A 102,475-nucleotide genomic window follows, 5' to 3' on the forward strand; every position below is an offset into this window, starting at 1 on the left:
CTCATCTATTCATTCATTCTTTTAAACCACCACATTTATTTAACCTTTATTATATCAAACCTTCATCTTCCTTCTTTTTCTTCTTGTACAGAGGCTTGCGGCATAGTTGCTTTATTCCAAAGCTAAAAAGCTACTTCCACATCTAAACAGACAATTTAAGAGTTTCTGGTGTCTGTCAGATAGTGGACGATGCTAAAAAAAAAAAAAGATGCAAAACCAAAAGAACACATAAATACTAATATAAATAAACACAACCATTAATCTGATTTTAAATATCAACATCTAAAAACATCCCGTTACCTTTGAAAGATAAAGAAAACACAAACTGCCTTAGCTGCTAACCCTCATTGAGATTAAAATGGTTAAGTTATGAATAAATAATACATTTATTTGCATTATTTCTCATCACTACACATTTTATCCAGATTTTACTATTAAGTAAAAGCCAAACCTCATCATGTTGGATTATAAATTGAAATATACTAAGAAAGAAGAAGTGTTTATGGATGTTAAAACAAAACTATTTTTCATTATTATTGCTCATCCTCAGCCTCCCATGCGTCCTCTTCTGTATTGAGTTTGGTCATCCTTGGTTGTGCAGTTCACAAAAATAAACGCACACACAAACACACACAGACTTTAAACTATAAACCACCATATTCAATAGTCCCAGCAGACAATAGACACATGCCGAAGCTTTGACCCCCCTCGGCTATCTCTCCACGCATGGAAAACTCTTTATTCGTCCTCAAACTTGCCTGCCCTCCTGCACACTCAGCAGAATAATGGCACTGATACGATTACATCTACGTATCACATTTCACATCATATCATGGAAATAAAAAGGAATCTCGGCTGTTCCTGTAGAGATTTCTAATCTTGATGATGGTCTATCTTATGTTACACTTAACTTTGCCTCGAAGTGTTGAATTTCCAAAGTCTAATTTACAACTCTATAAGAATGCAATGAATAGCCTACAGGTTAATGAATGAAATAAAAGGAACAAAATGTAAAAGAAAAGCAATTTACAATAAGCTCAAAATATTTATGATTTTTTTTTTTTTTAAAGTTTTAGCAAAAATGTGGAAACATTAACATTTCAACTCAAAGGAGAAAAAATAACCTCAACAATGAACTCAGTGGAACCATAACTGTATAGGGCTGGGCTTCAAGATATATCAAGTTTTCAATTTTGGCGAAATTAAAAATTACAATATTGCCTATATCAATATACAGATATACACTAAAGAACTCGCTCACACGTGCTGCGCACATTAAATGAGCCGGTTTGGCATCATTTTTGGTTGTTTTTGCATCAACAAATTTAACCCAGAACTGACTTTCTGGTCAAACTTAATTTGAATTAAAATTATTGAGATTTTAATTGTATATCACCATTTTGAGAAAAAATATCGAGAGTTTTGGTCCATATCGCCCAGCCCTACATAACTGTATATTAAATTTCAATACAATGACTTGCATCCGCTCTGTCTCTCATCATCCCCACATCTTTGTTACCTGCAGCTCACCCAAAAAAAATCTGGTAATGTCTGTGTCTTCAGACGGCCGCCGGAGCCACGGGATTTTATAGGGTCGCAGATTATCACAACGACTGTTTATGACTTGGGTCGTAAAAGGTGAACACCGTCCCTCGGTTTTTCCTCCTCCTGGCTGCTCTACAGGGCCTGACTAAACCTCTGGTAATATGTATGATCTTTTGATAATGCAAACAATTAAAATTCACCACAGGTGCTCTTTAAATGTAGACAAACAGGAGTTACCCCCTCCTCTGCTCCCTCAGGGGCACATGTGCCTCAAAGTCTTCCTGCTGATCAATGAACCTGCCTTTTCAGAAACAGATACAACTGATTCAAAGGACGTAGTCTTTGTTGGGGGAAAGCCCTCGAGGTAACCGCCAAAATGTTCAAGTTTCCCTGACTCCAGTACAACCCAACCCCCTCTGCCCTAAACCCCACTCACCCCTTACTTAAGGGATATCACATTGCTATTCCCTCAGGGTTAGTTTGTGAATAACAGGTGGAATTAAATGTACACAACAGGTGGGTTGAAGACAGAAAGGAAAAGTGTGTAATATAGGTAATGCTGAAAAATGTTCTCCTGCAAGTCCAATTTTAGAATATGAGGATTTTTTTTTTTTTTTTAACTTAACTTTCACATCGGATTTTATTTTAGAATTCATTTTCTTGACTTCTGACTTAGACAACTTTCTTGTGATTAATATTTTAAGTTGCTACACAGAAATCACATTTTTGATTGGCTAATTTAACATCATGTCCCATGACTTACACTCAAACTTATTCTTACCTCAAATCAGTAACTCTTTAGCCAAGGTTTAATTTGAGTTTTTTATGTTTGACAAACTGTGATGAATTTTAGTCATAGTTTTGACCATCCTGCCTTTATTTGAATTTCGTTTTTTTGTTTTGTTTTGTTCAGGTCAGTAGAGAAAGTATAGAAATCTAGTACGATTTAGTAGAAACTATGTATAAAACAATGTGGAGACTGTTGCAAAATCAAGATTAATTTATACATTTCCACAGCTTCAAATGTTTAATAGGCTTTTTCTCCCCCATCCGATCTCATACAAATTATCAAGTGGAAGCTAATAATGAAGGGAAAAGAGAAAAAGTTTGTCCTCAGACTGAGTGACTTTACAATGAATGTGTTTTTTGTCTGTACTGAACCGTGCAGTGCAATAAGAAGCAACAGTGCATAGATAAGAAAGGAATGTTGCTGAATAATTAGAGCAGGGAGTATAGTCTTGAATGACCTACGCGTATGCATGAGCACAAGCAACCCCTAGACGCAGGATTTTTAATCCAAAGAGTCATATGCAGCACTGGCTGAAGGATTTTTGAGCCTATCTGCACATGTATGCAGGCTAATCACGGCCTCTTCACACGCAGAAAGAGAAGGGTCACCCAGGGTGAGATGTTTGTGATGGAAATTTGGACGGCAGGCGTAGGAAAACAAAGCCATGGACAAGACGCCTCCAGAGAAGACATACTTTACACATGAGATGACACACATTGAGGAGTTACAAAAAGCTCCCCTTAAATTCGGATCAGAAAAGGGTTTTTTTTATTTTTTTATTCACGTTTCCAAAAAGGAGCTCCAGGGTGGACGCTTTCACGAACATTATACAACAATAGTGGAGACTTTAAGCTATTTTGCTTGTTGGTTTTATTTGAAAAGTGAGTTTGGGAAAGCAATTTATAGCAGTATAAGGTTTTTGTTGGGTATCTTAAACATTTGCCACCAAGACTAAAGAAAAAAATGATCACATATTTCACATTTTTTAACCAAAACTCTGTGATTGCATAATAGGGAGAGAAGGTATGACCCGGTCGTTCCTTCACAGAGACTGGCGGCTTTTACTGGGCACAGAGACGGTAAATGGGGAGCAACCAATGGAACGTTCTTGCTTCACTGAGAAATCTCACAAAGATGGGCTTTAATGACCCTTCCAATGAGCAGCTCTGAAAAGGTCACCTCTGACCACCAGCTTTGACCCTCAGAGGCAACTCCCACCCTCCAGGGTCCAGTGCCTGTCACTGGTCATTTGTCAAACTCCGCACTCTGATCTGATTACCGTCCAATTTGGGATCTGCCGACTACACACTTCTGGGATCAAGACAAGCTGCTTTTCAGCAACTTTACATGACAACAAATAGCAGGGTTGTTTGAGAGAATAGGAAAGAGATGAGTCTTCGCTCTGTTCAGAGGGAGAACAAAACTTCAATGGCTACTAATGACTGTCTGGGTCTAAATAAAGCACTTAGACACCAATATTTTATTTTCAATTGTTAAAAAAAGGCATACTTTGACAGTCGCAGAATGACTTGAAAAATTAAGGCTAGAAGAAGAAAAAGCTATTTAAAAAGTATCTACTTTTTATACCAAAAGACATGCACTGACGCGTACATATCTTTAATCTGACAAAAGACTTGAATACTCTTTTGAAAGATGTTTTCTATTTTCTAAAAAAAACTTGGGTCAATTCAGTTTTTCAATTCAGACAACAGACTAAATAATCCTAACTCTTAATGGTAATTTCCTATTTAGGGTCACATTTAGTTATATGATCATGCATACACACATAGACCTTATTCATTCACAAGAATTGGCATTGGCATTACAAACAATTTATGGTAAATGCAGGGTTTTACTTATCGGAGGACGCAAAAAAAGACAAGAATTGCAAAATCGTACTGTATATCTGGACAAATGAGTCAATACATAAATCTTTAGAAAGAACAGAATCTATGCTGTTTTTTAACAGATAATATCTTATTAATGAGAAGAAAGGTCTGACATCTCAGACAGCATTACTAATCTTTATTAATGTGTGAAGATTAAAAGCAAATAGCATAGTAAAAAGCCTTGGGATATTGAATATTTTATGTTTATTTATTGTAATGGACTGTGTTTTCAGGAAATGACTGTCTTTATTTGTTTAAGGCCTCAGTGAGCATCAGTGATGTCTACTACTGTATGAATTATAAACTAATGATTAAACCATAACGACAGTTGAGTAAATATCAATTTTTCTCGCCGTTCACGTGACTGTTTACTGCAAGACCTGTGCACATGCCTCTGCATGCATCTGTGGAACCAAACGGTAGTTTAGTCCACTGTGCTTGTCTCCAAGCCGTCTTCTTCTCATTCTTTTTTGTTTCCGGGTTACTAGGACGGCTCTCCAAGCTGTCACCACCAGCGTCATTTGACGTCACGCCAGCAGAACTGGGCGGGAAAATCAGACTCCGAAAAGCGGTACAAAATGGTAGAAATGTGTGTGGGTTGTGAGCGCTTCATCACCCATTAGCATTAAAAAAAACCTTCAAATTAATGTTTATTTTTTTCTCAAATCCTGCCCTTATGCTTTTTGGGGAGATTGATAGGTGCTAAAAAATATTGTGATGGTCGGAGCACCTCATAAAACTATTGTAGTTTCTCTTTAGTGAATGGAAACGCAGTGAACAAAAGAAAAGAAAAACAGAAGACTTAATTACTTGTGGAATAGTTCCTTATCCTTGATCCAGTAAAGTATTGGGGAGCGTTCACACCAAAGAATCCTAGAGCGGTTTAACATTTTTTAGGATTCGTTTGCTCGTTTAGTCCACCTTGTTTTGCAGGTGTGAACATGCAAACAAAGTCTAGAGCGGATCAGGCAGGCATGTTGAAGATGACGTAGAGACATGAAGAAAATTAAATTATTGGCTGTTCTCTACCTGTTCGGCCTGAGTTCAGGACTATATGTAAAAGTTTGCTGGTGGACCAAAGAGGCAGAGGTGAGGCAAGCAAGTGGAATTCAATGAATTGTCTAAAACAATTACAAATGTTCACCCCTGAAAACCCCATTTACAACAGCAGAACGAGAAACTAAAGCCCATAAAACAGCTAATCAGGCATTGTAGACACAGACTACGTACAAGCAGGAGATAAGGAACACATGAGTGGAGAAAGGAAGAAGGAAGGAGAACCAACTTATTCACCAGACACTGTCAAGACTGGGAGTGTAGAGACACATAAAGAACCCCTGACTCATAGAAATGACCTCATCAACTAAACCAAACACTTGACCAAACTAAAGGAACCTCACCAGGATTTAAACGAACAACCTCAGGACGATCGTGCGTCGCGGTCGGTGCGCCATCAGGCAGTCAAAACAAAGAGTTACTATCAACAGAAAGAAACTCAAACAACAACCCGCAGTAAAACCCACAAAATTACCAAGAACAGAACCAAACATTTAAATAAAACTAAAAAATACACTCCAACAAACTCAATGACTCCTAGGCCATGACAGATCCAACAGAGCAGTTAGCTTGAGCTGCTAAAGATGCTAAGAATAGCTCAACCTCCTACATTCTACATTTATTTAGATATGTATTTGGGCAGTGGAGATATTTTGTGAAAGTCTGCTGGTAAACTATATGCTCGTCCTTGAACTTTATCTTTTTGATTTTGTTTCAGTCTGTAATAATGTTCACTGGCTCTTTGACAGCTGTCAGTGCCTGATCCTTTCACGGACCTGATCCTTTTGGATCCTTTCAAAGCATGCGCGTAGACTACGTCACGTCCTTCACTCGCATACTTTACGACAGAGCTCCTAAATATTGAAATTGTCTATTTGTACGGTTGCCATACGGACAACCCCCAGTGCTATTAGTACGTTTACCGAAGTACACGTATGTAGCGTCTTAGGGTTTAGGGTTAGAGTTAGGTTATCACCCTTTATTGCAACAATTTTTAGGGTTAGGTAAAGGTTTATGGTTAGGTTTAGTCTTAGTCACGTGACATAAACTGGCCAATGAGGAGCACTGCGTACGGATAGAATGTCGGTATATTGATACGGCAATCGTACGGATAGCCACTGCCTTAAATATTTTAACAGTAAATATATGACTGTTTTGCAGTGTTTTCAATTGTTAGTTTAAAAAAAAAACATTGACGATCAAACACAAAACTCAAAACATACATTTCTAATTCTTTTTAAATAGTAGGGTTTCAACCTTTTAAATAGTACACTAACTGACGAAAATAGACCGACCGGATGTAGACGCGTTTCTCTCATGCGTTAAAAGGATCCGAAAGGATTGGACACTGACAACAGCTCCTAAAGTTCCTATGAAGGCCTGTCAATCACATTTAACAAACAGCCCTTCCTCATTTGCCCTGAAGGGCCGACTGTGATTACACACACATACAACCCCCAAAACAAACCTCTGTCTGACCAGTGTGCACTCACAAGCAAGTGCACACACACACACACACACACACACGCACGCAGTGCACACAATTAGCCCATTGCTCATTATGTCTGCTTTAGCTCCTTTGGATAGCAGGGCAGTGGGGGTTGGGACTGGGTGGAGATTTGTGACCCTGGAGAGCTTGGACCTGAAGGGATGCCCTGAAGGAGGAGGAGGGGGGAAGGGGAGTCCACTCCCAGGGAGGGAAAGTCACTTCATGATGCCTCGGCTGGTGTTCCTCCCTCTGATGAGCATCCCTGTGGATTTTCTAAATTAAAAAAAAAACCCAATGATTATTCCTCACATGCAAATCTGTTATTGCTCCCAAAAACTTTGATACAGATTATGTGAGAATGACTTTCAAACAATAAATATATATATTTTAATCCTAAAAGACTTAATAATCATGTCTTTATTGGCATTTGAAAAAAAAAGAAAAAAAAGAATGCGTAACCTTCATGGTTCTTGTCTGTTGTTTGACTTCGATTGACGTATCTGATTGGCTTTGTCTGTATATTTCTGTGGTGATGCTAAAGGTCAGATACATTTCCCTCCACATTCCTGATGCAGTCAGACTGAAAAGGTTTGCTTTCCCTCCAAAACTTTCAGCCCATTGTAACACCTCTCGCCCACCACTTACAACTCAGCAGCTGCCTCTAGCCACAGCCATCACCCATCAATCTGTGTGTGGGTGTTCAGGGAAGTGTGTGTGTGTGTGTGTGTGTGTGTGTGTGTGTGTGTGGGTGGGGGGGGGATTCTAGCCACTCAGCCGTTAACCCCTCTGGGTGTAAAGGATTTTGTAAATACCACTGAAAGTTTTGAAAAACAAACTCCTGGATATCAGATTTCTTAGAATTGGCTAAACATGCCTGGAATTCTATTCTGGACAGAAAATGTGCAAAAGATTCCAGATTTTTTATTTAATTTATTAAAATATATTGCACAAAAACCAGAATGTATCCCATTAGAAGTTTGTAAATCGATTGTAATGGAGGAGTTTTACTAATGATCATAGCTTGAGAATGTAATTGTTATAGGTTCATTGGTGGCAATAAATGAGCAACAACACAATGTCGTAAGCATGCAGGTGTGTGTGTGTGTGTGTGCGGGTGTGAATAAAGACTTTCCAACTGGAGGGAAAATTAGATTCATTTTCATCCCCACCCCTTATTCAAGAACTTTGATGAGGGCTACAGAGGTGTGTGAGTGACCTTTGACCTCTTGCTTATCTCTCATCTTTCTTTTTGCTCGCCTTTAGGGCAGTGGAGAGATATCCCCATTTAACTTTTAAACCAGTCAGTTTTCAATAGTGGGAGTTAAAACACAGATATTTGATGTGGAACTTGTTGTAACACACAAACAGTGCAGCTTCTCAGATTCATTTTACCTCATAGCTTTGCTTACATCGAAAATGGTTAATGGATACGACAATTACACATACCAGTCTAACTAAACAAACCTATCATAGATGCTTTATAACTCTTGGCTTGAACTGGTAACTGTCAGTGCTACAAACTGCAGGGTGAAAGTACTGTATGTATGCTGGAATTCATAAAATAAGCAATATAAAGTTGTTTTATTATTATTAAATTCACAGTTTGAGAAGGAACTTTAAGCACAAACGAATTAGTGAATATTTAAAAGTATATATATTAGTGTTTCCCAACGTTTGTAACCTCTCTACAAATGAAAACAACTACCCCCATCACTCAATTAGTACCCCCCTTTTTTATTTACATGTTGTTTACATGTTTGCCCCTGAACTCTCGTGGAGTCACGAACCTTTTTTTTTTGGATCGTGACTCCATTTTGATATTAAAAATTTCTGGTGACCGCAAAAACACCTTTTTCCTCTAGAATTAGTTTCTTTTACTGTTACAAATACAGAGTAGCCAGTTTTAGTGACCAGATGTATCAGCTCAGATATTTTAAAGTAAAACTATAGAATACAGTTGAGAATTTTTGTTGTTTTATATTAAAAATATATATTTTTAATCTGTATTTTTTTCAATTTTTCATCAATTACTAGACATTTCAGGTGACGTTATTTAAATTCCAGGCGACCACAGGTTTGAAAGAACCATAGCTAGACCTCTAGTGGCGTATGCACATCAACTTGCACAGTTCTTCCTGAGCCAAGGAAGAGTGCGGACTTGTTTTCAGAGCTCTCCGGGAATGCTATACTCCCGTCTGATAACGCGACCTTGACTACCAGCGAGCAGCGACCAGCTGCATCTGAAGAGAGAGAAAACTGGGCCCAGAACATGCCTTCAACAAAAATGGAAGAGAACTTTAAGCTATTCAAAGAAGAGCTTAAAGAAATTATTAAGGACATGAGACAGGATCTCATGTCCTTAAGACAGGAACTATCTACGAAGATGGAGAACATGACGAATGCCCTGGAGAAATCATTGAAAATACCGGAGAAGGTACTGAAAGAAGAAAATGTAAAGAATGCTGAAAAGATAAAAACGTTGGATGCGAGGGTTGAAGATCTGGAAAGAAAAGAAAGAGAAAAGGATGTCATCATCACGGGCCTAAAGATAAGGCCAAGGAGCTACGCCAGTGCAACAAGACAAACAGAGGATCCGACCATCGAAGACGAAAAATCGATTGAAGAACAGGTGATTGATTACCTGGACTCAAAAGGCATTGAAGTGAACCCAGACAACATCAACTACTGCCAGCTGCTGCCAAAACGCAAAGACACCAGAGATGTGAAAATTACATTCACCAACGTGAAATATAAAGCTGAAATAATGAAACAAGGAAGAAAACTTGTGGGAACGATGGTGTTTATGAACGAGAACCTGACGAAGCAGAATGCAAGTATCGCATGGAAAGCACGCCAACTGAAGAAAGGAGGAAAAATTGTGAAAACTTGGACCAGAGGCTGCAGGATTTACATCACAACCCCAGGAGGAGAAAATGGAAAACCCGTTCTACTCCAAAGGATGGAAGACCTGGAAAAATACGAATGAGGTACCTAAAAGTCAAGAACACTGATAAAAATCATGGATATGGACAGAATCACTAAAAATCATCCACAACATCATCAACATCAACAACGGGAGATTAATCAAGTAGACGAAGTGGACCCAAACAACTTTTCACACTGGAAACAATACACGAACAGCCATTACTACACAGAGAATGACTTCAAAGTGGAAAATAAGAAGGAAAAAGGTCTGTCACTTGTTCACTGTAATTGTCGCAGTATGTATGCAAATTTTGAAGACATTAAGGATTACATCTCTACTTTGTATAGGTTTGACATAATAGCACTATCAGAAACTTGGATGAATGAAAAAAAAGGCATGGATTTTATGATAAAAGGATATAAATTTGTCTATAAGAACAGATTACATAAGCCAGGAGGAGGGGTAGCACTATTCATAAAAGAAAATATAGAGATGGAGATTATAGTCTTTGAGTTTAACTGTGGAAGAAGTAATGGAATGTATAACAGTGAAAATTACAAGTCCAGAGGGACGTAAGATAATAATCTGTTGTTTGTATTGTGCACCTGACTGTAAAATAGACATATTTAATGAGAAACTAACCAAAATGATAGAAGAAATTAAAAATAAGAGATTACTGATATGTGGAGACTTCAATATAAACATTTTAAATCCTTTAAAAAATACACACATTGAAGACTTTACCAATTGCATGTACACAAATGGATTAAAACCTCTCATAACGCAACCAACCAGAATTAATAAACACAGCTCAACACTGATAGATAACATCTTCACAAACATACAAAACACGGATCTAAAGAGTGGTATATTAATAAATGACATCTCTGATCATTTACCAATATTTATGATACTAAACACAAAAGAGAAGAAGAACCGTGAAAATCATAACACACAGACATACAGAAGACTGGAAGGAGAAAAACAACTAGAAAACTTTAAACAACAGATAAAAAGAGAGACGTGGGAAAGTGTCTTCAGGGAAGGAGATGTAGATACAGCATATGACACATTTACAGACACAATAACGACAATATACGATAAATGCTGCCCTTTGAAACAAATAACAACCAAAAGTAAAATAAACAATGTACCATGGATTAATAAGAAAATAGCCAACGTATGCAAAAAAAAAAACATATTATATAAAAAATATATAACAGAAAAAACATTAAAAGCAGAAGTACGTTACAAAAACAGAAACAAACTTAATAATTTACTAAGAGAAAAAAAAAGAGAATACTATGAAAAACAATTAAAAGAGAATAAAAACAAAAACAAAAAATTGTGGGAAATAATAAACACCATAACCATGCGCAAATGCAAAGAAAAAAATGCAGACCATTTTATAATAAACAATGTAAAAGAATACAATAAAAACATAATAGCACAAGAACTCAACAGTTTTTTCATAAATACTGGAAAAGACATAGAGAAAGGGATTAATAAACACCCAACACTTAAATGGAATCATTTTGACAATGAGAAGAAAGACATTGATAAGTACCTTGTACTTGAAGAAGTAACAGAAGCAGAGGTGGATAGAATAATCACAACCTGTACCTCAAAAAAATCCAGAGACACTAATAATCTAACTATGAGTCTAATAAAAACCATAACAGCTGAAATAACCCCGCCATTAACACATATAAGTAATCTCTCATTTAAGAATGGGGTTTTCCCAGAAAAGATGAAAATTGCAAAAATCAGACCGATTTACAAGGGTGGAGAAAAATGGAATTTCACTAATTATCGACCTGTATCAATATTACCACAATTATCAAAAATTCTGGAAAAACTCTTCATGAAAAGACTCGACAAATTTATAGAAGACAATAATATACTACATGAAGGACAATATGGGTTTAGAAAAGGACGTTCAACAGCAATGGCTATAATTGACATCACGGAGAATACAAGAGAAGCATTTGAAAAAAAACTATTTGTATTCGGAATTTTTCTGGACCTAAAAAAAGCCTTTGACACAATTAATCATGATATTCTTGAACAAAAACTTCAAAATTACGGAATAAAGTACAACGCCTTAAAATGGATTAAAAGCTATATGACAAATAGGAGACAATATGTTGACTTTGAAGAACACACATCAAAATGCCAAACTATACAATGTGGTGTTCCACAGGGTTCAATTTTAGGGCCCAAACTGTTCATTCTATACATAAACGACATTTTCAAAGTCTCACATAGTCTCAAACTAACGTTGTTTGCAGATGACACAACCATTCTATGCACAGGCAAAGACATTAAAACTCTAATAGAGTCAACAAATGAAAAACTATTAAAAATTCAAACTTGGTTAGATGTAAATAAACTAGCCCTAAACGTCAGTAAAACAAAATTCATTAATTTTGGAAAGAGAAAAAAAACGGGAGATATAAGACTGAAACTAAACATGGAAATAATAGAACAAGTAAAAGAATATAGGGCACTAGGAGTGTGGATGGACGACAAGCTGACCTGGAAAAAACATATACAAATAGTTAAAAACAAAGTTGCCAAAAGCAGTTCCATCCTATGGAAGCTTCAACAAATCCTACACACCAAATCACTTAAAACAATCTATTCTTCACTCATAGCATCGCACTTAAATTACTGCTCCGAAATATGAGGTAATAACTACAAAACGTATCTTGAACCACTATTTAAACAACAAAAAAAAGCAATAAGAATTTTACATAAAGTACCACACAACACACACACAAACGAATTATTTGAGAAGTCAAAATACCTAAAACTGCAAGAAATAATACACTACAACTCACAAATACACGCATTTAGGGCTTCATCAAAAATACTACCACATCGAATACAAAAACGTTTCACATACAATCAAAATTCCTATGAATTCTGACATAATAATGTGTTTAGACCAAACAGGATCATATCAAACGTTGGCAAACATAGTACTGTGTATAGAGCCATGAACCTCTGGAACAGCCTTGACGCAGAGACACAACAGTCCATTAATCTGAAACGGTTTAAGGAGAAAACGAGGAGTACATTTCTACACGCATACAGATCTCAAGTCAACTCTTCATTGAACTCTACAGCGACGACATGGAACTCATTAACTGGTCATTGAGCACCATTGACAAAATCTTCTCAACGAGGCAATTGCTTCAGCACGAAATACCGTGTCCAAAGGACACATACCCAGGTGGATATGTCATGGATGCACGAGGGAGAAGCCAGATGCTCTGTCTCTCCCTGCTGACAGTAGAAGATGTGGAGGACATCTATCTGCTAGGAGTCATGATCTTTGGCCTGCTAATGATGGGGGTATGTGTCTGTGCATGTGCCTTCCGGATGGATCGTATGCTGAGGCGACTTTCAGAGGATATGAAGGTACTCTGGAAAGAAGAAGAACTTTACGTTTGGAGAGTTGGAGGAACGTAAACAACGACTGGAAAAGAAAACCCGAGGAGATACGGAGAAAAAGGACAGTGAAGAGGAGTAACAACAGGAACAATGACTGCAGACGAGAACACATCACATAAAAAAGGACAAAAAAAAAAAGAAGGAAGAAACGAGGTTGGATGTAAAATTATCTGTGTTCAAATTAGGGGACGGATCTGGATAAGCATAACGCTTTTTTCCGTCGCCCTTTCCGGTATGCAAAAGGACAAAAAAAAAAAAAAAAAAAAAATAATGATGTGATTTTGCTCTGAATGTCAAATGAATTTCTGTGAATGCAACCATGTCGGAAATGAACTGAATAAATAAATAAAAATAAATATTATATATTATTTATATATTGAGAAGGATTTTGCAGCAAAATAAGGCCACATTATTCATTTTACCATCAAGGCAGTTTAATCATAATTCAGTAGGTGGACAAACTGACTTGTGGACACTAACAGTGTCTGAAATAGGATATGAAATTGTTCATGATATCAGAAATAAATACATAAATATTTCCAGGTATTATTTGCAACATGTTTGTACCCCGAGGGCAGGGGTCTGCAACCTGCGGCTCTGGAGCCTCTTTGACTCTTTTGCAATGGCTCCCTGTAGCTTAAAAACAAATATTAAAATAATGAATTGTTATTTCTTACAGAGGGTATTGATGATTAATGACATTAACTTCAAATAAAATTATGATAAAACAAGTGGTTTACCTAAAAATAAATCACATTGTGCAATAACTATCACCTTCCTATTTCTAAACCAGTAAAAACATTATTCTGGAAGAAAATATTGATTAAATTTGTTGATGCATGCTTGGTATGTTGCAAGAAATTAGCATTTAGCATGTGTTGACCGACATGATCATGTGTTATCATATTCAAGTTTTTTTTTTCGTAGCCCTTCAAATCCATTAACTCATAAAATAATTTAATATCATTTTAACTGTATGGAATTTTATACACTGTATTGTCTTCATTGAGAAGGTATTTTTTCGGCTTTGGAAGGACTTTAAACCAGGCGAGATTAGGCAAAATGGCTCCTTTGAGAGTAAAGGTTGCAGACCCCTGCCCTAGGGGGTTCACGTACCCCTGGTTGGGAACCACTGATGTAATTAATATGTAAGAGGTTGAAACAATCCATTGTTGCAGCTTTGTAAATGTTGCATTTAGAGCCACTCAAACACACTGCAGTAAAGTCTATTGGACTCCCTCTCCACAAAATGAGCAAACCCACCAAACAACGAGCCACCACTGAGGATAAATACTGCTTTTGTTTTCCACATTTTAACCCGAGGTTTCACTGAATGCAGAGGGAGCGCGTTAGACCTTTTTTCTTTTATGTGCCTTGGCGCTTAATGGAAGAGATTGCTGCCAAATGGGAAAGCAACCACGCAGGCAGAAAGAAAGGCCAGACTCCATCAGGAAGTGACAGTCTTTCAGCTTTGCCAGAGGAGCCGAGACACTTCCTGGTCCTGTTGCCAAGGTGAATTGGCTTTGATGAGAGGGAGTGAACTGTTGGGTGACGGTTGGTCTATTAGAGCTACACCGATAGGAGAATTTAAAAGTAAGCAAACGGCTCTCCAGACACAACAAAACATACCACCCTCGTAAAATGTAGCATATATTAACTTCTAGTATATTCAAACAAACAAAAACTTAATGCACCTAATAAGGTTTTTTTTTTTTTTTCACACTTTAGCATATAAATAATTGTCTCAGGGACATAATTAAATCATGTTTAATTTACATAAAGAGAGATTTTCCCAACAACAGATAATTTGATAAATCTGGCCACCTCATAGCAAAAAGTAGTATACTTGAAGTAAATTTTATAAAGTATGCTTGAGTATAAGTATACCAAGTATACTATGGACCATGTACTTGTAGCGTACTAGTATACTAATTTAATACTTCTTCTGACTAAACTGGAACATTTTAAGTTTATAAAAGTATGCTTTAAGTATACTCATCTATATACTACTAGTATACTAGGTATATACTCCTAGTCCACATTTTATTTTATAAAGTATACTTAGAGTACTTTTATGTACAAAGAATCAGGTTTAGTATTAAAGTATAAGTTTAAGTCTAAGTATGACTATTCTTTATACATTTCAGTATACTTCACTATACCGTTCTTAATTATATAGAATAAAGTATATAAAGTATACTGCCTCAGTTTTAGTATAAAATAAGTATACTTGTAATACACTTGAATAAACTACTTTTTGCTAAGGGACCAAATGTATATATTTAATGATTTGTTGGAACTGTTGAAAATTCTCTGAGTGGTTGGTGGGTTCTCTGATGAATCTGAGGATCAGACTGTTGGAGGTTGGTAAACACAGCTGGACACACACACACACACACACACACACACACACACACACACACACACACACACAACAGAACCCCCCTACACAGACACATATCACAGTTTGTTTGCTCAGGGGATGTGTCCTAATCTTCACATGCTTTATCCCTGTACGCTGCCCTCACAGAGGCACCACAGGCTAAAATGAAAGTGACCACGATAATTCCTATACAGCTAAACGTGAAGCTCCTATTTGTTGTGACGGCCGATAAAGGCCATCAAATAGCCTCTGTGGGTGGTTTCTCTATTAATGCACTAAGTCCTGATTATTCAACAAACCCACCCCCTGCAAGAAAACAAAGCATCCTAATACATAGCTTTAGTTTGCTTTCCATAATGATTAATTTGTCAAATACTTTTCATTCTATATCAGAGTCAAAAAATAATTTCCTTTTTTATTTATTTATCTATGGGGGAAATTAAGTCTATGAACATTTACAATCAGAAATAGAAGTAAACAGCTAAGCAAGCATCAGTTTGAGTCAAAGCTCTGTGTAATTATCCTGTCAGATGACATAACCCATACCTAATCACACATTATTTTAACTTTTGGAAGGAAACTGGAGGACACACAGATAAAACCTGCACAAAACATAGGGAGAACATGTAAACTCCACACAGTGTTCACTCTATGAAGGCCCTGAGAAAGAGGATTGACTAGGATTTAAAACAAATGTATAACTTGGAGGCGCCATCTCCTGGATGAATGAATGTGTTGTCCTCTAGTCTGTAGGGAAAATTAAAAATTGGCTTTTCAAAGAAGAGTAAAGGCTTACTTGATTAAAATATATATATATATATATATATATATATATATATATATATATATATATATATATTCCCATCACTATATTTTGTACAAACAATGCTGTCATATATTGCACAAACAATACCATATTTGTTACAATTCGTACGATATAATTATATTTTTTTGTACAATACAATAACCTGCGTGTACAACAAAATTACATCGTTCCTCATACATTATAATATCATGTTTTCACAATATAACTATATTGTTTGTATGAAATAATATCACAATATAATCATATTGTTCATATAATATACTGATCCAAAATATATTGTTCCTTGTTTCAGCTCTACGCTCGTAAGTCAAGGAAGGTTTATTATTTATTTCTTGAATTGTTCAATTTACACTGTCTATTTGCATTTTGTTTTTAATTTAAGCTACTTTGCTAATGTAACACTTTACCATAATGTTATTGGTTTATTGTTATTAGTAATTGTACATTTTCATTCCAGCAAGTTCATTTTTTAGTATTCTATATATATTTCTATATAGGATATTATTATTATTATTATTATTATTATTATTATTATTATTATTATTATTATTGTTATTGTTATTGTTATTGTTATTGTTATTGTTATTGTTATTGTTATTTATTTTATTTTTTATTCAGGAAATTATTATTATTATTATTATTATTATTATTGTTATTGTTATTATTATTTATTTTATTTTTATTCAGGAAATTATTATTATTATTATTATTATTATTATTATTTGAAAAATTGTCTGAATAAAGGAAACCTTATAAGTAATTATACATTCTTCTTCTTTTTTTAATTTCAGCTTCATATAATTGTGATTAACCGTATTTCAACGTGAATAAGCTACATTACATGCTAATAGCTTAGATATGCTGTCACATAATGCATTAGTTTGCGTAATGTTTGTGAAGTATTTTTTGCAGAAGGATGTAATTATTCACTTTATATAATTTTATGTAATTTTTTACACATACTATTTGTTTTGTGTTATTGCTGAATTATTTGTGGCGGAACTAAAGCAGGCGGAACCTTGTTCGTTAGCCACAGGTGAGGGGGGGAACGCTTTAAGTGTGACAAACTAGATGTAAACACCAGTTATGAATAATTACCGGCCTTTTTATTTTATTAATACATGTTGTTAAACAGACACAAATTAATCTATCATTAATATTATTCACACAGGGCTGCTGTTCGTCTCCGTTTTTGCTGTTTGGAAACATCGACCCTCCGTTAAAATGGTGAGTTTTTAACTATAAAACAAAAGTATGTGACACAATATTCACCATTTCTGTATGGATTTTAAACCTAACTTTTAATATTTGCTTTAATTAAATACAGACTTTATGCTTTTATTTCTGTGAGCGATGTAGGAATAGGGTCATGTTATTTATTGTTCTTTATAAAAATGATTAATCCTATGTTTCAATGATAATGAATATGATTGATTTTGCACACAAAGACTTTGGTACACTATATCACATATGATAGGCTTATAATATATATCAGCCAAATATTAAATCCCCAGCTTTTGGAGTTTTAATACATAATAATATTTATAATACTGATGATGGACTTTTTGGTGTTTTGTCCAAGTAAAAAAACATGTAATATTTAATATCACTGCATATGTAAAGTACACCTTTTTATCTATGTATTTAGTAGCTTAAGTTTCATACTTTGCATTAACCCTTACATATATTTTTATTTTCTATTTAATATTATTATAGAATATTATTATAGAAAAAAGAAAATTTAAATATTATCGTATTGTCTTCTTTCAATTAGTTGAGATTTTAGAGAGGGAAAGAAGAGAAAAACTAAACAATATAATATAATATAATATAATATAATATAATATATATGCACTCTGAGTCTTACCTCTTTTGGTTTTCTTACAGAGATGTTTTCCATGGATTCATATTTGCCACCAGTTGACTAAAACTGAGGTGAATATTGAAAATATGAGGAGTTTGGTGTTAAAACAAGCTTGTGGGAGGTTTTCATTCAGTGAGAACAGTAGAAATACCCCTGGGTCAAAGGAACCGTTTTAGTTCACATGCTCTGATCAACTGTATTGTTTCTCGTTCAGATCCCAGAGCTGGCCAAGTGCTCAGTGCTGATGAGGGAACGAGCCAAAGTGGAGGAAAAGATTCAGGCCATGCAGTGTGCAGGTTTATCTCGTCTGCAGGTAAGAAGCCGTTGTTGTAAAGTCATCATTTTGTTTTGTTTTTTAAAGCATCTATAATGTAATAATTAGGGGTGTGTATTGCCTTTTATCTGGCGATACGATTCGTATCCCGATACATAGGTCACGATACGATGCAATATATCCCGATATTAAAGTATAAGGTGATTATTGCGATTTTTTTTATATATATATAACTTAAGAAACAACTAATCTGTAAATTTGTACACCTTCATGAGAACATTATGTATGAAATATATTTTATAGGCATATTTTACACTCAAAACATTGGCTTTAATATGCCATGTGCCAACAACTAAAAATTAAAAAAAAAATAACAGTAACACTTAATAATAACCATCATCTATAAAGGGTAAATAATTGTAAATAAATAGTTAATTAACCTTTAGTTAATAGTTATTTACTATTAATTAACAAACAATGAAATGATAGTAAATAATGTTTTTTTAATGATTTGTAATGCTATAACTGATGTTATATGAACAGTTTATTGATTTCATACACATTATAAAGTGTTTGTTAAAGATTAACAAAGGATTAGTTCACCTTGATTATGGTTTATAAAACATATATAAGCATTACAGACACATATACCAGATATTTGTTAATGTTTTATAAATGTTTTATGAAGCATCTATAATCATCATTATTTGGATGGTTATTATAAAGTTGGAACTGAAGATTATAATCCATTACTAATGTGTTATAAAGCATCTATAAACATGTTTTTGATAGATAATTAATAATAATTTTACTAATGGTTGATAATTGGTTTATCTGGATGGTTATTATAATTTTTTTTCATCACCGTAATAATGTACTTCTGACTTCTTTCCAACAGGTTATTTCAGATTTTGACATGACGCTGACCAGGTTTGCTCATAACGGCATCAGAGTCCCCACAACCCACAGTACGAACGTGATCAATGTTTCTATTGTTTCATAAAAGCTCATATTAATGTAAAAAAACACATGTTACTTGTTTTTCTTATTAGTTTTTGTAACTTTTTGTCTTTTTGTGTTTTTTTTTTTTTTACCTTTTTCTGCAGTTATTCTGAATAACAAGTTGCTGTTAAGCGAAGACTGCCTAAAGAAGGTGATCCACTTTTTAACCCTTAAGATTTAACATTTAACAATTTAAATTCTGTGATATTTCACTGTATTTTTTGTTGTTTTTCAGATAAGGGAGCTGCACAATACGTTTTATCCAGTGGAAATTGATGCCAACATGACTACAGAGGAGAAGCTGCCACACATGGTGGAATGGTAGAAAACAATCCTCTGCATTTTAACAGGAATTCTCCACAATGTTTTTAATACTTTGACACATCCTTAGTCGTTGATATTTACCATGAGTTGGTTTTTCACAGGTGGAATAACTCGCACAAACTGCTGATTCAGCAGAAGATCCGAAAAGACCTTCTGTTCCAGGCTGTGACGGAATCTAATGTAATGCTCAGGTGAGTCAAAGGACAATTCATACTCATAGTGACTCCAGAGTTACAATTATTTAACAATTTTGAACTTAGTGTTTGATTAATTGCAGAAATCCAACACTATTTATTGTTATCTTATATTCTTAAAAAAAAAAAAAAATCAGTCTATCAACCAAGTTTATTGTATTTTCACAGTGATGAGAAATTAACGTGAAAAGGCTTCAATTTTTTCATCTTCATCAGAAAAAATAAATTAAAAAAATCTGGGGGGTTTTATTGTTTTTGTTTTATCAGGTAAAAAAATTGAATTTCTCTTTTTTTCTTCTCTTCCTAAGGGACGGCTACAAAGCCTTTTTTGACCATCTGTACGAGCAGCGGGTCCCACTGCTGGTCTTCTCTGCGGGCATCGGTGACGTCCTGGAGGAGGTGATGAGACAGAACCACGTCTTTCACCCCAACATCCACGTTGTCTCCAACTACATGGACTTTGACGACACTGTGAGTTTTACCATTCGGGATGAGACGCAGATTCCACTCGACCTAAATTTACAAATTCTGAGTTTTTATTGTGTTGATAAAACTATACATTGTGGACATTGAGTTTGGATTTTATCCAAGTCCGAAATGAAGTTGTTTAAATTGACCTTTAAATGTAAGATTTTAATTGGGTGTATATGAACTTTACCTGGCGTTTTCTTCAATGGGAGCTATTGGTTAAAAGCACGTGTCAAACTCATGGCCCGGGGGCCAAATACGGCCCCTTGGAGCATCCAATCCGGCCCGCAGGAGAACATTAAAATGACAGAGAAAACATATACTGTATTATTGTATAAATGAAACTCATTTATACAATATTTGCAAGTGCTCACACAGTTTCCCTAGTGTTTATATCACATTTTTAATGTTGAACAGTTGAAAAAACTCAAAATTCTGACAAAATCCTTTTATTTTCTTCAAATTGTTACTTAATATTTCCCTTAACTTAGTAGAAATTTAAAGTGAAGATGGGATTGGGACTGATATGTGTCACTTAATGTTTGGATATTGTCGGTTTCTTACATATTTAGTGTTTTATGTATATGTAGATGTATAAACTAGGGCAATGATTCTCAACTGGTGGGTCAGGACCCAGAAGTGGGTCGTGGTCAGCTGGTTTAAAATAAATTATTACTTAATGTCTCTCATGTTGAACTTGTTTTTTATTCTGAAAGAAACTTTTCTTTTGACAGGCATGCTGGGAAATACACAGGAAAATATAGATTTATGTTTAAAAAAAAGATTATATATGTGTGTTTTCAACAGCTATTTTTGAAAAACTAAATTTGGTTGGTTGAATTTTTAAAAAAAAAAGTGAGTCGTGATTTAATAATCGTGGGAAAACGTCGTTCCGAGGGTGAGACTAGTTGAGAACCCCTGAACTAGGGCACAATAATGTTAAAATTACTCATTTTCTCGTATAAAATCTGTGGCCCACTTGAGATCAAACTGCTTCTTATTTGGGCCCTCGACTAAAAGTAGTTTAACACCCTTGGTTTAAAGAGTTAATTCCTGGTAAATTCGTCCTACGTCATGTTCCTGGTCTTCTTACGAATTACCTCAAAATTCCAAATAACTGAATCACATGAAACTAATCTCCAAAATGTCGGATTTAACTACTTTTTCACCTTAAACTTTCTCTGAGATCAGAGCGAAAGCGGAATACTTCTACCTTGTTATCAATTTTGATATCTGAGCACTGATTGGTTGAAGTCTCAAAATGCCGATGCACTCACATACGTGTATTTAAAAACTAAAGGTTTATTCAAATGACTCCGCAGACATTTATTACACAAAATAATAGCAATGTTTTATTATTCAGTTTCAGACTGATCATCTAAAGTTTAAAGTATCACTTTAATTTATTTCATACAAATCATTGATTAGTCTGTCGTGTGACTTTATTTTTTACTAAACTCTGAAGAACTGTAAGTACAATCAAAATCTCTCAATCAAAATATCAATACCTAAATTATTCTTCCGTAATACAAATTATATGAACAATTTCTTTGAAAATTAGGTGTTTGTAGCTATAATCGCAGAGTCGTTGGCTCGATTCCATTTCTGAACCTGTTTATGTGTCTGATAAAGTGAAGTAGCTTTGATGCAGCTGAAATAGTGATAAATGTGATGTTTGATTTCATTTTAAATGCATGTATTATTTTGTTGCTAAGGGAGTCCTGCAGGCCTTCGAAGGCCAGCTGATCCACACCTTCAATAAAGGAGAAGTTGCTGTGTCACAGACCGCTGGCCTCAAACAGATGCAGGGTCGCCCTAACGTGCTGCTGCTGGGCGACTCTTTGGGTGACCTCACCATGGCCGACGGCGTCGCGGAGCCACAGAACATCCTCACCATCGGCTTCCTCAACGACCAGGTCAGACTGACGCCTCGTGTTAATGTAGGACAAAACCTGCCAAAATTAAAAATAAATCCAGAACTAAACATACGTGAAAAATAACATAAACGAAAATTTTAAATTAAATACAAGTAAATCAATATATGTGGAAAAAGTACAAAAGTTAAAAAATGCAACAAAAAAAAAAATTTTTTTTTTTTTGTTTTAATTTTTACGTTTGTTTTTTCATTTATTTATTTTTAATTTTGGCAAGTTTGGGACTCGCAACAAGTCCTAAGTGTGCTTTTTTTTTTTTTTTTTTGCATTTTTTTTTTTCAATAATGTATTTATATTTTAACTTTTATATTTTTTCCCACTCATTTTATTTATTTGTATTTAATTTTGAATTTTCCTTCCCCCTCATTTCTAAAACTGTGTGTAGGTAAGGTCACTTCAGCTAGCGTACGCTAAAAACCAGCAAACGCATACGCAAAAAAAAAAGATCTTAGCATTTCAGAATTAAGTCATGGAAATTTGGGAAAATATTTTGGGAAAATCATTGTGAAAAAAGTGTGGGAACCCTGGTTTTAAAGCTCCGCTGCACGTTGTTTGTTTTACTCATTGAGGTGGAGGAGAGGAAGAAGTCGTACGTCAACTCTTTCGACATTGTGCTGGTGGAGGACGAGACGATGGACGTTCCAAACGTCATCCTTAGAAACATTCTCACACTGAGAGACGACAAGTAAACAAACACAAGGAAACCTCAAAGAGACATATCAGTCAGGGGTGGGGTCAATTATAATTTATATTAGGTAAATTGATAATTAATTACAATTACGACCTAATGAAAATTGTAAAAATCTGCTGCTGTTGTAATCGTACCTGAATTGTAATTGAGTTCAGATAATTGACTTTGTAATTGTAATTGGCTTGAAAATTCTATAAAAAAACTGTCATTTACAATTTAATTCAATGCAAACCAGGGGAAACATTTTACAGTTATATGACAATTATTTATTAGAATATGTTTCACATCAACTTTTCCCACTACCTGTCACTTCTTTTGATGATCATTTTATCATTTAAAATAAATAATAATAATAAATCTAGGGGTATACTGACAAAAAAATGCCTCAGATGCCCACAACAAAAATATTAATATCTATATTTTTTATAGATAATGAAGCCTAACAATATAACCAAGAAATGAGAAACAAATTAGATGATAGATTATATTTTTTAGCTAATAGATAAAGATATGCTAATAGAAAGCTAACACAAGAGGAAGGTTAAGTTTTATGGGGTTATTTATTAAAACGCTGAGTAAATGGGATTAATTGTAATTGAGAATGTAATTGTAATTGAGAATGTAATTTTAATTGACGTTTAGGAGAAATAATAATTGTAATTTTGATTGAAATTTTAAAAAAAAAATGCCGGTCATCGTAATCATAATTGAGTTTTAATTGAACATGGATATATGAAGACGTAATTGTAATTGAAAAATGTAATTGACTCCAACCCTGGTATCCGTATGTTGTCATGGAAACACTTCCAACTACCTCCTCACAGCTGCTTTAACTCAGGGAGTCTTATTTAATGTTTGGTGTTAAAGTTTTCTTTGTTTCTCTAGACGTTAATAGATCTCGACACACCCCAAAAACAGTTTCTAGACCTTTTGCACTTTATTTCTTTATTTTGACAAAAAAAAATGGCTGACAAAGTTAAATCAGTATTGTTTTCTTTTCTAAAGCAGTTTTGCTACAATGTGTCCCAGGTCTCAGTTTTGTTTTATTGCTTATGCTCCCTGATATATGTACTGTATTTTATATCTGTATCAAGTACTGTATGTAAACAAATACCTGCCCCACACATCTGATGCATATAATCATTGATATTATTTGTTTGCTCCAAAAAGACTTGGTGTGTATAGATCTATGCAAACTCTAGGGCATTATATTCACCTGTTCACCCAGATGTAAAAGGATTTGCACACCTGGTGACATCAGGATAGCAGTATTAGATTCTCTACATACTGTATGTATTTCAGATTATCATTATTATCCAATCAATCATAAATACCTGCGCAGTGAAAACCATTGCTGGTCTACTAAGGCACATGAAGCTACAAAATGCAGAAATTCATCCTGGAATGCAGATCACACTAGTTTTATATCAATTGTTGTGAAACTTGTGTAAAAGTGATGCACACCAGACAGTTTTCTTCAAGTCTAGTTTATTTTATTAAGACTATTCAGCTAAAAAAAAAAAAAAAAAAAAATATCCATTAGCAAAGAACAACTTTATGAAGATGCAACACTTTTTTCTCAATAGAAATATTCCTAAAAATACAACGAGAAACCAGCAGCAGATGACTGAATAATTCAGTCATCACAAAACACAAGCTGCAAAACATTTTTTAAATGGTTGATTTAAAAAAACACAGAAAGAAAAAAACATTTTTACTTTATTATACCTGTGACGTGCAGAGACAATAAAGGTGCTTCTCATTTTTTTTTTCGACAACAACAATTGTACAACACAGAACCCCACACAAAATACTTTGCACTATGTTCCTGTCATTTCAAAGACTGTCTGATATAGTACACAATCTGATAAACTACGGTCCTGTCTGTAGGACGACTGTTGGTGCTTTTACTTTGAAGGCGTGCGTGTGATGTTTCATCCCTGAGAATGAAGTAAAGCTTTTCAGTTCTCATTACAACTCGTCGTGGTTCATTTCTGCCCGTTCTTTGTCTTCTTCAATTTTCAGTTTCAGCTCTTCCGCCTTGATCACGCCATCTTTGTTTCTGTCCTGGTTTTGGAACATGTCGGTGATGACTTGTTCCATGGTCAATCCGGGCTTTATACGACCTTTGCCCTCTTCCACCTGCAGCTTGATGAACTCTGCAAACTGGCGTTAGAGAGACAGAATGGTTCCTTAACGAATGCTCCACTTGATTTGGACCAAAACTCGTATCGCGATATACGATATAAATCTCAATATTTTTTTTAACTCAATCGTTACTAGAAAGACAATTCTGCTTCAAATTTTCTAATGAAAAATGCCACACATTTATTAACAAACAGCTGTGCCACTTTAGTGTTTTTCTCCTCTCAGGGACAGCACGTGTGAGTGAGTTCTGTAGTGTGTTTAGCTTAGGGGAAGGTCTGGGTTAGGACGCACTCAGAAATCCAACTAACTGTGAAGTAATGAAAATAGCTATAAAATATATATATCAGAATTATGGAAAAATTGTAAAAGATGCTGTTTGACTGTATTCTATGAATAATATTTAATATTATGTCATTTGTATCAGCATGAATCATACATGCTTTTATTACTTTTTTCTCTCTCGCTCTCACTTTTCTTTAATAAAAAAAATTATGTAGAATGTTAGAAAAGGCTGTGGGTATGAAACAAACTGACACATTTATTATTAACCAATTAGTTACAAAAATTTTCTTCTACAATTGAATAAAATAAATAAAAAATGAATTGGGGAAAAAAAAAAAAAAAAAACCGAAAATTCGGAAATTTGAATCCGATATTCGTTTTCAGGGTAATATCGAACCGATATCCGATATAGATATTGGATCGGGACACCCCTAATCTGAACAGTGACATTATCAGTGCTCTGTCTTTGCTTCCTTGCGGCACCAACCACGTACCTCTTCTTGTGGCACCTCTCCATTTTTGTTTAGGTCCAAAGCCTCAAACAGGTTCGCAGGAGTGTCGTCGAGCCACACAAACAGGTAACCTTGAGGAACGCCTTTCTCAAAGCTCACCAGCTTGATGTCGAAAACCAGCACAGCGCTGCCTGGCACACCAGCAGCTGCAGAGAAAACAAACAAACGCATAAACTACAGTATATTTGACCATTTTTCTAAGAAACTACCGTAGATGTCTCACCTCCTTTTTCTCCGTGACCCAGATGAGGAGGAATTGTAAGTACCCTCCTCTCTCCTGCACACATGCCTCGCAGGCCTTCGTCCAACCCGTCGATTATCTTGTCCCACCCCAGCACCGCGTCCTGAATGTTGTCGTAGTCGTGCCTGAGGAAGAGGTTTGTCGTCAAGAGGAAACAAAGACGTAAAGCTGGAGACTTTATTCTGATCGCTGAGGCTCACGAGGAGAAGAGCGGCGTTCCATCCACCAGGGTGCAGTTGTAGTGATAGTGGACCACGTCATTCACTGCAGTGGTGTCGTTGCACAGCTCAGGCTTGTAGTTCACCAGGATTTCCACCGTATCGTTGGGGTTGTGGAAGTCGATGACGTGGATGTCGAAGACTAACACGGCTGATGGAGGAATGACGTCACCTGAGAAAGACGGAGTTATTTTTCACCAGTATCAACACTGATCAGGAACTTCAAAATATCTTCATGAAAACTTTCTCTGACTCAAACAAGGGTTTGCAAACTAAAGCTCTTCAGCGCCCCCTGTGGCTCTCTCTATCTTTGATTGAAGAAGATTGTACTTTAACCTTTTTTCTTTTGGTGGATTCTTCATAAAGTGCGGGTTTATTTTATTTAAAAACTCCTTTTTTCTAGTTATGCTGCAATAGGTTTAACATATGCAGAGTTTGCAGGGGATTGATGCATTGTTAGGGGGAGCATTGCCCCCTCCCCTTCCCCTTGGTCAAAAGTTTTCAATACAGTTTTATCGATTTGGAAAAAAATACAATTCTCAATATATATATATATATATAAATAAATAATAGTTTTGTTTTCTGCTGCGTTGTTAACATGCTGTTAGTTCTACCTCAGGTGTGTGGTATGATTTCAGTGAAATGGTCCCAAACTTTTCCGACTTTAGGTTGGTTCTTCTTCTGTTGCGCAATTCTTCCTCATAGTGTAAATGGTACAGTGACACTGCGTCCAGCAGTTCATGTGTGGTACTGCAGCAAAAATTAAGCTCAAAGCGTCGACGCTAATTTTTGTAGTCAACATTATCAGTTATGTTACTAAAAATGTTTGCATTATTGTATATGTTACACACATTGTGGTTAGCACGAAACTTGAGACAGTATTTAATTCTATTTTTTTCTTTTGCCCCTCCTGGCAAAAATGTATGCTGCTCATGTGGAAATGTTGGACTTCTTTCTTCAAAGCAGACATTGTATTTAAATTACATTCCATAAGAGTCATAATGAGGTGACTGTGTTGTGTTTGGTGCTATATTAATTCAAATTAATTGAGTTTCCATAAGTTTTCTCTGTCGAGGTAACCAACCTGCTCCTCCTTCTCCGTATGCCATGTGAGGAGGGATGGTGACTCTCCTCCTTTCCCCAATGCAGACGTTCTGCAGAGCCAGGTCCATTCCTGCTATCACGTATCCCATCCCTATGTAGGTGTTGTATGTGCTGTTCCTCTGGTAGCTGGAAGCAACACATTTTAACTTTCGTAAAATACTCAAAAGGAAACCTTGCTTCCTCCTAAATAGAAAATAATTCACGTCACGGTGTGTTCTGTGGTCACCTGGTGTCAAAGGTGACTCCGTTCTGGAAGGTTCCATTGTAATGATAACGAACGTAGTCGCCCACCACGCTCCGACGCGAGCACGACTCGGGTATCACCTGGTTTTCAATGGTGAGGTTATCTTTTGCGTTGTGGATGTCCACCAACAGGACGTCAAACATCAGTGTGGCCTGAGAGGGAATCTCTGCTCCTGATGGACAGGAAGGAAACATCAGATACATTTACACATTTTCACAAAATAAAAGCCTAAAACTCTAAAGACGTACATTTGTGCCCACATTACAAGCCAATCAGATATCTGCCAGAACCTGATTTACTGTGGGAAATAAATGGTGTACAAAAGGGACATTGTGGAACCCCAATGTAGACTCAGACAGTAATATCATATTTTTTTGTTTTTTGCAGCCACAGTTAGCTGGTCTTCCTCCGGTTCATTAAATTACAGTACAACTGAAAAACTAAAATAATACAATGACAGAAGTATTAAAAATGGACTGCTGTAAATACACTGTAAGTTTTGTGTGTTCTTAATGTCTAAGTCTAGAAAAAATAATATTACAGGGGTTATCCTGTACTTTTTTTTTCTTTGAGTTTAGTTTATGAAAAGTAGATTCTATCCATTCCTCATTGAAAGCTGTATCTACTCCCAGCTAGCAAAGGTAAACCTTGGTTAGCCAAGGAAAACACACAATGACAGACTCACATCATATTCACACCAATTCGAACTTCAATTAACTACAGGAATGTGTTTTTTTTTTTTTTTTTTTTTTTTTTATAACTGTGTTGGAAATTGATAGCCTGGAAATCGATCTGTATCACAGCTACAGTAGATCTCAGTTGTCGCTGGTACAGGGGCTGAGTCTGGAATGGTTCCAGGCGAGGAAACTCATGCACGCTAAGGATACATTTGCACTCACCTGAACCTTTTTCTCCATATCCTTTGAATGGTGGGATGACAATGTGTCTTATTTCCCCCACACACATTCCCAGCAGGCCCTCATCCATGCCCTTGATAAGCCAACCTTCGCCCACTACAGAGTCGTGGGTCTGCTTTCTGGCGTAGCTGCATAGGGCTCATACAAGCGCAAAGTAAAACACAACAAACCTGCGTAACACAGTCAAACACAAAAGACTCATTGAGATGGATTAAAAAAATAGCGAATAAACATTGAAAGTCAACAGTACATCGGGAATCATGCGACGGTTTATCTGTTAACTACAGTAATTAGGGATGTAACGATTAATCGTAAGGCAGTTAAAAATCGATTCATAGGTATCACGGTTGATATCGATTTTCTGAAAATTGAATCGCAGTACTTTAACCAGCAGAGGGCGCTATCCACAAGTGTAGGCGGAGGGCGGAGTCTGCTAATACTTTCTTTCTGGCTGCCTTCTACTCTTAAATATGTTAATAAATGATTCATTACCCCTTTAGCACCGAAAGAATATCTGTAATATTACTTGAATATCTGTAAAAGTCACGTTTTTCTATTAGCTCTGTCTGCTAGCATAGCTTCTCTTCTTCACTGCAAGATATCTGCATGCCAACCGACCACTGTGTTACCAGCGCCCTCTGCTGGTCCAAACAAATATGACGTAAATCAGTGCAATCGTTTTTTTTTTTTAAAGTCCAATTGTTAAGGCACAAAATAGATTTTCAGTTGCACTTTTAAAATGAAAAATAACTATTATGCAGTTTTGCATTGTTTATTATAGAACCAGAATTTAAATTAATAGGCTTCATTTTCATTTGTATTATTCCTTTATTTATTTCATTCAAGATTTATTTTTAGTTAAATTGCATTGTTTTGAATAGTTTATCAAGGAATTATTTTGACAATGAAAAATAAAAGAAAAATAGTCCAGCATTTTCTAGTTTTTTTTCCCAAAAAAAAAAATTTTCTACAGTCCCATTTTGTAAAATAAATCGTGAGAGAATCGTATCGTGAACCCAGTATCGTGAATCGAATCGTATCGGGAGTTGAGTGAATCGTTACATCCCTAACTGTAATTGTGTATTTATTAAATGACTCAAAAATATACTTCACCTGGAGTCAAACACAGTCCCGTCCAGCAGACTGCCGTTAAAATGGTATCGTACAAAGTCAGTGCGCATCACAGAGCGTTTGCAGTCTTTGGGGGTGGTGATGGTTTTGGTGACCACCTGGTCGGCCTTGTTCCACAAATCCAGCAGATAGATGTCAAACACCAGGGTGGTGTCCGGTGGTACCACGTCACCTGAATATAATGTTTGATCATCATTTAAATGATAAAACAAATACATCTGGAATGAAGAAATAACCCCACATAGGCTTGTCTCATCTTATATATTGGAAATATTTCAACATTAATGTGCCTTAGTTTGCAATTACAGGTATAAATGATATGTAAAGTATGTACGGTACTGATAATATCCAAGCAACAGGTGACAGATATCAGTCCCTGCAGGATTTTTTACTTAAATTTGTCAGATTTTGTGACAAATTTTAAAATATTTAACACTTTGCAATTCAAAATGACTGGTCATGTGATAGAAGCATAGGATTTATCAACATTCATGTCAGCATTTAGATGATGAGCATCAACACAGGAAAGAACAAATAGTTTTTTAACAGTAATTTTGTGTGTTCTTCTGTCATTCTGTGTAGGTTTGTTGTTTGTCTTGCTTGTTGTGATTGCATTTTGTGCATTTCTGTTGTTTTTTGTCTAATGTTCCTGTAAAATGTGTTTTTTTTTTTAGTCATATTGTGTATTTCTGCTGTCGTTTTGTTTGTTTGTTAGTACTGTGGGTTTGCGGAGTCATTTTTTTTTTGTGCTTTTCTTGTCTTTTTGTGGACTTTTATTCTCATTTTCTGTTTTATGAGAATACAGAAAATGAGAACTAAGTAACCCCAACCAGTCAAAGCAGATGGCTGCCACCTCTGAACCTAATGTGTCAACTTATTGTTACTGTTGTCTTCATTTGTTTTTTCTATCATGTATGTTTGTCATGTTAATGTATTTTATTTGCTTTTTTAACATCATGGCCAGGGGACTACAGATGGAAACTAGCCTCCTTGGCTAATTCTGGCTTTTTTGCTCATGTTTAATCATGTGTTTTATTAAATTGCATTGTTCCCTATTGAAATAAACTAAAATGAAACTGAAAACGGGTTTTTTTCCAATAAAAAAGGAGGCGTTTTTTTCTTCCCACTGTCGCTAAATGCTTGTTCATGTGGATCTTGTTGGGCTCATTCTTTCTTACTATGGACTTTATATTTTAAGCGCTTTGAGATGACTTTGTTGTAATTTTCACTATGTAAAAAAAATTAAATAGAAACTGAATTGAATTATTGTTTCCGTTTTGTTCACTTTGTAGCAGTTTTGAGTGTTTTCTGTGTTTTTTTTCTTGCTGTTTACTGTATTTTCCTGCAATGTTGTAATTCTTTATATTTTTTTTATGTATTCTTGTCATTTTGTACATTTACTTTAGGGGCCGCTTAAAATGAAACAGAGGTCCGCGTGTGGCCCTCGGGCCACTAGTTGCCCATGGTCTGCTCTGCAGTCTAAAGGGCCAGATTTTGCCCCCGGGCCTTCAATTTGCCACATGTGGTCTAGAACTACAGACCTTACCTGCCCCGGTGCTGCCATAGGCCAGCTGAGGAGGGACTGTGACCTTCCTGCGTTCATTCACACACATTCCTCTGAGGCCTTTCTCCAGTCCAGCCAGGAGCTTCCCCTCCCCGATCAGTCCCACCTTGGTGTTCCCTCTCTGGTGACTGTGGAGGACATAGGAAACCAATGAATGATGTCAACATTCACAGGATGGATCAGCCTATTGTTCAGTGCATGCATGCCTGCGTGCGTCCTCTGACAGTTTTGTTTGGACATGAAAAACCGTTATCAACATGTTTAGGCTATTCCTGCAGAATTCCCAGCTGATTTCCGCACTGGGAAAAAGTTTCAGCTTTGGAGTATGCTAACAATTAGTGAGCAATAAAGATTTTTTTTTTTTTTTTTTTTAAAGTTAGTGAAAAAACATGTGAAATGTTGCAGGCAGTAAAGACTTTACCTCGAATCGAAAACTTTCCCATCGACAAACGTGGCGTTATAATGATAGCGGACGTGATCTCCGTCTTTAGCTTCCCTGGTGCAGACTTTGGGGATGAAGTAACTGTCCACGACTACATCTCCTAACACTGGGCTGGGATTGCACTCCACGGAGCACCAGACAGACAGCAGGACGACCACAACTGGATACATGCTTACGCGATCACGGAAAACGGTACTTTACATGGAATCAAACCGCGCAAACGCAGCAGGATGGAGGGTTACAGGAGCCAAAGACGTGTGCGCTTTTACGCACAGGGCCGCAGAAGTAGGAAGGAGCTGTAGACGTGGACAGCCTCAGGATTCAGACCCAACTTTTTCCCTTTTTTTAAAAAGAGGGGAAGGAATGTGAGGCGCCCCAGTCAAGCCCACCCTATTATGATCAATCTGCACTTCCTTTACAAAAATAAAAGTCCTTTAGGCCAGTGCAGATACTCACCGGTCTGTATTTGTGCGGCCCCAAAGTAAAAGCACAAAATGACTCACAAAACAACAATACCACACAGAAAAACAGTAAAATATACAACAAGAAGCACACAAAAGACTCCAAAACACAGAAAATAACTAAGAAAACAGACAAGATGAGATGATGGAGATGCTAAAATGGGGTGAAAATGCAGAAGGTTGTGAAAAAGTGGAAATTTAAAAATGAAAAAAATCAAGGTAAGGCATACAAATGGAAAAAGATATAAAAATCGATTAAAAAAAAATCATCAAATCTATCAAAAGACCCTAAAAACTAATGCAAATATGATGCGCATACTTAAACTGGGATAAAAATGCATTAAGTGATAAAAAAGTAGAAAATGTCATTAAAAATTGAATAATTACAACAACAACAAAAAAGAGAGAGAGATAAGGTTAATACAAGACCTTAAACACTAGCATAAATAAGATGTGCACACTTAAACTAGAGTGCAAATGTAGTAAGGAATGAAAAAAAAAGAGAAAAGTGGCAAACCCATAATCAGAGGTACTAAGGCTATAATGAGGCATATATATATATATATATTTATTCATTTTTTTATTTTTTGATAAAGCTATCACTGGACTCTAAAAACGAGTATAAATGTGATGTGCACACTTAAACTGGGGTAAAATGTAGTAAGGCATGAAAAATTTGGAAAATCAAAAAAATGAGAAAAAAGTGAAAAACACTCAAAATCAGAGGTAAGGCTATAGTAAGGCATAAAATGGAAAAGGTTTGGAATTTTTTCTGAGATAAGGCTATCACAACACTAAAAACTAGTGCAAATATGACGAGCATACTTAAAATGGGGTGAAAGTGCAGTAAGGCAAAAAAAATGAGAAAAAAATGCCAAACACCCAAAATCAGAGGTAAGGCTATAGTAAGGCATAAAAGTTGAAAAAAAATTTAATTTTTCTTTTTTTTTTGAGATAGGGCTATCACAACACTCTAAAAACTAGTGCAAATATGACAAGCATACTTAAACAGATGTGAAAATGGAATAAGAGAGAAAATGAGAAAAAAGTGACAAACAACCACAATCAGAGGTAAGGCTATAGTAAGGCATAAAATGGAAAATCTTTGGAATTTTTTTTTCTGAGATAATGAGAATTCAAGACCCTCTAGTTTGACGAGACCACTTAAACTGTAGTGAAAATGGAATAAGAGAGAAAATGAGAAAAAAGTGACAAACAACCACAATCAGAAGTAAGGCTATAGTAAGGCATAAAAGTTGAAAATTTTTGAAATTTTTTTCTTGAGATATAGCTATCACAAGACTCTAAAAACTAGTGCAAATATGACGAGCACACTTAAAATGGGATGAAAGTGCAGTAAGGCAAAAAATAAGAAAAAAAAGTGACAATCACTCAAAATCAGAGGTAAGGCTGTAGTAAGGCATAAAAGTTGAAAAAAATTTTAAAAAAAATTTTTTGAGATAAGGCTATCATAACACTCTATAAACTAGTGTAAATATGATGAACACACGTAAACTGGGGTGAAAGTGCAGTAATGCATAAAAAATGAGAAAAAAATGGCATAAAAGTTGAATATTTTTGGAATTTATTTTTTTTTAGATAAAACAAGACTCGAAAAACTAGTACAAATATGAAAAGCATACTTAAACTGGGGTGAAAGTGCAGTAAAGCATAAAAAATGAGAAAAATTACAAAAAAGTGACAAACACCCAAAATCAGAGGTAAGGCTATAGTAAGGCATAAGAGTTGAAAAAAATAGAATTTTTTTTTTTTTGAGGTAGGGCTATCACAACACTCTAAAAACTAGTGCAAATATGACAAGCATACTTAAACAGATGTGAAAATGGAATAAGAGAGAAAATGAGAAAAAAGTAACAAACAACCACAATCAGAAGTAAGGCTATAGTAAGGCATAAAAGTTGAAAATTGTTGGAATTTTTTTCTTGAGATAAGGCTATCACGAGACTCTAAAAACTAGTGCAAATATGACGAGCACACTTAAAATGGGATGAAAGTGCAGTAAGGCAAAAAAAATGAGAAAAATGAGAAAAAAATGCCAAACACCCAAAATCAGAGGTAAGGCTATAGTAAGGCATAAAAGTTGAAAAAAATTAAAAATAAAACAATTTTGAGATAAGGCTATCATAACACTCTATAAACTAGTGTAAATATGATGAACACACTTAAACTGGGGTGAAAGTGCAGTAATGCATAAAAAATGAGAAAAATGAGAAAAAAATGGCATAAAAGTTGAATATTTTTGGAATTTATTTTTTTTTAGATAAAACAAGACTCGAAAAACTAGTACAAATATGACGAGCATACTTAAACTGGGGTGAAAGTGCAGTAAAGCATAAAAAATGAGAAAAATTACAAAAAAAGTGACAAACACCCAAAATCAAAGGTAAGGCTATATATAGTAAGGCATAAAAGTTGAAAAAAATTGAATTTTTTTTTTGAGATAGGGCTATCACAACACTCTAAAAACTAGTGCTAATATGACAAGCATACTTAAACAGATTTGAAAATGGAATAAGAGAGAAAATGAGAAAAAAGTGACAAACAACCAAAATCAGAGGTAAGGCTCTAGTAAGGCATAAAAGTTGAACATTTTTGGAATTTTTTTCTTGAGAAAATGCTATTTCAAGACCCTGAAACTAGTGCAAATATGACGAGCACACTTACAATGGGGTGAAAGTGCAGTAAGGCAAAAAAAATGAGAAAAATGAGAAAAAAATGCCAAACACCCAAAATCAGAGGTAAGGCTATAGTAAGGTATAAAAGTTGAAAAAAATTGAATTTTTTTTTTTTTTGAGAAAGGGCTATCACAACACTCTAAAAACTAGTGCAAATATGACAAGCATACTTAAACAGATGTGAAAATGGATTAAGAGAGAAAATGAGAAAAATGTGACAAACAACCACAATCAGAGGTAAGGCTGTAGTAAGGCATAAAAGTTGAAAATTGTTGGAATTTTTTTCTTGAGATAAGGCTATCACAAGACTCTAAAAACTAGTGCAAATATGACGAGCACACTTAAAATAGGATGAAAGTGCAGTAAGGCAAAAAAAATGAGAAAAATGAGAAAAAAAATGCCAAACACCCAAAATCAGAAGTAAGGCTATAGTAAGGCATAAAAGTTGAAAATTTTTGGAAATTTTTTCTTGAGATAAGGCTATCACAAGACTCTAAAAACTAGTGCAAATATGACGAGCACACTTAAAATGGGATGAAAGTGCAGTAAGGCAAAAAAAAATGAGAAAAAAAATGCCAAACACCCAAAATCAGAGGTAAGGCTATAGTAAGGCATAAAAGTTGAAAAAAATTGAATTTTTTTTTTGAGATAGGGCTATCACAACACTCTAAAAACTAGTGCAAATATGACAAGCATACTTAAACAGATGTGAAAATGGATTAAGAGAGAAAATGAGAAAAAAGTGACAAACAACCACAATCAGAGGTAAGGCTATAGTAAGGCATAAAAGTTGAAAATTTTTGGAATTTTTTTCTTGAGATAAGGCTATCACAAGACTCTAAAAACTAGTGCAAATATGACGAGCACACTTACAATGGGATGAAAGTGCAGTAAGGCAAAAAAAAATGAGAAAAAAATGCCAAACACCCAAATTCAGAGGTAAGGCTATATATAGTAAGGCATAAAAGTTGAAAATTGTTGGAATTTTTTTCTTGAGATAAGGCTATCACGAGACTCTAAAAACTAGTGCAAATATGACGAGCACACTTAAAATGGGATGAAAGTGCAGTAAGGCAAAAAAAATGAGAAAAATGAGAAAAAAATGCCAAACACCCAAAATCAGAGGTAAGGCTATAGTAAGGCATAAAAGTTGAAAAAAATTAAAAATAAAACAATTTTGAGATAAGGCTATCATAACACTCTATAAACTAGTGTAAATATGATGAACACACTTAAACTGGGGTGAAAGTGCAGTAATGCATAAAAAATGAGAAAAATGAGAAAAAAATGGCATAAAAGTTGAATATTTTTGGAATTTATTTTTTTTTAGATAAAACAAGACTCGAAAAACTAGTACAAATATGACGAGCATACTTAAACTGGGGTGAAAGTGCAGTAAAGCATAAAAAATGAGAAAAATTACAAAAAAAGTGACAAACACCCAAAATCAAAGGTAAGGCTATATATAGTAAGGCATAAAAGTTGAAAAAAATTGAATTTTTTTTTTGAGATAGGGCTATCACAACACTCTAAAAACTAGTGCTAATATGACAAGCATACTTAAACAGATTTGAAAATGGAATAAGAGAGAAAATGAGAAAAAAGTGACAAACAACCAAAATCAGAGGTAAGGCTCTAGTAAGGCATAAAAGTTGAACATTTTTGGAATTTTTTTCTTGAGAAAATGCTATTTCAAGACCCTGAAACTAGTGCAAATATGACGAGCACACTTACAATGGGGTGAAAGTGCAGTAAGGCAAAAAAAATGAGAAAAATGAGAAAAAAATGCCAAACACCCAAAATCAGAGGTAAGGCTATAGTAAGGTATAAAAGTTGAAAAAAATTGAATTTTTTTTTTTTTTGAGAAAGGGCTATCACAACACTCTAAAAACTAGTGCAAATATGACAAGCATACTTAAACAGATGTGAAAATGGATTAAGAGAGAAAATGAGAAAAATGTGACAAACAACCACAATCAGAGGTAAGGCTGTAGTAAGGCATAAAAGTTGAAAATTGTTGGAATTTTTTTCTTGAGATAAGGCTATCACAAGACTCTAAAAACTAGTGCAAATATGACGAGCACACTTAAAATAGGATGAAAGTGCAGTAAGGCAAAAAAAATGAGAAAAATGAGAAAAAAAATGCCAAACACCCAAAATCAGAAGTAAGGCTATAGTAAGGCATAAAAGTTGAAAATTTTTGGAAATTTTTTCTTGAGATAAGGCTATCACAAGACTCTAAAAACTAGTGCAAATATGACGAGCACACTTAAAATGGGATGAAAGTGCAGTAAGGCAAAAAAAATGAGAAAAATGAGAAAAAAATGCCAAACACCCAAAATCAGAGGTAAGGCTATAGTAAGGCATAAAAGTTGAAAAAAATTGAATTTTTTTTTTGAGATAGGGCTATCACAACACTCTAAAAACTAGTGCAAATATGACAAGCATACTTAAACAGATGTGAAAATGGATTAAGAGAGAAAATGAGAAAAAAGTGACAAACAACCACAATCAGAGGTAAGGCTATAGTAAGGCATAAAAGTTGAAAATTTTTGGAATTTTTTTCTTGAGATAAGGCTATCACAAGACTCTAAAAACTAGTGCAAATATGACGAGCACACTTACAATGGGATGAAAGTGCAGTAAGGCAAAAAAAATGAGAAAAAAATGCCAAACACCCAAATTCAGAGGTAAGGCTATATATAGTAAGGCATAAAAGTTGAAAATTTTTGGAATTTTTTTCTTGAGATAAGGCTATCACAAGACTCTAAAAACTAGTGCAAATATGACGAGCACACTTAAAATGGGATGAAAGTGCAGTAAGGCAAAAAAAATGAGAAAAATGAGAAAAAAATGCCAAACACCCAAAATCAGAGGTAAGGCTATAGTAAGGCATAAAAGTTGAAAAATTTTGGAATTTTTTTCTTGAGATAAGGCTATCACAAGACTCTAAAAACTAGTGCAAATATGACGAGCACACTTAAAATGGGATGAAAGTGCAGTAAGGCAAAAAAATGAGAAAAATGAGAAAAAAATGTCAAACACCCAAAATCAGAGGTAAGGCTATAGTAAGGCATAAAAGTTGCTAATTTTTGGACATTTTTTCTTGAGATAAGGCTATCACAAGACTCTAAAAACTAGTGCAAATATGACGAGCACACTTAAAATGGGATGAAAGTGCAGTAAGGCAAAAAAAATGAAAAAAAAAATGCCAAACACCCAAAATCAGAGGTAAGGCTATAGTAAGGCATAAAAGTTGAAAATTTTTGGAAATTTTTTCTTGAGATAAGGCTATCACAAGACTCTAAAAACTAGTGCAAATATGACGAGCACTCTTAAAATGGGATGAAAGTGCAGTAAGGCCAAAAAATGAGAAAAATGAGAAAAAAATGTCGAACACCCAAAATCAGAGGTAAGGCTATAGTAAGGCATAAAAGTTGAAAATTTTTGGAATTTTTTTCTTGAGATAAGGCTATCACAAGACTCTAAAAACTAGTGCAAATATGACGAGCACACTTAAAATGGGATGAAAGTGCAGTAAGGCAAAAAAAATGAGAAAAAAAATGCCAAACACCCAAAATCAGAGGTAAGGCTATAGTAAGGCATAAAAGTTAAAAATTTTTGGAATTTTTTTCTTGAGATAAGGCTATCACAAGACTCTAAAAACTAGTGCAAATATGACGAGCACTCTTAAAATGGGATGAAAGTGCAGTAAGGCAAAAAAAATGAGAAAAATGAGAAAAAAATGTCGAACACCCAAAATCAGAGGTAAGGCTATAGTAAGGCATAAAAGTTGCTAATTTTTGGAAATTTTTTCTTGAGATAAGGCTATCACAAGACTCTAAAAACTAGTGCAAATATGACGAGCACACTTAAAATGGGATGAAAGTGCAGTAAGGCAAAAAAAATGAGAAAAATGAGAAAAAAAATGCCAAACACCCAAATTCAGAGGTAAGGCTATAGTAAGGCATAAAAGTTGAAAATTTTTGGAATTTTTTTCTTGAGATAAGGCTATCACAAGACTCTAAAAACTAGTGCAAATATGACGAGCACACTTAAAATGGGATGAAAGTGCAGTAAGGCAAAAAAAATGAGAAAAAAAATGCCAAACACCCAAAATCAGAGGTAAGGCTATAGTAAGGCATAAAAGTTGAAAATTTTTGGAAATTTTTTCTTGAGATAAGGCTATCACAAGACTCTAAAAACTAGTGCAAATATGACGAGCACACTTAAAATGGGATGAAAGTGCAGTAAGGCAAAAAAATGAGAAAAATGAGAAAAAAATGTCAAACACCCAAAATCAGAGGTAAGGCTATAGTAAGGCATAAAAGTTGCTAATTTTTGGACATTTTTTCTTGAGATAAGGCTATCACAAGACTCTAAAAACTAGTGCAAATATGACGAGCACACTTAAAATGGGATGAAAGTGCAGTAAGGCAAAAAAAATGAGAAAAAAAATGCCAAACACCCAAAATCAGAGGTAAGGCTATAGTAAGGCATAAAAGTTGAAAATTTTTGGAATTTTTTTCTTGAGATAAGGCTATCACAAGACTCTAAAAACTAGTGCAAATATGACGAGCACACTTAAAATGGGATGAAAGTGCAGTAAGGCAAAAAAAATGAGAAAAAAGATGCCAAACACCCAAAATCAGAGGTAAGGCTATAGTAAGGCATAAAAGTTGAAAAAAATTGAAATTTTTTTTTTTGAGGTAGGGCTATCACAACACTCTAAAAACTAGTGCAAATATGACAAGCATACTTAAACAGATGTGAAAATGGAATAAGAAAGAAAATGAGAAAAAAGTGACAAACAACCACAATCAGAAGTAAGGCTTTAGTAAGGCATAAAAGTTGAAAATTGTTGGAATTTTTTTCTTGAGATGAGGCTATCACAAGACTCTAAAAACTAGTGCAAATTTGACGAGCACACTTAAAATGGGATGAAACTGCAGTAAGGCAAAAAAATGAGAAAAATGAGAAAAAAATGCCAAACACCCAAAATCAGAGGTAAGGCTATAGTAAGGCATAAAAGTTGAAAAAAATTGAATTTTTTTTTTTGAGATAGGGCTATCACAACACTCTAAAAACTAGTACAAATATGACAAGCATACTTAAACAGATGTGAAAATGAAATAAGAGAGAAAATGAGAAAAAAGTGACAAACAACCACAATCAGAAGTAAGGCTATAGTAAGGCATAAAAGTTGAAAATTGTTGGAATTTTTTTCTTGAGATGAGGCTATCACAAGACTCTAAAAACTAGTGCAAATTTGACGAGCACACTTAAAATGGGATGAAACTGCAGTAAGGCAAAAAAATGAGAAAAATGAGAAAAAAATGCCAAACACCCAAAATCAGAGGTAAGGCTATAGTAAGGCATAAAAGTTGAAAAAAATTGAATTTTTTTTTTTGAGATAGGGCTATCACAACACTCTAAAAACTAGTACAAATATGACAAGCATACTTAAACAGATGTGAAAATGAAATAAGAGAGAAAATGAGAAAAAAGTGACAAACAACCACAATCAGAAGTAAGGCTATAGTAAGGCATAAAAGTTGAAAATTGTTGGAATTTTTTTCTTGAGATAAGGCTATCACAAGACTCTAAAAACTAGTGCAAATATGACGAGCACACTTAAAATGGGATGAAAGTGCAGTAAGGCAAAAAAAATGAGAAAAATGAGAAAAAAATGCCAAACACCCAAATTCAGAGGTAAGGCTATAGTAAGGCATAAAAGTTGAAAAAAATTGAAAATTTTTTTGAGATAAGGCAATCACAACACTAAAAACTAGTGTAAATATGATGAACACACTTAAACTGGGGTGAAAGTGCAGTAAGGCATAAAAAATGAGAAAAATGAGAAAAAAATTGCATAACAGTTGAATATTTTTGGAATTTATTTTTTTTAGATAAAACAAGACTCGAAAAACAAGTACAAATATGATGAGCATACTTAAAATGGGGTGAAAGTGCAGTAAGGCAAAAAATTTTTTGAAAAATTAGAAAAAAATGCCAAACACAAGTAGCACAGTAAGACAACAACTCATGGTGTAGTGGATAAGGCTGAGGTTACATCTGTTATTAGGTCACTTGGCCACAAGTGAGCATGGGTTCAATTCTTCCACCAACCAGGCACATACTAATATAACTAACAAGTGATGTGGGAGTGGAGGAGAAAAGAGAAATTGATGAACAACCCAAAGTAAGGCATAGAAATTGAGTTTTATTTTTTTTATTTCTGGATAAGGCTATCACTGCACTCTAAAAATGAGTATAAATGTGATGTACACACTTAAACTGGGGTGGAAATGTAGTAAGGCATGAATAATTTGAAAATGTAAAAAGTGAAAATGAGAAAAAAAACTGACAAACACTCAAAATCAGAGGTAAGGCCTTAGTAAGGCATAAAAGTTGAACATTTTTGGAATTTTTCTTTCTTTTTTTTTTTTTTTTAAATAAAAAAAGACTCTAAAAGACGAGCATACTTAAACTGAGGTGAATATGGAATAAGGCATGGAAAATGAGAAAAAAAAAGTGACAAACACCCACAATCAGAAGTAAGGTTATAGTAAGGCAAAAAAGTTGAAAAAAATTTACATTTTTTTTTTTTTGAGACAAGGCTATCACAACACTCTAAAAACTAGTGCAAATATGACAAGCACACTTAAACAGGGGCGAAAATGGAAATAGGCATAAAAAATGAGGAAAAAAGGGGGAAATGAGAAAAAAGTGACAAAAACTCAAAATCAGAGGTAAGGCTATAGTAAGGCATGAAAGGCGAAAATTTCTGGAAATTTTTTCTTGCGATAAGGCTATCTCAAGACTCTAAAAACGAGTGAAAATGTGATGAGCCCCAGTAAACTGGGGTGAAAATGGAATAAGGCATGAAAACTGAGAAAATAAAGTGGAAAAAAAGTTGACATAAAAGTTGAAAATTTTTTGATTTTTTTTTTCAAGATAAGGCTATCACAAGACCCTAAAAACGAATTCAAATATGATGATCACACTTAAACTTGGGTGAGTAAGGCCTGAAACAAGTTTCCTGAGATCAAGCTGTAAGATTTTCCCTTTCTGTTGCCAAAATAACAGAAATAAGTATATTAGCATTTAGCTGATTGTCTTTGTGCTAAATAAAAGCCTCCAGTGACAGCTGTGGGTTTGCTCAGGAAACCTGAGCCTGGAGGGCCTGAACAACCCCAGGGCCCCAGAGACCCCTGAGCGTTCTAACAGACCAGCAACACCAACAGAACCAGCGCAGGCATGTATCCCTACCATGGACTATTGTTATGTTTGTTGCAGTGTGTCACATGTTTCTGCATGTCTGCTGCACAGTATGAAAGCTACAGCTTCAGGAACTTTAAGGAGGATCTGATGCCGCTCACAGCCGCCTATGGAGCGGCGCTGGAAAATTACGCAGCAGGAAACTGGACCGGATCGATTTATTACTTGGAAAAAAGTCTTCGTTTGCACCGACTTTGGAAAGATAGCGTGAGACACTGTGCAGTACTGTGTAACACCACCACCACCAAGGAGGAGGAACAGTCCTGTCCGGGGGTGTCGGAGCTTTGGGTCTTCCGGTGCGTCCTGGTCAGTGCGTCCTGTCTGACTCGGTGCAGGGCCCACTACCCGCTGCTGGAGCTTCCCTCTGCAGGAAAGGACATCTTGGAGGAGTTCAACACCAGAGCTCCATACAGATATTTACATCATGCATATTCTCAGGTGAGCCAACTTTATGTGAGTTGTAGAGTATCCAGAAAAATAGAGACGCATCCAAACCTTGTGAACCCCAATCACTACATGATGTTTGCATTACTAAGCAATAATTAACTGCTTATAATGCATGAAAAGATTTGTTAGTTAATACATTATAATGATTATTAAAACATTATTAAACTGTCAGTTAATGTTTAATAATGCCCTAACTATGGGATCTTTACTGTAAAGTGTGAACAAAATATTTGCACACCTACATTATCAGAGGTGAAAGTAATTACTTACAAGAAGGGGTGTTAAAAAAAAATGGATTGGACGATATATCGTTACACGATTCTCGTATCGATTCAAAATGCATCATATCGATTCTTATTTTTTTTATACCTTTATTTAACCAGGAAGGTCTCATTGAGGTTAATCTCTTTTTCAAGAGGGTCCTGGACTAGGTAGAGGGGAGTTGCTTAGGGTCCCACCCTCCGGTTGCAAGCCCACTTCTGTAACCACGAGACCATTTTTTTCCTTTTTAATTGAATTCATTTGTTTTGTAGATTTGTACATTTTGACAAACCTTTTGTTTTCTACAGATGCCTTTATGGAAAATAAATGAAGTTCCAATTGTGCAAGATGTGGTCTCTTGTTTTTTTAATTTTATAGATGAGATTTGAGACATGAGACCTATTTTGTGTTAGTGGTAAGAAGTGTGGCACAATCATTTGTTGATCCTAAGGATAAATACAGACTAAAACTGAATATTTTCCTTAAAAACTAAGACTAACGCCACGTTTCCCGACTAAAGCTGAAGGACCTACAGAAAGCGGTGCCATGTGCCTACACCTTCCTCCAGAGGAACCCAAAGAACCAAGAGATGCTCACACTGATGGAGGAGTACAAGAGGGACTATGACCTGAGTGGATACCTCAATGATTATGAAGAGCGACCCTTTGAGGTGTGTCTTTTATTCTGAAAAACCACAGCATTAAACTTACCTTTCAACAAAGAGAGAGAGAGAGAGTTATGCAAATGAAGACACATTAGATATTTATTCAAATACAGACAATGGAAAGACGACCATTAACAGAACATACAGGGGCTGTGGGGGGAGAACATGCAAACTCAACACAGGTAGATAGAAACATATTAAAAGGGGCAAAATGCTGATTTGTTTATGGGAGTCCAGGACAGTTTTTAAAAGTCACAAAGGAATAGTAAACATGAATTTAGATCAATATTTTCAAACAAGCACGACTTCATCATGAACTGGACTGGATTTAACTTTATTGTCATTGTTTGTACAACATCAACACAACATCTACACAATACAGACGTACACCAGCAAAGATGATAGGCTTCAAAATGCATCAGTATGATTGATTTCAGTCATGGTGACTGTTTTCTTTCCAGGCTCCTTTTGTCAGAGGGGTGAAACTCATCAGTTCTGGCGACTATAGTACCAGCATCCACTACCTGGAGGAAACGCTGCGGCTTTATCTACACGAGTACGACCTTTGTCAGGCAGACTGTGAGGGTGTCGGTAAAATACCAGCAGACAAGGACTTCTATGCACTCATAGCAGGTTGGACGCTGTTTGTCTTAGGAGAGTTCTATGTATTAAAATGAGGTGGTCCGTGCCCGTTATTGATTGAAAATGATTCCTGTCAAGTTCTTCTTTTGATTCTGACATGAATTCACCCTTACTCTTCTTCTCATCAGACGTTTACATCGACATCCTGAGGTGTAAATTAAAGTGCGAGGAAAATTTGATGCCCAGCATTGGTGGTTACTTTGTGGAGAAGTTTGTAGCCACAATCTACCATTATCTCCAGTATGTCTATTCCAAACGTAAGTTTAGCCTAAGATGAGTTCAGTTTAGATCCAGTTGGTTATAAAATAAGTTTATGTGTGTGCGTCGTTTTATCTTTGAACAGTGGCCGATGCTCGTAGTGCTGTGCCCTGCGTCTACAGCTACTTCCTGTTTGAACCTGACGACCAGGTGATGAAGCAGAACCTGCTGCACTATAAAGCCTACAGCCAGGAGTCGGACTACTTTAGACCCAGACTGGTAAGATAACGGCTGTATTTAATGTGATTATTCACACTGTGGAATGGAATATTTAAAACATAAAAACTTACAGACTAGTTTAATCCCAGTCAACATTATATAATATTATAATAATAGTGAGTTTATTATTTTTTTTATTTGAATAATACTTGTTTTGTTGTACAGTTGTTGCACAATGGCACTTTTTCAAAAGATCTTAAAAATGAGATGTCAAAGAAACAAGAATACAATGATATTCATTGTCAGCAGCATTATTTACTATAGGACGAATGTCTGTGATTACATGCGTTGTTTCGTTTCAACAGGAAGCTCTCAAACACTACAACCACACAGTCACTCAAAAGCAGATGTTGGCATCTGCAGAAAAGTACTTAAACACAGCAGTGGAGGTAAGACGTAACACTACCTTCAACTCAAAATAAGACGGCAGACGTTTCAGCGTGATGATGAGGATCAGTGGTTGAACAAATTAATTATATGATTGCTACACATGACCAAAATATATAATATCTGATCTTTTAGATAAACTAAGATTATTTGAAGTGTTTAAAAAAAGGCATTTTTATCAAGTACAAATCTATCTATAAAAGCAAGGAATGTCTGTGTGCGTGTGTGTTTGTTTGTGGAGGGAATATCTCCCCGTTGCGTCGTCTGATCAACCTGAAACTTTGTCAACGTCTTGTGCATACCCCGAGTGTGTGCATCCGTAATTATATATTATATAAATTTTCAGGAAATGTTGATAAAGGGTTAAGGAACAGCTGATTTCTTTTTGGTGATGTTGTGGCTACCAAAAGAAAATATATAGATAAATATATCCCATTCATTTTCCCATCCACACTGTGGAACCCTGTCAATATGAATACATACCTCCGACGGGCACTGTACTAGTGTAATTAAAATGTAGAAAAGAAAGAACACCGTTGAAAATGTGTAATTTTCAGTTCTGGAATGATTTATTTGATTCTTTTCAGGATTTATTTGGATCAGAGGAAGCAGCTTTGTTATCCTCAGAGTCTCCTGATGCAGAGTTTGAAGGTATTGGAGACTACGAAGAGTCCTTCTGCTCTCACTGGATGCAGCCAATAGGGAAAGGAGATGCTGGCAAGTCTGAAACAGCCCATGAAAACATCAGCGTGAATCTGCACTAACAGGGCAGAGATCAGGCCACATTTAGCTGTAAAGAAGGTTTTCCTTTATGTTGTCAACACAAGGAATGTATGCAGTGAATTTGTGATTAAATGTGAAATAACTCTTTATTACAGGGATAACTATGGCTTGTTTGGCCACGTGTTCATAGCGACATCACTGTGACTTTTGGCAGAAGAATGGATCATTTTGTAGATAATAAAGAAACTCTGCAACACATTAATAAAGTACTGTTTTATTGTGAAACAGATTTATCCCGTGAAAGGCAACAGGAGTGTGGTGTCAAGGTGGGATGGTCAGCTTAATGACAGATCTGAGTTCAAATATGAGAGGAATCTGAAGAGAACTATTTAAGTTGATCATAATTTCAGTTTTAAAGATGAAGATGAACAAGTTTTACTTATGAACTAACCAATCAAAAATGTGCAAATTCATACATTGTCATATTTGGTTTGTGCCAGGGTTAGGGTCAATTACATTTTTTAATTACAATTGTGTCTTCAATTATCCATGTTCAATTACAATTGCGTTTTAATAAAAAAAAAAAAAAAAAAATCCAATTACCATTAAAATAATTATTTTCCCACTTAAAGTCAATCACAACTACCTTCTCAATTACTAAAGTAAAATACAATTAATCACAATTACCAAGCCTCATAAAACTTAACCTTCCTCTTGTGGTAGATTTCTGCTAGCATATCGTAAATCAGCTGTAGAATACACTAAAACATATCAATAACATCTCATTTGTTTCTCATCTCTTGGTAACCTGGTTAGGCTTCCTGATACATTAAAATATTGGTATTAATATTTTTTGATGTGGACATCTAAGCATTTTTTCTGTCAGTATACCTCTGTAAGAGGTGTTAATCTGTGGAACGACTTGAAAGATCAATTAAAACAGTCCGGAACAGTTAAATCTTTCAAAAAGATGTATAAATCTACTATAATTCAAAAATATTTAAGCTCAGGATGAATAAATTAAGCAACTAATGAAAAGACTTTAATAGATCCATAATGAATTAAATGATGACATGATTTGGTTTTTTTTTTTTTATATTTAATTAACATAAAACAAAAATGTATATATAAATATATATTGGAATATTGAATTTATGTTAAAAATAAATGTGTATTTCTCTTCTGTTGGACACTTGAAATTGTTCATTATAAATTTTTGTGTTTTTGTCTCGTGGTTAGGCAAAATAAGTGTTTACTTCAGCCTAAACCCTTTTCGTTAAAATAATGGAAATGTTTGTTTAATGTTTAATGGAATGAAATGACCGACTAAACTACTACTACTATTATTACAACACCTCCAGCAGTAAATGTAATTCATAGTTTTGCTTTGAAAGAGTAAAATATATCTATTTCTGCTTTAAAATTCATTGTTGGGCTTTCAATATAATAAAAAAGTACTTGATTTTCTTGGTTCTTCTTTGCCGTCTATTTCAAGTTATTAGAATTGTCATCAGTTGCTTTAAATGTAAAGCAAAAAGCAAAGATTAAATCAAGTGAGTGACACGTTTCTAAGGTTTTCACACAAGACAGAGAAAATTGATTGACATTCATTCGTACTGAGAAGTATTTTATTATTGTGTATTTTTAATATACAGGCAGTATTTACACCTAAAGTCACTATTGGCCGATGATAATGTGACTTAGAATCTGTTAATAACACATGATCACACACAGCAGCAGTAAACACAGTGTGACCTGAGCTCAGAGTTTACATATATACAGTCTAGAGTTATACAATCATTACAGTATAGAGATATGCAGGGATCTTAAAGTGAGGCTGTTTTGATTCAATGTTGCATCCTGCCTAAATAAAGTCGCTATCTATTACAACACGTCTATGAAGCGACTGGCAGTGTAAGTTGGATGTTTTCGTCCCTCGAACGTTACAGTTCGACGTGTTCAGGATGTTTTTAATCAGCTTTGAGAATGTGTCATTTGGTCTGAATGCATTTTTCAAAAAGATTATCATGAGTACCTGTAGAGTAGACACCACATAGACTGAAGCCATATTTTATTAAGCAGGTTTAACATGATGCCTATCTTTATGCATACAGACACACTAAATAAGCTTCTCCTCTTAATGAGTTCATACACAAACTCACTCTATATGCAGCAGCACACGTGTGCGTACAGCTGATCTATGGGATATATTGAACATTCAGAGTGTGTGTGCTTTCTGTTCAGAGGTCCCTACAGGCTCGAGCGAAACATTCACACGTGAAAGCTTATTATTGTTTGTAGAAGGACGGATTAGACACTTTCAGTGGAATGTTAAAAGTGTATTTAATAATGATTTCTAATACAGAAATCATTGAAATCAGTGTTTCTTCTTCTTCTTTTGTGGTTATTGGCGTGTTGCAACCAACTCGAATAAGTACATATCGCCACCTACTGTACTGGAGTGTGTAAACGCAACTGAACCCCCCCCCCCCTTAATGTCTTTCTCAAAATGGAGTCAAAATCACTGTTTTGTTTTGTTTACCTTTTATAAGCCATAGCATTCTGAATTTAAAAATATCTCCTGCGCATACATCAAACAATAGATCTTTCCGACATTTAACTTGGTCGGCAAATGGTGACAAAACCCCCGCCCATTGATTTGAGTTCAGCCAGATGATGATTTTTTTAGTCCTTAAAACACGGTAAACCATCATGGCCAGTGAACATTAAGCCATTAAGAACTAAACTCACAATATCTATGCACTCTGGAGGAGGAAATGAGAGAAATGCAATGCGATACAGTGTTATCTACTGCCACCTATTGGTTTGGAGGACTGCCTAAATCACATGATTACAATTTATTTTATCAGACCTTTTTAATCTAACCTTGCCTGCAAGATGGATAATTCTGGCGTTCACAAACAACAGAATTCATCTGGTACTGCTCTCGCCTTTGAATTTCGAATCCGAACCGAAAAGGTTCGAACCAATCATGAGGCAGTGTTGTGGTTTAGGGCGGGATATCCGGGCGTAACGAAGGCAGAATCCCCGAAGCAAAACTGGCGCATGCGCAGTTGCAAGGAGAGGAACTAGCTGGGCTACCACTATTAGCATAGCTCAGAATCAAAATAGAAAGATGTCAACGCAGGAGGATGGTGTCCTTAACTTGCATACTCGTGTTGCAAAAACGGCAAAAGTCACTCAACGACATAATGGCCGCAGCATTACTATCCCAAAAGAAAGTTTTCACCAGCGGAGCCTTGTTATTGTTGTAGCAGCGTCTCTGACGACATCATCATTTGTTGCCATGTGATTGACTAAAACAAATCATGGTGGACAGGCGCTTCGCCCAATCAGCTTCAAGTATTCTGTTCATGTCCCTCCCTGGTTCCGAAAGGATTCGCCAGACACAGATTCAGATGGATGTGGAGAACTGGAGTTAGAGGGAGGGGCTGCACATCAATCTGGCTTTTGCCAGGTTACCTTTTATCCAAAGTGACATACAACACAAGCAGTTAGGGTTAAGAGACTGTGATGGACCAGGTTGGATTCGAACCGATGACTCCGATTACAAAAACGTTTGTTAACCATTATGAGACCATAACTCAAATGAATAAATGGATGTTGAAGGCACTGATAACCTTCTATATCCCAAATATTGTGAATAATATGTGAAGATGATAAGACTTGTTCAGCGTATCTGATAAAGACACATTCATGTAATGGCAGACTAAGGTGTAAGCATTTGCTTTGTAAACCTGTCATTGTTCAGTTGTTCATGTAGAGCACTGCTGATGTGATCTGGAAAATGTAGGTAGAGGAAAATAATCCCCAGACCTACTTCTTCTCAGTCTTTTTGTACAACCAGGTTAAAACTGGACGATGCCTTAGCACAGTGATCTAAAATCCCTGATCTATATGAATGGGTAACATTCAGTGTTTCGTGGCTGTTGCTGATGTCACCACACAGAGAAGTGGTTGTGCTCACCATGGGGGTTAGACCTATTCGCTTAAAGGGATAAAAGCACAACAACAGTCAGAACCGTAAGACGCAGCAGTGATCAGAGAAGAAGGGGAAAAAAGACAACCTGTAGTGAGTTGGAAAGTCCAGAAACTCGCTGCCTCGTGTTCAGAAGGAATGAATACAGACTGAGATTGTATCAGCAAGTGAGAAAACTATTGGAAGACATCTTGGTTTAGTTTCCTCACAATGGACAGCACAGTGTAGAGAAGAAGAACGCAGGAGACAGGACTCAAACTCCTGAAGATCTGGAAAGAAAAGAAAGACGAAGGGAAGAAGAACAAAAGGAAAAGGATCAAAGTGAGCAGAAAAATGAGATTTCAACGCTTAAAAGGAGTTGAAATAAAAGTAATTTCCTGTGTTTAAAACATGCCAAATTTTGTTCTCTGTGATGTGAGAAAAAGGACAAAAACTATAAAGTAAAACACAATTTGTCATTTTTCATTAGTTTATTATTGGAGACTGAATGTTTCCATGCCAGATTTATCAAATTAGCAAAGCTAATATATAATATAACATATAATCACATACAGGTGGAATGCATTTTAGTCATTTCAACAGCATTACATGTTGGCAAAAACCTTTCCATTAGATTTTTATTGATTAAATAACCATAAAAAGTAATTATATTTAAGTGTAGCAATCAAGAATCAATAGGAACATAAGAATTTAACAAAAATTTTTGGAGATACAATGGGTGAATATTCAGATATCGCCATTAAATGTGAGGTCAAAAGCTCTATTTTCAGGATTTATTTATTTATTTTACAAAATACAATGAATATTTTTGCTACAATATGTTGTGTTTGATAAAACAAACTTTTTAGAAAACAAACAAACAATACAACAAAAACCCACTGTCAAATATATAAACAATTATGATTTTTCTTTTTTAAACTGATCAAAACTGTACCATCTTGTGATAAAAAGTGGTACTTCCAACACGAAACAAGTCTTTCGATACTGAAACGGGTGTTTTTACATATCGTTGAATATTGCATCATTACATGTTATTAAATCTACTGAAACACAAACAAAGAAAACTAACACAAAGGGAGAATATTTGTCCTTTTTATGAGTGAAACTTAAGAGATTAACTCCACAAAGGTTTCTTGAAAGCTCTCTGTGCTACGTGGAAGTGATAAATGCGTCACACTAATCATCACAGTGCTAAAATTATTATTAATATTAAAAAATATATATATTGACAGAACTTTTTTATAACACAGATGGCAAAATGTCAACATTGGACACTCAGGATGGAAAAGCAGGCTCGTACCTTCCTTTCCGGATGTTTCTGCAGTGGCAGCGATGTGGGGAAAAAAGAAGACAAAAAAAAAATTAAGAACACCCACCAATTATTCATCTAAGTATGACGTGATGGGAGAACTGGGACGAAAACGCCTCACAACAAAAAATAGGAGTCAACATAGAATCACAGCAGCTCAGTCTGATGCCATCACACAGCTGCGTATTTCAAAGGTAATAAATACATGCTTTGGTAATATGCAAGATTTTATCGGCACGTTAACCGCATTGGTGGATATTGGCTTTAAAATGAATTGCTGATATAATTAACCGATAAAATAACAGGCTTTGACATCATATTTGTAGGTATATGGAGATAAGAGACACTCAACAATCGCAAATTATTGACTGAATTTATCGAAACAGTTAGCTATTAATATAAGGATAAAAATCTGAGACTGAGAATATTTGGATCTCACCTTAAGGAATATTAGCAGAGGGAAAAATTGCATCAAGATATATATACTGTATATATATAAAATTTTAAAAAAGACTACATATTTCTAATTATACCTTTATTGTTTCCATATATACTGTATAAAAAAGGGAGAATACAATCAGAGCAATCACTTACACATTGGTACAATTTTGTGTTTGAAAATGTCAATATTAATACATACAGCAGTACTATGCATACAAATATTCTGTGCAAAATCAATAAAAATACAGAACGTTAAAAAAAGTTATAAAAATCTTATAAAAATGCTGTTTTTACCACTCAAATACAAAATGTAAGTACTTAAGTAGGTAGTAAGTGTTTAAAGTAGGCAAATATCTTAATTATTTAGTTTAAAACCAATTGTCATGAATAAATATGACATATTCTACACAACTTAAGTTGAAGTATTTTTACATCATGTTCAGCTTTTGTTTGCCAGCAGATCAACATGATGGAGAGATTGCAGAATAAGTCGGCCATAATTGATGATTCTTGAATGAAGTGAAGAAAGGAAGTCTTTTTTTTTTTTTAAAGCGAAACTTAAAGAATTTCACAGTCAAACTACATGTTTAAACTTCACAAACTAGCGTTGGAGATGAGGAAACGTTTACTTAATTAAGGAGTGTACGAACCCACACAAACTGAATACGCGCGCACACACACACACACACACACACACACACACACACACACACACACACACACACACACACACACACACACACACACACACACACACACACACACACACACACACACACACACACACACACACACACACACACACACACACACACACACACACACACACACACACACACAGTTCTTACTTAAATCCCCAGCCAGTTCCCCCCAGAATTATTGCTGCCACCAGAATTGCACCAGCGACCGACCCTATAATGATGTTGGTACCACTGGGACCTGTGGGAGAGAAAGAGGTCAGCACTGGTTCTGTGCTTACTTCATTAGCTCACCGTGCCTGTTAGAGTGACTGACAGTCTGTTGTTTGACCTTCTTTCTCTCTCAGTCATTACCGCTCTGCTCAGAGTGTTTGTTCACCTTTCTTGTTCTCGGCGCCGTCCAGTGGGTTGGGGGTGGCGATGGGGTCAAACACACTGCAGTCCTTCCCAGTAAAGTCCTCATCACAAATACACTTCACCTCATTACTGCAGATCTGTGACACACAGAGAACAGCATGAGAGACTGACGTGTGTGCGTGTGTGCGTGTTTCAATTACTCATGTTCAATAAAATTCAATTATGATTACAGTTACCAGCATTTTTTTTCCAATTACAATTAAATGACAATTATTTTGCATCCTCAGTAAGTCAATTACAATTACTTTCTCAATTACAATTATTCACAATTACTGAGCCTGAAATAAATAACCTAATAAAAGTCAAACTCCCTCTGAATTACAATTTTCAGATACAATTACATTTTCAATTACTCATGTTCAATTATAATTCAATTATGATTACAGTTACCAGCATTTTTTTTCCAATTACAATTAAATTACAATTATTTTGCATCCTCAGTAAGTCAATTACAATTACTTTCTCAATTACAATAATTCACAATTACTGAACCTAAAATAAATAACCTAATAAAAGGCAACCTTCCTCTGAATTACATTTTTCAGTTACAATTAAGTTTTCAATTACCCATGTTCAATTATATTTCAATTATGATTACAGTTAACAGCATTTTTTTTCCAATTACAATTATCTTGTATCTTCAGAAAGTCAATTACAATTACTTTCTCAATTACAGTTAATCACAATGACTGAGTCTAAAATAAATAACCTAATAAAAGTTGTTAGCTTTCCGTTAGCATCTCTTATGATAACTGGTCCTAAATCAACTGTAAAATACACTAAAAATAAATATCTATTATCTAATTTCTTTCCTATCTATTGGTTAACTTGTTAGGCTTCCTAATCAATGAAAATATAAGTTTTAATAGTTTTGGTGTGGGCGTCTGAACCTTTTTTGTGTCAGTATATCCCTCGATTTCAATTTATTTTAAATGGTAAAATTTTAATATTAATTAATAATTTAATTAATAATTGTTAACTACATATGTGTAAAACTGTAAATAGAACTGTAACATGGTTCCCCAGGTTTGATTTAAATTACCATTGACAATTTTTGTAGAATTTTCATGCCAATTACAATTACAAAGTCAATTATCTGAACTGAAAATTACAATTTAGTTACAACTACGACAGCAACAGATTTTTAAAGTTACAATTACAATTATGCATAATTGACCCCAACCCTGGTGTGTGTGCGTGTCCTCAGACACACACACTCACCCCGTGGTGGGAGCAGACGCGTGACGTCAGCGATCCAGGGCAGCTGCTGGAATTAAAGGTGGTGATTGGGAGGCAGCGGCGTTCAGAGCACATCATGTTTGGCCCACATGGCGTCCCGTCCTCCACGTAGCCAAGATCCAGGCCATCATCCAGCACTGCATGACCACCTCTGAACGGCACAGGATGACATACTGTACAGTCAGGCCTCAACTTTTCCCAAACCAAGGGATCCCACATTGACCTTTCATGTTATATAATGTCTATAATAAAGTATAAACCTGATCTTATTTTGAAACATAGATTCATGTAAAAACACAACTGATTAATGTCCTGTTTTATAAATAAAATAGGGTCCCCCGAAATGTCTAGTGAGAATAAAATTAAAATAAATTACTGTTAAAAATAATATCATTGTTAATAATATATTTTTTTATTTGTATTCATCTATTTTGAATAGAATAGAATAGAATAGAATAGAATGTATTGCAACAACAAATCAGCCAAGACAGTGTAACAGGAGAAGGTGCAAAAAAAGGAAAAAACAGACGTATACTCTACAAAAAACTTAAAAAAATAAATACATCCTGAGTTGAATGCACATCTTGCGCAATTAAAAAAACAAAAAAAAAACAATACATAATCACAGAAATAGATATAGAGTGCAGGAAGAAGCAGAAAGCTCAAAGAACTTAAATAATTATTATTCTTTTTCAATTTAAACACTACACACAGCTACAAACAACCATATTTCTATACTTTCACTTTCTCAAATATAGATCTAGTTCAAATAAAATGCAGTGTAAAAATATCTGAGCTGGCACATATTATCAGTCTGTGCACTAATCCTTACTACTTTGTATTTGTAACACAAATAATGACCAAATATGACCAAAAAACTAATTTTAGAGGAGAAAAAAAAGTGTCTAGGATCGCCAGAAATTTGTGATATAAAATTGGACTGTGTTAGTGCCAATGCCATAAATAAATACCTTTTATCTCTAGCTATCAAAATAATGTACAGATGTCTGAATTCTAAAGGAGCCTAATTGGACCATTCGCGTGTCGCAGCCTCACCTACAGTCCAGGTATCTGTTCTGATGGTGGACGGTCAGACTGGTCAGCTTCCCCTGCAACTCACCAAAACGTGGCCTGGCTGTCAGATTGGTGCAAAGCAGCAACCCACACAGAACGTCTCTGGTGGAAAAAGATATGAGAGAAAAAAAAAAAAAAAAAACAATCACTGAAAAACTGGACAGAATGAGCTAAAATTCCCTCGGTCTAATTTTGTGCGGCTAAAAACAATCAAATGCACGGAATTGAAGAAATAAACACAAAACGACAGCAAAATTACTCAAAAAAAAATTACCAGAAAAAAAAAACATTTCAAAAATCAGAAAAATGACAACAAAAATACCCAAAATCGCTCTAAAAACAAACAAGATGATTGTAAAAAAAAAAAAAAAAAAATACACAAAAATTGCTCAAAAATTCAATACAACAACAAAAATACACAAAAACCCTTTTGTTCTTTCCTGTATCAATGTTCAAATTGGTCATTATTCTGAATCACACGTGTCAACCTCAAGGCCCGTGGGCCAAATCCGGCCCTTTAGAGCATCCAATTCGGCCCTCAGCAGAAAGCAAAACTAATTCAGCTGTAGATATTTCCAAAAAAACACACAAATTTAATGAAACTCCACAATATTAGCAGGTCTCACATTTTCACCATGGTTATATCACATGATGGAAGTCATTTTTAAACTCAAATTGTTAAGAGAACTCTCAATTTTTCCAAAATCCAGCAATTTTTTTAGATTATTTCACAAAATTACACATTTTCCCCAAATTGCATAAAAATTGGCCACAAAATCAAATAAATTGAAAGTGAAAATCCTGCTGGAAATCATATCTGTCACTTATTGCTTTGATATTATCAGTGACGTACATATTTTATAATTTATTTATATGTGGAAATGCAAACTACAGCACAATGATGATTAAATTACTAATTTTCCCACATTAAAACAGATGAACTGCCTGGAATTAGGCCCCTGAACTAAAATGAGTTTGACACCCCTGTTGTAAATGCTGACCGTGTTGATAACATGGCCATTGATCAGACAATCACATGTTGTGGCCCTTTTGTGATAAAAGTTGCCCGTCTCTCCGCTATGTATCTATATATGGCACATTACAGTTTCTATATGTGGACATGCATCACTTACTGTTTGTTGCATGGCAACCATCCCTGCCCACTGGGTTCCATCCCACAGTTTCCTTTCTCCGTGCCCTCAGAGTTCAGCTTTTCATAGCAAAATCTGTCTGCTGAGTCTGAGAATAAAGTGAAACAACAAGAATCATAGAGTGCAAACCTCCCCAGAGCGCCAAATATCCTCTTTGTGGGACGAATAAAGGATATCTTATGAGGCCGTTATAGGGCTCAGTGATCATAGCACAATGATCAGTCCCACTTTGAAGGCTTGGAAGAAATGTATATCCCCCATTAATAACAATACAGTACGTTTAAAAGTATATGCAACCCCAGTTTTGTGAAAAATTGCAATAAAATGTGCAATGTTTGTATTTTCTAACAGCATTATAACATATTACTCTTACACCGGATGTTTTGTAATCATTTGTTTTCCGTCTGTCATGGAACCAGGCACGTCTCACCCATGGAGGGATGCGACACCCGTACTTTCATAAAAACTGAAATTCATCCCTCTCACTTTTTACAGAGGGATTCATTGTTGAAAATGGACAAAAGGTGGTAAAATTGAATAAAAGTGTCAAAAAGAACTGTTAAAAATTGACAAAAATGAGGAAAAAGGGATTTTACTGACAAAAGTGTTTAATATTTTGAAAAAGGGGCTAAAATAGGACAAAGAAAGTTGCACAACAAACAAAAAAATAGGTAAAAAGTTTCTCCCTTTTATGGTTTTCTGGAGGAATAATAATTAAAATGATGACATAACGATTATCACTGACTTAATAAATGCATATGCACCGCCAGTTTTTTTTTTGAAAAATTGCAATAAAATGTGCAATCTGGATCTGTATGTATGAAACTCAATGAAGTAATTTAAGAACCAACCCAACATAAAGATTGGTGAATTATTAACTGAAATATACATTTTTGAAACCTATTCAAAATCATTATATTGATCTGGATAATTTTCCATGGTATAAAGTCCATCTTAGGTTAAAACATTGTCCAAATCCTTTTGACATTTACATTTTTTTTACATTTTCTTGTTAAAATATAACCAGGTTAAGCCATAAGAGGGCGGTATAGTATCTAAAATAAAGACAGTATGAAAGCAAACCTACTGTAGCCCCACAGACTCCTGCACTGTGCATCTCTGGTCTTACAGCGACCTCCGTAACAACGGCCCTGACCACGAGAAACAGAACATGACCAACATATTTTTAACCCACAAAGACAATCTCACATCGTTGACCTTCACCTGGCCAGCATCACACGAGTAGCCGTCCAGTTTGTGCACGTTGTGTGGACACTGCAACGGAGAGGAGATAATCAATGATTTCATAATCAAGCAGCTTCATTAAAAAAAAAAAAAAAAAAAACACAATCCCAGATGTGCACAGGTTCTCTTTCACCTGACTGGAGTCTCCTGTGCAAGTCTCAGCGATGTCACAGTCATTGACAGCATCACGGCAGCGCACGCCTCTCAGCTCATACTGCACACGCCATGAAAAGAGAATTCAAGTCAGAGAGACGTAAACACTGAATACAATCCAAAACAGATCATTCAAACACATTGAGTACCTTTAAAAGGTTTAAAGTTCATAAAAATTCCTTAAAAGGTAAAAAAAAAAAAACGTCATTGACCAACAATGGTTTGCTGATCACACTTTGAGAAAAGCTGATTGAAAGTTATTTATGAATGAATTAATTAATTTTACTTTCTGTTTTAAAAAAAAAATAAAATTAAAAACATGTTTTTACAACAGAATTTATCAAAAAAGCAACCGAAAAAGGAACAGGCTGAAGCCCCAAGGCTTATTTTTGCCAATCCTGTACCATCATAGGATGAACTAAATAATTCACAATAAAACATCAGTACTCGTGCATTGTTACAAAACACATAAAAGGTTAAACTGAAGAATCAAAAAACAATCAATTTTTAAGGTCTTCTTAAAGACGAACATAGAATTACACATCTTTATTTCATCGTTTAGTCCATTCCATAATTTTACACCCAACAATGACACACATCTGTACCTGAGATTTGTTCTAACTTTGTAAGTTTCAAACATCAACAATCCCCTTAAGTTATAAATCCCCTGCCGTAGCTTAAACGGCTTTTGGATAAAAACAGAAATTTTCTCATTTACTACTCGAAACATAATTTCTGATGGAAAGCACGCCAAATAAAAAAAGAAGGAAAGATTTTGAAGACGTGGTCAAAAAACTGCAGGATTTACATCCTGGAAGAAGAGGACGGAAAACCAGTTCTTATCAAGACGATGGACAACTTGGGAAAATACGAAGGATCCACCTAAACAACAACATTACTGATGGTAATCATGGATATGGACCCAGATCTATATAAACACTGGAAACAAAACTCAGACTGTGATTATTTTACGGAGACCGAATTAAATGTGGAAACCAAGAGTAAAAAAGGTCTGTCATTTATTCATTTCAATTGCTAGGTGGTGGGGTGATTAAGGATTACATTAAATTTAAATTCAAAGTGTTTATTGTCATATGTGCAGTTAGAAACACGATTTTTTTTTATATACAATGAAATTACTGCCTTGCTTATGAACTAAGATATAATAATGTGTTTATACAAGTTAAATCTAACAGTGGAAAATACAACACTGCCAATAAAACTAACAACAGCAGTTAGAAACACGCTTATGAACTAAGATATATTACATTAAAATACTACTTTGCTTGTGAACTGGGATGTGGTGATGTGTTTATACAAGTTGGATCTGATCCCATCATCAGACAGTGGAAAATACAACACTGCCAATAGAACTAACAACAGCTGGATTACTCTTGATGTAGAGACAAAACAAGGTGACATTGTGGATGAAAAGGGAAGAAACTTCCAAACACCTTCGAAAGAGGAACTATTCTTGAACTGGAGGAATGCTAACAACGTCTGGCAGGGAACAAGGCCAACAGATGAGAATACACAAAAAAGAAGAAATCAAGAATGTTTTGACCAGAGAGACATGTAAACCCATGTAAATCTGCGATGGTAAAACAGGGGACGGGACCCGGATAAGCAAACTGCTTCTCTCGTCTCCTTTTTCGGCATGTACAAAAAATGTAAAAAAAAAAAAAAAAAAAAAAAAAAAAGTGAATGTAACCATGTCGGAAATAAACTGAATAAATAAAATAAAATATAGAATATCCTGAAATTTTAATGTGTGTGATCTTATAAAAAGCCGATTTGTAGAATCACGGTATCCAACTTCATTTATTATCCTAATAGCTCTTTTCTGCAGTTTAAATATTGGATCTAGGTTGGTTTTATATGCATTTCCACAAATTTCAACACAGTTTGTCATATAAGGCATCACAATGTGGAAGAACGCTACATTTCCAACAGTAAGTCATGACTCGTGCTAACTGTTTTACAGCAGAATGTTTGTGCCTGAAAATGTTAAAGATAAATTCAACGCATCTTTGTGTTCCTTTAGTGTATGAATTACTGTAGAAACTAATCAAATTCTCCCGATTTAGAAACAAAGGTTATTTCTGTTTATCTTGACAACATTTTTACATATAAATAAGTGATATAATGATGTTTCTGATTCTGATTCTTGTTGGTATTTTCTAACACCCATTATAACATATTACTCTTACATCCCTGTCACTTTTTTACAAAGAGATTCATTGTTGAAAATGTATTGGTCCAGTTAAATTGACTGAATGTCGATCAAGCCAATCGCAGCCAGCCATTTGATGAAGCCGCCATTCCGAGAAGGTAAACAAAAAATTAACAGCGACAAGTCAAGTGTAATTAAAGTGATAAAAAATGACTATCTGGTGGCAAGAAAAGAGTGAAAAGTGACGAAGATGTAGGAAAAAAAAGACAAAAAGAGGAAACGGTAGCTTAAATGAGCAAAATCTGGCAAATAATAGTGAAAAAGGGCAAAAATGTGGAACAAAGAGGCAAAATGTGGTAAAAAAGGAAACAAGTAAGTGTTATTTTTTGGGCAAAAGGTGGCTTATTTGGATGAAAAATGACATAAATGGTGAAAGAATCGACAAAAATTGAATAAAAGTGTCAAAAAGAACTTGCAAAAATTGACAAAAAAATAGGAAAAAGGGATATTTATTAACAAAAGGAAGCTAAAAACTAAAAAGTGTTTAATAATTTGGAAAAGGGGCAAAATAGGGACAAAGGAAGTTGTAAAACTGCCAAAGAAATAAGTAAAAAAAAAAGGGTTAAAAAGTTTCTCCCTTTTAAGGTTTTCTGGGGGAATAATAATTCAAATGAAGAAATAAACAGCCACATGTTGATTATTACTGACTTAATAACAGCTTCATCATGGTTTTAGTAAATTCATTGAATAAACTAAATTGGGGGTCTACCCTATGACTTTTAAAATCGCTGCATGTGACGCTCACCTTACAGTCCCTGCAGCAGAGGCCGTTGCTGCACATTGCATTGTGGGTCAGCGTACACTTTTTGCAGCAGTTGGCTCCACTTTGAGCGCAGTCCTACAGCACACACACACACACACACACACACACACACACATTAGAGAACATGGAGAGATCCTCATTCCTGACATATCAATGGTTTCCTATATGCAGGCTCAGTGACTGATATTTGCTGGTACTGAATTAGAATCAGAGGTAGGGAGTTAATCTGAAGTTGCTCACCACCAGCGATCCACAGTCACATTCCTCTCCCAGCTCCACAAACCCATTTCCACATTCTGAAGGATCCAAAAGCTGCAGAACAGAAAACACAGCCATTTAGCTTTACTTTACTGCACTATTAAGCTTATGTTGGTTTGTAAATTGCATTTCCCTTGATTTTAAATGATCCAGCAGCAGTTTTACGCTTTAAACATCCATGAAAGCTAAAATAACATAACTTTTTTATCTTAAATGTGGATTTAATTCGATAAACTGAATATTTTAGGGGGTCATATTACTAGGGTTTGACCTACAAACTGTGTGTGTTTCCAACATGTGTGTTTCTCTGATGGTCTCACCTTGGTGGGCTTGTTAAAGAGGCAGCTGCCTCCGCCTTGTTGTAGGAAACGCAGGTATTGATCAATGCTGCAGCGAGAGAACTTTCTGGGCAGGTTAAAGCTGACGGAAAGAAATGGCAGAATTACAAGTAGTTTATTCCAAAACGCTGCAACTAATGTGTCACCTAAAACCTTTATGGTCAATAATTATTGGAAATATTTAATAACACCTATAAATTAAACGGCAAGAGTAGAAAAAGCACAATTCTGACCAGAGTTGGGGTCAATTATAATTATGGTTGAAAAAATCTGTTGTGGTTGTAATGGTACAAATCTAAGGGTATACGGACAGAAACGCCCACACCAAAAATATTAATACCAATATTTTCATTGATTAAGAAGCCTAACAAGGTAACACAAGATATGAAAAACAAATGAGATGATAAATGATATTTTAGTGTATTTTACAGCTGATTGAAGATCAAACTGACTCGTTATCATAAGAGATGCTAACAGAAAGCTAACACAAGAGGAAGGTTGCATTTTATAAGCTTATTTATTAAAGGCTCAGTAATTGTGATGAATTGTAATTGAACTTTAGTAATAGAGAATGTAATTGTAATTGAGTTTCAGACGAAAAATAATAATTGGAATTTTAACCTCATCAATCATAATTGAGTTTCAAATCAACGCGGATAAATTAAGACGCAATTGTTCTATAAAAATGTAGTTGACCCCAACAGGAGTGCCTCACAATGGGTTATTAGAATAAAGATGTCTTTGGTTTGACATTGTCTAAATCTGACGACACTGTGAATAATTAAAAACTAACAAATGAGCATCAAAATAAAGCCCTGTTTGCTTCTCTCAAGACTGCATTAATAAATAAAATCCAAAGCGTTGTTCGTACCCGGTATCCTCCATGATGCATCCCAGCCATAGATCAGGACACCTGCAGTCTCCTAAAGAAACAAACACAGTTTCTCTTACTACACACACACTGAAATACAATTTATAACATCAGTTTATAATGACTTAGGCAAATCATGTCCTTTTTAGAATAATGTCTGATTGACGAGCTCTATTCGTTCGTATTTGTGAGGTGTATGACATGTCAGTGAAATCCTATGACAGTGATGGGCATCTCTATCATAGCGAGGGCCACAAATATGTGATTGTATCTGATCTGAGGGCCACATTATCAACACCTATGTCAGCATTAGAATTATGACCAATCATAACATTAATACAGGGCCCTGGGGGGAAAAAGGGTTTTGTCATCTTTTTTTTTGTCATTTTGTGTGTTTTTGTTATTTTTGGGGTAATTACGTGTATTTTTCTGCTTTTTTGTTGTCGATTTCTGTATTTTCCTGTCATTTTGTGCAATTTTTTTTGACAGTTTGTGTGTCTTTTGAGCCATTCTGCAATGTTTTGTTGTTCATTTTGTTTGTTTAATTGGTTGTTGTGTCTGTCTTTGTTGTCATTTTGTGTATTTTTGGAATTTTTTTGCATTTCGCTGTCGATTTTGTGCATTTTGGGAGTTATTTTGTGTATCATATATTCCTTACAACGTCTTGAAATATGATGTTTGAGGATTTTTTTTTGGGGGGCTGCACAAAATTAGACCGAGGCCATACAGCTGCCTACACCTGGCCTATGAACTTCCGCTCTATGTTCTGTGTGGCGTGAGTCATCAGTGTGTTTTAGGGTTTAACCTGCAGCCGTTTGCTCCTTGCTCTTCAGCATCCCGATGTTCTGACCGAGGCTCTGACACAGCGTGATGGCCATGGAACCCACACTGCCAAACTGTAGAGACGTGCACACGTTAGTTTCATCAGTGAACCCTCAGGAAGTGTTGGCTACTGACTGACGTCCACCTCATTAATGCCTCCTCCACGGGTGATGGAGCAGATGCCCCCGATGTAAGCTGCTTCGCTGCGGCTGCTCAAGAACGTCCTTCCGCTGAAGAAAAGGTGGCACATTTAATTTAGAAGAAGAAGAAGAAGGAGGAGAAGGAGGAGAATAAGAATGAGAAGGAGAAGGAGAAGGAGAAGGAGAAGGAGAAGGAGAAGGAGAAGGAGAAGGAGAAGGAGAAGGAGAAGGAGAAGGAGAAGGAGAAGGAGAAGGAGGAGGAGAAGGAGAAGGAGAAGGAGAAGGAGAAGGAGAAGGAGAAGGAGAAGGAGAAGGAGAAGGAGAAGGAGAAGGAGAAGGAGAAGGAGAAGGAGAATGAGAATGAGAATGAGAATGAGAATGAGAATGAGAAGGATAAGGATAAGGATAAGGATAAGGATAAGGATAAGGATAAGGATAAGGAGAAGGAGAAGAAGAAGAAGAAGAAGAAGAAGAAGAAGAAGATAAAACGTCAGCCACCCACGAGAAGAGGTGCACGGCATCGCAGCGCTCCTTGATGCTCTCCTTCCTGTACTTCATGAAGTCGCGCAGGGTGAGCAGGGCGTCATTGCCAATGGATACCTTGTTTTCTGAAGACCAGGTTTCCATGGCAACCAGCACGATGCGAGTGTTGAGCTGCTCCTTGTAAATCTGCCCACATCAAAAAGAGGGAAATCAGCAGGAATAATGAGCAGTGCCAGCCGTCACACACAAAGGAAATCAAACACGTGATCAGCCTTTTAACCACACACAACATCCAGCAGATCTTTTATCTATTCATTCTATTTTTGGTACCTTGAGTGACTATACTTTACGTTTTTTTTTTAACAAGACCCTTGTCTAAACCTTGAGAAATCAATGAAGTTGATTAAAGATTGTCTTAAAATCTGAATATACTCACATTCTCTGTCTGCAAGGAAAATATACTGACAGACAGAGTGAATAAATAGAATCCAGAAGCACGTGGAGATAGCCCCGCCTCCATCTGACCAAACTCAGACACTTTTGATATTTGCAACAATATTGTCAAATTAAACTAATCTCAAAGATCAGAATGGGAGCAGATTTTATGTCATTTAATTGTCATTTCCGATATGATACCGATATTGCAGCCTTGCATATCGGCCGATACCGATATTGATCCGATTTAAGCATGAATCATACGTTTTTTTTTATTTTTTCTTTAATAAAAAAAAAAAATGTCGGTAAATCCAGAAATTTGAATCCGATATCCAATATTCGTTATCAGGCTAATATCGGACTGATATCCCTTATCGATATCGGATCAGGACACCCCTAAATAGAAGTCTGGAGAGAGGTAAAGATGAAGTACACTTGTCGTTACATATATTCAGACACAGACAAGGCGGTGTAAAGAAAAATGTGGCCACATTTTAATGTGATGACAGTTCCAGAATCATCTGACACGAGAGCATACATCCATCAGTGCCATTAACTGGACCTTCACTATTTTAACTATCTATTATTGGAGCACTCTGTTTAATGTTAAATACACAAACAAAACCTTTTTTTAACACAGGAAAGCCTCTTTGAGATTAAAAATGTATTATTATAAAAAGTAATGTGTATTATAGAAAATAAATAAGACATTTAAAAAGCATTTGGTGACGACACGGACAAATTAATTCTCACCAGATCCGCCATGTTCGCCACTGACTTGGCAAAAAACTTTGTCTGAGAAGTCGAGCGGCGGAGCTGCACAAACTGAGAAAAGGAGAGAAGAAAGCGTGTCTGAGGGGTTTTATACAAACTCTGTAGATTGGAAATAATTTAGCAGAAATAATAAAATACACGAGAGAGAGAGAGAGAGAGAGAGAGAGAGAGAGAGAGAGAGAGAGAGAGAGAGAGAGAGAGAAAGAGAGAGTAAGAGAGAGAGAGAGTGAGAGAGAGAGAGAGAGAGAGAGAGAGAGAGAGAGAGAGAGAGAGAGAGAGAGAGAGAGAGAGAGAGAGAGAGAGAGAAAGAGAGAGAGAGAGAGAGAGCGAACACTGTCAGAATTTCACCCACCATTTCATAATCGTTGACAATCATGAGTTCAATGTACTTGGTCTCAGTCTGAACTGTGCGCTGACCTCGACGCACCTGCGGGAGGGATCAGTTTGAGCTCACTGTCAGAATAACCTTCATGTAGGACACACACACACGCACACACACACACACACACACACAAATACACACGCAGCAGGGGAAACCATTATTCACTTTGCACACACGTACGAGCATGCAGTGGGATGATGAACTCCAGGGTTTGTCTTTAACAAAAACAGAAGGAACCAAACAGCTGAATCACATTTTAAAGATGGCAAACTAGTCAAGTGTTGGAATGAACCTTAATTTTATTTTTTTATAAGAATAAATACGTCAAATAGACAGAATTGTATTTATTTATTTCCCTCTTGGATGGATAGTTGGATTTAATTATTGTTTGATGCTGTTATATTTTCTGTTTCCCTGTTTTTTTGGAGCTGCTGCAACATATAAATTTCCCCCATTGGGGGATTAACACAGTTTGATGTGATCTCTCTTATCTTAGAGCCTATAGGTCTGCAACCTTTACTCTTAAAGGAGACATTTTGCCTCATCTCACCTGGATTAAAGTCCTCCTGGAGCCAAAAAAAATACCTTTATGAAGACGACAGTGTATCAAATTCTACACAGTTAAAATGATATAGAATGTTTGATTTAATTTGATTTGACTTTTATTGAACATGTAAATGGCGACTTAAAAACAGTTGAAAATAAAATAGAATAAATTGGCATCAAGAAATTCTTACACATCTCAGTTTACATGAACATAAAGTTATTAGAAAGAATATATATATATTTTTTTTTTTTTTAGTTAATGTATCTGAAAGGCTACAAAAAGTAGCTTGAATTTGATAATGCATGATCATGTGATCAACACATGCTAATTGCTCATTTCTTGCCACACATAAAACATGCATATTTAACCAGCACATTGGTGGTCAAATCAATCTGTTCCCACACAATTATAATCTCTATTTTCTTCCAGAATAGTGTTTCTGTTGGTTTAAATATCTTAGCAGGAATTTAAAACTTAAGGTCACCCACAGGTGCAGGAAAGTTGATGGTCTGTGGATGGTGAAGTAGGAAGGTGCTGAGTCATTGCACGATGCGATTGATTTTAAGTTAACAAATTGTTATATCTTGATTTTATTTGTCATTAATCATTAATGGCCTCTGTAAAAAAATAACTCTTTATTTCGATATTTTTTAAAAGCTATAGGGAGCCATTGCGTAAGAGTCAAAGGACCACGTGAGGCCCCAGAGCCGCAGGTTGCAAACCCCGTCTAAGAGTGTGTGTAACCTGTGGTAGCACTGACTTGTCTCTTTGAGCGTCTCGGTCGTCTAAAAACAGGCCTTTCCTGTTCAGACAAGTTGACTCCCTCCTTCAGCTGGTTGTCTGCTTGGAGGTCGCCGCCTGTCTCCCGCTCTGTGCTGTTAGCAAAGCATCCTACACACACACACACACACACACACACACACGCACGCACACAGAGAGAGAGAGAAGAGAGTGTGACAAAAAGGGATAGTCATCGTTCCGAGGATAGTTGTGACTGTATTTTTGGTTCCACTGATGTGCAGGACGATCGATGTGAGAGAGAGAGAGAGAGAGAGGAGGATGAACGAGGTGACAAACATGAAACAGCACATGCCTGTCGTACTTTACAGTGTTTTTGAGAATTACACATTTTCAGTCATTTTTTTTTTCAGTCCTACCTGGGCAGGGTGGTGGGAGGAGGTCAATGTTGGGCATTCGATACACATTGTGGTCAGTCCCCTCCTGACGGGTGAAAGAAGTAAATATGTCAGAGAAAACATAAATTAATTGTGTAAATTACCAAATATTGCAGTTGTCAATGGATGAACTCAGCAATTTAATGAAACTCCACTATATTTTTAGGGTCTTTCCTTTGTTTATATCACGTGAATGCAGTCGTTTTTTATTTCAAAATGTGGAAAGAACTCTCAATTTTTCCACAAATCTTGCAATTTCTCACAAACAATGGCACAAAATTTCTCTAATTTACACAAACATTGGTGACAAAATTAATAATTTTTGAAGTGAATTGAACTGATATTGAAAACTAAGGCCCCCACCACCTATAACTGGTCCGTATTTGGCCCCTGAACTAAAATGAGTCTGATGTAGACGGCCCCTGCCCACACCGCTCTTAATCCTCAGCTCATTGATATCACTGTATGTTTTTAGCTCAGCAGACGGACTCTAATAAAATTCTGTTATATGTATTGGATAGATGTGTAGGTGGTCCCTGGGACACACACGTGTCTCCTCAAACAGAAAACATTTTGTAACAAAAACAATGAAAACAAAGAAGCTTTGTGACTAGAGACAGACTAGATCCATAATGACTGCACATAATGGCAGTAACACTGCTAGACTCGATGATGTACTTGAGCTCTGGATGAATACTTTATGAAAATTAGTCGTCTAAGATAGAGAGAGCAGAGAGAGACGGTGAGTGAAGGGGTTGAGAGGCTATTGATTCATCGCCACAGTCGATGTGAGCGAGCCGTGCTCCGATTACTGAGGAGCCTTAATAGGAGAGAAAAGGACGGCCTTTTAAACGTCCAGCACTTTGGAATAACCTTTAAAAAAATGACATATTGAAGACGCTTTTTAGTTGGAATAATGTTTTGCTAACATGTTGATTTATTCCGCTGCGCCTTCATTTCTATGCAGTTCTGTCGTACTGTGGGTTGTGTGTTGCAGGACTGACTCACAGCAGAGTTGTGGGTTCAAGACCCGTTCGGGTCAATTTGCATGGGAACTTAAACTAACATAGGGAATATTCAAAACTAAAAACTTTCCATGGGAATTATTTATTGGAATAATTGGAAATTTGGAGAAATTCAACTGCATCACATTCAAACATAACATATTCAAATACTACATTAAAAATACTACAATTAAAGAAAGTTAGAAAAAAAAAATAGCTCGGAAAATGTATTTTAGGATCAGCATCCATTAATTAAAAGTTATTCCCAATTTCTGGTTAATTCTAACTAGGGGTGTCCCCATCCGATATTGATATTGGATATCGGTCCAGTATTAGCCTGAAAACGAATATCGGTTATCGGATTCAAATTTCCGGATTCTCAGATATTTTTTTTTATTTTTATTTTTTTCCCAATTCATTTTTTATGTATTTTATTCAATTATAAAATACTGTAGATATTATGTTGAAGGTTAAAATGTATGTAACTAGTTAATAAGAAATGGGTCAGTTTTTCTCATACCTACTGTCGCTGACTATTGTTCTGTGTTTGAGTGACATCACTTGATCAAGACTTTTCTAACATTCCACACTACAAAATAAGTAATAATATTTATTTTATTTTATAAAAAATAAATAAATAAAAGTATGTATGATTCATGTTGATATCGGATCAATATCGGTATCGCCCGATACGCAAGGCTGCAATGTCGGTATCATAAGAAAAGGTTGTATCGGGACATCCCTAATTCTAACAGATAATTTCCATGAAAAGTGTGTATTTTGGGAAATCCCAGGATTAGGTTCCTGTGGAAATCTACCAGAAATTCTCCACCCCTTTGCAACCCTATAAACATGTGTACGTTTTCTCCTACAGTCCATGAACGTGTAATTGGATTCATGGAATTCCTCACCTCTGTGTCTGTGCTGCCAACAGGTTCAATCCCATAGGAGAAATTCCCGTCAGAAAACATTCCACTGAAAAACAAACAAAAGCCATCACAGCAGAACTTTTGAAAAACACTCTTTCGTCATAGGTGACGAAAACGGAACGTTGTCATTATTTTTCCACTGATAATGTGATTCACTCACTGCAGGCCGTTGCAGGTAGATAACGCAACCCAGGAGTCCGGTATTCCTCTCACATTCCCATGGTAGTAGCAGTGCTCGCTACCCTGAAACCAAATGAAAATTATTGAAATTCCTTGCTTACAATGTATTGTACTTTGATACTCCCATACTGTATATGATGTACTGTGTAGAACCATACTAAATGATATTGTTTTATTGCGAAAAAGAAAAAACATACAATTGATAAACAAAGCAGGAAAATATGACAATACACATCCATTATTTGTTAAATCAAATCAAATTTAAAGATATGGTTTATTATAAAATAACACAGATAATGTTCAAAGCAAAAACATATTTAAAAATACTTCACACTACAGACCAGTAAATACAGCCTAAGATTTACAGTATGTTTATTTTACCAAAAGCAAGATTAGGAGTGAAACAAAGACGTCTACCTGTTCTAGGGGTTAATTTGTGGAATATTGTTGATGAAGAAATAAAAATGAGTGACACACTAGTTAATTTCAAAAAGAAAATGTCACAATGTATTAATATTTCTTTTTAAAAATTGCATTACTTGAAAAAAAGGCAACTGAAATGTAGGCTACTTGTTGAATGCTTGCATTTTTTGTGTGTGTATTATTGAAAAAGGTAACTTGAATGTTATTATTTATGTTGGGCATATCAAGCATTTTTGCTTCTGCCTGTTTCAGTCTTGTTATATATATATATATATATATATATATATATATATATATATATATATATATATATATATATATATATATATATATATTTAGACTGAAACAAACAAATAAACTGAAACTAAAATCCAACTTCTGCTGCAACTGTGCATAACAGTGTGTGTGTGTGTGTGTGTGTGTGAGCATGGCGGGCACTAACACACATTTGTGTTCCTTTTTGAAATGAAGTATATATAGAAATTATCTATCTATACTGAAATTCAATCTTCTACATTGTAAATATAGGATGTCAGCGGCTAGATTGTGTTAGACTGAACTCTGGGGGGGTAGAAAAGGTTTCATGTTGATGATCACGTTTTAAATATAGTGTTTCCACGCTGACTGGAAGGATGATCAGGTAACGACAATCTGAGAGGAGGCTGTCAAGCAAGGCGTCTGATGGACAGTTACTGGGAGCAATGAGTGTAAAAAAAATGACTGGCGCATGAAGGACGAACAGCATTAAAGCTTCATATTTATCAAACACGTTCGATAAAAATATTTAATTGGATGATATTTGTCGTTATTATTCAAACTGAAGTGGTCTACAATGCTGGGGCTGTAATTTATCCCCAAATTAAACCAAATCATGTGTAAATTGCCATCACCACGGTAACCAATGAATAACAAAGACATGGTGGAATGTGTCTGTTTTACACTGAAAGTGTTGGTACATGAACCCTGGTGCTGAATGTCATGGATGAGAGAGCTAGAGCAGAAAGAGGAGAGCCGCTCTTCATGCTCGGACGACCTTTAATCTAAACACGGACCTGATATTTCACACGTGAATCTGAGCTCAAAGCACGCAATGGGTGGGAGCACGCAATGGGTTTTTTCCTCATCAAACAGTTGGATTTTTTATGCACGTTTATGCGTAATCTGACTGAATCATACAGGCTTTTTTACTTTGTAACAGCATCATAAATAAAGAAAAACAGTGTTGTGTTGATTATTATCTGTTTTTTTAAAGTGAAAGCAGCTCTTCCTCAGAGTGCATCTTGCTATTTGAATGCACCATCAGTGAACAGTAATAAGACTCTTTTACAGAATACGCAGACGGCTCACAGCACTTAGCACACGGTAATAAAATAAATAAATAAAAGCTTGGATCACGAGGCTAAATGGAGGAAATCAAATCTCCTGACGCTGCAAACAGCCAATGACTGAGAGTGGGCTTTGCAGAGACGTGCACTTCACGCACGCAGATCATGCTGCGTATCGCATCGATATGAGAAAAAGAGGGAAACGTTACCAGTACTTTGAGACTGGGGAAACTCCAGTAGAAGTATGAATGAATAAAGGAGGCCAAAGGAAAAGGCATGTGCTGTTTAATTAGACCTAATGAGCTGTAACACAATAAGGAAAGCTGAGGGTTGTCTGGTCTCAGGACGGCTGATCTGAGAGAGGAAATAGTGGTTAAGGCATTTAGAATAGTGCAGAGTGAAAGGAAGAAACAATAGAGCACGTGTCAAACTCAAGGCCCGGGGTCCAAATTCAGCCCTTTAGTCCGTCCAATTCGGCCCGCAGAAGAAAGTTAAAAAAACATAAAAACTCAGATATCTCAGATATCTAAACGCACAAATTCAATAAAACGCCACAATGTTTAGAGGATCGCAATTTGTGTCCCGATCTGATATTGATATCTGATATCGGTCCGATATCAGCCAGAAAACGAGTATCGAATTTTATCGGACTGCGTCTAAAATCACCGATATAAGCACTCTGATAAAATGTTCCGCTCCAGCACTTCTATCCATAGGTGACTGTGGTTCACACTCCAACAAAGTAACCTACTGTTGCTGACTATTGTTCTCTGTTTGACTAACATCATTTGATCAACAATTCCACACTAAAAAATAAGTAATAAAAGTATGTATGACTCGTGATGATATCGTATCGTATCGATATCTGTATCGGGCGATACGCAAGGCTGCAATATCGGTATCATATCAGAAGTGAAAAAGTTGTATCAGGACATGCCTAGCTTTGATCACATGACTGCCGTTGGCCATCAAAACCAGTATAGACCAGCGCTGATCTGCTATTGCTCAACTTCATGAACTATCATTCATGTTGTAATTTGACCTAAAAACTTCATTGTTCTGCCTCACTGGAAATGTTTCCACTTCCTTCTGTCAGACACCTCCAAAAACTAAGACATCAGCCCATCTTACTTCTATTCAGAAATACCTCTGAACACTTACTTTAGACATCATTCAAAAAAAACAAATAAACATCTTTTTTTTTTTTCATTATTATTTAAAATAATTCTCGACCGATTCTGGAAAGAATGTTTGCAAGAATTTAGTTCAACAAATCTGTCAATATTTGAAATGTTCACGTGCTTTGAGAATGAGAAGAGAATGCTCTTTAACTGCTTAAATTTGTCATAGTTTTTAAAATTATTTCGTTATGGTTTTGGTCTTGTCTTGGTCTCAACCCCCAAAAAGTCTTGGTTTTGTCTTGGTCACTGTGCGTTCCGTTCTTGGGTACTGGTTTGAGTACAACGCTACTAACAAAATACCCTTAAAAAAGACTAACTTTTACACAATAGGGGGAAAAACTAAGCAAATTATAAAAAAATCAATTTAAAAAAAAAAAAAGGGCAAAATCCTTCGACCTCACATGCAATGTTTACTGCAATGATTGAGACAATTGTGTTAAAGGTGCTGTATTATGCTATTTTTCACCCATCTCCGATTGTTCTAAGAACCCCAACAACATATTATTTGAGTTTTGTTTTCCCAAACTCGCCTGTTTTCCAGAGTTTTAGCCTCTGAAAAGTCACTTCTTGAGCAGTTCTAAAAACGGGCTGTTTTGGGGTCTACTTATGCATATTTATGAGTAGTCAGTAGACGCTGACTCCACACAACAGTTTACTATCCACAAACTCTTGTTATTGTTTTCAGCCAAAAAACTGCACATTGCAGCAAAACACATGGGAAAATCTAACTCGCCCATTAGGATCTGATGCGGAATAACAAGGGAGGGAGGAAACATAACTTTTTTTCATCATACCGCCCCTTTAAATCAAGAAAAAACATTGTGTGAAGCAATATATACATTTATACTGTGGTAATCTCAATGTTCCTGAAATAGTAAACATTTATTTATCGCGACATAAATTAAAAATGTGATTGTCAGTCAGAATAACAAGAAGCCAAACGCCGACTAATGCCGTGGTCATCCTCGCCTTTAATTCAATCACCGAGGCTGCGTCATTGAGATTTATTTACAATTGTAGTCACTGGCTCAGCAGAACAGCAGAGAACCATAGGGACTAATAAAAAAAAGTGTCACACACACAAAGGGAAGCGGGATTTATTGGCATTCTGATAAAACACCCAAGATCAATGTGGTTAAGATCAAGGGGGAGGGGCTACTAAGAGCGTGGAACATGGAAAAAGGACACGGAGGTGTCAGCAAAGTGTGAATGTGTGGATATTTAAAAATAAAAAATGAGTAGTTATTAGGTAAGCGCTCTTACTTTGAAAAACCTGGCGTTTATTTTGTTTGTTTCTGTCTTTTAACGTTTCAATTTTTTTTTTGTTAGTTGGCCCTCAGCAGTTCCCACATTATAACGCTCGATGTTGACTGATGTAGAACTTTGAGGCTCTCCATTCAAGGACATCCATCTTTATATATAATATATGTATTTTAATTTAAATGAATTCTTTTTATTTGTGTGTGACTGTTATGTCTTCTATGTTTATTTGTAAGCTGGTTTGTATTTGATACGTTGGTTGTGCACGGGTTAAACAACTCTGTGTATACAATTAGTATGTGCAAAACTGTTGTTCAAAAACCAATAAAAATAATGTGGGGTTAGGGTTGCCTTGAATTTCAATGTTAGCCCCATTCGCACAGGATTAAGTATTATTTGGGGACCCCATGTAATAAATAAATGACCCCCCCAACGTCGGCTTTTTATGTGGCGCATTCGCATGGGATAACCGAAGCCTGAGATTTTGCTGAAATTCACGGACTTCTCCCGAATCTGATGTCAATGCGCTGCGTATTGCGAAACATTCGCTCACATTGTTTTCAACATGCCGGGCGCTAAGAAGCAAAGCAGGCACTGGACGCGAGAAGGAACCTTAAAAGTAAATAAACATGCGTCCCGGGAACAAAACAATGCGTAATCACGCATCAGACCCCGCCCATTTCTGTACAAATCACAGAGAGGCCTATTCGCATTGGTTTAGTATTATCACAGGACCCCGTAGTTGAGCAAAATATACAGTAGTAGGTTATTTGCAGTGGAATTTTTACTTTACAAATTACTGACATGGCCGATTCGCACAGGATTAACATTACAGACATCCCAAGGTAAAACTAATCCCGTGCGAATAGGGCTTTAATCGTCAAATTTTAAAATGAAAATCAAATATCCACAATTTTTTGTTTATTAATATCCTTTTCTGACCAGAACAAAAAAAAAAACACTAAACGTAAATGATAAAACACCACACTTGTATTGTAACTGGGAGTGTGACGATTTCTCGATACAGCGATATATTGCGATATTTTTCGCACAATCGATTATCGATATGCTCGCGCTAAATATTGATTTTTTTTTTTTTTTTTTAATTTAAGATTTATTTTATTATTTTCAAAACTTTTTCTGTTTGTATTTTTTCACTTAATCTTTGTTTTTCTCGTGATGTCAGATTATTGTAGATTGATTTCTGACCAATAAATCGATAATTGCAGTATCGTTATATTGTGAGATATCGCATATCGTATCGCATACCCAGAGGTTCCCACCCTTAATAATAACTGTGCAATAAATCCGATACAACAATTTATTGAACTGAAAATCAAGAACCTTGATGTGGAATACAAAATGTTTGATCCTCTAAACAATATTTGTAAAGATCACATAATATTACACTACAGTTTGATTCCACATTGGTCTCCTTTGTCTCTGTGCAAACTCCTTTCCCTCCAGACATCAAATCACAGGTGGCAGCGCTTATTAAAAATGAAATTTCATCTGAATTCCCCTCACGACCTAACAAAGTGGAGCCACTCTGGTGCACCGCTGACTGCTGTTACCAAGGTGATGGCGTACACGGAGCGGTCAGGTGGTGCTTCAATAGGGAGAAGAGTGTGAAAGTAGGCGGAGAATCAGAGGCTGGAATAAAGCAGAGGGCGCCGACATAAAGCGATCATCCCTGTGAAGCTGCTGGGCTGTCTGCACTGAAGAGGAGCCTCATTTTCAAAGAGTGTTTTCGAAGCTTGCGTTTGAAGAACTTTCTCAGCTTGTTTTCCGTTTGGTCTGAATAACAAATCTGCTTAAAGCTAATATAAAACCAACACAAAAAATGATATACCTTTGGAGAATAAAGGGTATGCACTCAGAGAAACTGGATCACTCTTAGTGGAAAGAGACAGAAATGTCTTATTTTTAGAAACGAGGATGGCAGTATTATTAGTCACACATTTCTCAGAGGCACGGGGCAACAACCCAGAACCACTTTCATGTCTGTCGAACAAACGCATCATTTCATCCAGCAGGATGTAGCATTCCTTCTGCTGGTTCTTATGGGGCCCTATTTAGGCAGCACAAAACACTGCTGCACAGAGCAAGAACTGAATTGTCGCTCATTAGAAGCCAAACTTTATGAAAACTAATGAAGATTAAAGTGAGATTAAGTGCAACCTTTGGAGCTAGTTTGACATCAGAGCAAGCGGCAAAAAAACTACTCAGAAGTGGCAATTTTTTTTAAAATACCCGGAATAATCATTTAAAAAAGTGTATTCTTTCTTGTGGCTTGGTACCAATTGGTGTTTGGGGATTACCGCCTTAGTCCTTCCAATTAGTGATTAATAATTAAGTATCAAAGCTGAAAAAATTATACAAAAGAAGGTAAACCTGCGTTTCCCAGTGCACAGGATGACACACACAAGGGCGTTCGCCATCAAAAAATAACACTGTAATATGTTTAACATGTGTTTTACGCTTTCTCAGCACGTGCACTCTCATTACAAATGATTGTTTTTAAGATAAATGCTCCATTAAAGCAGAACTAAGTAACATTTCACCTTAATAAATCCTTCTCATAGTCCCTGTGAGGGTAATACAAGTGTTTATGGGGTGATTGGGGGGTCTTTCATCACCCCCTGCTGTCTCCGGCCAGAAAACCGCACTTGCAACTTTCCTGCCTCTGACCCGGTGGCAAGGCGTACTGCTTTACGGCAGCCCAATACAAACTAATGCTAGATTATGACCAGCCCCGTGGCTGCACACGGTTGTCTACAAATTCACTTTTCTCAAACTGATATCATGGCAGAGCCAGCAAAAAAAAAGGGCTGAAAATACCTTTGTCTGAGGAACGGAGCAACTCCATGCAGTGACAGCTCAGCAGCAACACACAGCAATCACACAAATTGTTGTCGCGGCAACAGGCACGCACACATTCACAACCCAGCGCTCCATCAGGCAGCACACACACAAATATCCATCCATCTATCTTCAGAGCTGCTTTGTCAGCACACAAACAAACACATTTCCACACTCCCTTCCGTATCACTCCCACATCATTCATTTATTTTACTTGTCTCTCTTCCTCATACTGTTCACATGGGACTATATGTGTGAAAGCACCCTTAGTGTCACTGTTGTATTAGGATTTTTCAGTGATCAAAGGTGTGTATGTAGCTGTGGGGGTGGGGCAGGTGGCTGGGGGCGCAGTGTTTATGACAGTGACATAACCAAAAGGGACCTTTAGGGGGAGCGCTAAGCGCAAGTTACTTAGTTCTGCTTTAATTGATACTGTACACGTAGCTTTATTGTGCATAAAGAGCCTGAGTGAGATTTAGTCAAACACAAAACAGGCTAGACATTTAATCTGTAGATGAACGTACCACATTCTGTGAAAGTTGCCCATCTTTTTCAAAATGACGCTCCACATAATCTGTAGACAGAAGATTGCTGGGAAAAGAGAAGAAGAAAAGCATTAAAAGAAAAACAACTTCTTTATTAGTATTTAGTTCAAATATCCCAGCTGTGGGTGTTCCAGCTGTTTTACGATATTGTTTGTTTGCGAAACTAAAGTGGCTTCACTTACTGGTTCAGTTCCAGATCAAGGAAGAAGGATGAGCCGAAGGCTTTTACCAAAAAGCTGATGTGGGTCAGATGGATGGGCTGAAACAAGGACAGAATCAGAATTAACACACAACATATAAAGAGTGAGTTTACATGTATTTACTGTGTAAAGAGCTGAGGTCAGTGAGGAAGATAACGTGAATTTAAAGTGCAGTCCTCCTCTGTCAGTGATGAATCACAATATGAACTACTAGTGCTTTCAAGGTCACGGTCACACATCCAGGTTAGTGCAGTTAATACAGTATGTCAAGGCTAGACGATAGCACCAGCTCATAGAGCAAATTGATCCCTTAGTGGAAACGTATTCAATATTTAAACTCACGGATGGCGATGATGGCTGATTTCCTTAATTGTGACTTGGCTGAATGTTGTTTCAGAAAATCAATGAGGATAAAGGTTCATAGGGAGATTTCTTACCAATTAACAACTAAATAAACGTCAATCAGCAGAACATTTGATAATCTACTGTTACATTTTGTCTAAAAGTTGCAGCTTCATCTTTACTGAATTGCTGCAATAACAGTTCTTTATTATTATTTTTTCAATTCAATTTCAATTTCAATTTTCAGACTGAAAAATATCTTTCCTTTAGATGATTTTTCAATCTTCTGTCCACGTCTGCTATCTTAATACCTTCCTTCCCCCCGGCTTGACTCAACCAGCGACTCACTAAACTGTTAGAATGTGATACAGAATGTGTGTAGGAGGAAACATCCACGGTGGAGGCTTCACATGATGTACAGACAACAGTGTTCTTCTGGTTTCAAGCTGCTCCACCGTGAGCCCTCCGTACATTCAGAAGACAGAATAATGTGGTAGTACAACGCAGCACTTCATATCAGTCCAACATCTGCTGGGTGCACAGTCTGCTGCACAGTAATGGTGCACTAAAGTGGCAACCAGGGAACTCTGATAGTGCTGGCTAATTGGAGCATTTATTTCTTTTTTTTTAATTACTGAATCCCCACCGTTGCAATAATAGGTTAAAAAAAAACACAAAATCCTAAAGATAGAAATGTAACTTTAACATCTTCAGATTCAAACTAAATTTAAATCTATAAAGTACAAACACACAAACACCAAAATAAGATATTTTGGGTTTTTACGTCTTTTTCTAATTTACTTATATCCCAACGTTTGAAACCCTAGACACTTCTTTTTTTATTTTTTTATGTCTGCATTTGGAAGATATTATTATTATTATTACTTTATCATGCTTTATGTAGCAAAATGATTCCTCCCATCAATGCATTGTTATACAGCTTAGCTGAATTGGCATTGTCTGACAGTCAATGTAAATTCATCACAAAGAAATAATGTGCAATAGTTTTTCTACATTTATGCATCACTGTGCAATAACTGTTTCTATATTTCCAAACGATGTAAATATACTCTGTTGGTTTATTTGAAAGTTAAAGAGTCGCCGAACAGTTTTTTGATGTTTTAAACATTAACATTGCACTGTTTCAACGTGTCAGTGAACATCTCACACACACTGTTTATAACCTGCAAAGCAAACATAACAGGGTTTTTTGAAAAGGTCCTGCAAACGTATGGGGTGCCAACGTCATACTAGACTCAGTCATTGACACTGTCATTCCAAATAGAATGATCCAGTAAATGCAATGATTTCCCATGACATATCAAACCCAAATCAAAGCTCAGAGCCTAAAAGTTATTCCACAGATGACGAGCAATGCAGAGGAGCGATGGGGGAATCCTGTTTCTAAAATCCTGTCCAAAGTTACCTTCAGCAGATAAAGGTCATTAAAGTGTATTTTGTCAATAGAAGGCAGCTCAAGGTCAGCTCTGTGTGTCATCTGCACTGGCATCAGCCGCTGACAGGCAGTGTTTCCATCACAGGTAAGAAGAGAGGACAGGTAGAAGTGTGAAATATAATCTAACAAGGTGAAAAGGACTGGAAGGATAAAGAGAACTGAGGGGCCCCAAGTATGCTGAGCCATGTGTGTGTGTGTGTGTGTGTGTGTGTGATGACATAATGCAGGTTACACCGTATCACAGTCACAACCCACTGGGAGCGACAGTAGCTAGACACTCAGTTGTTTATTCAATTAACCTGACATACTGTACATGTTTCTGGACTGTGTAGTAAAAAAAAAAAAAAAAAAAAAAAGATGTTTCAATGCGCTTTGTCCAGAAAACCATCATCCTCAGTGAGGATAAAAGTCATAATCCTGTATCTGACAGAGAGTGACCCTGCCTCTGCCCCAAATACACACATCGACAGTTTATCCATTCATAAACATGCATATCAGAGCACACTGAGTGCAGGTAATACATGCATCGACTCTACACATTTTTTTGTAAGTGACAGGGAAATGTATTGTAATGACATTTTATATAATCTGATAATATTATCACTAGCACACACACAAAAGTATGTGTGCACTTCCAAAATTATACTGATTTATTATATATATATATATATATAGTTATAGTCAGCATCATCAAATAATATTTAATATCTTTGGATATGCAGTTATAAATAATTTTGAAAGCAGTAATTTTTGTTGTAAATGAAATGTAGTTTATAGTGCATTATACATTGAAAAAACAATATTTTCAACCAATGTAAAAGAAAAAAAAAAAGGTTGCATCACTATTTATTAATAATAGCAGAAAATGAATTGCACTGAAACAGCACTAGTTATTTTCTCAAACAGCATCCATTAACATACTTTGCACATGTAGGACGTTGCTTTATGAACACATTTCTGCAGTTCCTTTGTATTTCAGTGTTTTTCTGCATTAAATAACATGTAATATTTGGTCTACCTGTAGAATGAGGCTCACCTGTGCACCGCCCTGGCTGTTTCTGACCCGGGTGTCCAGGTGGTTGTGCATCATCTCCTCCTCCGTGTGCAGCTGATGCAGGAGCCGCTTGGGCTGAACGACCTCCCGGGCGAGAGGCTCTCTCCATCCCGGGCTCAGCCATGACATCCACGGACCCACAGAAGACCCTGGAAAGGAGGGAGAGGAGCTGGAGGCTTGGTGCTCCCAGGGTTTGGGTGTGTTTACCGTTTACTGAGGCGCTAAAAGCATCTCACCTGTGTGCGCGCACACAGCAGCGATCAGCAGGCACCTCACAGCCAGCATGGTGCTCACATAGTCCCCGCGACGCCGTGAGAGGAGCGGGCAGAAGCGGCAGCGGCAGCGGCGGCGGTGGTGGTGGTCCTCAGCATCTCCCTCCGCCTCTACCGACCCAAAGCCTCCCGCTGAGGGGCTCCCCCTCCGGGCCCAGACTGCATGTTAGGTCTGCCTGACGTGTTCACAGACTGGGATCCACGCTCACAGTGAGACTGGGAGACAGGAACACGTGGTCCACCCACACTCAATGATGGTGTCAATGATAAGGTGCGGGGACCCCGGCCGGGACAGATTGATGCAATGCTATATCCTCAATTATTATCTGTCGCTTATATTATTATAGAATCACCAAAATGACTGAATAATAAAGGTAGAACGATATATTGTGCAACAAGATATCGCGATATTAAAATGTTGCAGATGTTATCGAAGATACGAGCCATTAAATCACGATCCACTTTCCTTTTTTTTAGAATTCAGCCAACCAGATTCAGTTTTTGAATATTTAGCTGTTTTCCTGTGCAACATGAATTTCCCTGAATGCCTGTCAAAAGAAAAACAAGTCCACCATGAGACATTATTTGACCAGCTGTCCGCAACTCACTTTTGGGTCCCGACCCACCAGTTGAGAATCGCTGATCGACTACACAACTGATTGTTATGGTTTCTTACCTCTGCCAAGGATGTTATATTTTCACCAGCGTTTATTTTTCGCAAACACAATTGTTTGGGGGGCATCTTTTTTATCCTTTCCCAATTTTTTAATCATTATCGCGATACCATTATCGTACCGTGAAACTCAGTGTATCAACCCATTTCTACTAAATGTTTAATCATTTAGTTTTAATGTAACTTGATCAGCAGAAGAATAACACTATAATCACCAATGACACCAGTGTGAAACATATGGACCGAGGGTCAGAACCATCCACCTGGAGATCCAATGTGGCCTTCTTTTATTATTGCATAATGTCCTGTAAACGTCCCTACATTGACTAAAGACTAGGATTATCTACTCTTTAAAAATAACTCATTGCTTCCATCAAATCTGGATGATTAAGTTATAAATACATTAATGGAAGCTTCATATCAAATATTGTTGACATCAGCTAAAAGTTGGTCTAGTGAGCCAACAGAACTCATCGACCTGCCTTTTATCTTCCCCTTCACATTGAGCTCCAGAGAACCTTCACGACCAAGGGAAAACTTAAATACATTTATTAAAATAAAAACAAAATATAAATTCATATCAACAATAATACTTGTTAGAGATTTAGATTATTTCCTTTTGGTTGTTGCCTTTAAGCACATCTATTAACTGATGAAAAGGATGGATGTTAAGTACATACTGTATAATAAACATGAATATAAATGCCTGTCCTTTGGTGGACCTTGAAAGTAGTTCTCCATTAGTCGGATGGTTGTCTTGCAGACTCTCAGCCTTTCTCTCCACTGACAAACCATTCACGGTCATGTGGGATTTGATCCAGGCGTAGCACTTACAGTAATTGAGTAATGCCCCCTTTCTGAAAAGCCTCATTAAATTCTCAGTACCCTCATGTGTTCCCGGACATAGCTGCCGAACGACTGCAGTCAGCACCAAACACACAATGGTGCTCGTGCACGAGTCGGGTTGGAGGTAGATCAAGTGTTTTCATATGTCCAATGCTTTCCAATAAACATGCAGTGCTAATAAAAACTGCTGAATATGAAACTTTTACAAACATTAAGCTTCATTTCAGCATTGTAGTTTCCTTTGTTTTATAAAAAATTTGATTTAAAAAAAAAAAAAACACACTTTAAGTGTCATTTGACAATCTGTGCTGAAGTTCTGGAAAACGACAAGCTGTCGTTATCTTCCACCCTGGGGCCAGTAGACGTTAGAGGACGTAACACTGTGTGTAGATGGGACTCATAGCTGGTGTCGCGCATGGGCTTGCACGGCCTGTGGAGCAGTTCTTTGTCCATCTTACTATTGTGCTCTGAAGGCATCTGCGGCGTCGTGGACGCCGTGGAGCCCAACCAGGACAGCAGCTCACAGTCCCAGTCTGAGTCAGAGGAGGAGGAAACCATTGAGGTTGTGGCGGGGATGAGGGCTGCCTCGATGCAGACTGAGGTAGTGGGACACTGGGTGGACAAACTGGCTTTTTCTATTGTTAAATCAGAGTTATTAAGATTTAATGTGTGAGAATTATTTGATGCAACTGTTTCAAACGTGATACAAGTACGTTGTGACCGAGTGTTGGGTGAAGAAGGCACGTTTGGAAGTGCATAGGTCTGTATCAGTGCATGGTCATGAACCTCAGTCATATTGTCTTTTAGGGCCTTTATACATGTAGCACTTGGTACAGCAGGGCAGGAGCTGGACCTGAATGAGACCGTCCTCGTCCTCTTCATGTCGCCACCATCAGGGCTGGCAGACCGACAGCGCTTTCTGTGAGTGTGTCCTGAAGCAGTTTGAGATCTCTGTTGATCCTGCTTCAATTCTTTCACTTCAACCACAGATACGAGACTTGAAGATGGATCTATTGGGATGAATGTGAACTGTTGAGGGCTAAGGACGGGGGGGTCTGAATAAGGATTGCTCAGCTCCATACTAAAGGGGGTTTGGGGACTAAGAACTGGAGGCAGAAGATAGAGATCAGGGAGTGGAGGTGGAGAACTAGGGCAAAGTGGCAGGAGCTCAGTTTCAGCCTGTTGTTGATGTGCTTCCTGGGCTTGTGGTTCGATATGTAATACAGGCATGACCTGGCTTTCAGCATTGATATTTTCATGCTGGAAGTCTGGCTCTGCAGCAAACGAGTGAAGGTCTGCAGTGGTAACCTGAGCTTCTGGTGATGAGCTGCTGGACAGAGGATCCATTGCTGAACCAGTTATAAATGATGAGTTTTGTTCAAGCAGAACCCGAACAGCATGCTCCTCCTCCTCCTCAGCATCAGCGAAAAACTCCACTTCAGAGAAATTTAGGAAAGGTGACCTAGAAGAAGAAGAAGAAGCAGAAGATAGTGAGTTAAGAACACACTAAACAGAACTTTGCTGCTGTCAGTCCACTCAGACCTGTTCACGCTTTCCTCTTGCTGCTCTGGGGGATTGGGGTCAAATCCTGGAAGCATTTCAGCCACGAGTCCATCAACCAGAGCGTAGTTTGATGGATCCAGCACAAATGAGCGGTGCTGGTCTGACTGCAGGTGCTTCAAAACAGAAAGCCACAAAAAATAACTCATAATCAAAGAATGATTGCAATGTATGGGCACAAAAATGACAACCCAGTGGGTCAAACTAAAATCTTTCTTCATATCTCACCTCTTCCATACTGGTAAATGATTGTCGACAGATTTCACAATAAGATCCATCCTTCTTGCGAAGCAGCCTCGGTACAGGCTCAAAACTGGGCGGTGCTTGACATTTGTCTGAGAAGATGCTTTCAACTTTGTTTTCCCTGATTTAGCAACAAAAAACAAATAGATAAATATATATCTTTAAAAGATCATAAATGTCTGCTTTGTTTCAAATGATTTCAACCATTTGATATTTGTAGATTGACAGGCAATACAACATGAAGGCAAACATGTTGATTGAATATTCTAATGAATTCATGAATGTACAAACCTTGCTTTGTTTTGTTCCTTTTCCGTTCCCTTTTCATCCCAAAAAAGAGGAGGAGGAGGGGGTTCAAAGGGACTGTAGCGGCTCCGGTAGCTCAGAGTGGGGAGGCTCACACACAGCATGAACAGAGGCTTGTATTTCCTGGTTCAATGATGGGAGGAATAAAAAAATATCAAAATCAAAACAATTGGAATATTTTACCACATTTATTTCAGTTATATTTCAACTCAAAATACAATAAACTGTTTAGATTATAACTGCTGAATTTGACCAACCTTTCACACAGGCCATTAGTTCTTGTAATCATGCCTATAGCGCTTCAATTACACTAATTGTTAAAGGCCTGTTGACAGTGACATAGAGTGGGATCCACTAGAAACTGTATCCGCTTTAATTGGAAGCTACTGGGGGAGCTGCTTCGCTGGGGGTGGGGCCTGTCACATTACATGACGGGGCTTCTTTGCGAGTTCAATCTAGAAAATCCTCAGGCTTGAAATGTACACCAATAGAGCGAGAGCCCAGTGAGGCACAAAGGCCAGAAACGATGGCTGTTTCACTTTCACTGGGAAGGACACGAAGAGAAAAGCATCCTGATCCTGAGCTACAATTACAGGAGTCTGGAATCCCTCCCATTGTCACTTACAAAAACTAAACTCTTAGTTTTGTTTGATTTTTTTAAAAAAACAATATTTCTTGCAGTATTTAATGATCCAGCTTAGATTTGTTTTTATGAAGATAGTCTTAAATTTGACCCTGGACGATGTCCCAATACTTGTGGAATCACAGTGTACATCAAGAGTGTTCAGGGGCCAAATACGGAGCCGTTTGATCTTCAAGTGGCCCGCAGATTTTATGTGGGTAGATGAGTAATTTCAACATTATTGTGTCCTAGTATACACTTCTACTTATACATAAAATACTAAATATGTAAGAAACCGGCAATATTCAAGCAATAAGGGATCTTCACTTTAAATAACCTTAACTTTGTGACCAATTTCTATTTAATTAAGGGAAATATTGTCATAATTTGAGGAAAACTGAAGGATTTTGCAAGAATTTTGAGTTTTCTTCAACAGTTTAACATAAAAAAATGAATGACATCATTCAATATAAGCGCAAGGAGTGTTGAGTTTCATTTACACAATGATTCATGTTTTCTCTGTAATTTTAAACTTTTTCCTGCTGGCCGGATTGGATGCTCTGAAGGACTGGATTTGGCCCGCGGGCCATTAGTTTGACACATGTGGTGTACATGAATAGAAATACAGCTTCAACGCTTAAGAAATCTAAATGAACTCACCTGCTCAAATCTTCAATTTTGAGAAAGGGGGCTTTCAATGTCCTCGCTGTGAATTAACATTTAAAGGGGAACAGGTATTAATAAATTGTGTATATTCTGAGAGAAATGACAAGTTGTAAAAAAAAAAAAGCATCGACATCTAATAACCTTTGATGTCAGAAGGTTTTTGCTTTGCAGTCGAAGCCTCTTGAGATAATTGCTTCAGATATGAGAAGGCATCTGGTCGGCTGCGTTAAGGAAAACATTTCTCTTTCTGAACACACCAGTTCATAGAGTTCTCTCCTCATGCATTGTACTGTATATTAGTGCATTAGCGCATGTTGCCATCTACTGTCACCCTTTGCTTACTGCACATCAAACACGTTTCGTGCTGATTTCAGCTCATAATTTAAAGGATACCATCCACGTACATGATCTTCACTCCCCAGGAGCGTGCGTTGGACAACACACTGCTTTCCTGCAGATGCTCCTATAGGGCAGATTCACCACATCCATGGTATCAAGTAATGCAAGTAAAGAACATTTTAACAAATGTCTAGTAATTGGTAAAAAATATATATATATATATATATATTTTTTTTTTTTTTTAAACTTTTTTGTAATTAGAATTATTTTTCAAATACACATCACACACAATAAATATCAAATAACTTATGTATAGGATTCAAAGGTATCATTTGTATATGAATGCAAACTTGACATTTTGTGTATATATATCTAAATATTGTTTGTATATATATATATAAAACTCTTCTATATTATATAACAGTTTTACTGTTATATTTACATATATTATGCTATTTTCAGAAAGACAATTATAATATATAACTGTTCAATATTGGAGAAGGGGTAAGATTTGATAAGTTTACTTCTTTCTACCCCTTTTCAGGCATGCTAATCAGATATGAGATATGTATGTATGTATGTATGTTGATAAGCATGTGTGGGTCTAATTAAACAGGGTTTATATATTTTTTGTATAACTATATTTTAGATATAAATTATTTTATTTATTAACATCAAATGGCGTATATGTGTTTGGATGTGTGTGGGTATATGTATGTGATTGCACAAAATGTATTAAATGTCACGTGCCTGAAAAAAAAATATAATAATAAATAAAAAAGAGAAAAAGAAGAAACAAAAAAAAAATATATATATATATATATATATATAAATACATAAACTTTCTCAAATGTAAATGTAGTTAAAAATATCTGTATTTGTAACACACTTTAATTAACAATTCTAGAAAAAGAAAACGTCACTGGGATCACCGGACATTTGTGATTTCAAAATGGGGTCACGACCCGAAAAAGGTTGGTAACCTCTGATTTACATTATGCGTACAATACCTGAGGCTGACTGATCTGAAAGAATGATTACCTGAATATACTTTACAATGACTTACATTGTTGCGAATGGCTTTTTCAAGCAGAGCTTTCCCCCGACTACCACAGGCCTGCAAAGATGATATTCAGTAGATTTGGTAACTTGGTTTAGGATTCAGTCAATATTTAATAGCATCAATCAAGCATTTTATCAAGCTTCCATGCGTATTGTGTTAGTGAAGCTCTGTACCACTGGTCGAGGAGTTACTGGTCGCTGTTTGACTTTGTCGTTGCTGAGAACTCTCTCCTGCTGCTTAGATGTTTTTTGGACTTCCTCATTTATCGTCTTTGCTCCTCCTTTACTACCTTCAGGCCTCGGTGATTCAAAGTCCTCTTTGCTCCCGGTCACAACAAAGTTTACATCCCTGTGGAGGAAACTCTCCACTTTCTAAAAAAGAAAGAAAAAAGACAATAAATCTGTTATTTCTGCATCACAAGTAGGGGTGGGAACCTCTGGGTACCTCACGATACACGATACAAAGCTCACCATATGACGATACTGCAATTATCAATAAATTGGTCAGAAATCAATCTACAATAATCTATGACATAACAAGAAAAAAAGATTAAGTGAAAAAATACAATATTTATTTTATACCTCTGAAAGACAATAAATTGAAAAAGTGACACTATTTTAGTGCAACATTTCTGTAAATAAGTGTCAACATACCAATGTAAATGAATAAATATCTCCAATAGTGCTTTCTGTAAACAAAAAATAGGGTCTTTCTTACCAGTGACACCATTATAGTGCAATATTCCAGTAAACAATATATTGGTTCCTTCAACAAACAGTGACAACATTTCTGTGAAGACCTACCTGCACATTTTAGTGAAAAAGCAGAAATCTTAAATTAAAAAAAAAACATTATTATTATTATTGTTGTTTTTTAAATTGATACTTAGCGCGAACATATCGATAATCGATCGTGCGAAAAAATATTGTGATATATCGCCGTATTGAGATATTGTCAAACTCCTAATCACAAGCAATGTATAGATTAAACTAATGTGTAACTGAAGAAAAACCTTTGCTCACGTGATTTTTACTGTTTGGTCAGTTTTAATTTAAATGTAATTTAATTGCCTGGAAAAATTAAAGCTAAAAATCTGTTTTGCAAAAGGATTCAAAATGTTTGACCAATATGAATTCAGAATTCTATCGTCGTCATCGGTAAAGAAAGACATTTCACAGCCTACAAACATGCTTACCCCTCCAAGAGCATGTATGTTCTCCCAAATCAAAGTGGACTGACATTTCTTCAAATTGTCCAAGTAGAAGGTCTTTCCCTCTAGTTTCTTCTCTCTTGGGTCCTGTTTGGTCAGACGAACTCGCTTCTTTGATACCTGCTGTGGCTGCATGACTTTAACACAGCACAGGCCTACAGTGAAACAGCAAGAACCTACAGGAAAATAACCAGAAAAAATTTTCACTAAAAAAAACAATGCACTGCTACTCGGGAATGTAATAAATGGCTAAGTATAAAGCAATGTATATTAGAGCTGGGCAATATGGACCAAAACTCATATTTTGGTGTTTTTTTCTGAAAATGGCAATATAAAAGTTGATATTTTTTACCAGGAACACAATTCAGGTTTAAATTTGCTAATGCAAAACGCCACACAGGCACATCTGTGCTACTTTTAGCTTTTTCGCCTAAAAGGGACAGTACGTGTCAGTCAGTTCTGTAGTGTGGCTTGTTTAAAAAAAAATCTGGGTTACGACTAGGGCTGAACAATTAATTGCATTTGCGATATTATCGCGATATCAAAAACGCGATTTTCTAATTGTAAAGGCTGCAATTTCTTTTTTTTGTTATTTTTTTTTCTTGTCCTGTCTTGAACTGTCCTGTTAAGTTCAGAGAGTGTTTAAGAAGTGCAGTCCACATGTTTCATGAAACGTGAAGTTAGTTAGATATGTTGAAGAGGCAAAGTCACAGATTTGTTTGCTTTATTGTTGTAATCTGTGCTTTAAAATTTACATTTGACATTTATTTAAAGTTAAAATAAATCTGAAATTGTCTATTGTGAAACAGACTGATTTATTGCTTGTGTTCATTGGAAAAATACATGACAAAATAACAAAATAAATGCATATTAAATCACAATCGCAATATGAAGAAAAATAAATAAATAAATCGCAATTAGATTATTTTCCAAAATCGTTCAGCTCTAGTTACAACACACTCAGAAATCCAAGAAGTAGCAAATGCAGCAACTCCTAAAACAAGTATTTTAATACAAAATAAAAAGCTATAAAATAAAACAAAGACATCCCGATATAGGCGATAATGCAATTTTCCATAATTAAAAACACAATATATCTTGAGTCTCGATACATTGCCCAGCTCTACTGTATATGTATATAAAGTAAGTGTGTGTGTGTGTGTGTGTGTACAATAAGGACGTCACTTGCTGATCGAAGCTTGTTGCTTTAATAACTATTATAGCTCATTATATGGCTTATTTACATGTCTTTTATTCTCAAAATAAGTTTCCACTTTTCAGTCATAAACAGGTACTTTTTTAAGAGTTAATTCAGTAAACAAAATATTAAATTCTTTAGAAACGCAGATTAATTTGTGATGAACTACTTCCGTCTTATTGACACGCTGGTAGATCCACATCCACCATCTTGCTTTGACAACAGTGTAAAGTGTCGCTATTCGACCGAACAGCTGTATTAATTATTTCTTTAAACACCGTAATAATAACTTTAACTTGCGTATTCACCAAATGGTAGTTCAGTTTGTAAAATGAATGTTGAGTTAAAATAATAAACAGAACACGACTCAGCAGACTTATCACGTGATCAGTTAGCTTTAGCATATGGTTAGCTTCCCTCCAGACTGACAGCAACTGACAAGCCGATGAAACTGTCTTCTATGTCAAAGCACTAAACCAGCATTGGGTGTTTAAAATAGAAGAAAATATTGCTTTTGTTGCCGACCTGCGGTGGAAAGCTGTGGTTTTCCTGTAGCTGCGGAGAACTCATTAAAAAGTAGAGGTGAACGTAAACCCGCGGCTTTTCGAAAACATTGGCGGACACACGGACGTCACAACCGGTGATGGCTGCCTTCACGGACACCTCGGGATTCCCAGTCTCTTTTCAGATTCATTATCAAGAAATACATTGCACTGTAATAAACGTTTCAAGACATCAAACAGTTGAAAAATTCTGCTTCAAATTGCCTGATCATATCACACAGCTACATTCTGCAAAATATCCTTTTTTTTCTTCTGGTGGCGCCTCTAAAGTTCAACATTTTTGGAAAATTCACTACAAATCAACCATATGTGCAACAGATTGACAACTTGCACAAAAATGCAACCCCAACACCATGGAAACCTTTGTACATTTAAACCTATTTTACATTATGAAATCATTACTTTTCAAAAACTCACACCATTTTTGCATAATTGTCACCAAACTTGCTACAGCACATCTTTAGACTGTCCTACACAAACGATCAACATTTTTTTTTCTTCTTTTTAATTAAAAATGTACTGTGGTTGCTTTTTAATGTATCATTTTATATCATATGACTCACTGTTCTTTTAACCTCCTTTTCTCAAAAGTGCAAATTGTGACTGTATGTTTATGCTAACAGGTCTTTACCAAAACATTATTATCTATCACTCTTTAATACAGTGATAATAAAGTTTTTTCTTAAGTCTTTATATGTACTTTGAGGTGTTTTTTTTTTTTTTTTATGGAAGCCCAAAAGATTCATAATTAAATAAATAAAAACAACATTTTGAAATAAATGCCATTTTGATAAATATCACAAATCTATAATATGGCAATTAAATTGAAAATCATAATTATTTAATTGTAATTAAATAATTTATAATGATAATTTAACAATGTCATTCTTTTTAAAATAACTACATTTTAAATTTCTTTTCCAAGATTTTATAAAATAAAAAAACGGTGTTTACAGTCAATTTTTATTTAATAATGTCCTTTTTATTTCATAATATCGTTTGGTCAATAATAATTATTGGATATTAAAGAATAATCAAAGATATTTCATAATAATATTGCCTTGTTTTACAATGTAATGGCGATATTATATATTTGTGTTATTTATAAAACATTTATTTCAAAATGTTTTTATTCATTTAATTATGAATATTTTGAGCTTTCATAGTTTGTTCCACCATAACTTGTATGAGTATTTGCAGATTGAAAAATGTTTTTAAAATCACCCAACACGATGTATTTCAACATAGGTGCAAAAATAAGCTAATGAGATAGAAGAATGAGTAAAATTATTTCTGTTTTGCTTTTTTTTTCTTCTTCTTTTCATTGTTAATCATTGGCCAGACTTTAAATCTCACCTAGAAAACTGAATTTGTTTTTTTACTTTGCACAGAACAAAGGTTTTTAAGAAAATTACTTGTGTAATCTATCAAAACTGACCATTAGGTGGCAGTGTCCAACGATCCAAATTCCTCCTTAGGAATTAAGAACTCCATACACAAATTACAAAATTTCCTAATACAAGAAATTTCCATCCCATGCCCCAGAATGACAAAAAATTTTCCAAATATGATAAAATATTCAGTGAGAGGAAATTGTATGAGGAGACATAATAATAATATTACCTTTGTGAATGCCAGAGGTCAGAAGACAATGGACAAACTGATGACAGAATTGGAACCTTGTCAACAAATGTAAAGCAACTGTATTCCCACTATAAAAACACCACACAGATGCAAAATATTTATTGAAAACGTGCATGTTTTAATTCCAAGTTAGAATATCTGTAAAATAAAGCATTTGTTCACAGCAAGTACGGTAATCTGTGTTGTTTTGTTAACTGGATTTACAGTTTAAAAAAAAAAAACATACAAAAATATATATTGAAGACACAGTGTGATAAGACTTTGACCATCAGGTTACTGCAATAAACCCATTCACTGATCGTTTAGTTTAGAACCACAAAACCAAGTTAGTCTTACCAGCCAAAATAAAGCCTCAATAACGCCTATGATAATGAAGCTATTAACTCAAACACACAGGCTTATGTCTTTAGAACAAAGTAATGAGATCACTTTATTTCAAAATAAAAGACTCTCTAACTGTTGAACACAGACTGCAAAGCCAGCGTGAAACAGCGCTCTGGCTGTTAATTTAAGGCACTTTTGAACAAAGCGACGGCGCCTTTGCTTTTTACACAGAAAGTAAAAACCGGCTCCAAAAAGCCATTAAACCAAGATTTATAAAAAACACACCACTGGAATTCAGGTGTGGTTTCCATTTGCACTTTTTACAAATGCACCTTTCCCACAATCTCAAGTTAACAAGATGTTACTTCATTTCACTGTTAAATGCACAAAATAACTGGTAAAAAAGCTAACTTTGGGATAAACTGATCCAACAGTGTTAAAAGAACGATATAATTTCCTAAAACATTACTAGGAGACACATTAAAGTTACTTCAAATTTCTGTTGTTTTCACTTTTGGTGTATTTTGTCACATATTACTCCTTTTTAACCATGGATACAAAAACACAAATACTGTATGTTTGTTTAGTCTGTGTCTCATATCCACTCTGAACTCTTTATGACTCCATACTTGGTGCTGCTGGTGCTGCTGCTGCCTCTGTCTGTTTCCGCCTTGCTGGAGGCGTGTCTAGAGGTATGCCGGGCTTTGCGTTCGCGGTGAGGCTTGTTGTGGTTGTAGCCGTTGCTCTGCAGCTGGCCGTAGGTCTGACATTCAGCCTCCAGCGTGTTGTGAGGCTGAACGCTGTCCTTATGAACGTGTCTGACGGCGTCTCCCGCCCCAGCTCGGCACAGGTTCTCCTCGTTAATACTGTACTCCTGCCTCTCCTCCTGGGCTTTGTTCACGTGATTCTGCCTGCACGCCATTTTGGCATTGCTCAGATCTGTAATGAGCAATGGCTGGCTGTTGTTTTCCGTGGACACTACGAGAGGTTTGATTGCGATGTTGTAACCCGGCGGGGCGGATGGTGTGCTCCAAGGAAACGTGTAGTTGCTGTATTTCTCCCCGCTAAGCGCCGCCTCGTTGACAGCTGCCTGCGTCCGTCCGTACATCTCAACCTTGGGCACCTGCACCTGACGGGCCCGTATGATCTCACAGATGGTGCCTACGCCCAGGTGAAGCATCTCCCACACGTTGAGGACCAGACAGAGCAGGGAGACGGTGTACATGATGAGGAGAAAGATGGTTTTCTCAGTTGGTCGTGACACAAAGCAGTCCACGCTGTGAGGGCAGGGCCGGCTGGTGCACACGTACATGGCGGGGACGGAGAACCCGTAGAGGGCGTACTGTCCACAGAGGAAAGCCACCTCCAGCAGGGTGCGCGCCAACAGCTGTATGGCATAGATGCGCATCAACCCATCCTCTCTGATGCGCTGACGCCCGTCGTGGCGGACCTTGACTTTTCCCTGCTTTTCATCGCTACTTCCTTTTGCTGCTCCGCCTCCGTCGCTCTCCACCTCTGCCATCTCGTAGATCATAGGATCTTCCTCGTTGTCATCCTCACCCTCCTCGATACCCCTGTGCTGCCTTCTTCCTGTGAGATAGTGCTTCTTCGGTCTCCTCCGTGAAAATCCGCCCAGCGCTCCACTGTCAGCCTGCTCCTCTGCTCGAGCTATCTTGTTGACGGCAAAGCCCAGGTACATGAGAGAGGGCGTGGCCACTAGAATAATCTGGAAAACCCAGAAGCGGACGTGCGATAGCGGAGCGAAGGCGTCGTAGCAGACATTCTCGCAGCCCGGCTGACCGGAGTTGCAGACAAACTTGCTCTGCTCATCGTAGTAGATGGACTCGCCTCCCACAGCCGTCAGCACGATGCGGAACACGATCAGTACGGTGAGCCAGATCTTTCCCACAAACGTAGAGTGATTGTGGATTTCTTCCAGCAGACGAGTCAGGAAACTCCAGCTCATGGTAGTGTCGTCCTAACGGTGCTGTGGGGCAACATACACCTTCCTTTACTCCCCTGTAGAGAGAATACAGATGAGTCAATACCCAAATAAATCCAAAGTTAACAGTGAAAAAATAGAAAATCCTTTGTCCAGCCTCAATAGCTTCCAATGGGAGAAAAAACAAACACACACACATAAATGTACTGTATTGTGATCTAGCAAACCAATACGATAGACATCCATTTAATCCAGTTTCACCAATAAATCCAGTTACCCAGTGTTGCCTGTTATTTGTTTCCTTAAAGCAGTGTTTCTCAAATGGTGGTACACAATGACAGTACAGGGGGAGAGAGAGAAAGAGAGAAAGAAAGAGAAGAAAATTAACAAATGAACGCATTAAAAATATGTTGTTTTTTAACTCTTAGTTAAAAACAATAGTAAATATTACCAGCAACTTACACAACACAACAACAAAAACACACATATTAAGAGAAAAATGTACCGAATAGTAAAAAGAACAGGCAAACAACAAGAAAATACACAAAATGACACCAAAAACACTAAGAGATAAAAATACTATTACCAGCAACATACAAAACGACATAAGAAACAACCAACGACACTAAACACACACACTGAGAGATTAATTTAAATATCAACAACACATAAAAATGACACCAAAAACACAGGGAACAATATACTGAATAATGAAAAGAACTGACAAAAAAACAACAGTAAAATACAGAAAACAACACCAAAAACACACAAAATAACACAAATTTATAAAAACATTTACAAAATGATATCCTTTAAAATGTAGTTTTTTTTCACAGAAATCTGAGTAAAAAGTCGTAGTTTGACAAATTAAGAGAAAGGGGGTACTTGTGCCAAAAATGATTGAGAACTACTGCCTTAAAGCGTACATAGGTATGACTTAATGATCTTTTAATATAAAAACACTTTTTTTTAATTCACAGCCCAAGAAAAAACCCTGCTAACACTTTAGAGTCTGTCCAGCTTTCTTAACATAGTAACATTACACAGGGTGGGAAAAAAAAACAAGAATTTATCCATCTGTCCGTCTATGTATGCACTTCCATTCATCTCCCTTGTAGCTCACACAGAACAAAGAGAACTGTTTCTCTTCTACAAATAATAGCTCTACAAACCAATTAACAACATTGAATGAGGGTTTTTTTTGTTTGTTCTTTTTATTTTATTTTCTGGCAAGGTCAGATGTGAATCATGGTTTCTCACTTAAAACAAGCCAAATGAGTATTTTTCCATGAAAACAAAGCGTTTACACGTCTCTTGACCTGAGCCCTGCAGCTCATGTTTGAACATGCTGCAATGCATTAGAACAGACAAGATACTGAAATCATTCACATTAGCAGCATTAGCTAATTAAAATGTTGTAGGAACAATACAATCACTGGAAAAATGTATTATTTTATTTCCTGTACTGAGAATAATTATTTAGACTTTGGACATAAATTATATTCTATAGGATTCAAATGTACATTATCAAATAACATTGCTACAGAAGTTCACTTATATAGCACTTTACTAGAGGTGTCCCGATACAACTTTTTCACTTCCGATGCATTACCAATATTGCTGCCTTGATAAAACACCAAATATTAGTACAATTCTATATATATATATATATTTTTTTTTTTTTTTTTTTTTTATTTTTTTATTTATTTATTTATTTTTTTAATTATTATTATTTTTTTATTTTTTTCTTCCTACTATCAAATTTGGCTTTACCATTCCCGAGGTGACTGTCAAAATTAAGCAAAACCACAAACATTTTATTACTTTATATTTTGAAAGAACAAAACATAAAAAGTTGTCGCAAAAAAATTGCACTACAAATAGTGTTAACCTTTGACGATAAATGTAGATATGGAAAAAAAAAAAAAAAGAAAAGGCTTGATCCAGTGATATTATTCAATCTGAGAAAAATAGTCAGAAAGTGTAGATATGAGAAAAAATAACCAATGAGTTACATACATATAAAATTGAATAAAAAAAAAAATAAAAAATTAGAAAACCCTTAAAAAAATAAAGCCTCAATAAATCCAATAAAACCAACAAATAGACAGAAATGTGAGTTCCAGGCAAAGAGGCAAACAGGATGCAAGATCCCAATCTATCAGATTCATTCCTGATGTGAGTTGAAACGATCAACAAGCCACCCAATAAGTCCAAACTGTGGCTCAAAAAATTTAATTTTTATACGTAGAAAAATGAGAAAACTCATGTACATTTTTGTCCTTCATCATTTCAGTGGCCAGTAATTGTAAATTAGTCTGGGAGTTAAAATTAATACAGTTATTATATATATATATATATATATATATATTAGGGCTGGGCGATATATCGAATATACTCGATATATCGCAGCTTGTAGTCTGTGCGGTGTTGAAAATGACCATACCGTTAAACTCGCGGACTTTTTTTTTTTTTTTTTTGAAATGTCATCTTAATGACAACATGCACAAAAGGGCACTATTTGTTTTAAAATATTGTAGTGGCATTATGTACAAAAAGTGCACTTTAATTTTGTGTTTTGAAATGCCATGTGAGTTGCATCCTGCACTAATGTCTTGTTTTGAAATGTCTCTGTGACAATTTTGCACAGAACGTGCACTTTCTGTTGACAATTTTATGTTTGAGCCACTCACTGTTTAATAAATACAGTTATGTCAACTTTGACTTAGTTGTGATATCCCCTTTTTTGCATGAAAGTTTAAAATTGGCATATATTAATGCAGTATGATCAAGAATGTTTTAATGTAGACATATAGAATCATCATACTGGTGTGATTTTGTGCATCAAAGTGTTAATTCAAGGGTAATGCAAAATATCGAGATATATATCGTGTATCGTGACATGGCCTAAAAATATCGCGGTATTTATAAAAGGCAATATCGCCCAGCTCTAATATATATATATATATATATATATATTTCTAAATGTTAAAACAAAGTCATTTAAAATCTAGAGGATACAAGAGAGTGAAGATAAAGTTTAAACTTCAAGCAGCGAGAGTAAAAACAAGTAGCTCGTGCTTCTGAGATAAAGTGGTAGTATAATAAGCAGTGTGTATAAACAGCAGATTATAAGATTGCAAATAGCATTTCATGAGTGTAAATGTAAGCCTTGACACATGTTTTAATGATGCAAAGCAGCCACAGAACATTTCATGACAAGGGGAAGTAGTAAACACACTTACACATTGCCACATGTAGTCGGCATGACACACACACACACACACACACACACACACACACACACACACACACACAATGTTACACGTTCAGCTGGCACCAGCGATTAAAGATACCATGTTCCCTGATTCCTCAGTGTGTGAGAAAAGCTAGGTTTGCCTGCTTCATTAGGCATCACGTGCCCTTGTAAGACTGCACATCTGGCTGCGTTGTGTAACAAAGCGTTTGGAGGCCCAGTAGCACCGCTATCACCACCCAAACACAACTCCTGGTGATGACAAGGAACTGGCACAACGCCCTCACCATGTTTGCTGCGGGTTCATTGGCAAACAAACGTAGTATTAAATAAGTATACGTGTTAAGGAATACGTTAATGAACATGTGTTTGGATAATTACCTTTCAGCTTTTACTGATAAACATTCCTCAGTCTTTTGTTAAACAAATGCATCAATCAGAGCCTGCTGTGAACAACCTTTAATAGTAAACACTTAAATAAATAAATGAAAACCTTAGTTCAGCGGTAGGTAGAACAGAAAGTAAACCTCACATTGAGTTTTATGAACAATGCTGTCGTCTCAAACTGCACACAGTTGAGAGTGGCACCACACAGAAAGCCTGAAGGGGGTGTCGTACATTTTCTCCAGATGTGCTTCAGCTCCAGACCAGCAGCCTCCTGCTCCCTACGGAGTCAGTGAGGAAAAAAAAAAACCCAGCCTCGTACATGCCTCGCTGAGAGGGCTCCAAGCTGAGAACGTAAAGGTTTGTGGTTTTCATCAAAGCAGTAAACAAGACGCTCCACCCAGAGTCTCTCTTTAAGAACCAAACACTCACAAACTATCAACCTGAGAGGCCGTCATAAAAGGTTTTGTAGCTTGCTTACATGGCCCTTTCAACCGTTTTAGGGTGGGCGGGTTTACTTTGACTAGATGCACAGTTTGTGTTTAGGGGAAAAAGTTTGTTTGTGGACCCAAAACCACGGTTCACACAAAATACTGTGTGTTCACACCAGAGGCGTTGTTCCCAGGATAAAATGATGGAAAAAAAACATGTTTTAATCTTACACTAAACTTTATATACTAACGTAGCAAACATTGCTGGAAAAACGGCAAATTATCCATGCTTTGTCCTTGACTATGAGGACTTTTGTATTTACTGTGTATTAATTTAAGAATCAAGAAGAAACTCAATAGTACACCACTTACAAACAATGTCAAAAAGTCAACAAAACTGAAATTTAACCAAACTAGCACTAACTTGGGTTAATCATACATACTGTACCAGGGTTTTGACTGAATAAGGGGAATGTTTAAAAAAAGCTAACACACCGTTAATTTTCAAATATTGGTGGAATGTATGACAAATTCAAGGAAAAGCTGACATTGAACAACAAAAATCTAACATTTCCATGAATGAGCTATTCTTAAAGTGACTCATCAATACACAGGTTTTATGAAAATTAAGTTTAAGGCATTTACTTGAACTGAAAATTCACAATTTCACTCTTTGTTTCTTTTATTAGATTAGATTAGATTAGATTATACTTTATTTCATCCTACAGTGGGGGAATTCACGTTACAGCAGTCAAAGACTCAAAGATAAAGCTAAAGACAGAAAGGAACAAGAAGACAGTCATCAACATCCCCCACCAGATTGGTTGTCATTATAACTCACAACCTTTTCTTAAATGTCCTAAATCTAACTTAGATGTATACATAAGAAAATATTATCACATCACAATATAAAATTACTGACTCTTAAATGTTTTCTATGAATAGCTGTCCTCTTTGAATATACCTTGAAAAGAGTAAAAAAAAAAACGGAAGAAGAGCAATAACTCGGGAAAAAATACTTGTGCACTTCTCATTTTCGAACTCCATGAAGGTATTGATACCTTAAAGCCACACAACGAATTTAGTTATCCTATCTAAAACGGTTTCTAAGAAAAGCTCTTCCCTTTGAACATACCTCGAACAGAGTAAGAAAAACAGAACAAGGGCAATAACTCCGGAAAAAATAACTGCGTGCTTTTCATTTTCGAACTCCATCAAGGTACTGATACCCTAAAGCCACACATCGAATTTGGTAATCCTATCTAAAACACTTTCTAAGAAAAGCTGTTCCCTTTGAAGATACCTTGAAGAGAGTTAAAAAAAAAAAAAAAAACAGAACAAGGGCAATAACTCAGGACAAAATTATTGCGCGCTTCTCATTTTTGAACTCCATCAGGGTATTGAAACTCTGAAGCCACACACCAAATTTGGTCATCCTATCTTAAAAAGTTTCTGAGAAGAGCAGTCCCCTTTAACTCGGACGGACAGACACATGGACGAACAAGCTCAAACCTAGTTCCCCCTTCCACATTTGTGGCGGGAGATAAAAATGTTAACAATATCTACATTGAGTGAACACTGTGATGCATGTTATACTGAAAAGAAAACACTGCAGCTACCATGTTAGTTCTTGAAGACAATAAGTTGAACAAACAACTACAATTCAAAGCAACAGGCTAGAGGCAGGTTTGTGTGAGGGAAACTAACTAACGAGGACAAAAACACGACAGTAGCCGGCAGAAAAGCTCCAGCTCTGACACAAACCACTTTAATCACATTATACATGCCATTTCTAACCCGCCTAGATAAAAGAGTGAATAATGACCTTGGGAGAGAGACTATAAAAAGAAACATCTAAGTCACCGAACTTTAGACTCAGCATTTCGTTTAACATTAACTAACGTCTGAGACTTGGTGTCCTCTAAGAGTCATCTGGCAACTTCGGGAGCCGTCAAAGATGTCAAAACACACACAATCGGATCTTGACATAGGCCCCTCAGCAAAAACAATCCACCAGCCAAAAGTCAGTGGAAGAACACTTTACTCTAAAGAAGAACCACAAGGGCTACATCAGCATAAATAGTGGGAAGAAACCGCAATACCAGAGAACACCCACGCACCCCTGCATGGTCCATCTGAAAAAACTACTGTTAATTTGGTAAACTAATAATTTTTCTCATAACCTATTCAACTAAAACTAAACAAAGACCAAATTCAGAGCGATGCATTACGGGAAAAACTATGCCATTAGAATCTAGACGTAAGATAAAGACTAAATCCAACCTGAACTACTTTCTTCTTATTCAGGGCAAATTTTGAGATCACCTTGAGTTGATTTGAAATAGTGGAACGAGAAGCCAAGCACTACTATTACTACTACAGGTAATAAAGTAAACATAAGCCATTTTAGTCCATCGAATCAGAATTAGTTAACTAAAATCTTTGTGACGTTAATTAACGTAAACAATCAAAGAAAAATGTAATTACTAAATGAGATGTCAGAAGAATAACAACAATCCTTTTTTAACATTTCACAAAAGGTTTTTGCAGATGTATTTATTGCACATGCTAAATTTTTAAAGCTAAATTCTGAATTCCTGGAGCCATTCAAATCATCATTGTATGTTTTACACTCTCACAGGAGCCTGTTACCTTCGTGGGTTATCTTTTGCTTCCTTGTCCTCTTGAGTATTTTCAACCTCCATGTGCCTGCAACAATAACAAAAATATATATTTATTAACACTTTCCTGTCATGTGATGTTAAGACAGAGAAACTGAACAATTTCTGATTCTGCCTTTTACTTGAGATGGTGCCAAACGCCCGAACCATTGTTAAATGTCATTGTCAATAACCAATTAATCTGAAAAATGTGTTAATCTATCTATTGTATGTTAAAGAAAATTAGCTTTAAAGTCTGGGTATTTGGGGCAATTGCAAGCAAAATAACATATTTGTGTACTGTATACATTTCCTTATTGTCATTCATTTATTTACTTTCTCACTCATTCATTCATTCATTTACTTGTTTTTAGGGACGTAAAGAATAAGCGTGAGGCAGTTCAAAATCGATTCAAATGTGTCAGGGTTCACATCGATAGTCTGAAATTGAATCGCAGTACTTAAAAAAAAAAAAAAATATATATATATATATATATATATATATATACACACTTTTTTACAGCAAAGGGCGCTATCTATTTAGAATTTGAAATTCAGGACGCACCAAGAGAGAGAGAGTGAAAGCCATAGTTTCTTTATTCATATTATTTCTTTGATATGGGATTTGTTTTAAAGTCCAATTGTTAAGGCACAAAATACATTTTCAGTTGCATTTTTAAAAAGAAAAGGAACTATTATGCAGTTTTGCATAGTTTACTGTAGAGCCAGAATTTAAATAAATAGGCTTCTTTTTCATTTGTACTATTTCTTTATTTATTTCATTCAGAATTTATTTTTAATTAAATTGCATTGTTTTGCATAGTTTATCAAAAGATTCTTTTGACAATGAAAGAAGAAAAAAATAATTATATTTTTCAGTCATCATTTGTCTACGGTCTCATTTTGTAAAATAAATTGTGAGAGAATCGTATCGTTACATCCCTACTTGTTTTATTGTTTTGCTGCATTGGTGAGATTGGATGGTCATACACAACTTTTGTTGTGTTTTTCCCCATTTCTCCACTTATTTTATAACCTGTTCGGTAGCTGATGACTAGCAGTAGATATTACAACCCGATCTGTGACCATGTGAATAACTGGTAATCCAATATTTTGAAAGTTTAGGAAGGACTGCAGCTCGTGTGGATGAAATGGCAAACTGGATCGATGGATGGATTAAAATCACAGGAAATAGTCGATCAGATTTAGCCAAAAATGGTCAATATAACAGGGACAGGGAGGTTGCAGAAGCTTAACTGGTTCATCTTACAGTCAACTTTTAATAACTCATCTACACATTCAGCATCAAGAGCAAATTAAAGTTTAATAATCGATTAATCGATAAGACAACCTCTTGATTGATGTACAACCTCTTTCTCTACCACCTGAGCAATGGTGACTGTGTTATAAGCACGAAATACATGTGAATTTGACGCAATTTTAATGAAACTTGAAATATAATCAATATCACTCCTAAAAATGCTGTAAAACTGTAATTGTATCAATAAAAAGCTGTAAAAAGGGGTTTAATGTGCAAATAGAGCAGCTAGCAAAACGTGCTAGCCCAGTAAATAATGTCTTTAAACTTAAAATGAATCACACACAAATATTTGAAACATAGTTCGATAAAGTTAACGTTGTCTTTAACCTTAGTAATGAATGTTTGTATCCGTTTTGAGTGTTTTTTAAAGGAAGTTTTAATACATCCCGTCTCACCTTGCAGACGCGCATCGTTAGAGCCTCGTGGACCGCATGGACCTGCTAATGAACCAACACACACACACAAACAAAAATACTCATTTAGAAAATATAAGGTGTGTAAAAAAAAAAATAAAATAAGACGAGGAACCTCAGTTGTGTTGGTAAAACATCTCCAAAATTCAGCAGAGTTGCTGTCCTCCTTTCTCAAGTGTGCAGTCTGTGTGAGCGTGTGAAGAGCGGCTGCTTAAAGTGAGGAGGTCACAGCACGAGAGGGAGGGCTTCCTGTGTGCGCGTGACATGCTCCCGCGCGGGAAAAAAAATAAATAAATAACCTCAATAACTTTAATGAGAATTAGCATGGATATGGAAGCCCGTTTCCGTCACTAAAAAAAAAAATTATCACCAAGGAAAGTCATAATTATGAGAAACAAAGTCATAATTATGAGTTAGAAAGTCATAATTATGAGACAGAATGTCATAACATAAAGATATTTACTAACTCATAATTATGACTTTGTTTCTCATAATTATGACTTCTTATCTCATAATTATGACCTTCTTTCTCATAATTATGACCTTACTAACTCATAATTATGACTTTCTTTCTCATAATTATGACTTTCTAACTCATAATTATGACTTTCCTTGATGATTTTAAAAAAAATTTTGAGTGGCGGAAACGGGCTTCCATATATATTAGTATTCATTATTTCATAAATATTTTTGCCATGATTAAGGTTTACCATCAGGTAAATGCGATACTAGGGGTGGGACCATATACAAAGTTCACATATACAATAATGGGCTCACGATAACAAAAAAAAAAAAAAAGTGACTGGCATTCTTACATATACAGTATTCTGGGTATGACCTTTTCAACTCAAGTGAATATAAAAAATAAAATAAA

The 102,475-nt window shown here is 36.0% G+C and overlaps 6 protein-coding genes across 8 annotated transcripts; 2 read left to right on the top strand and 4 right to left on the bottom strand.

Annotated features, from left to right (window-relative positions):
• Positions 1 to 17,435: 17,435 nt before the first annotated feature.
• Positions 17,436 to 23,717, top strand: LOC114481657 (7-methylguanosine phosphate-specific 5'-nucleotidase-like). Of its 2 annotated transcripts, XM_028476635.1 has the most exons (10): positions 17,436 to 17,590; positions 18,251 to 18,298; positions 18,442 to 18,540; positions 19,400 to 19,469; positions 19,608 to 19,654; positions 19,739 to 19,824; positions 19,929 to 20,018; positions 20,330 to 20,492; positions 22,205 to 22,405; positions 22,993 to 23,717. In XM_028476635.1, the coding sequence occupies exons 1-10, from the start codon at positions 17,588 to 17,590 to the stop codon at positions 23,110 to 23,112; spliced, it is 927 nt and encodes a 308-aa protein (XP_028332436.1). In that variant the 5' UTR covers positions 17,436 to 17,587; the 3' UTR covers positions 23,113 to 23,717. The 2 variants fall into 2 exon arrangements, with proteins under 2 accessions (XP_028332436.1, XP_028332437.1); XM_028476636.1 differs by lacking the exon at positions 18,251 to 18,298.
• Positions 23,718 to 24,673: 956 nt separating this feature from the next.
• On the bottom strand, positions 24,674 to 32,279 carry fkbp10b (FKBP prolyl isomerase 10b). Its single transcript, XM_028477145.1, has 10 exons — positions 31,897 to 32,279; positions 31,458 to 31,603; positions 29,894 to 30,083; positions 28,763 to 28,908; positions 27,846 to 28,035; positions 27,600 to 27,745; positions 26,498 to 26,687; positions 26,280 to 26,422; positions 26,039 to 26,202; positions 24,674 to 25,280 (listed from the first exon to the last, which is right to left on the bottom strand). The coding sequence occupies exons 1-10, from the start codon at positions 32,085 to 32,087 to the stop codon at positions 25,086 to 25,088; spliced, it is 1,701 nt and encodes a 566-aa protein (XP_028332946.1). The 5' UTR covers positions 32,088 to 32,279; the 3' UTR covers positions 24,674 to 25,085.
• A 9,903-nt stretch (positions 32,280 to 42,182) lies between these two features.
• LOC114481619 (endoplasmic reticulum protein SC65-like) lies at positions 42,183 to 46,574 on the top strand. The gene is made up of 7 exons (XM_028476580.1): positions 42,183 to 42,793; positions 43,584 to 43,733; positions 44,189 to 44,360; positions 44,498 to 44,626; positions 44,713 to 44,846; positions 45,152 to 45,235; positions 45,821 to 46,574. Exons 1-7 carry the CDS (start codon positions 42,335 to 42,337, stop codon positions 45,995 to 45,997), a joined length of 1,305 nt encoding a protein of 434 aa, XP_028332381.1. The 5' UTR covers positions 42,183 to 42,334; the 3' UTR covers positions 45,998 to 46,574.
• Positions 46,575 to 49,385: 2,811 nt separating this feature from the next.
• Positions 49,386 to 80,175, bottom strand: LOC114481221 (disintegrin and metalloproteinase domain-containing protein 11-like). 2 transcript variants are annotated; one of them, XM_028475813.1, is made up of 27 exons: positions 79,902 to 80,175; positions 79,648 to 79,814; positions 76,796 to 76,872; positions 76,593 to 76,659; positions 68,998 to 69,080; positions 68,820 to 68,883; positions 66,887 to 66,950; positions 66,490 to 66,620; positions 65,153 to 65,227; positions 64,780 to 64,851; positions 63,611 to 63,777; positions 63,114 to 63,198; positions 62,952 to 63,042; positions 62,147 to 62,198; positions 61,258 to 61,357; positions 60,920 to 60,991; positions 60,662 to 60,754; positions 57,664 to 57,744; positions 57,510 to 57,560; positions 57,373 to 57,436; positions 56,268 to 56,373; positions 55,117 to 55,236; positions 54,043 to 54,211; positions 52,784 to 52,898; positions 52,555 to 52,645; positions 51,257 to 51,274; positions 49,386 to 50,225 (listed from the first exon to the last, which is right to left on the bottom strand). In XM_028475813.1, exons 1-27 carry the CDS (start codon positions 79,948 to 79,950, stop codon positions 50,210 to 50,212), a joined length of 2,340 nt encoding a protein of 779 aa, XP_028331614.1. In that variant the 5' UTR covers positions 79,951 to 80,175; the 3' UTR covers positions 49,386 to 50,209. The 2 variants fall into 2 exon arrangements, with proteins under 2 accessions (XP_028331614.1, XP_028331613.1); XM_028475812.1 differs by lacking the exon at positions 49,386 to 50,225 and having other exon boundaries at positions 51,217 to 51,274.
• Positions 80,176 to 81,142: 967 nt separating this feature from the next.
• Positions 81,143 to 89,320, bottom strand: dbf4b (DBF4B-CDC7 kinase regulatory subunit). Its single transcript, XM_028476747.1, has 11 exons — positions 89,189 to 89,320; positions 87,451 to 87,641; positions 86,429 to 86,626; positions 86,259 to 86,309; positions 85,247 to 85,316; positions 84,995 to 85,066; positions 84,848 to 84,893; positions 83,551 to 83,688; positions 83,245 to 83,380; positions 82,999 to 83,132; positions 81,143 to 82,918 (listed from the first exon to the last, which is right to left on the bottom strand). Exons 2-11 carry the CDS (start codon positions 87,598 to 87,600, stop codon positions 81,748 to 81,750), a joined length of 2,166 nt encoding a protein of 721 aa, XP_028332548.1. The 5' UTR covers positions 87,601 to 87,641; positions 89,189 to 89,320; the 3' UTR covers positions 81,143 to 81,747.
• A 1,856-nt stretch (positions 89,321 to 91,176) lies between these two features.
• LOC114481734 (gap junction gamma-1 protein-like) lies at positions 91,177 to 101,828 on the bottom strand. Its single transcript, XM_028476748.1, has 4 exons — positions 101,717 to 101,828; positions 101,584 to 101,628; positions 99,860 to 99,916; positions 91,177 to 93,213 (listed from the first exon to the last, which is right to left on the bottom strand). The coding sequence occupies exon 4, from the start codon at positions 93,158 to 93,160 to the stop codon at positions 91,790 to 91,792; it is 1,371 nt and encodes a 456-aa protein (XP_028332549.1). The 5' UTR covers positions 93,161 to 93,213; positions 99,860 to 99,916; positions 101,584 to 101,628; positions 101,717 to 101,828; the 3' UTR covers positions 91,177 to 91,789.
• Positions 101,829 to 102,475: the final 647 nt, after the last annotated feature.

This window comes from Gouania willdenowi, chromosome 19 (assembly GCF_900634775.1).
Source record: "Gouania willdenowi chromosome 19, fGouWil2.1, whole genome shotgun sequence".
NCBI lineage: Eukaryota > Metazoa > Chordata > Actinopteri > Blenniiformes > Gobiesocidae > Gouania > Gouania willdenowi.

Coding starts and splice junctions, on each gene's coding strand:
- dbf4b (XM_028476747.1), bottom strand. CDS start 87,600: ATGCAGCCACAGCAGGTATCAAAGAAGCGAGTTCGTCTGACCAAACAG. Junction 83,133..83,244: donor CATTTACCAGTATGGAAGAG/GTGAGATATGAA, acceptor TCTGTTTTGAAG/CACCTGCAGTCAGACCAGCA. Junction 82,919..82,998: donor CAAGAGGAAAGCGTGAACAG/GTCTGAGTGGAC, acceptor TTCTTCTTCTAG/GTCACCTTTCCTAAATTTCT.
- fkbp10b (XM_028477145.1), bottom strand. CDS start 32,087: ATGTATCCAGTTGTGGTCGTCCTGCTGTCTGTCTGGTGCTCCGTGGAG. Junction 31,604..31,896: donor GGGAAAGTTTTCGATTCGAG/GTAAAGTCTTTA, acceptor TGTCCTCCACAG/TCACCAGAGAGGGAACACCA. Junction 26,423..26,497: donor GGAACGCCGCTCTTCTCCTC/GTGAGCCTCAGC, acceptor CCTCTTCCTCAG/GCACGACTACGACAACATTC.
- LOC114481221 (XM_028475812.1), bottom strand. CDS start 79,950: ATGCTGGCTGTGAGGTGCCTGCTGATCGCTGCTGTGTGCGCGCACACA. Junction 63,043..63,113: donor GTGGAGGAGGCATTAATGAG/GTGGACGTCAGT, acceptor ACGTCTCTACAG/TTTGGCAGTGTGGGTTCCAT. Junction 60,755..60,919: donor GTGACTGTGGATCGCTGGTG/GTGAGCAACTTC, acceptor TGTGTGCTGTAG/GACTGCGCTCAAAGTGGAGC.
- LOC114481734 (XM_028476748.1), bottom strand. CDS start 93,160: ATGAGCTGGAGTTTCCTGACTCGTCTGCTGGAAGAAATCCACAATCAC.
- LOC114481657 (XM_028476635.1), top strand. Junction 19,655..19,738: donor GCGAAGACTGCCTAAAGAAG/GTGATCCACTTT, acceptor GTTGTTTTTCAG/ATAAGGGAGCTGCACAATAC. Junction 20,493..22,204: donor ACATGGACTTTGACGACACT/GTGAGTTTTACC, acceptor TTTGTTGCTAAG/GGAGTCCTGCAGGCCTTCGA.
- LOC114481619 (XM_028476580.1), top strand. CDS start 42,335: ATGTATCCCTACCATGGACTATTGTTATGTTTGTTGCAGTGTGTCACA. Junction 44,361..44,497: donor CTTCTATGCACTCATAGCAG/GTTGGACGCTGT, acceptor TCTTCTCATCAG/ACGTTTACATCGACATCCTG. Junction 44,627..44,712: donor CCAGTATGTCTATTCCAAAC/GTAAGTTTAGCC, acceptor ATCTTTGAACAG/TGGCCGATGCTCGTAGTGCT.